General features: G+C 41.8%; 8 protein-coding genes across 9 annotated transcripts in view; 4 read left to right on the top strand and 4 right to left on the bottom strand.

Annotated features, from left to right (window-relative positions):
• pld7 (phospholipase D family, member 7) overlaps positions 1–6,105 on the top strand; it is an 8,643-nt gene extending 2,538 nt beyond the window's left edge. For both annotated transcript variants that reach the window (XM_085133988.1, XM_085133998.1), the window contains exons 3-12: positions 421–1,317; positions 1,541–1,728; positions 1,837–2,017; positions 2,121–2,235; positions 2,323–2,450; positions 3,009–3,212; positions 4,328–4,467; positions 4,782–4,947; positions 5,043–5,142; positions 5,623–6,105. In XM_085133988.1, the coding sequence (XP_084990114.1) occupies positions 421–1,317; positions 1,541–1,728; positions 1,837–2,017; positions 2,121–2,235; positions 2,323–2,450; positions 3,009–3,212; positions 4,328–4,467; positions 4,782–4,947; positions 5,043–5,142; positions 5,623–5,819 (2,316 nt within the window). In that variant the 3' untranslated portion in view covers positions 5,820–6,105. The remainder of the gene's footprint in view (positions 1–420; positions 1,318–1,540; positions 1,729–1,836; positions 2,018–2,120; positions 2,236–2,322; positions 2,451–3,008; positions 3,213–4,327; positions 4,468–4,781; positions 4,948–5,042; positions 5,143–5,622) is intronic.
• Positions 6,106–6,223: 118 nt separating this feature from the next.
• Positions 6,224–24,827, bottom strand: smim19 (small integral membrane protein 19). The gene is made up of 4 exons (XM_085134163.1): positions 24,771–24,827; positions 9,357–9,582; positions 9,057–9,181; positions 6,224–7,331 (listed from the first exon to the last, which is right to left on the bottom strand). The coding sequence occupies exons 2-4, from the start codon at positions 9,488–9,490 to the stop codon at positions 7,255–7,257; spliced, it is 336 nt and encodes a 111-aa protein (XP_084990289.1). The 5' UTR covers positions 9,491–9,582; positions 24,771–24,827; the 3' UTR covers positions 6,224–7,254.
• fam199x (family with sequence similarity 199, X-linked) lies at positions 13,826–27,359 on the bottom strand. The gene is made up of 8 exons (XM_085134089.1): positions 27,244–27,359; positions 21,942–22,121; positions 19,685–19,904; positions 19,355–19,513; positions 18,753–18,914; positions 18,466–18,649; positions 18,227–18,330; positions 13,826–16,632 (listed from the first exon to the last, which is right to left on the bottom strand). The coding sequence occupies exons 2-8, from the start codon at positions 22,106–22,108 to the stop codon at positions 16,459–16,461; spliced, it is 1,170 nt and encodes a 389-aa protein (XP_084990215.1). The 5' UTR covers positions 22,109–22,121; positions 27,244–27,359; the 3' UTR covers positions 13,826–16,458.
• Positions 27,360–27,455: 96 nt separating this feature from the next.
• commd5 (COMM domain containing 5) lies at positions 27,456–31,796 on the top strand. The gene is made up of 7 exons (XM_085134149.1): positions 27,456–27,593; positions 27,839–27,999; positions 28,101–28,129; positions 28,243–28,293; positions 28,389–28,484; positions 28,750–28,825; positions 30,928–31,796. The coding sequence occupies exons 1-7, from the start codon at positions 27,470–27,472 to the stop codon at positions 31,027–31,029; spliced, it is 639 nt and encodes a 212-aa protein (XP_084990275.1). The 5' UTR covers positions 27,456–27,469; the 3' UTR covers positions 31,030–31,796.
• Positions 31,797–36,603: 4,807 nt separating this feature from the next.
• On the top strand, positions 36,604–46,070 carry LOC146524201 (LON peptidase N-terminal domain and RING finger protein 3-like). Its single transcript, XM_085134011.1, has 12 exons — positions 36,604–37,456; positions 40,032–40,150; positions 40,258–40,380; positions 40,524–40,640; positions 40,748–40,967; positions 41,057–41,141; positions 41,322–41,436; positions 42,510–42,631; positions 43,084–43,242; positions 43,338–43,500; positions 44,074–44,223; positions 44,400–46,070. Exons 1-12 carry the CDS (start codon positions 36,766–36,768, stop codon positions 44,556–44,558), a joined length of 2,223 nt encoding a protein of 740 aa, XP_084990137.1. The 5' UTR covers positions 36,604–36,765; the 3' UTR covers positions 44,559–46,070.
• A 30,913-nt stretch (positions 46,071–76,983) lies between these two features.
• On the bottom strand, positions 76,984–128,592 carry LOC146524200 (uncharacterized). Its single transcript, XM_085133982.1, has 16 exons — positions 128,178–128,592; positions 96,527–96,609; positions 93,266–93,440; positions 91,367–91,493; positions 88,607–88,741; positions 88,448–88,507; positions 85,454–85,603; positions 84,854–84,941; positions 83,997–84,279; positions 83,414–83,909; positions 81,069–82,365; positions 80,736–80,839; positions 80,438–80,600; positions 80,042–80,160; positions 79,858–79,945; positions 76,984–79,414 (listed from the first exon to the last, which is right to left on the bottom strand). The coding sequence occupies exons 1-16, from the start codon at positions 128,240–128,242 to the stop codon at positions 78,966–78,968; spliced, it is 3,882 nt and encodes a 1,293-aa protein (XP_084990108.1). The 5' UTR covers positions 128,243–128,592; the 3' UTR covers positions 76,984–78,965.
• Positions 128,593–130,199: 1,607 nt separating this feature from the next.
• Positions 130,200–133,451, bottom strand: dcps (decapping enzyme, scavenger). Its single transcript, XM_085134110.1, is given in 10 exon segments — positions 130,200–130,791; positions 130,793–130,936; positions 130,938–130,967; positions 131,079–131,189; positions 132,383–132,496; positions 132,582–132,727; positions 132,803–132,853; positions 132,856–132,895; positions 132,897–132,953; positions 133,203–133,451. Coding segments are annotated over 10 exon segments (999 nt in total). The 5' UTR covers positions 133,407–133,451; the 3' UTR covers positions 130,200–130,689.
• Positions 133,452–134,256: 805 nt separating this feature from the next.
• On the top strand, positions 134,257–142,884 carry ids (iduronate 2-sulfatase). Its single transcript, XM_085135398.1, is given in 19 exon segments — positions 134,257–134,265; positions 135,207–135,306; positions 135,309–135,361; positions 135,363–135,392; positions 135,394–135,408; positions 135,488–135,634; positions 135,636–135,666; positions 135,776–135,882; positions 136,504–136,530; positions 136,533–136,638; positions 136,641–136,697; positions 138,644–138,822; positions 138,923–139,049; positions 139,588–139,746; positions 140,028–140,134; positions 141,256–141,372; positions 141,771–141,881; positions 142,084–142,209; positions 142,285–142,884. Coding segments are annotated over 19 exon segments (1,689 nt in total). The 3' UTR covers positions 142,366–142,884.
• Positions 142,885–143,149: the final 265 nt, after the last annotated feature.

The raw sequence follows: 143,149 nt of genomic DNA, 5'->3' as shown, positions 1-143,149 counted from the left end.
GGCTGTCAGTGTATTTATGAAAATGAGCAGGCAGAGGTGGAGCAGAGCAAGACTAATGTTGAGCACTGACTGCCATGAGAATATCAGGTCAAACAATGCTGTAGCCACGGTAAGGCTCGTGTCATGCAGGTAAACAAATATTAACAAGTCAACAGCAGCCACGCACCAGTCAGGAGAGCTGCTTTAAATGGGTGTAGCTAGTCAGTGTGGGAGCTTTGATGTTGACGGGAGCCAGCGGGAGCAGGAAGACTAAGACCAGAAAAGTCTCTCAGTGATTCACTGCTAGCTTTTTAGATAGCCGTAGGTGTTACGTTTCCTTTGGTGTGTGCCATGAAGCTATTCAGAATCCCTGCTTCGTGTGTGTGTGTGTGTGTGCTACATAATTACACAGATTTATAACAGATATTTCATCTTCCTCAGGATCTGAAGGATTGCAGTGTTGTGCTGGACCGTCTCCAAGCTGACGAAAAGAGTTTGAAAAAAGACCTCGAGGAGAAAGAAGACATGAACCGCAAAGGTGGGAAACCAGTCTCCAGAATCCCAACTTTCCAGAAGCGACCCGCTGGAGCCAGTCAGAGCACAGAGCTGCCGGTTCCCAGAAAGGATACTCCAGTCCACGCTCAGCCTCCTGAGAAACTTGGAAGTCTGGAAACTTCAAAGTCCAAGCCGCCTGATGTCAGAGAAACAGCGCTCCCCGCGCCATTGATCCACACCCCCAAAATTGGCTTCGAGGCTCCTTCTACATTCAGCAGGACAGAAGTGGCTCTTGCGACAGCTCACGGCCCTCTGATTGCTGCCCAACCTGTTCACTCCCCTCTTCTGACTGCAAGCCCCCGGCCTGCTCTCAGATCAGAGCAAGTCAAGAGCAAAACCTCAGAAACCACACCAGATGGGCCTACAACCCATCCGCCACGCGAGAGCTTCCCCAGCAAGATACCCCGGGAGAAGCCAGCGGAGACGTACGACCCCGCAGTTAAAGACAGGATTCTCCTCACTCCATCTGGAGATTCTGAAAAGTCTGCAGAGATCTTTCAAGCACCTGAGGACAGCCAAGTGGAAGCTATAATGGACGAAGAACCTCCGTGGGAGACAGAGCCACTGAACACAGCTGGTTTGAGGGACAGTATATCTTCATCAGAAGCTGAATGTGAGGATGAGTTGGCTGGTGAGAGATCAGAGGAAGTGAAGGAGGATCGTGAACCACTCATAAGCCAGTCAAAGTTCCCAAAGCTCGAAGAGAAAAAAGCAGATCCCGACTCAGACGCTGCTGCAGCACCAAAGACGCCCGCTAAAGTGAAAGCAACCAAGTCAGCCAAGGTGAGTTATGTCACTGTTTGAGACTGAGAGCTTCCATTGGCGTCTGTTTCCTTGATCGTCTCAGCTGAGGCATACATGTGTACCTATTCAGGAATTCTTCAGAATTCTACCACTCCCTGCAGTAGCAGCTTTGGTATGCAGCACAGTATGCTGTGCTATGCTTAAGCTGTGAGTGTAATGTAGCCTGTTGGAGTGTATAAATTCTCCCCTTATCATCCTGCAGAGGTCAGGATGTCCCAGTTTTACCCTCTTCTGCTTCCTGAGCACCACCTTGCTGCTTCTCGGAGGGTTCTCTCACCACGTGTGGCACTACGGGCTTCCCATGTCCGTGTCCCAGCTCACGGCTCAGCTTGAGCTGCACTGGCTGGAGGGCTTTGGATTGTTACCAGAGCCCTGTAGCACTGACTGTCGGTAAATGATATCAGCAACTGGATATCTTTGAGTTATTTATGTCAGAAATATTATATTCACCTGTCAGGATTAACTAATGTACTGTTGAATGTGGTCCTTGTTGTTCAGAGTGCACCTGGTGGAAAGCATTCCTGTCGGTCTCTACCCGTCTTCCCCCTCATCCAGAAAGAGCATCGCAGACAGCTGGCTGCACCTGCTGGACAGAGCCAACAGCTCAGTCCACATCGCCGCTTTTTATTTCACACTGCGGGACAGCGATCTGGGCTCGCACGAATCCTCAGACTCTCAGGTGAGCACAACCACCTGCACACTCAGGTCTCACAATGCGGCACATCAGGTGGTTGTACCTGAAGCTTTAAGCCTCTGAGCTAATGGCCTCGCATGATTCTCAGGGAAGAAAGGTCTTTGAGCAGCTGATGAAACTTGAATCCAAAGGTGTAAAGCTCCAGATCGCTGTCAACGCCCCCCAACAGTCAAATCACGACACAGCCGATCTGGCTGGGACAGGTAAGAGTGCCAGGTTTGTGTTTCAGAATAGGACGTTTAAGGAATTTCAGCATTAATTTCCCATGCTATTTTGTTTTTCCGTTGCAGGTGCAGAGGTCAGAGAGGTGGACCTCAAAGCCGTTACTGGAGGCATCGTCCACACCAAGCTGTGGGTGGTTGACCAAAAGCACTTCTATGTGGGCAGTGCTAACATGGACTGGCGCTCTCTAAGCCAGGTATGGTGAAAACTCCTAAACTATTATATATAGGTTGTATAAGAGATGGATATCCTCACTAATCCCCCTGTTTTTAGTCGGGTAATGTCGAGTAAGAAGTCTCCACACAACATTTTTAAGTGGGGCAGGGAGACAGATCCGTCCCAGCTTAAGTACATTAGTGTCAACAGAGTGCAGGACTGATGTCTCATGGTTTTTGTTTCCTCTTTGCTGTCATAGAGAGGATATATTTCTAATATGGTCAGCTCTGTCAATGGGCACAGAAGCCCCGCTCAGCTGCTGATTTAAACCCTCTGTTGGTGAGGGGCAGCCAGTTAGACGTAAACTGGGAGAGGCCCTAAAAGAGCAGCTACACCAAAGCCCAGCATGAACTGTGCAAAGGTGCTTTACTGGAGTCCATGAATAAAAATACAGAGTCCAGCTTTAAAACCTGAAAATGATACATTTCCCTTTAGAAGAAGTAATTACATCCCTGGATCAGCCCACACATCCTGCATACTAGCACAGTGGCTGTGCTGTGTCAGAGCTAATGCAGACTGTGGACTCTCTTGAACAAAGGTGAAGGAGGTGGGTCTGTCAGTGGAGGACTGCAGCTGCCTGGCTCAGGATGCCTTTCGGATCTTTGGGGTGTATTGGAGCATCGGCGGTGTGATAAACGGTTCCCTGCCTGCGTACTGGCCCGCTCGCCTCTCTGCCCTGTCGAGTTCCCAGAAGCCCCTGCATCTGAAGTTCAACGGGGTCCCTGCTCAGGTCTACCTCTCTGTGAGTATCCTTTCAGGAGGAATCCTTTTGAGTTCTGCTGTCATTTTACAGGAACTGTGTTGCATCGACTGCTATTTGTTTTATAGACACAGGCAGATGAGTCTATGTGACGTCATCATACTAAATGCTCAATGACAAACAGATTTATTCCCAACACTGAACAAATGGGAATATCCTAACATTTGATCAGGAATAAATAAAAAAGACAGATAGCTGCTGTCTGTGGTTTGTTTGGAGTCTTTTATTCAGTGAGAGAAGCATTAAAACCAACATCTTTGTTCATTATTATTTTAATTTGCTGTTCTTTTCTAAATCTGTACAGATAGTGTGTCTTTTACTGCCTTCTTTTACATCATGAATACACATTAGTGGCCCAGTGCCACTGGAAGCCATCCCTGTTCATGCCATCATACTTCAGATCATAAACCAGTCCAAGCCTTCTCTGTGGTTTTATCTTCTCTTCCAGTTTCTTTTCTTTTGTCCTTCGGTTGCAGGCTGATCTGAGCTTCCTTTGTCCAGACAATGCTGGACCAGGATTTCTGGGGCTCGTTCAGATTTTTGTAGATGTTTGTGTCTAATCTCCCCTTTCTGTCTTTGTTATGATAGCTGGTTTGCATGGTGTACTGAACTCTCTGCAAGATTCCTCTTATGTTCGACTTGGATAATGATATGCTTACTTCTGTGCTTACCCCTCTAAGACTGATGCGCTCTCGGGTTTTCTTTACCATGAAAAAGGAGTCTGCAATCACCAGAGCACTATTTTTTTGTAAGAATGTAAAAAAAGTGTAGGTTTCACCACTCCCGAGGTCTCTGATAGAGCTCTTGTATCCAGAGCTCCTTTAGCTGCATGTTGTGGGTTCACAGAAACACCAATTGCACTCTGGGACTTTTACTTTGGTTTAGCCCCCTGAAATAAATTCATCTTCATAATGTAACTATGCCCTGAATATGTTTTGGTGTAAAGCTAAAACAACAACATTTGTATGTTTGTCTGAAACTGCTTTTGCACCATTCTAATCTCAAGATAAGGACATCACTCAGCTGTCACAGGCTTTTCTTCCTCTTGTAATGGCTCTGTTGATCCTCATTGCTTCTGCTGTGTCTGTTTTCTGCAGAGCGCCCCTCCACAAATCTCAGCCCGTGGCCGCTCTGACGATCTGTCCACTATTCTGTCTGTCATCAACGATGCTCAGGGATTCGTTTACATCTCTGTCATGGACTTCCTTCCACTGTCTCAGTTCACGGAGCCACTCAGGTACACTCCACTCACACAGCTGCACTGTTCATGTCATTTAATAGCAATTCTTAAGTCAGTCAACCTTAATACAAGACACAATCAGAAATTACTGTTATGCTGTTAAAAAATGTTATGTCGACTTACTAAAAAGGTAAAAGATTGGCTTACAAAGCAGCCTCTCATTAAGATAAAGTACACACGCTCAGAGAACATTTCAGGAGGAAGAAATTTGCTCGTTCTGCTTCTACCTGCCTGCATCAAACAGCATCAGTGCTGATGTGTCTTGTGGAAGCTGTAGAGCTTTAAAGTATGTCCTGGTCTCTCATTTTCAGGTTCTGGCCCGTCATCGACTCGGCCCTGCGTGCTGCGGCGTGCACCAGAGGCGTGCGGGTCCGACTGCTGGTCAGCTGCTGGGAGCATTCTTCTCCTGACATGTTCATCTTCCTGCAGTCCCTGCAGGTGCTCAGGAGGCATCCACTGACGTGCGACATTGACGTGGTACGTTTGAAGATTTGATTTTTCTTTTTATGAAACGTTTTAAGTCACCGATGACATGGCGGATTCTAAAGCAACGTTTTTTGTATGTTCTGTAGAAAATCTTTACAGTGCCTTCAACAGCAGAGCAGAAGAAGATTCCCTTTGCACGAGTCAACCATGCCAAGTACATGGTTACAGACAGAGTGGTCTATATAGGTATGCTGCCAGCACTGGCTACATTTTAACACTTTTTAGCTCCTTTGAACTGTGAAAGGCAAAATTTAACAGCGTAAGGTGTCCAGCTTTTAACATTTAGTAGGTAATGTCTGTAAAGTGGAACGATTATACTCAATTTCAGCTCTGTTTCTGTTCTTGGACTCTCCAAAAGTAGCTTTGCATTCATCACATATTGAGTCTTAGTGCAGCGCTTCATCCTCTAATTATTTTAGCTGCTCTCCATGTAAAGCCATCCTCCACGGTTTAAACACCAGGTGTGCGGAGCTTCTAAAATGACCATATTAGGTATTTCCAATCTCTGTCACAACATACAGATCTAAGAGTAAAAAACTGTCTGATCACATTGTTATAAACTTGTGTACGTGTGACAGAAAGTATAGAAAAGTATTTGATAAATGTAGACTGTAGCTCTCACCCAGTCTCCTGCAGTCCAGCTTGTTAAACTGTTTCTCTTCACAGGGACGTCCAACTGGTCAGAAAACTACTTTGCGTTCACGGCTGGCGTGGGCTTGGTGGTGAACCAGACAGGCTCCGCTGTTAAACCAGGCCAGCAGACTCTGCAGAGCCAAGCAGAGGAGCTGTTCCTCAGAGACTGGGAGTCCGAGTACGCCTCCACGCTCCCTGTTGAAGACGTGGACGTGTGCCCGCGCCATTGAGGGAATCAAAAGCGCGTCGCTTTTAGACGAGCCGCATGCTTTCTTGCTGCTACTACTTGAACTTTATTGCATCTATGCAGAATCCGCTGGCTGTTTGTTTTATTGCAGTTTACCGACTGGCTGCCTTTTTTCTGTATATAGTTGCGTTTTCAGAGCACATTATTGTTTTGTTTTTTTAATTGCTCTGTGGTGTTTTTAATAATATGCTGACAGATGTGACAAGTGTGTTACATTATAAATAAAACAATATGCTGGAGACCTTTAAGACGTCTTTTCTCTGGATTTTCTTACAAAATCTGAACTTTTACAACACAGAAAAAGTCTGAATACTACATAACCAACACGTGTTATTTTATAAACGGAGAGCTGTCAGCACAGCAGTAATATTCCAACTCATTGCACACTTTTAAGCCATCAACATAGAATCATTTTATTATAATGATGATTGTGTGAAATCAGCCACAAAATCATAATGGTGTTCCACAAAGTTAAAGGTGACCTATTGCAGTTTCAAAACAATTAGCTTGGTATTACGTACGAGCGTTCACCTGGAGCAATTTCAAACAAAGAGCTTCGGGCTGCTTTAAACACTCTGTTTCAAACAGGCTTTTCTGCTCTTGGCTCTGTATGATGTCAGAGAAGGGACACACCTAATATGGTAATCTTTCTGGATAAATCAAGAGCCCTTTCTCTTTCTTATGATATCACACCTCTGGCTGTGAGTGCCAAAGCTCCACCCTCATGCTGTTTTTAGTTTATGAGGGGCAGCCAATCAGACGAAAGCTAGCAGAGAGTTTATTTCAGTGGATGAACTGAGGAGCTGTACCAACAGCCTGTTTCAGACAAACGATTAATTTGACCCGAGAATCATGTAAGTGTACTTCTTTTTTTCTTTTCTTTTTTTTACAGGACTGGGGGATTCGCAGAGCAGCAGTGAATCTGTGCTGTCTTAAGCTCAATGCTAGAAGGAAAAATCTTTATATACATGAACTGAAGCAGCTATTTCAAAACAAAACCCACAGAGATCCAGATGATGCATTTACAAATAACCTAACTACTGAGTAACTTCAGGTTTATGTGCCATCATCTTCACATTTGAGAATCTTTTCTCTGCACACATCTGGGAAAAAAGAAGAAATGGAATGAAACATGTACAGCCTGTGTCAGTGTCGAACGCTGCAGTTCCAGCTTTATCTCTTCACACCTGCTTAGTGTCACTGTTGTGTGAGACAGCACACCTGCTAGCTGCCAGCTGTACAAAAGCATCCACAGCTTTGTTTTGTAGCTGTGGAGCAGCTCCACGTGCACAAATGAAACATCAGACGGTGAATGAAGCAGCAAGGATGGGTGCAGATTCTTTTTACACAAACTCTGCAACCATCCCAGTCCTTTCATATCCACGGGCAGGAGAAGCTTGAAGACGGGCCGCCTGCTCTCACTCCATGGAGAGCTGCACACTGTCTGACTGGCCCTGCTGATGTTGTTGCTGCTGCTGCTGCTCAAACTTCCTGGCTAGAAGGCGAGACATGAGACAGACGGAGAGATATTACAATAAGCAGAAGATCTATAGGGCGTCCAGCAGGCTTTCCCCACTCCATTTTGAAATGCTGAATTAATTTCTTTATTAATGTAAAGGAAAACATGACACAAAAAAAGCCACCAGATAACAACTCAACAGTTTTAAAAAGAAATCCCCACTTTTCCCCATCTAACACAGCCCACACTGAGCCAGCACACACAGGCTCAACTACATTAGTATCTGGTTTCACACTACAGTCTGATTTCAGGTTACTTTTTTGCTCTTTGTTTGGTAAATACAACTTAAGGGGAACAGATTTCTTAAAAAAAAACAAAAAAAAAAAACAAGCTAAGGACAAAGATAAAGTGTGATGTGTTTCTGTTAGAGGAGTTAACTGGTGGAACAGGTGCAGTTCATTTTCCTTGTTTAAAAACATGTTTAAAAATAGTATTAGAAATTAGAAAAATATATAAATCAAGAATGAAAAGAGCAAAATAATAATAGTGAAACTCTTGGTTGTTTTGCTTTGATTGTATTAATGACATTTAATTTAATGTAGTTACTTATCTAAGGTGGAAAGTTTTTTTTGTTTTGTTTTGTACATGAGCTGCATGCTGAAAGATCTTTTGTTAAAAGGGTTGGCGTAATAAGCATATTCAGCCAATACCTTTTGATTAGCCTTGTCTCGTGCTTTCTTGCTTTGTGGTAGATCTTTATTCTGTATTCAGTGAGATATTTGAATGCTAATCAATAAATCAATAAAATGAGTCTGCTCAGCTCAATAGAATCTAAACTCTGGGGTGTGTTTTAGAATTACGCACGCGCTACAGAGGCTCACTGTAGACAAGTAGGGGAGGCATGATCGCAGAGGTTTTACCTGGAAAACAAAACCTCTAAGGCTGAAAAACAGTGGCACACACAAACACGCCAAAACTCAATATCAACTCTCCGTCTGGTTTCGTCCAGCCACAGCCTCACCAGCAACCACAACCCAGTGTAATGTTAAAGGGTTTGCCACAAAATATTCACTGACTTGCTGTGCAACCTTATTTTAGTTCAATAAAGGCAGCATCTACAGTACTGTGCAAAAGTCTTGAGCCACCTACCGTTTTGCTTCAATGGAGACATAATTTCTTGTAATTTCTTAAAGTTGTTTTGACCAATTAAAACACTATTCCTTGGACATCACTTGCATTGGTCCAGTCTTTGTACCATATCGTGTATTTATTTATTCATTTTTTTGTTAAGCGATTTAACACTGACCTACGAATGACCCAAGCATATAAAAAGACATCTTACTCATGGATGACTCCACTTGACCACTTGGCAAAGAACCAAATTTTAATTGTATCTGTGTTAGGAGCATACTTGTTTTCATTTCTTTAGCTGAATCTAAGAAAAAAAGGTTACAAATAACAGTGTGGTCGGCATAAAATAGTATTTTTGCAACAACAAGGCGATTCCCACAGAGAGGTTAGCTGAAAACATGGCATATCTCGGCATGGTGTGGAGTGGGTCCTTGAATCTTGACAAGTAGAAGAGGGAGAGAAAAGCATGGACAGTATGTAAAAGAAAAGGGAAAAACCCAGACCCGACCCTTATTTCCCATCTTCCTGGTAAAGTAAGAGGAAATTAGAAGCGGCTCAAGACTTTTGCACAGTACTGTAGCGTCAAATCGAGTTTCACTGCAATCCACATCAGCCCACATGCATCCTCACCGAGAGAGTACATCTCCAGCTGCTGTCGCAGGCGGACCTTCTGCAGGCTGTCGTAGAAGTTGGGCTCCGGGCTGCTGCCCGCGGTGGGAGGCAGAGTGAAGATGCGCATGATCTTCCTCTTGTTTCTAAAGTGTACGTAAACAAACAGCGTCAGTCTGTGCTCGTTATCCGCAAACAACTAGGGGAACATCATCACCGAGCACACGGTTTGACCTGTAACATGTTAACCTGGTGGGTGATTTGATGCCAAACCAGTTATTTACAGTCGTTATGAGGTAAGGTTAAGAAACGCGTCCTTACTTTCTGGCGTAAACGAGCAGGCCGAAGCTGACCAGGATCACCAGCAGGTAGACATTCGTGGCCTCGTTCCACGCTTCGTGCACAGAGTAGTCTATAGAGTCGGGCTCGTTCCCCAAAACCCCGTGAGCGCCCATGGAAAATGTGGAAACTGCCACCAAACTACACGGAGAAACATCCAATTTTGAAGCAAAATCCTCTAAATTAGCCCCGTTAGCCTACACGTCCTCTCGAATCAACTGTGTTGTATAAACACTATTACGTCACATCCGTTATCTTTTCTTCTTCGTTGTTCCTCTTCCGGTTTAGACGTACTGCTGCCCCCTACAGTCCCAAATCTTAATCAACCCAGTAAAAAATCAATTCTGAAATTAATTCACTGATGCAGGTTTGATTGGACAATTAAATTATTAATTTCAATTATTATTGATATTCTATATATGAATGCTTCTGCTCAATGTCTTCGAATGGTTGATTCTGTGTATCATGCTTCTCTGAGGTTCATCACTAACCGTAAATTTCAGACTCACCACTGTGAGTTATACTCTCAGGTAGGATGGCCTGCTTTGGTAAGTCGGAGGAACTCTCATTTATACAGTTTTATATATAAGGCGATACTTGGGTTGCTGCCTTCTTATCTATGTTCCCTGCTTGTAATGAAACATGCTGGTCGGTATTCTCTTCATCCGCATGGTTACTTGTTGCTTTCTGTTCCATTTGCCCGAACTGAACTTGGTAAAAGAGCTTTTGTCCATTTAGCACCCTCGGCTTGGAACAAACTGCAGAAGGAATGGAAAATGACTGAATTCATTTCATTAAGTGCTTTTAAATCTAAACTACAAATCCTTGAGGCCAAGTCCATAATATGCAACTGTTTCAATTAGATTGATTGTCATTTTAACTGACTTTTTTTATTTTTATTTGAATTTTATTGAATTTTATTTTATTTTATTTGTATTCTTTCACTTATTGTTGCATGTGTGTTGTTGCTGCCTGTATTTGAGTAATTTCTGTAACTGTGAGACATCTGCTGCTGCCTATCTTGGCCAGGTCTCCCTTGAAAAAGAGGTTTTTAATCTCAATGGGATCTTCCTGGTTAAATAAAGGTTAAGAAGAATTAATTATTACAGCACAAAATGCTTTATTTTATTCTGTGTTGTTTTTTGGATCCTTTCCTGTTATTTGTCCTTATTCCTGAAGGGAACTTTACAAGCTTGTATTTGTTTTTACTTGTTTTATATATTCAGATTCATTTTGGTGAAAATCCGGTCAGCATCACACCAAATGTGCAAATCAGTAAAAGGTATATCTTACCCACATATGTTATTTTACTCATGAGCACAACTGCAACAGGAGGAAGCAAATAACGAATGAGAACTACAGTGGGGCAAAAAAGTATTTAGTCAGCCACCGATTGTGCAAGTTCCCCCACTTAAAATGATGACAGAGGTCAGTAATTTGCACCAGAGGTACACTTCAACTGTGAGAGACAGAATGTGAAAAAAAAATCCATGAATTCACATGGTAGGATTTGTAAAGAATTTATTCGTAAATCAGGGTGGAAAATAAGTATTTGGTCACCTCAAACAAGGAAAATCCCTGGCTCTCACAGACCTGTAACGTCTTCTGTAAGAAGCTTTTCTGTCCCCCACTCGTTACCTGTATGAATGGCACCTGTTTGACCTCATCATCTGTATAAAAGACACCTGTCCACAGCCTCAACCAGTCAGACTCCAAACTTCGCCATGGCCAAGACCAAAGAGCTTTCGAAGGACACCAGGAAAAGAATTGTAGACCTGCACCAGACTGGGAAGAGTGAATCTACAATAGGCAAGCAGCTTGGTGTGAAAAAATCAACTGTGGGAGCAATCATCAGAAAATGGAAGACATACAAGACCACTGATAATCTCCCTCGATCTGGGGCTCCACGCAAGATCTCATCCCGTGGGGTCAAAATGATCATGAGAACGGTGAGCAAAGATCCCAGAACCACACGGGGGGACTTGGTGAATGACCTGCAGAGAGCTGGGACCAAAGTAACAAAGGTCACCATCAGTAACACACTACAACGGCAGGGAATCAAATCCCGCAATGCCAGACGTGTTCCGCTGCTGAAGCCAGTGCATGTCCAGGCCCGTCTGAAGTTTGCCAGAGAGCACATGGATGATACAGCAGAGGATTGGGAGAATGTCATGTGGTCAGATGAAACCAAAGTAGAACTTTTTGGTATAAACTCAACTCGTCGTGTTTGGAGGAAGAAGAATACTGAGTTGCATCCCAAGAACACCATACCTACTGTGAAGCATGGGGGTGGAAACATCATGCTATGGGGCTGTTTTTCTGCCAAGGGGACAGGACAACTGATCCGTGTTAAGGACAGAATGAATGGGGCCAAGTATCGTGAGATTTTGAGCCAAAACCTCCTTCCATCAGTGAGAACTTTGAAGATGAAACGAGGCTGGGTCTTCCAACATGACAATGATCCAAAACACACCGCCCGGGCAACAAAGGAGTGGCTCCGTAAGAAGCATTTGAAAGTCCTGGAGTGGCCTAGCCAGTCTCCAGACCTCAACCCCATAGAAAATCTGTGGCGGGAGTTGAAAGTCCGTGTTGCTCGGCGACAGCCCCAAAACATCACTGCTCTTGAGAAGATCTGCATGGAGGAATGGGCCAAAATACCAGCTACTGTGTGTGCAAACCTGGTAAAGACCTATAGTAAACGTTTGACCTCTGTTATTGCCAACAAAGGTTATGTTACAAAGTATTGAGTTGTATTTTTGTTATTGACCAAATACTTATTTTCCACCCTGATTTACGAATAAATTCTTTACAAATCCTACCATGTGAATTCATGGATTTTTTATTTTTTTATTTTTTTTTTTCTTCACATTCTGTCTCTCACAGTTGAAGTGTACCTCTGGTGCAAATTACTGACCTCTGTCATCATTTTAAGTGGGGGAATTTGCACAATCGGTGGCTGACTAAATACTTTTTTGCCCCACTGTACTAAAGGTAAAAGCACACTGATTTCCAACCTCCAATCTGTTTATCCATTTATGTGATGTCAGTTTGCCATCTTACAGAATGCCTTGTTTCATAAAATATATCTGGAGGACAGAAGAGACAGGTATATGTTTCTGTAGTGGTTGTTACCTTTGCTGTATAGAGGGAAACAAAAAGCAAAAAGATCATGATCGTGATTCTGGTCTTCACCGTTTGAAAGTGTGGCAAAAATCCAATGGATATCGTTCCATTTTACAGAATGGTAAACCTTTCAAAAGGAACAATGAGAGATACCAGGTGCTGCACTTCTTTTAACTGACACCACTTTGAAATGAGACTCCAAAGTAAACATCTCTCATCACTACAGTGATGCTGACCGACCTCCTTCCTCACCTCCTCTGCTCCTATCTTTGGTGGGAGAGACTCAGACTGGCCGGAGGGGAGGCAAGGAAAAGAACTGAGGATATACAGACTGACAAATAACAATGGCAACAATGTTAGCAGACCTGCTCAGCCTCTGGAAAAAGCTGCTCAGCAGCATTAAGTGAGTTAAACAAATGCAAAGTAAACTGGGATGATTAATATGTCTCACATGTATAAAATCTAACTGAATCATGTAAAATCAGTTATCCATTTGTAATTAAACCAATCTGCTGCACGGCACCAACTTAGTAAAATTTCATTTTAGCATCATAAACATGGCTCAATCAGCATAAAAGTACTTTAGGGCATTTAGGGCATACAGATCTGTAGATGACAGAAGGTATGTGACGTCGCATTGACAACATCTTCAGAAAACCTGACCTCTGACCTTGACCTGACATCACTGACATTTGAAGTCATTGGAGATTTTTTTTAGTAGATACATGTATGGTATTAATTTGAAACGCCTCATTCGCAACTTATCACAAACTTGAGTGTCCATGCCTCCCACACACCCACCTCACCGGCGGAGTGACAACATGAGCCTTTCATGGCTGAGGGGTAAAAATTTGTTGCTTGTATGAAATCCAGTCTGAGCGTACAATATTTGAAAGACACTAGTTTTCATTTTTAACTTTTCATAGGTTGACTTTGTACCATGATCAGAATAACGAATCCTTGTTTATTTGGAATAACCTAATTAAAAGGTATATTTGTTTATTACAAATATAAAACAAAAATTTAATGCAGAGGTTTTCTTCCAGTGAGCTCTGGGGCCGGGCAAAACAGGTAAGTCCATTGATCCCTCTTCTTGATGGGATTCCCTGCAAAAGATCTCAATCTCCACCCTGAACTTACTACACAAAGGAGCAGCTGATGAGCTGTGAAAAGCCAAAGTGTGCTTTTCTTTGTTAATTATTGTGGAAAATAAAAATCAGTGATTTAGCGCTCAATAAAAAGTGCTTGGAATTTGCAAACCGATGAATAACTTAATGAGTCATGCTCTCCTCTACAGAAGTTGCAAGTCAAAATAAGCACACGTGTAGAAAAGATGCAACACTGAATGTTTATTTGTCGAGTTCACAATAAACAGGAAGCGTCGAGTGAACTGCTCAGTCTCCCTTCAACCCTCTGTTATTCAAACACAATAACACTATTCCAGAGTCATTTGTTAATCAGGAGTTAACGTATGTAAATCCACTCTTTGCTTTAATATAATATAACACCACCACAGTGGGCTTCCCTTTCAAAACATCCTGTGTAGGTTTGTAAGTTTAATATCATTCATTTTCAGCAGTTAATGGCATTTTATCTGCTGGAGTTACTCTGTTGCATCACTTATTTTATTTTATTTTTATTTCAAAATTATATTATTTTTCAAAATAGAGTTTTACTAATTCATTGCTACAGAATACACAAAGCTGTTTTTCCTCCGACTTGACTGCTGTAATTATTTTATACACAAGACAGAAACAAGAGCCACGGCTCAGTCCACATCAAGTATCAGAAACGGCAGCTTTTAGGCCGACAGTTGTAGTGGTTCATCAGGTTACAGCTGAGAAGCTGTGGGGAAAAAAATCTTTCCTACAAGTTAACAAGAAAAAGAAAAAACGGAGCAAAATGAAAACATCCCGGTAGTTCCACAGAACGCTGTCCTGCTTCATCAGCACTTTGTCTGGGATTTGAATCTTCAGAGCAAAGTGAGCACATCTCTGGAAACAACGTTGACGGCTCAAATAAGAAGCTGAAGAATAGCTCCAAAACCATACCAGCCACTGAGCAAAGTGTGGTCTTTAAAATCCTATAAAACGTCCACAATTCCCAAAATCACTCAAACAAACAATGAGGGTCAAACATTCAAGTAGGAGTTTAATAAAACAAAAAAAAAAGACCAAATAAAAGTGATGAAAACAACAAAACACATCAAAATATGACTGAAAATATCTGAAGGGATCAACGGCAACCTAGCAACGCATTCAAGTCCCAATGACCAGTTAGTTTGCCATGTCCATCATTTACATACACACCCAAAAGGAAAGAAACGTTATCACCGAGGAAACCTTGAAAACAAGCAGTAAATATGATGGTACCGATCGCTTATTTACAACACAGGTAAGCTATTTCAACAGGTGTTTGCAAACGATGATGCAAGTTGTTAGTTTCTGGTCCACGCGGGAATTCGCTGTGGGTGACGATTGAAACATGCAGTGTTTCAGTGCTCCCTCTAAGCCTTAAAAGTGAAATGGGACCACAAAGCTCAGCAGAGAGAAAGACAGACCAGCTCGCTGCACTTTCCACACCTAAACCATCGTAGTTTGGATTCATGTTTTCCCCTAAAGACAACAATGGGTGCATCGATGTGCAGTTCATTCAGCATCAAGAATGTGTCGACACAGTGTGAGAGGGATTATATTTACAGTAAGTTTACAGACATGTTAAACTGCCCATAATATGCTTAAAGGATCTCTGCACCTTTTAGCCTGTTATCTGCCTTCTTTTATTCAAACCTATAAAAGATCAAAGTCCAGGAAAAATGCTGCTCAGCTGCCTTAAAGGATTAGTTTATAGTCCAATCTTTACTCGTTACATAACGATATAATGCTCCACCAAGCAGCATTAAATACAACCAAAAAAAATCCAGAGCACATTAAATTCTAATGTGAACCAGCCGAATCTTTCAGCTGAGCACTGCTGAAATTCCTGATGTTCCAGTAGCAAAGATATCCAACTTATTTCACACAAGACTGCGGCTGTTCCAGGATTTGGGCCATATTTCTATTTAAGAGGAACTTAAAAGTGAAAGAATGTGTCACATACATGGCTAACTTTAACATTAGCTTCAATGGTAGGATGCAGACGGAGCAGAGTCTAAATCGTAATACTGAGAAACGCCACAGGGAGCGCCTTAAAGCGATAGGAGAAGGTCAGAGGAAACATAATCAGAGTTTTTGAACATTAAAATGCTTTTTCTTGTAAAAAACCAAAATGAAATTGGGAGGCTGTTAAGGAGAAAAGTATGAGCACTTTAAATCTGACGAGACCAATTCATCCTGCTGATTATGAACATATTTGTAAGCAGATCAAATTACATCATCCCCCAAAGCTTGGATCCAGCTCCCTGTGGGGAATAAAGCCTTTGCCATCGCTCCCACTGAAGCAAATGTAGCCAAAGTCCACCTCTCTCGTCTGATCTGTCCTTCTGCCAGACATGGTTGTACAGGTAGTAGTGAATATATCCTCTTACAGCATCTATAAGAAAACCTCTTATTACCTGCATTAAGATGCCATAATCATCATTAGTAGTGTGAATTCATTTGCAAACTTCTAAGGAGCTGCAGCGCTAACCTCTGGCTGTAAGCAGGAGAGACTGTGGCTATTAAAGCATTAGCAGCGCTTTATCACTGCTACATTAACTAGAGCAGTAGTGACTGCAGCACTTAGCAATTTACACACCAGCAGGTAACACTAGTATTAGCAAACAATATGTCGAGCTAAGTTATATGCTGCAAGAAGCTATTACTGGCCATCACATTGTTCTTACAAAAAGCATTCTAAGCATGTTAGCATATGCGGAGCTAACGCATGCAGCGATGTGGATTAGCACGTTCTATAAGCTCTATGCTAGTGACTAGATGGAGTGAAAGCAGGCGTAGAGGGAGCACTGATTGATTCACTGGTGTCACATCAGTATGTCCAGGTCGTCTCCGTGATCGTCCTCCTCCGTCACCCGTAACGACAGCACCTCCTCGTTCAGAAACAGCCCACTCAGTCGCTCCTTTCGGGCCTGCCGCTGCTCTTTGAGCTGTCGCTTGCGGAGGGCTTTCTGCTGAAGCTTTCGCTGCTTTGAACGTTTCTGGAAGAGACGGTGTGTGGAGAAAGGAGTTAACAATAAATAAATCGTGGGTCTAAATGCTCTGATATGAGCAGACGTCAGCAGTGTGGCAGCATTTTGTAGAAAGGGATGCAACAAGTCGACTTCAACCCTTTCAGTAATTTGCATTTCACAGCTCAACAATCCATCAGAGCATTTCATCTAAAACTGTGTAAGCACATTCTCACAGCTGCTGTTGTGAACATCCAGCCACTGCTTCACCAGCTCCACCATCTGTTAGCTACAACCTGCTCTCTCATATGTCCCCAAAAAAAGCTGATTTCTGTTTTATGATTGCAGTTTACAAATAGTTCTTGTTAACTGAACCTTATTCTACAATTTGTTAATCCTGAAAAGGCTCACGTGTACTCCACAAACAATGAAAGAGATATTTAAGCTAGAGACAAAGCACATACCAATGATCTGAACTGAGACTTTCTTTGGTTGAGAACAACTGTGGGAATCATAGTATAGCAACAGAACTGGCACTGGAAAATGTTATCAGTTACACAACGCAAGACAAAACACACAATTCACCTCAGGATCAAAGCTTAGAGACAAGGCTGCAAAGACATTCTTGTTGGTCTTGCGATGCTTTCCTACATCTTGTGACTTAACCGATCCTAACGAGCCAACTTACAGCTGATCCAGGCTAAAATCTAACCATTGAGAATCAATTCTCTCTTTACTGTGTGATCTCCATCATGCTGCCCCCTGATTACACTCAGACTGCACTCTGAGACTTTTGGTGTTTGCGTCTGAAGAAAAAACAATCAAAGATCACACAAGCAATGAGCTCTATTCTAACACAGCACAGCAAAGTTCACCAAACTGATTAACTCACTGAATCAATTATTTTTCCTCAGCAGTTCACATTAGATCATAATCATTTTAGATCACAGTGGATGTCAATATTTAAAGTCGCAATTAATAGCAGTTTAAAGAAATGTAAACTCTGCTGTCTGACAAAGTTCATGAGGTTTAAAAAAATAAAAAAATTTAAAAAAAGCCTAGTTCTGAAATGCTGAGTGGTTTCTCGTAATCACACCAACCACAGTCTTCACTTCGTTAGATTCACAGTGAGAGTCTCCACACTCATACGCCTGTAGTGATTCTCCACAAGAGTCCCAGTTTCTCACGTGGGCCCTTGGGTAAATTAATTGCCCACCTCTGCGCTCAGGTATTATAGTCACACAGTCTCCTCTGCTGCTACACCACAGTGTGAGGGTGAGGGGAGGAGCGGTGCATGCAGCTCGCCGGGACAGACAGACGGAGGAAAGATAAGATGGAGACTGGAGCTGATAACAACTTGGTCACCTGTTATAAGTCCAAGAAAGGCTTCCAAGCAAGCGTTCGTCTATAGAAAACTCTCACTCAAGTGTCAAGGGCAGAAAATGTGTAACAATTATTAACACGACGCCAAATGTCCTTCTGTATAGAACAATCAAGATCTGCAACTGTTCTTCCAGTGTTTCAGAGATATATATTATAACCATTGGCCTGGACTCTGCAGAGCAAAAATATTTACCAAGAAAATAAAAACTGTTTTTCATTTTTCAACATTCATCTTTCTTACTTTAGAGTCTCGTATGCGTTCTGCAGCACTGGAAAGATTTCCGTCACTGTGAGCTCTGCTAATATTAGCAACACTGCTCCCACTACAGGCAGAGGCTGTACCCCCTGGAACACAAGGCACAGACACTGTTAGAAACATCAAGACCAGAATGCAGGGGAGCAATTTTATCTTGGCAAAAGCTGGAAGTACCAACATAAGCACAGACTCCTGTGGCGGTGTCAAACCAGGCAGCATCGTACCTGCTACAGAGTTGGAGGCAGTAGATCCAGTGGAGGAGCTGGCAGAGCTGACCATGCTGGCATTACTGCTGCTGGCTCCGCTGACGCCGCCTGTACTGGCACTGCTGTGGCTGCTCCTCTTCCAGCCCTCCCTGGTGCTGCTGGCTCGCTGCCTGGGGCTGTGCTCCCTGATGTAGTTACGCACCTGATGACGTCACACAGATCCATTAAAAGGGGAGTTTCTGAACAACTCTCGACAGCGCTGCTCCTCAATATGCAACAGCTACAAAGCTGTTGTTGCTGCTCACCTGTTTGAGCTTCTCATCGGTGAGACAGTTGAGCTCGATGATGAACTCGCTGTCAGTGGGAGAGATCTGAGCACAGGGGTCAATGATCTTGATGATGTCGAGCTGCTCTCTTAGGCCCATCTCTGTGCTGACCTTCCGGCTCAGGTACTCAATGTACTCCACCTAGAAGTGGAAATTCAATTCAATTCAGCTCTATTTAAATGGCATCAAATCACAACGATGGCTGCTTCAAGGCACTTTACATTGTAAAGTAAAGATGCTACAATAATACAAAGAAAACCCCAACTATCATACGACTCTGCATGAGCAAGCGCTTTGGCAACAGTGAGAAGGAAAAACTCCCTTTTAAGAGGAAGAAACCTTCAGCAGAACAAGGCTCAGGGAGGGGCGGGGCCATCTGCACGACCGGTTGGGGGAATAACACACCAGTTCAACTGACTGTATATCGAAATGTATTACAGGTAAAAAATAGACAAACAAATGAATAAATAATAGACGACACACTGCAACAAACAAAACCACGCAAGACAGAAAACACCTGGCTCATTAGCTTTAATGCTAATTCTGAGCACTCAGCACAAAAACGAGCTTGTTTTGTTTACTTGTTCATCGTTGGTCATGGCACTCCAAGGCAGCTCATCCAGGTTGCGATGAGGGTGGGGCTTCGGCTTCCTCTTGGAAAACAAACATGGTGAACTTGGCACACTTGGAATTATGTCAGAGAGGACATCACTGCCACTTGCAATGTCACTTCCTGGTAACTGGGAAAACAACAATGGAAACAATTAGATTAGGACATGACAAGATAGGATTGTTTAGGAAAGCCATTTTCCACATTCATACAGATAAAGAAACAAGTTCAAATGACTTACAACTCCTACTAAACATGAGCACCTACAGAATATTAAAAATCAGACCGACTAATAAGCTACCTGCCACTCAAATTCACTGTCAGACCAGTCCCAGTATGTGCTGATAGAGGAGGAGACGTCACTGCAAACACTGCCTTCAGGAAACAAATCCAGCGATGTGAGTTCTTGGTCGTCCAGAAGGGAGTAGCAGTCGTCTTGATCCCCCACAGAGACGGAGGAGAAGAGCTCCTCGCTACACTCAGAGCTGGCAACACTGGTACCACAGGAAGTAAGGTTCCACCTGAGGAGAACAGAGTGGACATCAAAATGAATCTATTAAGTGACTTCTAGAAGTTGTTCTCTTCTCTCTTTTTAGACCAGTAAGGTAAAAGAAAAGCACAGATGAAGGATTTGGGGAGGATTACAGAACAGCTGGACCTTTGTTCGTCTGTGCCTTCAAATTAAGATAATAAAACGTTGCTCCAACAGTTGTTCACTTGGCAGCCACTGCTAGGTGATAATTAAACTATTTTGCACAGTTTCAGGCTGTAACACTTGGCAACAATGTTTCAGGTACTGTCTGATTTGGAGATAAAACACTTTTATTTCTTATGTTTGTGTTTAATTTGCTAAATCCTAATATGACAGTTCAAATAATTGATTGGCTACAATTTCCAAGATATTTTATGTTTAACATTTTATACCTATGCACACTGTTAACATAAGTTTTAATCATGAACTGCTAGCTTATGTCTTTTCATCTGTTTATGGTCACTTCATATGATATTTCACCTTTCTTCATTATAGAGAAGACTTAACGTGAAAGTCAAAGCAGCCCCACCAGCCCCGAACTAACCATCCAAGCAGTGGACAGCAGTAAAACTTTAGATGTGTCTCGTCACTGTTGTGCATTTGCGACTTACTAAATAAACCATACAAAGAGCAATGAACATTCTGCTGCTGTGTTCTTAAGCACAAAAAAAATCACAAGTATTGTGCTGTAGATGTGATGCATAAATGGCTCCAAATTGTTAAGACGCACAACTGATCCTGTTTTTTGTGCTTTTCCAACTTTAGTACTAGAACACACTAGCACATGAATCAGTTTTGACATGGAGCGAAGGTCATGATATGTAGACATTCTGGTTTTATGACATGTCTACATGTCTGACTATTGACTTATTCCATCATTTAACAATTCAGGACAGCAGTAGAGGAAATGTAAAGGCTATACACATTTTACTGGTGCACATTATATGAGTCACATTACTTTCAATGGCATATTGCGAATGAAATGCAAATAAAAAATATATTACTTGTGTGAATTTTTAATATGCATAAAAAAGATTTAACTTTACTTTGCAGCATTATAGAATTCCTGTTACTGGGAATGTGTCTAATCCAAGACAACATCATATTATGTGAAATCTGAAAATTGCATTTTATGCTTCATATCAGCAAATTTCATAAAAAATGTGTGAACTCTGTAGTTTATGAAGAGGTGCTGTCAGAAAATTAGCACCTACTCCAAATTTAACAATTAGAATAACTTAAACAAGTTTAGCATTAGTAAATGAGTCAGGTTTGACTGCATTTATGTGGAAGCATTTTGGCTGCAGAGGAGTATAATCTGTAACTTTCCACATACGGTTACAAAACTCTTCCAATTTGCCAAGTAGACTGGAAACAGGCAACAGGATGTTCCAATTTAAAGTTCTTCTGCATTTAAAGGGCATACCACTCATGCACATCTGTGGCACACAGAGTTTATCTGATGCATTTACTTCCTTTAGAAAAGAATCTGGATAGTCCCAAAAGAGCGACAACTAACAGATACTTCATCTATCAGCCAAGGATTACTTTGCACCGCCAAGAGCGGTAATTTACCAAACTCTACTGAAATCCCATAAATGTTACACAGTAACATTAAAGATCCTGTGTCTACTCTTTAAGGGTTTTTGTAGTAAAAAAAACTGAGGTGTAAATATAAGATGTGAAAATCTGAAACCTCTCACTGCTGGGATTCCTCCAGTCCCCCAGCAACAAGACTGACTGCTAGCTTAGCAAGCCACTTAGAATTTCCTCTTCTTACACAGATAGAGGGCTAACAATAGGCACTTTACAGTAGCAGCACTTTGAGGGGACTGTTGTTGTGATTTGGTGCTGTATAAATAAAACTGAATCGAATTGAACTCAAGAGTGTTAAAGGCAATAGGGATGTCATTCAGGTCTGTATCCTCAGCATTGTAGGCTACACACCACTACAGAGCACCAAAATAGGGGTATACAGGCACAGTAGATACATGTACAAACACAAATACAGTCATTCTGTACTTGCCTGTTACTGTGAAAGCGATGTAGAGGATCCGTTCGATGACACGATGATAGCTGACAGCCAAAATCGCTGACATCCAGAGTTCCCACATCGCTCAGGTTGGCCCTTTGGGAGAGGAGAGGGAAAGGCTCCTCCGGGGCCAAAAACTTCTCATACAAAGATTCAGACATGGTAAATCTGTATCTGAAATAAAGGAGGCGAGTAATAAATAGGCAGGGCTATGTTTCAATACACCTTCAAATAAATACATTATGCAAGGTCGTTATGCTGGACTGTACATGTGTTAACCTTCATAAGGCTTGTTTGTGAACACAACTGTTGATGCCACTGTTTACATAAACACAATGCTGGCCCGAAACCCAATATTAGCAAAAATTCTCTTTGACTTCTTCGCTATGTAGTTTACGGGGAGGGGGGGAACTGCATTCATCAAAAATACACAAACCTAGATTAACTACCTAACGTTAGGTGGAAGGTGTGTACAATTCAGAATAACAGCTAATATTAATGAACTAAGAGACAGTGTAGTTACTCCTGTTTAATTCGTCGTATTTCACTCATTAGCTAACAAAACTGAAATGGTGTTGGCTTTGCAAAAATTATTCTTAGAAGCTTCCGACAGGTACTTGTTTTGCGGATCGCGGCTACGTTCTTCTTCGTGCAGTCTGGCCAGACCATATAAGCGATACTGCCCCCATAACTTCCTGTAGTGTATTGCAGTTACAAAAACACGTTTACATGGCTGTATCCCAATTCAGGGTCTGCAGCCTTAAAGTAAGCAGCCTCAACGATCCTCAAGGGCCTTAGCGGTACTTAAAAACCGCTAAGGCCGGAAGTGCGAGGCTTGTGAAACGGGACGGTCTAGCCTCCGTTGCGCTGCCCAGGTTGCCTAGCAACCATGACACTAACAGCTGGAAACGTTTCATACAGCATTGTTTGACAGAAATGAAGGAGAAAATCTTTTGTTCATTTGTTTGTTTGTTTCTACATGAGCTTTGATCATTCTCTGATTAAGGTCAGCTATTGAACGGCGTATATTTTAAAGTAAAGGCTTTAAAACCAAGTTAGTACAAACATCACTAATGTCACATAACTTTGCCGACATGTGGCCAGTAATGTTTTAATGTTCCTCGTTATTAAACATTTGCACACAAATAAGTGACATAATATTCAGTACTTAGTTTACTATGTTACTCTTCGGGCGCCCCTCATCCATCCATTTTTTTCGGCAAAATTATCCACACCTACCGCCGCGCTATGAATTCTGGGATATGTTGGGCCACGAAGTTTTTTGTTTTTTTGGGTTTTTTTGAATACGTTTTATTGACAAAACACAAAATACAGATATACAAATACAAAATAGCAAACACAATGTCAGGGGGTTCATATAAAAAAAACAAAATAGACACAGTCTATTAAAGAATCACATGATATTGAACAGGGAACATAAGTTTATGGTTTTGACAGCTTTTTGATTTTGAGAATGTTGTATGGTTTTAACATATTGTTTGGTTTCATTTAAAAAGCACCGAAAGGATGGTTTTGCGTTAGAAAATTTCGACTTATGTATATGAAATTTAGCCAATAATATCAATAAATTAATCAAATAAAATTCGTTTGCCCTGTGCATGGGGTACTTAAAGAAACCAAACAATATTTTCTCGTAACAAAGAGAGAACTCAGAAAAGATAAAGGAAACAACAAAAACACAAAATTCTTGCCAGAAAAGATTCGTGTATAAGCATGACCAAAATAAATGAGAAATATCTTCCTTCACACAATTACAAAATGTACAGTTAATATCAATGTCCTTTTTATAACGTACAAGAAAAGATCTGGTTGGGTAAAAACGATGAATGAACTTTAAAAGATATTTCCTTTACTTTGTTATTTAATAGAAATTTCGACGGTAAGGTCCAAATCTTCTCCCATTCCAGGTCCTGGTATAAGTTATTCCAGTAGGCGACAGCCGTTGGGACACAAGTTCTGTCTTTTTGAAATAGAGTTCGTATTTCACGGTTGTTTCCCCTCTTTAGAGAGGGGAAACACACCTGACCGACATAAGTAACAGCAGGATCCAGTGGTAAAGGGGTCAAATCACTAACAACAAGATTTCTAAACAACATTAAGACCCCAGCAGGGATAGCATCAAACACTATGGCATATTCCTTTGGTGGAACAGGAAGACCATATGTATTCAAAAATTCTGAGTAAGAGAGTAAACCTCCAACTGGATTTATAAGTTGTGCAACACGATGAATGCCATTATCAAACCAATTACTTAAAAACACAGACTTATGTTTGTATAAAATGCCTCTATTGTTCCAAATATAGTATCTATGTGGAGAAAAGTTGTGTTTATAAATCAATGACCAGGAAAGAAGCATTTGTTTATGAAAGTTGGATAGTTTTAAAGGGATTTTATCAATATTGTAATTACAAAGCAAAAGAAAGTTAAGACCACCAATTTTTGAGAAAATATAATTGGGAATAAAGTTCCAAATTGAGGTTGGGTTCCTGAAAAATTGTTTAATCCAGTTTATTTTAAACACATTGTTTAATGAGGAGAAGTCAAGAAAGTTTACTCCACCATGTTGGTATGAGTTGGATAAAACTGATCTTTTAATATAATGAATTCTATTCTTCCATATGAAATTATAAATAAGTCTGTCAATATCTGCCAGGGTTTCTTTATTTACATCAAGAGACAAAGCAGCATAAGTTAGACGAGATAAACCCTCTGCTTTCGTGAGTAAAACTCTCCCTTTAATGGATAAATCCCGCTGCAGCCAAGCCAAGTTGGGCCATGAAGTCTACACCGCCTGTCACTACCCGAACCGTACCGGAAACCCGATCGGTACCCCGCATGCGCAAAAGGTGTCTAATTCCGGTCGAAGCATTTTACGATAGTTACGGGTCAGAGTATCTGTTAAGATGTTAAGAATAATAAGTATCTCTTAAAATGTTTCCGATAATGAAACATTTCATATAATGTAGACAAAAACAAAAAAATAAAAAGATAGTGACGGATCAGTGCTCCCCGATCCTTACTGCGCATGTACAAAGTCGGACCGTACAAATCGGGTCTACCCGAACCGTACCGCGCATGTGCAGGGGTTTTCTTCTTCTTCTGTTCGTTTAATGGCAGTTTACACCCCAGTGTTCGAGGATACTGCCACCTGCTGACTGAGCGAATGAACCCTATTGTAAACTGAATTAGCGTCATTACAAACGTGTGTTAAATTTGATTTAGAGATAGTCGAGTGTGTTTATGCTTGTCTGTGTGGAGAGAATTGATTGGAATAGTGATGATGTTGTCCGCTATCACTGTCAATTGCCAGTAAACACTTCATCTGGCTGCTGAATCTTCACGTGACATATTACAAAGTCTGTATTATTAACTCTGTAATTAGGCGCCATTCTTCTTATTTTACGGCGCTGTTGTTCGGGGAACGCTCTCTGTTGAGGAGAAAAGCGTAAATTTGTTTGTATACGGATTATCCATTGTTTAAATGCCCCGGTAGTCGAAAAGGAGGCAGAGTTGTTGAGAAATGCTAGGAGCTAACTGGGCGCTAACCGTATCATTCAAATATATTGAATGTCGCAATGCTGGCAAAGAGAGGAAGTGACGTAAGATTTGCGCATGCGGGGTACCGATCGGGTTTCCGGTACGGATCGGGTAGCGACACCGCCACGTCCTTAAAATTCAGGGAAATGAAGGACGCATTTGAGGGCCGCATTTTGAGCAGCCTTCAAATTGGGACAGCCTTCGTCGCGTCGCTGTGACGTAATCGGCCTTAAAATGCGGCCTTTAAGGCTGCAGACCCTGAATTGGGATACAGCCATCGTTTTCGCATATGACGCGTCGACGATAAAATTCTGCGTCAACATATTTTTATTAATGACGTCTTCGACAAATCAGGGAAAAGGGGGGCACAAAGAAATACCTTTCTTTCTTATTCTCATTTAAAATGTCTAGTTTTTAATAAATAATTATCTGAATCTTACACCAAAAGTTTTAATCCGATGTAAAATGTATGGAAATCCACTATTTATATAGTAACTATTAAGTCTCTTTTTTTTCCTTTTTTCTTTCTTTTTTTACTGGGAGTTGGCAACCTTGTTAGTTAGGTTGCTTAATATTTCTGCTAAATACCAGAATAGGAAGGATGGAGGATTTAAGTTTATTAAATTGATCAGTACTGCTGAACTATGAAATATTTTGGGTGCAGTGTATTTTTTGCATACAGGTATAGCAGAATAGCTTTAGTGTTTTTTTTTGTTTTTGTTTTTTGAAACTTCAGTATGAGCTATGCAGCAAGATATTTAAAAAACTGTTTTATTGATTAAAAAGCACAGTATATCGGATTCATATCGGTATCGGCAGATATCTAAATTTATGATATCGGTATCGGACATAAAAAAAAGTGGTATCGCGCCATCTCTACTTAAAACACTGCCAGATATGCCAGGTTTTTGACTAGCGTTTTGCTCATGTTTTTGTAATAGGCTGCTAGTAACAAAGTGCCTGAAGATACAATTTAAAATTGTTTCTTTGCCAAATTGTGATGTGATACTGGTTCATCTCTCGAGTTAATAAATTATTCTATAATTTATTCTAACATCTTTGCACCACTGCACACGTTTTTTGTTGTTTGTACTGTGCATGTCTATTCTGTTTTTGGGATCAAAGAAAAAAACGGACGTCTGTCCCTTGTATATGTGTTCATGTACTTGGTCAATAAATCTAACTCAGATACTAAAAAAAGTCACTAATGGTGAAAACCTGTTTTTCGTCCAAGCATCAGTAAGAAGAAACATCTACAGAGTTACTTTAATGAAAAAACTAGTTAGGCTACCTACTATGAATGCTTTTTACTTAGCAACTGTGCTGATAATAAAGCTCATAATCAGCTGCTGGCTCTGTTATTTGGCACAGCTTAGACTTAAAGTAACTGGTAAACAGCCTGAATACTTCAAGTTACGGTAAACATAACCCCACGCGTTAAAAGCGCGCTCGCGCACGCTCGCACACATATATAAAATCTTTGATAAAGCGAGCTCCATTAGCTTGAGTAGAACTTACATAAACAGTATCGTGTTTAGAAAACGCGAGCATAAGCCTCTGACATCACAACACAAGCTAACATCCTTAGCTTGCTGCTAATCCTCCGAAATATCTATGTAGCGTTTGCTAATACACAAAACGATCTGAAACTCCCATTTCCCAACAAATGCCACGTGTGAACGCTATGTGAACAGGTCTAAGCTGTAACTAAGAAGCTATCGATATTAAAAATCCTACCTTTTGGCTGTTCAAAAAGAGACCACTTCTACCACCTCCATTTGCAAATCCGTTTTCCTCTAAACGACGAGCTAAGCTCTCACCGCGAGACTCCGCGGAATGAGAGTCATGTGACATGAAGGCGGAAGCTGTCGCACAAATACAAAACTAGCTAGACAAACCCCTCTCTAACACTAATTTCTCATCTTTTTATCTGTTAATTCTGTATGTTAGTGAACACTGAGGCATGTCTTCCAGCCATTCAAAGGACTCTTTGAGCTTCATGGGAGGCAGAATACCACCGGAAGTCGAGTCATTGTCAAAAAACTTGAAGGATGTGGACCAAGAGTTGTTCCGAAAAATACTGAAAGGTAAATAAAGTCTAAAACAGAAAAAAAATAGCAAGAGCTAAATAATTGTATTATATTGTGTCTATTCGAATAGGTACCCTGGGCATGAAACAATAAAACTGAACGCCTTTTGGTGAAGTTTATTGTGAAACTGGACTTATAACAGTATCCACAGTAGAGCTTCTGCTGATATTCGGACAAAGTGTTAGCAGTTGAAGATGCCGGATAAGTGCATTTAATGTGACTGTGAATGATTCCCTGTCCAGCTGTGGTCAGTGCCCTGGAGGGGAAGGGCTGCACAGAGGGTTTGAAGTCCATAGCAGAGAGCAGTGTCATCCCGCAGGAGAGGCTCTGTCACATCGTAGCTGGGATCCACAGACTGCTGTCTGAGGCCATCCGCATCCCCACAGCGTTACTTAAACAGGAGGTGAGCTGATGCTAAAGCACTGGAAATTATATTCACTGAAACAGACTTCTTAACTAACATCTTCATTCCTCTTCTGTGGTGCCTGATGGGGCATTAATTAGATCTTTAAGGAAGATCTGAAGGAACTAAGGTGAGGGAATCATTTTTTCCACACCTCTCTTTGTTTTCATTTATTATCTCCGCACCCCCACCCCCCAGATTCTGAAGAGGTTATTTCTATTGTGTTTTTTCTTCTTTTATTAGAATACCCGAAGACTTCATCACAGATTTCTCCAGTGTGGTTTTTGGAAATCGGTATGTTGATTTTACAACCTCAGGCATGTCCAGGATTGGTATCTCAGAGCAGTGCTACAATCAGGTTCTATTTTCTGTGCTGTTTGTGTTTTCAGCCGTGCAGCTCTAGAAGCGGCCGCCTCTCAGAAGGATCCTCATCTCCCCACACTTGAAGAATTGAAATGGAGAGTGGATGTTGCCATTTCTACAAGGTAACATACTAAACAAACTGCAAAAACTGTTTACATTGGCAATATGTGCAAGAAATCTTTGTTAATGGTTAACTGGCTACTAACACAGTGTTTTAAAGCTTTCCTGGAACAATACCATCTCTTACCACCGTCTCTTACTTGCAATATAGAAATGAGTCAGGAAGAAGGGTTTAGTGAAAGATTACAAAAAATTCTACTGCACTCATTTTAAAGTCCTACTCTTTAGACTTTGTGATGATGTTTTTGCTTTTCTGTGTCGAAACAGCTCTTTAGCCCGAGCGCTGCAGCCTTCTGTTCTCATGCAGATGAAACTTTCAGATGGGAGGTTTCAACGCTTTGAGGTATTTAAACAAGTAACCTGTTCCTGATTGTACACACAATACATTCTGACCCACAGTCCCCTTCTTATTCTCATTTTATTTACTTTTAATGATGATACCAGTACCACAGTATAGATCTACATGCCAAATTTCTGTGCATAAAACCACAGTTCAGAGGGATTTTTTCTCTTGGTCTTTTGGCTTTTAAGAGTCTTGTTGAAAGTAATAGTTGTTCAAAAGACGTTGACGGTTTCCTCGCCTCTATACTCATCCAGGTGTTGGCAAGACAAAGTGCCTGCATGGATTCTCTCTTAGCACTGACATGCTTGTTAGGTTAAGTGGTAGTACTAATTTCGCTGTAGGGATAATTATGAGTATGAGCGGTTGTCTTTAAGTATTTACAAAAATGGATGGATTTAACAATACCTTTTAAATTCATGAAAATGTCTTATGCATTAGCAAATCTCTAACAGAACAACTACAAAGAAACGAGTCAAGGTGTTGCAATGGTCCAGCCAAAATCCAGACCTGAGCATGACTGAAATGCTTCTGTGGGATCTTAAGAGTGCTGTGAATTAACAAATGCTCACAGACCTCAATGAACTGAAGCAGTGTTGTCAAGAGTGGGCTGAAATAGATAAATTCTCCCCCCCCCAAAAAAAACTTTAAGTGGTTGTTCCCGAGGGTGAATCATGGGATGTACTTAGTTTTTCAAGGGACTGCAGTTGGCTCTTAATGTCAGTGAGCGAGGAGATCCTTAATATGGTCATTTCAGACACAGTTCTGGCTGTGAGCACAACAGCCCCACACGCCTGCTGCTAAAGGTGGATGAAGGTGAAGCCAGAATATCAGTTAAACGAGAGGGTGTCCTGAAACGGGGGAGACCCTGTGCCAGACAGTGGAGGGGAACTGGGTTGCACAAAGTCCTAGTACACAGAAATGAGTTCATTCTCATGAGCTAACCATTGAATGATTTTCTTTTGAGAAACCTGTTAACATCATATGGATTTTTTTCTCCACATGACTGATGATGGTTGTGCACTGTAGTAGTTATTCCTGGATTATCACAGCAGAGTGTTAAACATGTTGGTTGTAAGCCAGTGGGCTAATGTAGGTCTGTTTCAGTTATTGCATAACAGGATTACAGAGGAAGTAACGTTTATTAATGGCAGCCTAACCTACAAGCCGTCCTTGACCAAGTGCCCCTGATACGTTTGCAGTGTTATTTCTGTGCTAGTCAGCTTGCTTGTGCTTATTACAAATATTGTTTTGTTAGATGCTAAAAAAAAACAGTTGCATTTCTGAGTCTTATTTTTTTCTTTTATCAGCTTACAGAAAAAAAAACTACAGTAAAAAAAGCCTGATATCCATTCACATAAATGCAAAAGTGTCACTTTTAAAACAGGAAAAAATGAAGAATAAATAGATGGACTCTACCAGGATGTGCGGCAGCCTAACTGCCACGGTGTAATGCTATAGTACGTCTTATTCAGCAGGGGGCGCCATACTCCGCATCAGCTTTAAAATGACAAACTAGAATCCACAACTGCTTTCAAAGCTGACTACCAGTGTGGTCGGAGCAGAAGCAGGGACGAGGACACCTGCTACGGATGTGCAGTGATTACGTAATCAGATTACAGCAGAATTAGAAGATAAAGCAGCAGCAACATTCGATGTGCAGTTTTTCTTTATGGGTGCAGCTCATCTCCACCTGACGCATGCTTTTCTGGAAGTGAAGGGAGGATGAATAGCAAACAGACAAGATGATTTCTTCCTCCTTCAGCACACTCTTCTTAATTAGCACTTGTGTTTGTTTGCAGTCTGACCGCTGCAAACAGATGGTGACTCACACGCAGCTTGAGACTTAAACACAGGGATGACAGGGACAGAAATTAGGGAGGAAGCAAATGAAACTCTGGGCTTAAGTATTAGAGCACAGCATTTTGCAAGGAGTCCATCTACATCCTTTAGGTAGAAATTCAGGTTTTTAATGACCTTAATGACTATTTCTTGCATTTTTAGACATTCACACACACAATAAACAGCTGTGGAATGTGGCTGTGTGGTTATTTTTAATGCTGAACACTTTGTGGGTGTGCTACATGTTCTGTGGTCTTTTCCAGGTACCTGTGTCTAAATTCCAGGAGCTTCGTTACAACGTTGCTTTGATTCTCAAAGAGATGAATGATCTGGAGAAGAGGAGCATTCTTAAGATCCAAAACTAATACACCATCCGGAGCTGATGTTTATGCTAACTCATCTCTGCTCAGTTTTTAAAACTCAGTGGAGCTTTTCTACATTTTTCCATATGATGTTATGCACGATAATGCTCTGCACATCATTATCTTATGCTCTGATGGTGTTGGCATCCAACATACTCGAGACAAGCACTTCACCTCCAACCGTGTATTTAAAAATCTATAAAGTTTTTTGTTCTCGTTGTGCATTAGTCTTTGATGTTTGTGTCACATTTGAAAGTCCTGCGATCCCACACCTGTGCCAAAATACAAAAAAAGTCAAGTGGGCGCTCGTGCACGCTGGTCATGTGATACACGCTCCTCTTTGAAGCAGAACGTCTTGTTCCCTCACCTCTGGGACTCGATGTGACAAGAGGTCGAAAAAATGATTTAGAAGTCTTTTGGCTAAAAGCGCAACCATAAGTGTAAAAAGTAACTTTCTTTTAACTAAAAGTTTGTCTTGTTATGTGTTTGTTTTCCAAAAATTACATTGAGATTTTTTTTTCTCACTGTTGAACCACATCTCTGTAATAACATCTGTCTGTCACTAAATTTTTAAGGAATGTTTGATCTGTTCAGATTCAAACTGTGTCACAGAAATAAGAGTTAGATGAGAAAAAAAAAAAAAAAAAAAAAAAAAAGATGAGAAACTGTGAACTTCAAATGCTGAAAGTCATTGAAATGTATTACAAAGAAATCTTATGTGTTCTTGTGACATCTTTTTTTACGCGAATTAAACTGATGTTTTTGATTAACTGCAGCTATTTTGTAGATTAAGTGGAACTCGGTATCACTTCACTCTACTTATTTCTATTCTTTCAATGACAACATGAATGTAAGTGAACGAATGTATGGTGAGGGAATAATAGGATAGTCCCAATTTGAAAGTATTATAAAAGGAAACAAAATATTACTAAGCACGATCAAGAAACACAGAAGTAAGGAAAGTACAGCTTTAATCTGTGCTTTTCTGTTAATTTGGTGTTGTTCTGAGTGGGCGTGTCTTTAAAGTTTGCTGCAGGCAGCAAAGCATTTAGGCTAAAATATTATGCGTGATGTAACATGGGGAGTTGCTTTAGCTTTGTAAGTTTGATCATTTAACTTCATATTAGACTATAAAACAAATGAGTTGCTGGATTGATCGGTTTAGCGTGATGCTCTGCTTAACAGACCTACAGACTGAACTTCATGCTGTCTCCTCAGGGCAACATTAAAACAGATGTTAAGTCAAAGCAACATAAAGAAAAAATGCTTTGTAATGTACTATTTTTCAGTTGGGATAAACTAATCCCATTGGCGAGCTAAATGAAAACTTGTACGTTTAAGCTCATCTCCTTGAATGCCTCTGTATCATTTTCAGTGCAGATGCTATTTTTAGGTCTTTTGTTGGAAGTCCTGTTGCTCGCCTGCTCAAACTCCTCCGGTGAGTGAAAACTTAAAACAGACAAAGTTGAATGAAGGCAAATATGCTGAGTAGTGGAACTGGTGAGTGACTTTTACACTCACTCTGAGCCCTAACACCATGTAGACGGTTACACCCTGTGGGAATGAACTCACACTGTGATGAATGTTAAAAATTGAGATTAGATTTCCCTTTCACCCCGTATACATATATACTAATAAAATGGTGGATGCTAATATTGAATTATATTGAAGTTTGAGATAATGAAGTCAGCATGTGCACAACTAATTAACTTTTTAAAAATCTTTTGGATCTGTATAACATCACTGAGGGCAGATATCCTCAGTCAGACAGCTCTGGCTTTGAGCACAGTAGCCCCATCAACCTTTCTGGTTGTGAGGGGCTGCCAATCAGAAGAAAGCTGTCTTAAAGTGGGAGGAGCTAGAGTGGCTTGTTTCAAAGAGTGGATGAACTGAATAAAAATGTGGAGTTGACAATGAGCATAACAGGTCCCATTAAAAGATCTACACAGAGCATCTTTAATAATTACAGTTAATAATAAATACTATGCAGATGTTATGTTTTTAGTATTTTGATGGGAATATTCTTTATAACAAGGCTGTTCTTAACAATCCCATCTGATTTCTAATAAAAAACAAACCACAAATTCATCCTTACAAACACAATTCTATCTTTAACCAACAAACAGACCCACTGAAAAGTCATTTCTCTTCTTAGGAAAACATTTTGAGAAGAAAAAAAAATCAAAAATGTTATTTTCATAGTCACAAGTCTCAGTACATCCAGTACCTCAACTTCACATTTCCAAGAACAAATCAGATTAAAGACGTTTGCTACAAGCGGTCCTCTCGTGCCTATCGTTAGTCTGTGTTTATGCATTCTTTCCCAAATGATCCAATACCTCATAATATATTTTCACTGTAAACAAATGAACAGTGACTCTTTTAGAAACTCTCAAAGTGTAGACTTGGCAGCCATCATGCAAATATCCAGCTATCTCTCTATCCGAGCAAGACGTTGTTTAAAAGTCTGGAGAGGTGACTTTGAGGATAACTGTGTCCTAAATGAGCAGGCTATCCAACGTCCAGACGGTCTGCACTGGGGTTGACTATTGGCCTATTTAGAGGCACCCAATGACAGTTCAAGGTGAGAAGGAGCAAGAGAATCTCCCACTACTGTGTGTGTGTGTGTGTGTCCAGGCAAAGTAAGCATATGTCCACGTGCTTGCATAATATTCTGCCCATGTCCTGGTTTGCATATATGTCAGAACGTCTGTTTCTGCATGTGTGTCAGTGTGTCTGTGTCTGCTGCGGTGTGCAGGCCCATGTCAGCCTGCATTTCTGTCTGTGTGCGGGATTGAGTTCACAGGCCAGACTGGCCGACCTACTGAGATCAACACTGACTGGCTTGCTCGCCGCTAATCCCTGCTCACACACACTCTAAACGCCTTTTAGCACACAAGTTTTATTTCAACCCTGCAGGAAATACGGCTGATAGGCTTCAGGTGAGGCTAATAATACCACGTAGGCTTGTATCCAAAAACATGCAGAAGGCAATCCCTTAACTACAGTCTTTAAATTCAAGCCTTAACCTACTTCTAATTATGGTTAACTCTGAACACCACCCACACTGGCCAGAAGTCATAATTGGAGGATGATGACAAATGCCCCTTAGTAGACTGAAATAACCAAAGGTGTCTTTTATTCCTCCATCAGAAGTTATGTAGTCTGTCTTAAGAGTGAGCTGATATAATACTACACACCTGCAGTCACAAAGAACCTGCCATGCTCTTCAGACCTATACAGTAGTAGAATATTATCTGCTAACATGTCATTTTAATAATGTGCATCAGTACAAAAACACTTTAAGGTGCTACTGAGCCTTGTTTTTGTCCTTGTGCAAACACTTTTATGCAACAATCTCTGGCTAATCTTCAAAGCTACTGGTCACAGTAGGGATCCAATTTCCAATCTGTATGGAGCATTATCAAGTTTAAAATAAGAAAAATTAGAAGAGGAGATGGAATTACAACTTAGTATAAAGTGACAGGGCCTTCAATGCAAATCTGTGGTAACAGTGTCCAGCGGGGTCAGACCATCTCCAAAACTGCAGCTCTCATTCTGCAGCAATCAGTATCTATCGAAAGAGGTGAACCATCGACAGGGTCATGGGATACCAAAGCTCACTGATGCCCATGTGGTTCAATCCAACAGACGTTCTACTGTAGCTCAAATTGCTGAAAAAGTTTATGCTGGTTCTGACAGAAAGATGTCAGAATACACAGTGGGTTGCATAGCCACAGACCATTCAAGGATCCCATACTGACCCCTATCCACCAATAATGGGGACTTGAGCATCAGAACTGGACAATGGGCAATGTTCTGCTGGGAAACCTCGGGCCCTTCCATGAATGTGGCTGTAAATTTGACACGTACAACTTACATAAGGCTGTACATGTCATTTCTGAAGACCATTCAAGCAGGATTTCCTGATGGCTTTGGTCTCTTTCAGCAAGATAATGTGTCCTGCCACAAAACAGAAATGGTTCAGGAATGCTTTGAGGAGCACAACAATGTGTTTGGGGTTTTGACGCAGTCTCCAAATTCCCAGGATTGTAGTGTAATTGAGCATCTGTGGGATGTACTGGACAAACAAGTCTGATTCATTGAGTCCCCACCTCGCAGCTTACAGGACTAAAAAGATCTGTGGTTAACATTTTGATGCCAGATATCACGGCACAGTTTCAGGGACCATGTGGAGTCCATGTTTCAATGGATCAGGGCTGTTTTGGCAGAAAAGGGGGACCTTCACAATAACAGGCAGGTGGTTCTGATGTTATGCTGCTTCTAGAATCAATTTTCAGGAAACACAATATTCCCTTTCATTGTTTTGCTGATGACATCCAAATATATTTCCCTATTAAATTTGATGCCTCTATTCCACTGACGCTTCTATTTAATTGTCTATAAGATAGCAAACACTGGTTAACACTAAATTTTTCCCCTTAATGTCAACAAGACCAAAATGATTGTATCTGGAAATTGTCCCTCATCTGGACTGGTTAACGGATGTCCCTGCCCCCCTTGTTTCTTATTGCTCCTCAGTGTTGGTAGTTTTTTTAAAATGGCTTTTACATTTGAGATACAACCGACCACAGTTGTTAAGACCAGTTTTGATCATTTACATCAAATTTACAAAGCAAAATCCTACCTTCCTCCAAAAGACCACAAAAAATACATTCACCGTCTGCATTTCTTGCAAAATATGGAGGTCAGTACCTTTTAGTTACGATTCCATGACCAATGGTTACCTTGGAGCTGGTAACACGTGGGAAACCTCCATATCTTATCTGTTTTATTGTGGCGGTGTGTGGGATGGGTAATTGCAGCCACTAAAATCACGCAGTAAGGAGGTGATGGCTAAGATATTGTGTTTTCTTTTGTTCTCTTTTTTAATATTTTGGATTTTGTTTTTCCTTTATTTTTGTAATGGGGAAAAAAAGGAATATGTGCATTTCTTTTTTCTTTTCTTTTTTTTTGCCCAGAAGTTAAATAAAAGAATCTTTATGTAACTCAGTTTTGTTAGACACATAACAAGATGCTGACAACAGCTGTTAGCAGGGCATGTATTTGACAGTTTCTTGTGTAAGCTCAACTGGAACAGGAAGTAATGTTCTATAAAATTCCGCACACATGGGTTATTTACTTTGGAATGCCTAAATGAAGAAATCTTTTCTATAAGAAAATGTTACTGAAAACTTGAACAAATTAAAGCACATTTTAAAAACAGCCTGACATGCTCTCTTTTCAGATTGTCACTAGTATGAGATAGTATGAGACACACTAAAATACATGCTGAACCATGTCAAATCTGTGACACTACAACAAATTTTCATACTCTTGGTCATTTGAGATCGATTACATGTCGTCCCACTAAATGGTGTCATTCTTTGGGAACCCTGGTCACTGTTTACAAGAAACCAGCATGCAGGTCAGACATCCCGCCCCATGGCCCCAACACTGAAACTGTTACATGGCAGATTGTTTTGTAACAGTTTTCCAAACTCGTCCAATGAGAACAGCTGGCCGGCGTCACGTGACACAACTTTTACATAACAGTTTTTTTTTTTCACTTCCTCGCCATGGTCCATTGAGAATAATATCGGTCCTTCCTGGACTAGGGCATGAACGTGCAGAGTTGTCAGTCGTTTGCAGCGGAGGGGACAGACGTGAATGGCAGCAGCTGGGGTGTAGACATGCACCACGTAGATGAGCTGATACGCTTCGGACAGCCTGCTCTGTATGGGGACAGAGAGTGAGAGCATGCTGCATCTCGCAGCAGAGGCTTTCAAGTCGAAAAACTTCGACCTGGCCGCGGACATCTACGAGTGCCAGCTGGCGTGTCTCGGAGATCCGCAGAGCCGGCGGGAGATGATGGTGAAGCGGGCTGACGCGCTCGCGTTCGGGGGGAAATTCACGGAAGCGTTTGCTGTGTACCGGCAAGCCTCGGAGATAGAGAGGCTGAGACCCACTCACCTGGCCAACCTTATAGAGTACCTGTCGGGTACTATACGGAGGCAAGACGAGGGTGAGAGGTACCGTGGCAACCCGTGTAGGGCAAAGGAGGCAGGTGCGACTGTATGCCCGAGAGCGGGTGCCACAGGTTGCGGGTATGAAGACTTCTCCTGCCGGATATGCCTGAGCTTTCTGTTCGAGCCGGTGACTCTGACGTGCGGTCACTGCTTTTGTAAAAAGTGTCTGGAGAGGGAGAGGAAAGAGAAGGAGCGACCGGTGGTGTGTAAGGAGTGTAAGAATGTCTCAGCAGTGAGCGACAGCCTAGGTCTCCGGGTGAATGTGGTCCTCAGCAACCTGCTGGCCAAGTGGTTCCCCACCCAGTACCAGGCCGGCCAGCTGAGGCGGGAGGGCAACGGACTGTACGCCGAGAAAAAGATGGAAGCTGCCCTGGAGAAGTATAACCAAGCAATACTCGCAGGTAAGACACCGAGCTGCTGCTTCTTATTCTTATTATTACTAGGAAGCAAAAAGAAAGGGTGTGTGTGTGTGTGACAGGGCTGCTGTAGCCTACTTCTGTAACTTTCCTATTATTCCATAACAGCATGTCAGGTGTGTTTATGTGAAAAGTACAGTAAAATAACAAGGTTGAGCTGTTCCACATTTATTAGTGTCATAATCGTGGCGGTGACACAGTAGCTAGCCACCTCTCTGCTGGCATCTGAGAGTCACATCGCCATGTGTTGGATAACAGGGTTATGTGGGCTGGGCCAGTGGACCAAACATTGCGTAAGCACGTAACCCCCCACCCCTCCCCCCAGCTCCCTCATTGTGTAACGTCAAACAATGGATCAGGCAAATGTAGGTCAAGGGTATTATTGCAGGTCACCGCTGGGCACACCAGCGCTCAGTTTCTGTTTTTGTGGGGGGTTTTTTAATTGGGAAGAGCTTGGATGGTGATAGCATAGGTGAACTGTGACCTTCAGACAGGAATCACTGGCAGTGAGCTAGGGGCAATCCCCAATTTGACATTTTGCTGACATGTATTAATTTAAGTAGCATTTAAAGAGCCATATGCCCCTTCTTGTTTTCCTATTTCATCAGTTAAATGTAGTGATTAAGGCAGAGATCAAACTACAGCCCTCTGCGTTTTGGATCCTTAGCCTGTCCTCATTTGACTTTACATCAGTGTGCAGCTGTAGCTCAGTCACTTAATAGGCTAGTTGTGTAAGTTTGGAGCTACGTGTTTCACCTTTAAAAAGTGTGCCATATTTTCCATTGCTGACTATCTGACAGCTGACAGGCAGAGTGTTTTTGCGTTGCATAAGGACCGAACGTTTCTGACTACTGGGTTCCCACATTTATCTCAAAGCAGGAGTTTAGCTGGAGAGTACCCACAGTTGTCAACTGGGCTTTTTGATGATTCAATGTGGTTCTAACATGTTTTCCTAAAGGTATTCTGACAGATCACAATTAACAAAGGATTTCACTGAAAGAAAGTTCAGGTTGGAGTTGTCACAGTTGCAGAAACTGAGTTCCACATCACCTTATTCATAGACAGATGGCTGTATGTTGGGCTTTCCTGGATCCTGGATGACTTCTGTGCATTTTCCTGTTATTATTTTTGGCTTTTTGTCAAAATTAAACCCCACCTCTTAAAAAAAATAAAAATAGAAGAATATTCCTTTTGGGTGGAAGGCCAAAATCCTCTGTGGTGGGGGTCAAAGTTTTCAAGCACTGGTTTAAAAAAAAAAAAGAGTCAATTTCCCAAAGGACTGACCTCCTTTTTTTTTTTTTTTTTTTTTTTTTCTTCTTTTTTTTTTAGGGTTATGCTTTCAGAGTAATGTTGGCTCGAGGTGAAGATCAGGCCCAAAGTTGCATTTAGGCATGCTGCAGTTAAGCCTGGAGATGGTCTCCAAAGAGTGAATGCCAGTCTAAAGAGTTATAATTAGAGCAGGTCTGTGTGATAAGGCTGCCTGCAGTTAACCACAGTGCTAATCAATCTTCCTTCTGTGATGCTTGTGTTGTGCCTGAGGCCTGTGCAGTTACAGGCCCTACTTTGGCTCGTTCTGTCATGTTTGGGGCTCCTGTGTTGGTTTCTTTGAGTGATTTGCTGCCTGTGCCTGTAGCGAAGCCGGGGAAATATCTCCTTCCGGTTCCCATAAGGCTATCAGTGGTATTTGCATAAGTTTTTCACGTTATGAAACCTACAATGTGGGTGACCTTGATAGTACTGCATGGTTTTGTAAGGCAGTCGTTTTTGTTTTTTTTCTTAACACGTTTTGTAATGTGGAAACGAACCCATTTTAAACATTCACTCAGTGTTATAACATGCCAGCGGATACTATTTAAGACATTTGAAAAGGGAAAAAAAAAGAGAAAATATAGTGGTTGTTATTTATTTCTATTCTATACTAGGCTCAGATCTTACAGGGAATAAGGGTATATTAATAAACAGTTGATTATCCAAGCCTTTTATTAAGCATGCTGGTTGCTCATATATGCGGTATGTGTCACCTCAGTGTAAATTGATATCAGTCAACAAGCAGTCTGAAGATGTTTGTGTGTGTTATGTTGTCATGTTAACATGTTTTTGTTTATGTTTTGTGTGTCTGAATGAAAAAATATCGGCTGATGTATCGGAATATCTGATTTTTAAACTGCCAAATATAGATATGGGTATTAAGAATAATCTATCGGTCGGGCTGTTGGTTTTAAAAGAAGAGATTAAAAGATTTTATTTTATTATTTTAGAAGCTAAAACTAGAATATATAGTGTGCTTGTCAGAAGAATTATTTAAATTATTGTATAACTGGTCAGTAGTCTGTTCCTTAAATGATTGCTCCTCCATATAACTGTCAAATAATCATTACTGTTTTTAATTGCTGGCTGAACAGAAAGGCCATTTAAATTCATAACTCTGGGCTCTGGAAATGTTTCCTTTTCTTTTACAGTTTAAAAAAATATTTTATTAGAAGAAGAAAAAAAAGTGGAAAACACGTAGCTCCATTCCTAAAATTTTACAACTAACGGTTGCTCGGGTTCTTCTCTCCAGCACCAACAGACCACATACTGTTTAGTAACCGCTCCCAGATCCATTCGAGCCTGAAACGACACGAAAAGGCTCTGATGGACGCTGAGATGGCCTGTAGACTGATGCCTCACTGGTCCAAGGTACAGCAGAGAAACTGTAGCTTTTAGTTCATTATATTAAACACTTGCCCTAGTGTAGTAGCAAAGTGAATAAGCTGCAACATGCTGCATGTTTCTTTTGTGTACAGGGTCACATTCGCAAGGGCCAGGCCCTGGTGTCATTGGGCAGGAGTGAGGAGGCTCTAAGAGAGTACCTAGTGTGTCTGTCCATAGAGCCTGACTGTAAACTTGCTAAGACTGAGGCTTACAAGGTAAATATGACCACTGTTATCTTGTGACCTGCCCTACTGCACATTAAAAACAACAAAGCATTTAATGTTTTAAGGGAAAACACTAAGTGTGTATTTGCAGTGTCATCAAAATAATGACATAATGGCTTATTTTCCTCTTTCAGATCCTGAGTGATCTGCTGGCTCCAGTCAGAGATCAGGTCCCTGAACACATCTCTGACTACACCAATATACTGTCTTCCAGAGCACACATCAAAAACAGCATCAGTGCTCCCTTCCATGTAAGAGATGTTCCACGTCTGGAAGTCGGCCAATCCAAATCAAGTCCACATGAAGTTTCTCTTTAATTTATTTTCTTCTTCTCTGCATCTTTACTCTCCATCCTCAGACCCTTAGTCCCACATTGCTGTCTCCAGAGTCTTATCTTACCTCCACTCTCCCTGCACCAGAGAGGTCACCAAAGGAGAATCAAAGCAAATGTCAGGGGAGGACAGAGGTCAGGAGGTTTGACCAGTGCTTCCTTACCAAACGGAAACGAAGGATTTCAGAAGAGGAGGCAAAGGTGGAGCTTCAGGGGAAGAACAACGATCACAAGAGATCCAAATCTGGTGATTATACAGCGATGCACAATCATACGCTGTCATATACTATTAGCAACTTCAGCATTGTATTTATTGTTGATTACCTCTACATTTAGAGCCAAACGAGGAGCCGGAATATTTGAGCTCTGTGGACGCCAACCTCTTTGACCCCGCAGATCTGGAGTGTCCTCTTTGTATGAGGTGAGAGCAGTTTGATTTACAGCTAGGTTTACGCAACTGACACTGGACACGCAGGCTGTGTAGGGCCAGAATGCAAACACACTGAATCTTACGCTTTAAATAAGGCATTTTATTGCTGTTGTGGTGTAGCTTACCCTTGTTTGTCCGTGGTTTTTCACTGTTTGTGTGTTTCCCATCTAGACTGTTCTATGAACCAGTGACAACACCGTGTGGGCACACTTTCTGTCTTCAGTGTTTGGAGAGATGTCTGGACCATAACCCAAAGTGTCCCCTTTGTAAAGAGGATATGTCTGAGGTAGGTGGCACGGGAATTCAATAAACTTTTCAGACTGACCGTCCACATTCAATAAGGCCTGAAGCAATGATTACCAACCAGGGGTATAATTATTCCTCTGCAGTAGCCAGGTGCTGTGTGGAAAGATACATTACCTAATCTAAGGAGAAAAAACAGTGAAATTATTGAGAATTTATGAGCTCTGAAAAGGTTTTGTGAAGAATTTAAAGTAACTGTATAGATAAGCAATAATGAAAAAGTTTAAAAGCTTGTTATAGGTATGGCTAACAGTTAAAGTTTGCTAAAAGATATGCTTTGTGTCTGTGTGTGTGTGGGGGGGGGTAACAGTAGGCATAAACAAAAGTAATTATTAGCTACACATGATAAATAAAATGTGGCTTAAACTAGCTAGCTGAAATTATGAAATAAAATGTTGGAAAACTGGTAGACGTTTAGCTAGCTATTGAAATGGTTAGCTAGTAAATGAATAAACATTTCTGATCACAGCTGAAAATAAACTGCAGAAACTGATCATTTCACATGATGAATGGTAAATGTAATAGTAGATTTTAAAAAAATAGAGGATGGATGCTTAAGGTATTTGGGATAAAAAAAAAAATTTTTTAAAAAAAGACAGTTATGCTAATGCTAACTGATAAACGGTCCGCTAAACATAATTGCTAAGGCTAAAGCTGAAAGTAGCTCGAGATCTTGTCTAAAACAAGTTCTGCTAAGGATATTTGATGTTGGGGAAGGTGGTGTCAACTTATCCCACATGTCTTTGGGGGTTATTGTAAACTACGGATCTAAGGTGGATTCCAGAGTTGTTATAGATGCAGAGTTGGTAACCTAGCCTATTAATGAATGTTGAGTCTTTATAATATTGTTTATATTGTTGTAGAAACCATGTTTTATTTAGTTTGGTTCATTTTTTATGCTCCAGTAATAATGTCATTGTCAGGGCTTTGAGCATATTTGATTTGTGCATCCCTTGAAACCAGGCAGACTAACAAGGTTGTGGGACAACAACCACAGGAGACATCCTTATTGTGTCATTCTGCTGCTGTTAACATATTCATTGTGTCTGTCTCCAGTATCTGGTCCAGAGGAAATACTGTAAGACGGTAATAACTGAGAACCTGATATCGAAGTATCTTCCCTCTGAGCTCATGGAAAGACAGAAAATCCACCTGGAGGAAATGGCTGAGCTCTCCAAGTAAGTTCATATTTCCCGCTCTTCTCCACTGTCTTATTATCAGGCTCTGCTTATATTTCTTTCTCCCAGCAAGTCTTTTGATGGATTGCAGCTTATGTGTGACATTAACATTTTGAGAATATCCTCGGCTGTTTGACCTACTGACCTACAACTGACGGCACACGTGTCCGACACAGTGAGCTCTGAGTGTTGGTCATTCAGGCTTCAAGTGTCACTTTCCTGACGGCCGATGCATAAATTAATTCACTCTCACGTTAACCAGTGTCTTTTACATTTGGCCTAAAGGTCACCTGGAGTTAACTTTTTTGTTGTTGTTTTTTTTTTTTACAAAAGATTTTCATTCATGTTGAATTTTTAATTGAAAGTTGTTGTTTTGGTTTTGGTTTTTTTTACACGATATCTCCTCCTTAATGAAAATAAAGATTTTTTTTTTTTCCCATGTCTCCCCTTAGTCTTAACAAGAATGTGCCTATATTCGTGTGCACCATGGCCTTCCCTACTGTGCCGTGCCCTCTCCATATCTTTGAGCCCTGCTACAGACTGATGATTCGCCGATGCATGGAGACGGGCACCAACTGCTTTGGCATGTGTCTGGGAGATGACCTCAAAGGGTTAGTACTTTGACTGCAGCTGTGTGGGCTTGGTGTCGGACTATGAATGCATATAATGTTAACTTGCTCCCTGCGCTTTCTCCTTCGGCCTCCAGGTTTGCCGACTACGGGTGCCTACTGGAGATCCGCGATGTCAAGTTCTTCTCCGACGGCCGCTCGGTTGTGGACACGATAGGCAAACGGAGGTTTAAAGTAATTCAGCACAGCGAGAGGGACGGCTACAACACAGCTGACATAGAGTACCTGGAAGATGTTAAGGTATGAGGTGGTGGGGGTTGTGGGCTGGGAGAGTGAGAGATGACAGGATGAGCTTAGACTTTATAAGGTGTTATTAACATCCTGGTCTGAAAACGAGTTGATGCACAAGTGTCTGAAACTAGCATTCTTTCTAATGGCCAACAGGGGGCAACCCATGTTGTTGCAAAACCAACACCAACTGAAAAAGAAAAGCCAATTTCATAATTGATTTATAACCCGAGTAAACATTTTCTGATTATTTCAGAGCCCCAGTTGCAAGTTTCAAGTCTTGTTTAATCCAGTGTGATGCTCATTTATTAAAATATAGTTTCATTTAAAAGAAAAAAGAGATGATAAAGCAGGATACAGTATGCTGTGGCTACTTTGGGATTATTCAAGCATGCAGTGTCCCTCCGTTACTCAGCCAGAAGCACAAGTCTAGCTTTGCATCTGCTTTCAAAAGATTTTATTGTTTTAAGAACTAGTCTATAGATGTATGCAGCAAAGGTGAAGTTTTCCACCTGGAGAGTTATTTAGAGAAGGACGGTGAGCTGCTGCTAAGATGTTAAAGCTCAGAGGTGTTGTTGTCCGCAGGTGGAGGGCGTAGCAGAGCGCGAGCTGCAGTGTCTGCATGACGTGGTGTACGAGCAGGCCGTGTATTGGGTCAACTCTCTGAAAGCTGAGCAGAAAGCTCGCATTGAAGGCCACTTCGGACCAATGCCTGACAAAGACTCTGAACTTCAGGTACACACAGTCTGTTTCTTTTATAGCTTCTATTTTTATATAGTGGGACTATATCCAAGTATCAATCCAAGATATAGTATCAGTCCAAGTAACTTATCCAAGATAAGTATCCAAATTTTTCTTCTACTTCATTTTGCCCTTTAAAACCATCTCACTTGTGTGTTTTTTGCTTGCAGGCCAGCCCTAACGGTCCCTCGTGGTGTTGGTGGTTACTAGCAGTTCTTCCTTTAGAGGGCCGAGCTCAGCTACCGTTCCTCGCCCTCACGTCTCTGAGAGACCGTCTCAGCGGCATCCGCAAGGTGCTGCTCTTCATGTCGCAGAACAGGAGCCGGTGACGCGCGCGCGCCTGACCCTAAAGCAGCAGTTGACCTGCTGTTCTTCCTCTTTGATGCACAAAGAACTGACGCTGATGGCGTCGCACCTTCCCCGTTCCCCGCCGATGTCATCCAAGCATCAACAGCAAACTTTAACTAAGCAACAGTTGAGATAACGTGGATCTGAATGAATAACAGACGCCTCCCGTCATCACTTTCACAGAGCAGCAGTCCTGACAGACCCACCAACTCGAGCTGTGTTCAGACAGATCGGGGAGTCTGGCATCACAATTGTCTGTTTGAAACCATCAGTCGTCATGCTGTTACATCACTGTATTTCGTTGATAATAGGCACATGCTAGTGTACTTTTTTTTTTTTTTTTGTATAAGAAAAAGCTGCTGTGCTGCCATCTCTTAATCTGCCCAGATTGCCACTCTCACCTTTCTGTCTGTCTGCCATGTTTGCAGTTCTCAGCTCTTCCTTTTGCCACACTTTGCAGTTTGGTCAGAGCGTCTTCTAAAAAGATTTGTCAGAAAAACCCAATACGAGTGTCATATATGTGCTTCCTGTCTGAACATAGCAGAGTAAAGACAAATGATCCTCCCAACGAAGCAGCCTGCAAATCAAATCATAGCTGGACATGGCGAGTCATTTAACCGACCATGTTTGTCTTTAAGTGTACAAATGAAGAAAGATCAAACCTTAGTATGAATATGAAAAATGTACTCTCCGTACATAATATACTCTGTTTACTTCATCTACTCTCTTACCACCTTTAGTGTATCTTGCAGTAATTAGTCCATCAGCTCTTCCGTCTTTCCTTCATGGCTCCTCCCTTCTTCCTCTCTCATTCAAACGAATAACAAGAGAATCAGCTTTTACGTTGGTGTGCTTTAAAAGCTTTTTGTTCTTGTTTTATTCATTTTTTTTGTATGTTTTGACATTGATTTCCGTTATTTATTCATAGTTTTCATTTATGCATGCAGTGACGTTGTTTACATTTCACAAAAAGAGAGCTGCTCACGTTCCAAAGTCCAGTTTTTTTTATTTAATTTTTTAAAACTCCACCTATACGCAGCTTTTACAATCAAAATGTGGCACCAACATGAAGCTGGCACGCCCTCAAACCAAACCTTTTTCTAGATGATGGCTGGTGATCCACATTGATTATGTGTGTTGACTTGAACATATTTGGATCCCCGTGCTGTGAGAAGCATCATTCAGCATCATGGACTCATTACCAACAATATTTGGAGTTTGATGCCATTATCTGCTAAATGTATTTATTTGCACTTTACATCAAGTAAGGGAAACGAACAGTGCAGGCAGAAAAAAGCAAAGTTCTCTGTTTTTGTTTTTTTAATTTATTTTTTCTTTGGTAAAGGGTGACGCAACAAAACAAAACACAACTGATGTTTTTTGTAAAGGCCAGTGCCTTCCATCCGCACACAAAGACAATGGTGTGGATCCAGTTGTATACCATTTAAACCAGTTTTAATGGAAAGTTGTTGCTTCCAAATAGTAAATTCACAGCAGCATAAAATAAAAAAAACAAAGCAAAAAGCTTGTCTGGAAACCCGCCATTATATTTTTGAGAAAAAAAGTTGTTTGAAAAACAAACAAACATCGAGGCCTTGCTGATGTCTGCGACGCGACTGTTTTTACACGGCAAAAGCCGGTCTCTGACAAACGCCGGAGACCGTTGAGCTTTGCCTTTAGGTTCTTTTGTTTTCTATACGTGTGTTTTGATTTCTACATGTTTTTACGTCAGTTGTATTTGATGATTTTCTTCACTTACCGATGTTTCTGCGTTTCATGTGTGAGAGCACTGGGAAGGCCTAAGCCCTGTCATGAGGCTAATACGACATGGCTGATAAATAATTTGTCGATAAGGCGTTGATACACTTGCAATATGACAGAGTCAAACAGCAATAATTGGCCGTGTGTTGTCTGGCATTGTAATATGTTATGTTTAATTCTTACAGAAGACTGTCTGAACAGATATTTGTACAAACAGATATAACATATAGTCATGTTATATGACTGACCCTCTGTTATGAATGGTAACTACTAAAAATGATAGCTCAAACTGGACAGGAAAGGGAATAGTCATCATATAATCATGCATTTGTGTGAAGGTGTCATGCTTGAACCTTTTCACATTAATCAGTCTGGAATATTTAAATAAAGGGAAATTTGACCTAAAATGAAACCACATATTCTAAAACAGCATGAGGAGCCAGTTCTTTAAAAAACAAAAATCACAGAAACATAGACTTTGGTTTGATATCTCTGAACGGTCTTTCATTCTGGCAGCAGTTTTAGTGCCTTAACTTTGAATTCTTCCATTTTTACTTAAACTGCAGTGGCAACTATGGTGATGTGTTGTGCAATAACCTGGGTCTCTCTTGATAACATAGCATATGTTGTTGTAAATCTCACCCTGAAAACTGAAGTATCACTTCGCAGTAAAACCTTCAACAGCTGGTGCATTTAACTTGAAATAATGCTATGCACTGTGCTAATTTGTTCCCATACAAAGAACAAAGAAGAGTGGCCAAGGCAGTTTGTAGCATTACCTTGGGACGGTACACTGAGTAGGGCAAATCTCTTGGTGTTTTTGGTCACTTAGCCTCTTCAGCAGGCTGCCCCACTGATGGTGTCTGGAGATCAAAAGCTCTGCAAACCAACCACTGGCTCCACAGCTGATTTTTAGCATCTAGTAGAACTTAGTGTGACGTAATACCAACATTTCTCGTCTGTCCATACAAAAACCAACCAACTAGCAATAACCACTAATGTGGGCCGTGTTTCTATTTTCTTTATATACTTTGGCAAATGTATATTTTGGCTTTCTTGCTGAGTGTTCAGTGAAACCAGACGATTTCCTCTGACAATCAGCTATTTACAAAGTTAACCGTTAGCTTAGCAGTACACAACCCGCCCCCCCCCCCCCCCCCCCCCCCCCCCCCCCATATGCCTCACACTTTGTGTTAAACACACATTTTAACAATAAATTGAGCAGTCCCTGATTAATTCATTCCCACCATTTACTTTTTATTCAAATCTAAGATGACCTGTTGCTAGCTTTAACTTTTAACGCACAAACAACATTTCAAATGAGTCATGACAAGAAAGCAAATATAAAATATATTTCAAAAATGTCTAAATGAGGTTAACGTCAGTGATGGGGTAATTGTTGTGACTTAGCCAGTAGTAGCTAAATGCTACAGCCCAATTTATTATTTTTAAAGCACACAGCTTCCTCATGGCCACATTAACTTTAACTAGAGGTACTCAAATTATTACAAATTTTTGTGGGTTTTGAAATTGAATGATGGTTTTGTCACCATGGAGATTCTGTACGCTCAGTCATTCACAGAAGCGAAATGAGAAAAGATGGAACAGCACCGGTTACATTGTCCCATTGTCAGGGATTGAATCCTTAAAGGTCAAGATGAGTTTAACTGTATCACTTTGATATATTGTAGCAATCCAAAAACTGTGATCATACCAGTCAAATAAAAACTTTTTTTACTAGTTTAACAGAGCAGACAGGCCTATCCTGTAGGCTCAGAAATGGTTCTCAAAATGTAGAAGAAAATACAAATTTGGATCTTCCAGCCATCCAGCTATGCAACAACAACAGGATGTGTCTATTGCTCACTGATTTCCTGACCTTTCATAATTCAAACACTGACTTATTAAGGAAGTGTAACCGCATCCTATTTGAGAACTTCCAGAAAGGCAGAAAAATGCTTCCTAGTTTCTTAACAATGTTGTTTCTTCCATGTACAGTTGTGAGACTTTAATCAGTAGTCTACTCTTTTTTTATTTGTGCCCATCAGTCTTCAGATCATGAAACATGTTAGCTTACAAAGCTGTAATATCAAAGGTTTCTGTGTGATGTATTTGAAAAGTGATTCCAAATGTTTGGTCTGATTTAAGTAGCACCTAATTGGTCTTCCCTAATGGATCAAAAGCTTCTTGGAAAACTACCTGGCTACTGAGGCTGTTTGTGAACTAAAACACAGACGGTGTCCAGAAAAAAAAGGGCAGGAAGGAAATCATTGTCTTGGTATCCTGCCCTGTCTGTTGCTAACCTCAAGAAATGTTCAAGCCCTCCTTCGCTTTTCAAATGTATGAACAGACTTCAGTTACTTCATGGCCTGCTTCTTTCAAATGTTGTCAAACTAGAACTTCATAACCTCTAAATTTGTCCAGGTGAAGCAAGATGAATGTATGTATGTCTTGACATTTCTTTGATGTTTTCTGTTCACGTCAGTTACTGATAGTAAAAAAAAGTATGTAATAATTTGCAGAGGTACAGTCTGAAGCAGGAAGTCATGAATAAACTAAAAAAGGTTTTGTTCTTGATTCTGAACAAACTCTGGTGAGGACAACAAGTCTGACGTCTCTTTATTTTGTGTGGGTTTGTGTGTGTGTGTGCGCATCTGTGATTCTTAGACAATGGCAGTTCAGTTTACTTGTACATGGCAAGATTTGTTCTGAGGCTTGTCGCCTTTAGTCAACAGTTCAGGAGGAAAGAGAGGGCGACAGCAAAGGCCGCGGGATCAGACTCAAGCTCAATTTTTACAATTTGGAAATTATAGGGAAAAGTTATTTTTTACAAAAAAAAGAGAAGCTTTTCTTTAAAACCATGATCGTTTGGAAGGACATAAAACATACAATTCCAGCTTTCAGTCCCTCTAAAAGAATATGCTTTTTGAAAAAATAAGCTCCTCTGGTTTCTTTAGAGAGCTAAGTCTCGAGTATCTGTTAAGTATAAATGAGAGCTGAGTCTGGCTAGTGCGAAATAGTAACTTATAACAAGGCTTGGGAGCAGGAGCAACAGCTAACAAAGTAGCACTTCAACTAAATAAATTTCCATCTCTGTCTGGTTTACCTACTAGCTCACTCACACTACAGTAAAAACATGATTGCAACCTTCCTGCAACTGGGAAAAGTCACTGGTTGCCTTACATCTCTTTTTAATAGCAGAACTCAACTCGGCTGGTACCACATGGTTAAATTCGTATATATATAAGAAGGGTTGCTCAGCGCCTGAGTCATTTTCATATAAATTTGAAGTTAAACTCGGCATCTTGCAGCAACTCTGTCACTATTTGTGGAGGAATTCCTAAATTTCTGTTTCATATCTATTTCATCCTGGAAAAGATTTGTGATTTTTCACAGATTTACCACAGTTAATTACCACAATATTGTAAAAAGATTACAAGTAATTACAAGTAAGAGAAAGCTGTCTCAAGGAGGTGGAGCAAGCCCTTCTTTAAAATGACTATTTAGTAGGCAACAACAGTGCAAATTTATTGCACATGGCTGCAGTAATTTCAACTGCTGTCATTTTGTGCAACTACCAGAAGTAGTTGCACAAAATAAAACACTGGGTTTTTGGAGGTGTCTGAGTGCGGGTGCAGAGCTTGCTGCTCTGAGTTCACTTTACATGCAGACGTGTAGAACTGACCAATGAGGAGCCTGCGTTTAGATGTGACCAACTGTGTTCACAGTTTGATTTGTTCCACGTTTGTTCCACATGTTGCAGTTATCAATATGAATTCCTGTAGCTGGGGAGAAATATATGCAAAACAAGAAAAAGACACACGAGAGAGCAGGTCACATGACAGCACAGCATTTTTTACCCAGTTTAAACTGAATAACAAATAAGTTACAGACAATGCAAACAAACAGAAAAAACAAACAGAAATAAGCGTAAAATTTAAAAACTTTTATTGAGGTTAACTTTTTTTTTAAAGTTATTTAAAAAAAAAAAACAACCAACAGGCAAACCCCTCTTAGCAAGAACTAGGCGACAGTGGGGAAGAAAAACTCCCTTTTAAGAGGGAGAAACTTCTGGCAGAACCAGGCTAAATGAAGGGTGGCCATCTGCCGCATCTACCATTCCAAGGGATTTCAGAAGTTATTAAATTTTAAGAATAGTCAATTAAATTAAATGAAAGTCCAATTAAAGTCCCAATTAGTTTTCCAGGATTAACACAAACTACATCAAACCCAATGGGGGCTTTATCTGCAGGTTGTTTAAGATGTGTGTTTGATTAATACTGGCAGTAGTTTTATATTGGGTGTGAATAGTGATACCAGTGGCATTTACAACCATGTTGTTCACATTCTGCAAGTTTTGTTGTGAAACAACACGTTGTCCATGGTTTGTGTCCTCTGTGTCAGAGTCGTCTGTACCCACACAGCATGGACACAAGCACGCAAGCAATTTTTTGCATTTTTGATTCTTGGGCTTGGATTCAGGTTCAGGAGCTGTCTCCTGTGTCCCTGACTGCGTGTTGGTGACGGTTGATGAATTATTGCCCATTTTAACATCTATTTGTTTGCTGATAAATTGTTGTCTCTTTCTTTCTCTTTCTTTATGGGCTTGGTTTTAACTTAAATCCTTTTCAGTCTGTGACGTCTTCAGTGTCTTTGATCTTAGCTCTGCCCACTAGAGATTTCTAAAATATTGTAATTTGGTTCCCAAGCATAAATGATATATTTAAAGCTATCTTGGACAGGAGAAAATTCATGCCAAGGCCTGAGCTGTCATCATGTGGTCACAGAGGGATGTTACTGTCACCGTTTGCCAGGGCAAGCCGTGGGGATGTGGGGAAGGAGGACCTGAAAGCTGGACTCTTTAGTGAAGACAGCGTGTTTTTTTTTACATTGAGGTAAATAACAAATGCACATTAAATCCCCGTTGCTTCCTAGACTCCTGTGTGTGTGTTCCCCTCCGACGTCCGTGCTCGTGCTCTCCGCTGTTGTGTTTCTTCACACCCTATGCGTGCTGTCCTTCTGGTTCCACGTTCCACCTGCAGGAAAACAACAGAAGCAGCCGTCAACACTGACCCCTGCGGGCATACACGATCTGCACTACCGTACACTGACACACACTAACTTGGGATGTAACGCAGTGGTGGGAGCTCCAACACTCTCCTAAATAGCTCCCCCGACAAGCCCTGATCAGCAGCAGGTGTGTGGCAGGGACTTCAGGTGTGGCCAGTCCTCCAGCAGGGCCACACCCATCAGGCCTGCTGGTGCCTGTCATCCATCCAACATCCACACCCGCAGACACACACATACAGTGGGGCAAAAAAGTATTTAGTCAGCCACCGATTGTGCAAGTTCCCCCACTTAAAATGATGACAGAGGTCAGTAATTTGCACCAGAGGTACACTTCAACTGTGAGAGACAGAATGTGAAAAAAAAATCCATGAATTCACATGGTAGGATTTGTAAAGAATTTATTCGTAAATCAGGGTGGAAAATAAGTATTTGGTCACCTCAAACAAGGAAAATCCCTGGCTCTCACAGACCTGTAACGTCTTCTGTAAGAAGCTTTTCTGTCCCCCACTCGTTACCTGTATGAATGGCACCTGTTTGACCTCATCATCTGTATAAAAGACACCTGTCCACAGCCTCAACCAGTCAGACTCCAAACTCCGCCATGGCCAAGACCAAAGAGCTTTCGAAGGACACCAGGAAAAGAATTGTAGACCTGCACCAGACTGGGAAGAGTGAATCTACAATAGGCAAGCAGCTTGGTGTGAAAAAATCAACTGTGGGAGCAATCATCAGAAAATGGAAGACATACAAGACCACTGATAATCTCCCTCGATCTGGGGCTCCACGCAAGATCTCATCCCGTGGGGTCAAAATGATCATGAGAACGGTGAGCAAAGATCCCAGAACCACACGGGGGGACCTGGTGAATGACCTGCAGAGAGCTGGGACCAAAGTAACAAAGGTCACCATCAGTAACACACTACAACGGCAGGGAATCAAATCCCGCAGTGCCAGACGTGTTCCGCTGCTGAAGCCAGTGCATGTCCAGGCCCGTCTGAAGTTTGCCAGAGAGCACATGGATGATACAGCAGAGGATTGGGAGAATGTCATGTGGTCAGATGAAACCAAAGTAGAACTTTTTGGTATAAACTCAACTCGTCGTGTTTGGAGGAAGAAGAATACTGAGTTGCATCCCAAGAACACCATACCTACTGTGAAGCATGGGGGTGGAAACATCATGCTATGGGGCTGTTTTTCTGCCAAGGGGACAGGACGACTGATCCGTGTTAAGGACAGAATGAATGGGGCCAAGTATCGTGACATTTTGAGCCAAAACCTCCTTCCATCAGTGAGAACTTTGAAGATGAAACGAGGCTGGGTCTTCCAACATGACAATGATCCAAAACACACCGCCCGGGCAACAAAGGAGTGGCTCCGTAAGAAGCATTTGAAAGTCCTGGAGTGGCCTAGCCAGTCTCCAGACCTCAACCCCATAGAAAATCTGTGGCGGGAGTTGAAAGTCCGTGTTGCTCGGCGACAGCCCCAAAACATCACTGCTCTTGAGAAGATCTGCATGGAGGAATGGGCCAAAATACCAGCTACTGTGTGTGCAAACCTGGTAAAGACCTATAGTAAACGTTTGACCTCTGTTATTGCCAACAAAGGTTATGTTACAAAGTATTGAGTTGTATTTTTGTTATTGACCAAATACTTATTTTCCACCCTGATTTACGAATAAATTCTTTACAAATCCTACCATGTGAATTCATGGATTTTTTTTTTTTTCACATTCTGTCTCTCACAGTTGAAGTGTACCTCTGGTGCAAATTACTGACCTCTGTCATCATTTTAAGTGGGGGAACTTGCACAATCGGTGGCTGACTAAATACTTTTTTGCCCCACTGTATATATACACACACCCTGCCTACACCTACAATAAGGGGAACACAGACATGACAGCAATGTGCAGAAGAGACATGTAACTAGGGCTGCCACAAACGATTATTTTGATAGTCGACTAGTCAGCGATTATTTTTGCGATTAGTCGACTAATCAGATCATGCATCCATTCAACGTAAAACGTACAGCTTATTGAACTAGCATGCATCTGCTCTTATATAACTATCATTAGCTTACAGCTTTAAGTGTTTAAGGTATGTGCTAACCAAAAATAAAGACAAGATGATAGTTTATTAAATTTTAATGAAATTTGCCAATTGTTTCGGTGGAGTTTGATAAACTCAGCCGTCTGCTCCTTGCTATCTATAATATAACAGGACACCGGAGTAGATTCTCACACTTCTAATAATCAGTTGTCTGCTTGATGTTTATTCAGCTGTGTAAAAACTGTAACTTTAATCTCATCCAAACTGATTTACTCAGGAACAAATAAAACACTGAAAAAAGCCAAACAACATTTTTAAGTTATCTAAGTGACTTAAATATAACCTGAGTAGCGAAAGACAGCGGTGGGTTTGAAAACGATTTGCCAGGAGTCCGCTGTTCTCACCGGCTCTAGTGAGCCTTGCCCGCGGCTAACTATCGAGCTGGTGGGTAACAGACGCCTCCGAAAACGTTGGAGCGCTTTTGAAAATATGTGGCGTCTTGCTAAACTGAGCAGATATTTGAAGTTTGCACAGCTACATTCTCGCCTGAAAATATGTAAAATTTTAATGGGAAAGACTATCTGTTGGTGATAGATTATTACTCTAACTTTCCTGAGATTGCTCTGCTTACAAGTACAACTGCTAATAATGTGATCACACATGTGAAGTCTATCTTTTCCAGGCATGGAATACCAGAAACTGTCATTAGTGACAATGGTCCTTGCTATAATTGCAGAGAATGGCAGAACTTCGCAAGAGAATACGGCTTTAAACATGTCACATCAAGTCCTCAACATCCACAGGCAAATGGCAAGGCTGAAAAAGGAGTGCATATCATCAAGCAGCTTCTGAAGAAGGCTACAGACAGTCAATCAGATCCTTATTTAGCTCTGCTGAGCTACAGGACTGCTCCTCTTGACTGTGGTTTATCCCCTGCAGAATTGCTGATGAATCGTAAGCTACACACAACTTTGCCCTGCTATGCAGAAAGCAAGCAGAGTGAAGAAATTATAAAAAAGCAAGAGCATCTGAAATGGAAACAAAAAACGGCAATACGACAAGGGAACAAGAGCACTTGGATTGCTTGCAAAGGATGATGTAGTGAGAATCCAAGATCAGAATGCATGGAGCAGGAAAGCCATTGTTCTTCAGGAAGCAGGTCCGAGATCATATGACGTAAGGACTGAAAAAGGTCATGTGTTCAGAAGGAACCGTCGCAACTTGCTGAAGACTAAAGAAACATTTCTGGAGGGACAATATGGTGAGGAAGATGAAAATGTTGATGTGTCACATGCAGAGACAGTGTCTGATTTGAAACCACTGGATGGACATGAGTATGTGGAGAAGAGTGCAGTGGTTTCAGAACCTGTATTGAGGAGGTCAGAGCGTAAGGTCAAAAGACCAGTTAGGCTTAATCTGTAAAGCTATAACTGGATTTGTTTTTATCTTATATTCTGATGGTGTTGAAAAAAAAAAAAATTGAAAAAATTTTAATGTAAAACAATTATGTGTATATGTTAGTTAATAAGACCTATGTTGTATATAATTCAGAGGAAAGGGGATGTGGTGATATGTAGGTTTTCATGTAATAAGGTTTACCAGCAGGGGGCGCTGTATTTAAGAAAGCTCATGAATGCCTCCAGGGAGCACATAAAAGAAGACTGGTCTGTGGTGTGAGGGTTTTTTTTGAATGGTGTCACTAAAATGTTTGGAGCAGTAGCTCGCAAGGTATAAGTGGATGCTGTGGTCTTTTTAACAAGCGCTACGAAGACAACACACGTTTATTTTGTGACCCAGAAAGAGTAATAAGAGCAATATTAAAACTAACCAGCTGCCGCCATTGTTGGAAACTGAGCAGGGCCGCGCTGGGCCTCGCTATGAATTCTGGGACACAGTTTCTTCTTCTATGGTGTTTAACGGCAGCTGGCATCCTTGTACATGCAGTGCTGCCATCTTCTGTTTCAGTCTGTTATTACACTCTTAAATCCTACTACTTATTCCTGCATCTTTTGGGATCTTACAAAGCTTCAAACGACGCGTCGACTATTAAATTAGTCGTTGACGATTTTGATAGTCGACTTAATCGTGACTAGTCGACTAATCGTGGCAGCCCTACATGTAACCCAGTCATAGATTACATATTGTTATAATTACAAAAAATGTGTTCTAAACCCCTAAACCGTTCCTTTTATACTTGACTTTTAGGACCTCCAAGCCTGTAGTTATGTTCATTATCAGTTAGAGCCCCTCCTCATTGTTCTTCTTCTTCTTTGGTGCAACCCTATAAATATAGGGCCTTTCTCAATATGCGTACTTGTGCGTACTTGCGTTCTCGTGTACTCGTGATACGTCATCAGTCGGAGACCAAGTACTGTTCCAATTCGAAGTACTCATCAAGCCGAGAACGCGAAAAAGTCCTGGATGTGTTCTCGCTCCGCCCGTTTTATCGAGCATGCATCTGTGGTGACTTGTGTGGACTTGGTACAGCTAAATATCCCAGAATGCATTTCGCAAGACCTCTGTGAAAATGGCCGAGGAGAAGACGCATAATTGTAAGTTAAATACTACTATTGTTGTAATATGCAGTGCATTTTCAATGCATTTTTATACGAGAATATAGTTATTTAAACTTCGAATATTTAGTCAATTTAACAGTACAGACCCTAATTAAAAATTAACTATGCTGTTTTCGGAGGGGCCTTGCCCGCCAAATAGCGAGCACAAGAGGTTCGGCATTTTTTTTTTAAATTTCCGCTATCTCTAAAGGCTCTGATTTAAATCACTTTGGCAATTTTAATAGCCAGTCGTTCACACAAATCTTGTACTATCCTGTATAATGTTTAAAAACCTTAAGTTATTTTTAGGTTTGTATCAACAGTACGTTTTAATAAAGCACCTGATTGTTTTGCTGTCATTCTTCCCTACTTTTATTTGCTTGGATTGTTAATATATTAACCTCTTAAGCCCCAACGCCCCCTGATACGGGGGCAAAAAGCAGGAGATCAGGTAGGCTTGGGGCTTAAGAGGTTAATGCAATATTTGATATTTTATATTTTAATCAAGGGACAAGTGAGGAAACACGGGCTCTCATTGAGTGGCGGGCGGAAAATAAGAGCCTTTTTACAGGAAAGCGAAATTCCTGCAAGACTGGATGGGAGTAAGTACTGACTGCTTTTGCTGCTCCCTGTTTTCTAGGGAAGGATTAGAGAAGCACATCTTATGATAACTAGCTATCGAAGTGACAGTCCAACATTCTTTTCCCTCAGGGACTTTGTTAGCTGTTCAGGCCTGGCCATAACTGTCAAGCAAGCACAGAAGAAATGGAACAATCTGAAGGCCAAATACAAGGTAATGTACCTGTTCCTATCTGATTTCTTAGACAGGTTTAAAAAAAATACCTGTTTACCATTCCTGAAATGTAAGGCCCTGTTTTTTGTAGAGTAATTGTATCTGTGATAATATAGCAATTAATACATATTTTCAGGAGCTTAGGGACCCACCCACAGGCAAGGGAGTAGAGGAAGGTAGCCCAACTGCCGCCACCTGGCAGTGGTACAAAATGATGGATGCTGTGCTCCAGGGGCAGCACTCAATAAGTCCACCCCTGGTAGTTGCAGCAAACCTCACATCCACTGCAGGTGGTGCAGTCAGCACTTCAGCCTCGTCCCCTTCTACTGAAGTGTCGAGGAAGAGCCAGAGGAAGAGGCCCAGGGACAGCCAGGCTGTACTTCAATTTCTAAAAGAGCAGGCGGAAAGAGAGGAAGAGAGAGAGAGACAGGCACTGGCTAGGGAGGAAGAAAGGGAGAGAGCAGCTACTGAAAGGGCAGACCGATATCTATCGCTGTTTGAAAAACTTGTCGAAAAATTTTAAATAAAGCAATTTAAATCTTAATAATGAAGTGAGGTTTTTGCTGCATGTGTAACAGAGAATCTCTTTAGTCAAAGTAAAACATCATTTAAACAAGTTTAACAGTTACAATAACTTTTAACATTGAATTCAACCTATACAACCATGAGCACACAAGCAAATATACAAAAAAGAACACTAATGTACACTATTTACAAGCAGAACAAATAAAGATGTATTTCAACTAATTAACTTAACTAACTAACACTAATTTGGAAAAAAAAATGATTTGAATTTACTTTTTTTTTTAACCAACAGGAGGCTATTTTTTTGGCCTTAGCTGCCTACATATCTGTTTGAGCATGACTACATCTTGCAAATGAAACCTTTACCTAGATGTAGTCATGTTCAAACAGACATGCAGGCAGCTGTTCAGGAGCAGACAGTCGTGCAGCAAGCCTGGCTCGGATACAAGCTCCAGAAAGCTCCCTGTCCACACCTGTGCCTTCTGTTTCGGCTTCTGGTCCTGCTTGTGCCGCCTCCTCATCTCCTTCTTCTTGGCAGACGTCATCTGTTGCCACACAGATGTTGTGGAGGATGCAGCAAGCTCCCACAACTTTGGGAGCAAACAGAGGCCAGATCTCAAGGGCTCGTAAGAAAATGGAGCGCTAGCGTGTTTTGAGGATGCCAAAGGTACGCTCTATGATGTTTCTGGCCTTGGCGTGGTGCCGATTGAACCTTTCTTCAACTTGAGCTTTAAAAGAAAGACAGTACACACTTTTATTCAGTCCTTAGTAAACTTTCAATTAGTATAATAGGTAGAATTATAATATTACATTTGTTTTCTTAAAGCTCTGCATGCTTCACAGTAACAGATGTAGCACTACTCGTGTTTGTAGGTGTAAAGAAAAGGGGAATTATTTTCTTACTTGACACAGGCTGGCGATATGGGGTCATTATTGCCACTGGGTGCTTAAGGCAAGGGTATCCTCCATCTCCCAAGAGGAAGTAGCCTGCTGGTGGATACAGGGCCTGTTTGTACATTGGGGATCTTCGCAATACTAGTGCATCATGCACAGATCCGCAATTACCAATGTACACATCTAGGAACGCGCCTCTGGAGTCACAGATGCCCTGCATCACGATAGAGGGAAACAGTTTCCTATTGATGTATGACCTCTTATGTGGTTCCCCAGGTGGAAGAATGCGGATGTGGCATCCATCAATTGCACCAGCTGTGCAACGGAATGCCTCATTGCCAGCAAGGTGTGCAAAGCCTGCCCCAACCTCCTGCATCTCTTCTGCCTTTGGGAAATGAATGACGCGATGCAGAATTTTCATTATTTCCTCTATGACATTGTGGACAATCCTGCACACTGTTGCTACCGGCATGCTAAAGATGTCTGCTGTCACTCGGTATGAGGCTCCACAGGCCAGGCAGTAAACGGTCACTAGCACCTCAATTTCGTGGTTCCATCCGTGTTGTTTTTCCCGGGGGAGCATTTGCAACACCATGTTAATGCTTGCTCTTGACAGTCTGAAGGCTGGTTTTAGGTCAGCTCCAGTAAAGAAGATTGAAAGGATGGGAATACTGTAATTAATTTGTGTATATATTTTTGCTGGGCCTTCCCCCTGTTTTAAAAAAGAAAAAAAGATACTTACAGTATTTAAACAGATATGATTCAGGTTTTTTTTATATATTTATTGAACAGGTACTGAAATATTTATTGTTATTTTTAGTATACGTTATGTCATGTCATGTTTACTTAAATTTGTGATTAAAACACAATATGAACTTCTATGGCTTTCTTAAGTGTGTATTTCTGACCATTTGCATGACATACAAATGTCCTGTTTGTGTTGTTAAGTTACTTGACAATTCACTTGTCTTTGGAGAGTAAAGCTTGTTTCAGTACTCCACAGTGATATTTTTGTTAAACTGTATAGGCTTTATGTAGTATTGATCTACCACCATATGATATTATACACAGCAAATGCGACATTTTCTCTAGATTTGGGAGTACATGCATAGACACACCAGGCTATTTTTTTTTTTTTTTTAATGTACCGAGTCAAGAAGGCACGCCATCAAGGTACGTCTCCTCTCCCTCATCTTCATCCTGGCTCTTCTCTCCCGGATCCGTCTTCTCAGTTGCGCTGCTTCGGTTTCAGCCTGAAGGTACAGGATGCCGGCAACAACTGCGACAACCACCCGATCCATTTTTCCTTTTTTCTCTTTTCCTTTCCTTATCTTTTTACTGACCAGATCAACCACTGATACCACAAACTATTCGCGCGATTATTTCCCGCCGGTGGCTCTTTATATAGGGGCACATCTCGCTATAGTGCAGGTAAAGTAGTTAATAAAAATATTTTTCATGTATTATTTTTTCAAGGAAAACACACAGAGTAACGTTTATATGTAATTTTATTTCATTCTTTATTGATAGTGGAGCAGCCGATCCAGCCTGGTGATGTTCGCCTAACCTGTGACATCAAGTGCTGGTGTTCCAATTGTACAAATCGCGAGTCCGTACTCCCGTGCGTGCTCAAGTACGCGAGTACGTACTCGCGTACTTGAGAATTGAGAAAGGCCCCCGTGTACCCCTCTGGCCTCTCCCCTTTTCTACAATCCCCCTGTGGGAGAGGTGGGTGTCATTTTTTTCCAACACTGTAAAACACACATATAATGTATATTTATCCACCCTCATGTTCCTGATTTTAATTTTAGTTCAATTATTGTCATCATTGTGCCTGTTTTTGCCAGGTATAAATGTGTAGTGCATGTGTGCCACATATGTGTTCTAGGGAACTTGAACGCTAGCATGAATAGATAATTCCTGCTAGCTTGGAAGTTGTGGTGGGTTGAACTAACCCTCTTCCCCACTGTTTGTATTTGGTCGTAGGAGCTGGAGTGGGCAAATTATTTACTTGGAGGTCTTTCTTTCTTTTACCTCTTTTATCAGGTATGTCGGATTTCGTGTTGTTGTTTTTTTTAATCTTATGTCAAATATGTTACGTGTAAATTCATACTTTATGTTTAATGTAAAAATAAATGCAGCCCCTTTTCTACAATTCCCCTGTGGGAGAGGAGCTGGAGTGGGCAAGCTACTTACTTGGAGGTCTTTCATTCTTTTACCTTTTATTATCAGACACAACGCAGGAACACACCGGTTACACTTGGTGCCGTGACCGTCACATCGCCAATCCGCGATCTACTCCTCCTCCTGATGCTGCCGCTGTTTTCCCGCCTCCACTCTGCAGCTGTGTGCCAGGGTCCTGTGCCCTGCGCTTTGACTCAAAGGTTTTTATATCGCGTGTGTGATCGATGCCCCGCAATTTGGCCTGCAGGCATCTCTGTCACTCGTGAACTTAAAGGGCAAATACGTAGGTGATCATTTCTGTCACTGTTTCATATTGTTGCCTCAAATTATACAGGCACGTATTGTAATTTTTTTTTCTATTGATATTGGCTTTTACAGCCTGTTTTAATTGAGAGGAGACAACAACATTTTATTTTCTAGGGTGCTTTGATTACTTTCCCCCCCCACACACACATTTTATTGTTTTGGGAAGTTTTGCATAATTGTGTATGGGGGTTAGGCTCTTTTTTTTTTCTTTTTTTTTTTTGCTGTTAAACAGTGATATCTCACTTGGGTCAACATGTTAGGTGAGGAAACTGCGGATGGTGCTATGCCTGATCTGTTCTCTGCGGGGAGGGGTAGGCCAGTAGCCCCTGGTATTGGTGCCCACACTGTAGACCAGTCAGTGATGCACTCACCATTAATGCCAGCTGCTAGCGCCACACCAGCTGCTTGCGAACGCCAAACACACCCAGGCTGTCACTAGTGATATGTTGAGCAGCTTGATTACTGACTTAGCAAAGCAAATTGGGGAAAATATCACGTCCTCTCTTAACTCTATGCACCAGCCAGCCCCCACCCAGCCACAGTCTCCCCAGAATGTGCCCTCGAGCTGCAATGACCAGTCCCAGCTGAAGGTTGTTGTTCAGTCAGACACCAAAGCTTCAAGGGTGACAACACAGATCTATTCCCCATCAGTGAATGGGAGGACATGATGAGATGTCCCGCCAGAGGAAACTAACTAAACCCTAAGAAAGAAACAAAACAAACAAATGACAATGCTATCCCTCGCCCCGAAAACAGGAGAAAACTGTTCAAAAGAAAAAGGCAGCTCACCCCTTCCGCTTCAGCCTATGTATGCCTAAGCACCAAGTTGATACACCAGTGGCGGCTCTCACAGAGCACGCTCACACAGATACACAGAAAAGTATAAGTTGGAAACCAGGGCCAGGTCCGTGTCTGCTGTCAGACTGCTCGCTCGCTTCTCTCTCTCTGGTGGCAGCTGTCAGAGCGGCTTTTTGAACGCAGTCACGTGTTCCACGGTCCAACCAGCAGCTCACTACTCTTCATTAGGGGAGGGACCTGCAAAGAGTCTTAATCACAGTAAAGAGATACAGAACAAAACAGCCCACACAGAGTTCTTATGGCTACAGCCGTAACACCCCCCTTCCCAAAATCAAAGACATCTCCTTTGTAGATGTTTTGACAGTTACGTTTAAAGGAAGATACGTGATAGTGCATCCGCTAACACATTCTCTGTACCCTTTTTATGGCGGATTTCCAAGTTGAAATCTTGCACCAGGAGAGACCATCTCATAAGCCTTTGATTCGAGTTCTGCATTCGCATTAGGAACACTAGGGGATTGTGGTCGGTAAAAACAATCACAGGCGAGGGGCTGGAACCGATGTACACCTCAAAATGCTGCAAAGCGAACAGCAGAGAAAGGGCCTCTTTCAATCGTGCTGTACCTTCGCTGATGGACATTGAATTTCTTTGAGAACACTTGGCCCTGACCCACATGTTTCCCTAAATACGTCACCATGGCTTTACCAAAATCACACTTGGCGTGGTTGAGGGTGAGGAATGCCCTTTTCAAGCGATGGAACACATCAGCGAGGGTTTCCATATGCTCTGACCAGGTGTCTGAGTAGACGACAATATCATCTAGATACACTTCACACTTGTGAACGCTTCCCAGCACGATATTCATGAGCCGTTGGAATGTGGCGGGGGCGTTGCGCAACCCGAAAGGCATGTACTGAAGAAAATGGTCAGGAGTAACAAAGGCAGAGATTTCGGGCGCACGTGGTGTTAGAGGAACTTGCCAATAGCCCTTTAACAAGTCCAGCTTAGTAACGAACTTCGCAGAACCGACCCTATCGACACAATCTTCCATTCTGGGAAGAGGGTAGGAGTCAGGTTTGGTCACGCTGTTCACCTTCCAAAAAATCCGTACAAAACCGTGGGGTCTTAACCGCGTACAAGCGCAAGTATGGTGACGTTGATTTGTCGGATTCTTTTCTCTGCGCTAGTGGTGAGCCTTTGGCCCAGCGCCTCCTGTCGGAGCCCTACTTTGAGCTGCTAGAGCAAGTCAGGGATGTGAAAGATGCCAGTGTCCAAGATGCCTTCCATTTGACCTGTCAACCTCAGTCGATACACAGTGCTCCACCCTCTGCTGTGCTTGATGTGTCTGTCAAGTGATGATGTCTCTTCTCTCGTGTCCTCCCTCTGTGAGTTGGAGTCCGCTTCTCGCCAGCATGCAACATCCCTCGCTGGTCACCTGACTTCCATTAGTCCACCTGACTGTGATGTCTCTCATGCGCTGTCCCATGCTGATCTCCTGTCTCACGAAACAGGGGATCCTGTGATCTCCAGAGTAGCCCGCTATGTTGAGCGTAAACGCAGGCCCTCCAGACGTGAGCGCTATCATGAAAACCAACATACATTGCGGCTCCTGAAACAATGGGATAAGCTCACATTCCTCAATGGTGTCCTCTACAAAGTTGTGAGGGACCCATTGACCAAACACAAGAGATTCCAGTTTGTGGTACCTGACTCCCTAAAACAAATGGTGCTGTCTGGCATACATGACAACGCTGGTCATCAAGGTAAACGGTAAAATGGTAAATGGCCTGCATTTGTATAGCGCTTTTCTAGTCCTTAAGGACCCCAAAGCGCTTTACACTACATTCAGTCATTCACACACACATTCACACACTGGCAAGCTACATTGGAGCCACAGCTGCCCTGGGGCGCACTGACAGAGGTGAGGCTGCCGGACACAGGCACCACCGGGCCCTCTGACCACCATCAGTAGGCAAACATGGGGTTAGTATCTTGCCCAAGGATATTTGGCATGCAGCCAGGAGGCAGCCTGGGATCGAACCATCGACCTTCTGATTAGGGGCTGACCTGCTCTGCCACCTGAGCTACAGCCACCCCAGCCAGTGCCAGTCAACCTCGCACACATTGCATTGACTTCTGGTCAGCTGAGGACAGCAACAACAAGTCTGTGGATGTTCTTGTGATTACTGACCACTTCACAAACTTAGCACATGCATTCCAATGCCAGGATCTGATGTTTGGGAGGCTCCCAAGGTTGCCAGTTGACCTCATGTTTCGGGATGTCCTTCGTGATGACACAATTTGTGACTATGATACCTGTGTGAAGTCACTGATGGATGACCTGCACTCTGCCATGCTCCAAGCCCAGGAACACAGCACAATGGAGCAGAGACACCAGTCTGACCAGTGCAACAGAAAGGTGAAGGGTCCGCCTCTTTCACTGAGAGACCAGGTGTTGTTGGCAAACAAAGGAGTCAGAGGGAAAAGGAAGCTCTCTGACAAATGGGAACCTGTTGTGTACACGGTAGTCGACTTGGATCCTGCTCTTACCATCTGCCGTATCAGAGACAAAGAAGGACACGAGTGTGTGGTGCATCACAACCTGTTCCTTCAAGTTAACTTTTTGCCCTTGGACACAATATTGAATGACGATGCTGCACATCCTGCTGTGAGTGTTGTCAGTGGCCCCCTTGAGCCTGACGTGGATGGGCCTGTGACATCTCTTGGGGACACAGGAGCTGTACCTCCTGCCACCCGTACTGTGGATTCTGTCTCCAGCATTGGCGAGTGTGATGACCGCACACTATCATGGATCCATCAGTAATCCGCTGCTGACCCAGGCAAAGATGGCATTCATTAGACCGCTCCCATGATGGGTGCTCCTGATCTTAGTGGGCTGGCTGGTGATGGAGCCTCCCCAGACTCCCCTGCTGCTTTCCGTCCCACAGTTTTCATTCTCTTGAACCCGAAAATGTGGACATGGATCGGGGACTTACCACACGTTTTGGTAGAATCATTAAACCAGTTCATCGCTTGATTGAATCAATGGCTCAACTCGAAACACTCCTTGGTGTTGAACCTGTTCAAGTAGCGGTTATTGATGTGTGAATTTGGTTATTGCTGTATGTTGTCCGTTGCTATTGTTTTTGGAAAAGAATAATAGAGGCACAGAGTTGATTGTATTTTGTCAGTCTGTGCAGTCTGATTGCTTTATGGTGACGCCCATAGATATTATGGCCTGTTTTGTGTGGTGTAAATGGCACCTCATTTTGTCTATAGTGTGTCCTGGGATCTTGCTAGGTGCCGAGCGGGTCTCAGGTCTCTTATCCTCCTTGGAGGAAGCTATGTTGCTGATTTAATTCATTGTATATGTGATGTGAATTTGTTTGAGGCCAAGTTATTCGTTATTGTGGGTGTATTTATACATTTTCTTTTTTGTGTGTGTACTCTTTAGGATTTTGTGTAATTCTTGGGTGGTGAATGTAACCTAGTCATAGATTAAATTTTTTTTAAGAATAGCCAATTAAATTAAAGTCCCAATTAGTTTTCCAGGATTAACACAAACTACATCAAACCCAATGGGGGCTTTATCTGCAGGTTGTTTAAGATGTGTGTTTGATTAATACTGGCAGTAGTTTTATATTGGGTGTGAATAGTGATACCAGTGGCATTTAGAACCATGTTATTCACATTCTGCACACAAGCACGCAAGCAATTTTTTTGCATTTTTGATTCTTGGCCTTGGATTCAGGTTCAGGAGCTGTCTCCTGTGTCCTTGACTGTGTGTTGGTGACGGTTGATGAATTATTGCCCATTTTAATATCTATTTGTTTGCTGATAAATTGTTGTCTCTTTCTTAAAGCTAGCGTTTGAAAATCCGCTGTTACAGACGGGTATTTATGGGCTCGGTTTTAACTTAAATCCTTTTCAGTCTTTGACGTCTTCAGTGTCTTTGATCTTAACTCTGCCCACTAGAGATTTCTAAAATATCGTAATTTGGTTCCCAAGCATAAATGATATATTTAAAGCTATCTTGGACAGGAGAAAAGTATATATTTCTTAGACAATGCGAAATCTGCACAAAGATAACATTTTCACGTCATAATATTCTTTCCATTATAAAGCTACCATAAAGCTATATTAAGAATGGTGCTGTAAAGTTGTTAGCAGTGTGTCAGCTTGGCGACTTGCCACAGAGTACTTCTTCCCCACTGTTTGTATTTGGTCGTAGGAGCTGGAGTGGGCAAGCTATTTACTTGGTCTTTCTTTCTTTTACCTTTTATTATCAGGTATGTCGGATTTCATGTTGTTATTTTTTTAATCTTATGTCACACATGTTACGTGTAAATTCATACTTTATGTTTAATGTAAAAATAAATGCAGCCCCTTTTCTACAATTCCCCTGTGGGAGAGGAGCTGGAGTGGGCAGGCTATTTATTTGGAGGTCTTTCTTTCTTTTACCTTTTATTATCAGACACAACGCAGGAACACACCGGTTAAACACACACATCACAAAATAATAATAATAATAATAATTATTATTATTATTATAGTCCACACTGCTCACAAACCCCGAGTCCCCGGAACCGGGTCCGTGACAGTTACTTCATTTAAAGATCAGAAATGAAGTAAGTAAAGCTTTTTACATATGTAAATGTCACTCATCCATCCCTTTTATTATGGATACCCAGGTGCAACAATTTTGCCTATGTCATACAAGATTAATATAGGGTTATAGAGTGTATAAAAGGCCCCAAAGTTCATAGAATAATGCTATTGGTGTTTATAAGTTTATCTACTGGTCATTTAATATTCAATCTTCTGTCAGTTTGGGCCAGCCCACCGTCTGGTGACATCATCCGGTTAGTAAGGTGGGCAGTTTAATGTCGGATGAGCAGTGTTGGTGGGTGCACTGATTCCTCTGGGATGTTATGTGTGCGTGAATGATAAGTGAGTATTAACCTGTGTTGCATTTTGCCTTTGTTTATGCTGATACAGTACTATGTTTACCATTTAGGAGCTAATTTTAGTTCACAGTTGGAGCGGCGTGCAACGCGGGAGGTCACCCCCTTTTCATATGCTAATTTATGTTTGTTAGCTTATCCTGGTTTAGCTTTAGTTGACACATGTACGGACTGTCATGTCCATAACGTCATTCCTGATCAGAGCTTCTCTGTATGTTGTATGTGGTGCTTGTGATTGTTTACTTACTTACTAATATCTTACTTACTCCAATCAGACCAGGAGTGACATGTTTAGCCGCATGTTCTCCTTAAATTGCTGGCTGTCTGAGTGGTGTCCCAGAAACGATGTGGGCTTCATAGATAATTGGCAAACCTTCTGGAGGAAACCTGGTCTTGTTAGGAGAGATGGCATCCATCCCACTTTGGATGGAGCAGCTCTCATTTCTAGAAATATCGACAAATTTATTAAACCCCTCAAAACATGACTATCCAGAGTTGGGACCAGGAAGCAGAGTTGCAGTCTTACACGCCTCTCTGCAGCTTCTCTCCTCCTGCTACCCCCCCAAAAACCCATCTCCATAGAGACTGTGTCTGCTTCCAAAAAGACAAAAAACAAACTAAAAACCAGCAACAAACAACTTAAACAATCACAAAGAAAGAACAATACAGTATCCACATCTGAACCAAAGAGTAAAACAGTGAAATGTGGATTATTAAATATTAGGTCTCTCTCCTCCAAGTCTCTGTTAGTACATGACTTAATAATTGATCAACAAATTGATTTACTCTGCCTTACAGAAACCTGGTTGCAGCAGGATGATTATGTTAGTTTAAATGAATCAACACCCCCTAGTCATTCTAACTACCAGAAATCTCGAAGCACAGGTCGAGGGGGTGGTGTGGCAGCAATTTTTCACACCAGTCTATTAATTAATGAAAGACCAAGACAGACTTTTAATTCATTTGAAAGCCTGATGCTTAGCATTGTCCACCCCAGCTGTGAAACTCAGAAACCAGTCTTACTTGTTATCATCTATCGTCCACCTGGGCCTTACACAGAGTTTCTGTCTGATTTCTCAGACTTTATATCTAATTTAGTTCTGAGCTCAGATAAAATAATTATTGTGGGTGATTTTAACATCCATGTAGATGCTAAAAATGACAGCCTCAACATGGCATTTAATCTGTTGTTAGACTCAATTGGTTTCTCTCAAAATGTAAAAGAACCCACCCACCACTTTAATCACACTCTAGATCTTGTTTTAACATATGGCATAGAAACTGAACATTTAACAGTGTTTCCTGAAAACCCTCTCCTGTCTGATCATTTCTTGATAACATTTACATTTACAATAATTGATTACGCAGCAGTGGAGAGTGGACTTTATCAAAGTAGATGTCTTTCTGAAAGCGCTGTAACTAAGTTTAAGAATATAATCCAGCCACTGTTATCATCGTCAATGCCCTGTACCAACACAGAGCAGAGCAGCTATCTGAACGCTACCCCAACAGAGGTCGATTATCTTGTTAATAATTTCACCTCCTCACTACGTACGACTCTGGATACTGTAGCTCCAGTGAAAACTAAGGTCTCTAATCAGAAGTACCTGACCCCGTGGTATAATTCTCAAACACGTACCCTAAAGCAGATGACTCGTAATCTGGAGAGGAAATGGCGTGTCACAAATTTAGAGGATCATCATTTAGCCTGGAGAAATAGTTTGTTGCTTTATAAGAAAGCCCTCCGCAAAGCCAGAACAGCTTACTACTCATCACTGATTGAAGAAAATAAGAACAACCCCAGGTTTCTCTTCAGCACTGTAGCCAGGCTGACAAAAAGTCAGAGCTCTGTTGAGCCAACCATCCCTTTAACGTTAACTAGTGATGACTTCATGAACTTCTTCACAAATAAAATTTTTATCATTAGAGAAAAAATTACCAATAATCATCCCACAGATGTAATATTATCTACAGCTACTCTTAGTTCCATTGATGTTAAGTTAGACTCTTTTTTTCCAATCGATCTTTCTGAGTTAACTTCAATAATTACTTCCTCCAAACCATCAACGTGTCTTTTAGACCCCATTCCTACAAAACTGCTCAAAGAAGTCCTGCCATTGATTAATTCTTCGATCTTATATATGATCAACCTATCTCTAATAATCGGCTATGTACCACAGGCCTTCAAGGTGGCTGCAGTTAAACCTTTACTCAAAAAGCCATCTCTAGACCCAGCAGTCTTAGCTAATTATAGGCCAATCTCCAACCTTCCTTTCATATCAAAAATCCTTGAAAGAGTAGTTGTCAAACAGCTAACAGATCATCTGCAGAGGAATGGTTTATTTGAAGAGTTTCAGTCAGGTTTCAGAGTTCATCACAGCACAGAAACAGCTTTATTGAAGGTTACAAATGATCTTCTTATGGCCTCTGACAGTGGACTCATCTCTGTGCTTGTCCTTCTTGACCTTAGTGCAGCATTCGATACTGTTGACCATAATATTCTATTAGAGCGATTAGAACATGCTGTAGGTATTACAGGTATTGCACTGCAGTGGTTTGTATCATATCTATCTAATAGACTCCAATTTGTGCATGTAAATGGAGAGTCCTCTTCACACACTGAGGTTAATTATGGAGTTCCACAGGGTTCGGTGCTAGGACCAATTCTGTTTACATTATACATGCTTCCCCTAGGCAGCATCATTAGAAGACATAGCATACATTTTCACTGCTATGCAGATGACACCCAGCTCTATCTGTCCATGAAGCCAGATAACACACACCAATTAGTTAAACTGCAGGAATGTCTTAAAGACATAAAGACTTGGATGGCCACTAACTTTCTGCTTCTTAACTCAGATAAAACCGAGGTCATTGTACTCGGCGCTGAAAAGCTTAGAAATATGGTATCTAACCAGATTCTTACTCTGGATGGCATTACCTTGGCCTCCAGTAACACTGTGAGGAACCTTGGAGTCATTTTTGACCAGGATATGTCCTTCAACGCACATATTAAACAAATATGTAAGACTGCGTTCTTCCATTTGCGCAACATCTCTAAAATTAGAAATATCCTGTCTCAGAGTGACGCTGAAAAACTAGTTCATGCATTTATTACTTCCAGGCTAGACTACTGCAATTCATTATTATCAGGATGTCCAAAAAACTCACTGAAAAGCCTTCAGTTAATCCAAAATGCTGCAGCAAGAGTACTGACAGGGACTAGAAGGAGAGAGCATATTTCTCCTGTTTTGGCTTCCCTTCATTGGCTTCCTGTTAAATCCAGAATTGAATTCAAAATCCTGCTCCTCACATACAAGGTCTTAAATAATCAGGCCCCATCTTATCTTAATGACCTTGTAGTACCATATCACCCTATTAGAGCACTTCGCTCCCGCTCTGCAGGCCTACTTGTTGTTCCTAGAGTATTTAAAAGTAGAATGGGAGGGAGAGCCTTCAGTTTTCAGGCCCCTCTTCTGTGGAACCAGCTTCCAGTTTGGATTCAGGAGACAGACACTATCTCTACTTTTAAGATTAGGCTTAAAACCTTCCTTTTTGCTAAAGCATATAGTTAGGGCTGGACCAGGTGACCCTGAATCCTCCCTTAGTTATGCTGCAATAGATGTAGGCTGCCGGGGGATTCCCATGATGCATTGAGTTTTTCCTTTCCAGTCACCTTTCTCACTCACTATGTATTAACAGACCTCTCTGTATTGAATCGTATCTGTTATTAATCTCTGTCTCTCTTCCACAGCATGTCTTTATCCTGTCTTCCTTCTCTCACCCCAACCGGTCGCAGCAGATGGCCGCCCCTCCCTGAGCCTGGTTCTGCCGGAGGTTTCTTCCTGTTAAAAGGGAGTTTTTCCTTCCCACTGTCGCCAAAGTGCTTGCTCATAGGGGGTCATATGATTGTTGGGCTTTTCTCTGTATCTATGAAGCGCCTTGAGGCGACATTTGTTGTGATTTGGCGCTATATAAATAAAATTGAATTGAAAATTGAATTGAATTGAATTAATACAGAGTTTGTAGCGGACAATTTGTTATGAGGATCGTTAATTGCCGATCGTAGTTCGACCGGAAGTATCACGTTCCCGCTTGCCCTTCATAATAAGAGCATTACGGCGGATTATAATGGGAAAGCTCTTCTACAATGATCTTCATTTCAGAGAATGAAATGTCCATGTGTTTGCTGCTGCTGCATCATTTTATCCAACTCTACATATCAGTGTTTGATATGAACTCATTTAGAGCTACCATGGGGTAGCAGTGGAACACCTCGGATCCACATTTGTGCAGACTGCACTGTCAGTGGAAGAATGAGAGAGATGCAGTTATATATTATCAGTTAGCTAACCAGTAACACAGTTAGTAAATGGAATCGCTCTTTAACAGCAGTTTAAGTTATCAGGTTAGCTGAGTCAAACCTAAATGGCTGATCCAGTAAAGGAGCATTAGATAGACCCTACAATAATACATACAGAGAAAAACCCAACAGTCATATGACCCCTTATGAGCAAGCACTTTGGCGACAGTGGGAAGGAAAAACTCCTTTTTAAAGGAAGAAACCTCCGGCAGAACCAGGCTTAGGAATTTATTAATCTCTGTCTCTCACCCCAACCAATCGCTGTGATTGGTTGGGGTGAGAGAAGGAAGACAGGATAAAGACATGCTGTGGAAGAGAGACAGAGATTAATAAAAAGTATGATTCAGTGCAGAGTAGTGCTGTGCGATATGACCAAAATCTCATATCCCGATACAAGACATCTATCGTCCCAATAACGATATAAATCATAAAAATTTAACATTTTCTGTGAATCTCGGGCAGCTCGACTTGCGTGAAGTGGAGTCTCGTGTTTTTTCACCGATGCATGAAATGATACATTTTTAGACATAAGTTGTAACGGCCGCCGTTTTCTTTGTGAGTATTTATTACACGGCGTGCTGCGGGGAAAAGCCTGTTCTAACGTTTGAGTCTTAGGTTTATTTTTTAGCACCCGACGGCTCTTTTTTGCTTTTCATCCGTAAATACTCTGCATACTCTTTCACGTGATTCAGTTTATTTTGAAAAGTCTCAACAGGATCTTGAGCTTTATTGTGAAAGGTTTATATGGAAAATAAACAAGCGGACGCGCGATGCTGGTACTGTCGTTGTTGCTAACCACAACGCATAAAAACAGGCGCTTGTCCGTCCGTACTGTGGTTATATTAAATATAAGAGAAAGAGAGAACTTTAAGAAATTAATATAGCCACTACAGTGACCATCAAAACAATGAAAAAATATTGCCATAAACAGTTTATTTTGCAACACCACGAAACAAACAATAGCATAAAATGAAACGATAGACGTTTTTATATCGTCATCCGATATATATCGTTATATCGAACAGCCCTAGTGCAGAGATGTCTACACACATGTATGCAATATACATATACTGTATGTAAGAGACATTAGAGATTTTAGAGAGAAAAAAAAAAAGTCCAGATTTTTTGGTTTTGTAGCCAACACCTGTGAAAGTGACACCAAGTCTCTGATATGTTTGAATAATGCAAACTGCTAACACTGAGCTGAAAGATGGAGACAGAGGGGAAGCTGGGCAGACACAACAACTGTTTATGCAAGCAAAGCAAATATAGGTCAGACAGTCAAACTTAAAAAGAGACAGCTCTTCAATATAATTACACTGCAGACAGCTTAGTGCAATCACATAAGGAATGATTCCAATGTATTCTGGCATCAAGAACTCAGAGTCAAGAATTTCTCACAATAACCAGCTTAAATGGAAATCTAATTCTTCTAATAAATATTTATTGTGTTTTCATCATCGGAGTAAAGAACAGCAGGCCTTCCTCCGCAATTTGAGAAAGTTATTAAATTTCTGTAAATGTGACCTTCTGTTAAAAGCTGCGCAACACTGTTAGCTACGTCAGTACAATACTGAGGGGAGGATTGTGCGTCTGTTCCTGACATCAAACATGACTGGATGAAAGGCCACAGATTCAATTTGTTGCTTATATGTTACGGTGACCCTGAGAGGTCAAACGAACAGACACTAAAGAAAACACCGACAATCAGAAAAACACTGCAAAAGCACACAAGATGTAGCAGGAGTTGAATAAAGTGCAAAAACAAAATCTTTGTAAATGAAATTAGCAGTGTATAAAAAAAGAAATCAATGTGTCGGACTAAGAGGTTAAATTGATCAAACAATCTGAATAAAAATTCCATCCATCCATCTTCATCCGCTTTATCCGGGGCCGGGTCGCGGGGGCAGCAGCCTAAGCAAAGAGGCCCAGACCTCCCTCTCCCCAGCCACCTCCTCCAGCTCATCCGGGGGAACACCAAGGCGTTCCCAGGCCAGCCGAGTGGCTGAATAAAAATTGTTATTTTTATTTAAAAAGATCCAAAACGAAGATCCCACTTGTCCCAGCACTTCCTACCTTGTTTGTGCCAAGTCCATTTAATTCGTTTGAAGATCTAAGTTATTTAAAAGTTGTTACACATAGAGATAAATTTCAGTTACTATCAATGCAGGGTTTCAGTTTCCACTTCCACTCAGATTTTGCCACTAACAGAGCATGACACAGACCTGAATCAATATAAGTGGCATCTTCTGAAGTTCACTGGAGTATGTAAAACTGCTCATTTAGCCCCTCTGGATAAATGACTGAGTAGGTGTTCCAGCTTTTTTGTGATGAAATATGATCAGAAAAAGAAAAAGAAAAGACAGAAACTGGAAGGAGGGGAGGTAATTTAACCTCCTTGGTCCACGAGTGGAAACAAAGAGTTCACTGATAGGAGAACAGGTCAGCTTTCCCTGCAAGCGTAAACCAGCCAGGATTGTCGTGTTAATTGAAATTCAGAGTCACAGTGGTGATCAAATTCTCAGATATAAGGTCACTGGAAAAAATGACAGCTAGAGAATTTGACCTCATGCAAACTGGGCTCATTATAGTTTGCACACAAAAGTCTGAGCGAGGTCAGAGCGGTCTGACAAATCCAAAAACACGTTATAAATATGTATCAGCTTATAAGTGACGATCTCAGAGTAATATCAGATTTATTTAAAACTGTAAACAGCAGTATTAATATGTCTGCAGTCAGCAATCTTTAATATTTTTAGATAAACAATAAATTCCAAGCTCGTAAGTGCCTGTAGCAATGAATCTTCATAAAAGTTTTACTCAAAGGTTTGTATAGAACGCTGGAGGGTGTTTACACGTCTTTACTGTAAATGTTTTCATTTTGGGTTAACATCACCACTTCCATTAGCATGATTTCACTGAAATCAGGCAGCTGTTAGCAATAAACATGATTTAATAGCATAGACTGTCCATTGTGATGTCACCCACTGGTCTGTGAACTATTTTTTTTAAGTTTTTAGCTGGCAGTCTTAGTCTTTGTTATTTGGTTTATTTTAGCTAATTGTACTGTTAGCTAGCTTGCTTTGCAGGGTTCATCTGTAAAACTGTGACATTACCTGAGGTAGGGGCAGAGTGAAAAACAGGCTTAAAACAAAATTGCAATGGTAAACAGCTTTCGATCTGGTCGCGGCTGAGGCTGCGTGGGTAGGATGGTGCTAGAGGAGTCAACAGCTCCTCAGCATCTTTAGCATAACAGACACTGAAGGTAAGCAAACAGTATCTAACTGTCACTTAAAACAGCCATGTGACAATAGTACATATCATGATTAATTAAATTTAATTAAATTAAAATTTCAGTTACTAAGAAGGAAAAAACAACAACAAAAACAGACTCCTGATCAGGAAAAACTATAAAGAACTTGGCTGGTGGAGACCAAAACTGAGTGTTCTGGACCTGAAACTGTCACGGTGTTTCCCTCCTGTTTCCCATTTCCTCGTTACTCACTTGTGTATTTTAGCACTGAGCGTTCCTCTGTCCATTCTGTCCATTGTTGCATCATACACCCTCTTTGCTGTGTGTAACTTGCGGGCTCCTACTAAATTCCTAGTTCTCCATTTCCTTGTTTAGTTCCTTAGTTTTTTGCTTTTAGTTTCTTATTTCTAGTTCCCAGTTTTCAGTTTGGTTTCCTGTAAACGTGTAGAATTATTTTCAGCAATAAAACTGCTGCTTTCAGTCAGCTTCCCCTGTTTGAGCCCTCCATCCTGCCACACAGCCGTACCTTGACAGAAACATTGTATTTGCAAATGTCATAATATAATGACATTGTCATTGACTTGTGTTCACAGGTTATTTCACTGCTTTGCAATATTGTAAAATGCCATCCATCCATTTTCAGCTCTTTTACCAGTGGTGTTCGTTGGTGCAGCTGTCCAAACAGGGGCACTCAAACATCCCCTCCCCAACTTCTTCAGCTCTTCCAGACGAAAGTCAAGTCACCTGAAGGACGTTCTCTCTCTAGCTTGTCCTGGGTCCTCCTCCTGGTGGTACATGCCCACAGTGCCGTACCTAGAAGGTTCCCAGAAAACATCCTGATCTCAAACCCAAACAACCTCCACTGGCTCCTTTCACTGTGGGGAAGAAGCGGCTGCTCTTTGAGACCCTACCTAATCCCTACACATAATTTTCAGCATAGATGGGGACAGGAAGGTAGATCAACAGCTTCATTTCACGTTCAGCTTTCTCATCACTACAACAACGAGTACAACATCACCATCACTGGTTCACAGGAAAGGATGGTTCAGTAGTGGAAACCTCTGCCCACGGCTTGTCTGTCTACCTGCAGAGAGCATCTGCTGTCAGATGGGGCCAGTGATCACTCTGTCCACCAATCAGCATTGGATCGATGCACAATGACGCTCATGTCGAGAATTGTGCAGTCGGGATCATGGCGCACTGCATGGAAGCATGTTTACGCTGGCTGAACATTTCTCTCTGTAGGCACATACATACACAAAAGAACAATCGCAACACCAGTCTGTCAGCCTCATGCTCCACTGAGATACTTAAAGTCCACATGGAGCAGGAACTCTGAGTGGACGCTCCACCCTTTTCCTACTGAGAACTACGACTTGAGACTTTTAGTCAGAAAATATTTATGTTTAAATCTTTGCACATTTAAAATATTTGAAGTAATTTATGATCCAGTTCAACAGACCAACTTAGATCACACTCTGTTGCCCAGAGATCAACTTGGCCACACAATATAAAGTTACACTAGTCAATAAAACACTTTTAAAGGCTTTGTGTTCTACTCATCACTCCTGTGTAAGTGAACGTCCAAATTTATGATGATATCTTTATAGCAGTAAGAGTTTCAGAGCAGGAGGATTTTTCGGTGACTTCATAGAAACTGTAGTTCCCCGAGTCGACCTCAATACCACTGCCCCTCTACCCACCTCCTCACCTCTGTGCCTCTGACTCCTGCCAACCCCGTTGGTTATATAACCAGTAAATGAGAAGGTCAGCACCCGGCTGTCATCACTATGGATACCTGGCATGGACTCACACAGGCACTGTACATCTTGGCGGGTCCACTTTAGGCGCTACATGTGCATGTGTGCTGTAGTGTGTGTATCAGAAGTAGGGCAGCCGCGGTGTTACCTAACTCGCCCAGAAAAGACATCTGGGGAGTTGATTACAGCTTCCTGTGCGCAAACACAAGGCAACCATCAATCATACGCATGCAAGCAGCCCGCTCACACCCGTTCATGCGAGCAGGCGCGCACAAACATTTGGCTCACATTTTGGCCACACACATGGAGAAAGGTACACAAACAAATAAAGGCCACATGTTTGCAGGCATGTGTACACGCCAAGACGGTCAAGTGAGTCCATGAGGCTGCGTTTGGGAGAAATGAAAGAAAAGTTTTTGCTTGAAAAATGAGCCTTAGTTTCACTTAAACAATTCAGGGAAAAAAATGTTACCCTACTGTACAGATCGACGTCTCGAGTGTTTGATCAGTCCACTCTACCATAAATCATCCACAGTGGGATCGACTCGCTTGTGTTTTCTGGACTAATTTTCACATTAAGCTATTTTCCATCTGCAATAATTCCACTAGTTTAGAATCTAATCCCATTTCTTTGCTTGTTTGATGCTTACAGTAAGAGGATTGATAGTTAGGAAGGCATCAGTCTGTTACAAGCACACATCTGAATTGTCTGTGTGTAGCTGAATAATAATAATGAATCGAATTTGTTGGCATCTTACAAAATTAACAATAACAACGGCATTAAAAGCAATTGAAAATAAAATGATTGTAAATATGTGAAACATGTTTTTAGCTGGCGTGCTGATGTAAACAGATGTGTTTTGAGCTTCTGATATGAGCCAACAAGCCTGAAGTGAGGCGCTGTCAGGAGAGCAGCTGAAGCTGAGCGGAGGAAAGATGACGTTGTGCCAAGTCAGAGCTTTCAAAGGCAGAGGAGCAAAATCTTGTATTGGATATGTTGAGAATGTGGAGCTGGATGAGAACTGGCTTAATATGGTCAGCAGACTCTATACCAGCGAGGACTCATTTTATCTCTGTTTCGTTGCCAATATTTTAAGACTCATACTTGGTTGGTTTTCATTCATATTTTAAACATTAAATTTCTGTGATCTTGAGCCTTAAAGGGACACTGAGATAGTGCTCCTGATGCAGTTCAGTAAGGAAGCAGTCACTGTCAACATGCAGCACATCAAACATCCATCAAACAACCTGACAAAACACCGACTGTGAGCTTGATCTCAGTCAGTCCTGAGCAGCACTTACATCCCAGTTAAAGACTTTGAGTCCGGAGACCACACTGTCAGCTAACCCTGACCTTCATTGTGTTTTTTATCTTCGACTACAAACCTGTAAAGGCGTCGTTGGTGTGTATGCACGGTTCTGATTTTATTGAGATGCCATCATCTGTCTACAAACACAAACCAGCCAAAGAAGTTAAAGCCTGCTTATGATTCACTTCCTGTTTTTGCTTGAAAAGGTTTAAATGTGATGACACATGGAGAGAGTGAAGAAGAAGACGAAGAAAAAAGCTACCAAAACTACTACTGAAACTCACAAAGACGCCTCCTGCTTCCAGAACCATTAGGAGGTGTGGCTGATCCGCAACTATATGGCTGCCATAGTGAAATGTGAGGATGTGATGGAGGTTAAGAAAATACACACAACCAAACTGAAGTTTTATTCTACAGGAAATAAAGAACAACAGGTCACACATCCTTTGTTTTAAGATCAAATCTGCAAAGTTAAAGAGTTAGGGATTAGCAGTGGACCAAACCACTATTAGGCCTGTGGGGGTGGTAGGTTGTCTGTTTTAAAGCCTAAAAACATTATGTGAAGGTGAAAACACAACCAGGCCGGGGAAAGGAATCCCGATACTGTCAAAGTCCGGGGAATGAAAATGCTGTACTGGTGTGTCCAGTCTGCGTGCGTCGGACACACCGGTCATATTTGGGTTCAAATCAAACTCAAGTTTCACAGTTAAGACATCACATTTCCGACTGTGCTCCACTCCTGAGGTACAAACAAACAAACACAGAAACATGCTTTATAATTTGTTCTTTACTGCGCATTATTATGTACAAGACAAATTCTCAAAAGGCCATACAAAACGAGTATCACATATCTGCATATGCTTACTGCCAGACACACTGAAATGACACAGACGATGCATCCCGCAGAAAACCCAGCTCTAAGTGCCTAAGTAGCTTTATACTTATGTTTCATTTACACTGGAAAAGGATTCATAGTCGACAACACTCTGCAACGCAGCAATGCATTAAACAATTTCAAACAGATGACTGTGAACGCAGCGGCAGCGCTTACTGATTATCAGCTTTTTGGGGGTGGGGTTTGGGAGATTTCTGCAGGATGCTTGGAGTTGATCAAAATATCAAAAAGAGAATTCAAAAATATCAAAAGTGAAAATGAAAAAATATAATTTACACGGACGAAAAAAAAAACAAAGAACAGCTCTGGATGTAATCCTCATCTCACTCTCAGACCACAGACTATTCCATTTTCCTCAAATATATCAGCATTTATACCTGCCTTATAATAAACACACACAGACACACACACACACACACAAGCCGGCAGCATTGTGTAGGTCCATTCTTAAGAACGAACAGAAGATTTTTTCTGTTACTTTATCATCATTCTGGGTAAATGAAGTGTTCTCATATAAAATAACATCTGTGTTCCCTTTCCTGAAATGTTTAGTGATGTGAAGTGGATTCATCCGAGTTAAAGTTAAAACGTTCTGGTGTGAGGCTGCAGGTGTCTCATTCCGGCACCTCATCCCAAACTACAAATCTTTAAAAGCAACCAAACAAACAAACAAAAAAATATCCTCCTTGAGTAAGACGCGTTAACTTTCAGGGTCCTACCGTGTCATTTAGAAAACAGAAATGAAGGAGTAAAAAAGAGCCTGCCTTCAGCTGTGGAGCTGGGCATTTTACACCAATCTAAAGCCTGAAGCTCATGATTAAAAGATATTTGTGTGCAAACCGGTTCTGCTCCATCCTGGAGCCTTTCAGGTCCCACGGGGGGCGTGGTTTCTCTAAATCTGACCTGGCCTGTCACTGGACTATCTGGGGCATCTCGCTCCAGGCTTTGGCTTTCTTCTTGGCCAGCGCCATCCAGGGGGGCTCGTCCTGAGCCAGAGTCGTGGGAGGCAGGTTTCGCTGGGAGGGCGGCGCCTGTCCAGGAAGCCCCGGCGCTCTCAGGACGGGCTTTTCTGAGGCGGTCCTCGATGAAAATGGGGAGCAGGTGAGCGGGGGCAGAGTTTTAGAGGGAGATGACGGAGTAGCAGGAGATTTTGGAGCGTCTGGTGTTGACAGGGATTGCTGGGGAGGGTTAGGTTGTGGTGGGTACTTTGCTTGGGGTGGTGGGACGTAGGGTTTAGGGGCAACACAGGGGAGGGGCTGGGATTTTAAAGGCTGAGGCGGCACCGGAGTCGGAGGAGAGAAAGGCCTTCTGGCCTCCTTGTCTGGAGACACTGACGGCTTGCTCATCTCCAAATGAGCCCCTGCGAGAAAACACACACACACACACACGTAAACAATAAACCCAAGGAGAGACTTTGACAGAAATGTATTTTAAAGTTAAAGCTCACAGACTATTTACTTCTGACCTCTGTAAATAGTCTGAAAGACTTCAATACTAACTTCAGGCTGTTGTGCAACACCACCTTTCACCCTACACCACCCACGTGAGGCCAAAATAGTGTCTAGTATTTTCTACACCGTATTGTTTATGTGTGGATTTCCGCTAAATTGTTATGTACAATCATTACAATCAGCCTCCAACACAAAGTGTTAATTATTTATCTAGTGTAGTAGCAGAGGCTGACCAGACGAGGGCAGCAGTGCATAGTGAAACAGACATTTGCTGAGGTACTGCACAAATGACGAAGGAGCCTAATGAATGGACTGTGTGTGTGTCTGCATGTGTGTGCGTGCTGGGCTTTGCCTTTGGTTTCAGCTGTTTTGGTGCCTTGCTCCTTGCTTGCAGCTGAGCAGACGTATGTTGGAAGTGAAGATTTTCTCTCTTGGTCCTCCTGAAAGAGCAGCAGCAGAACAGTCACATACAGATCACGTGGTGGCGGCGTACTTGCACGCATGCATCCTGTTTTTGTGCGTCTCTGTAAGTCTACCTTCTTGACAGTGATCTCCTCCAGTGAGTTTTCCTTATAGATCTTCTGCTTCTGTTTGGCCACAGAGATCCAGCTGGGAGGATCAGATCCAGCAGAAACAGCGCGGCCCGCAACTGAATCTAAATTAACAACACACACAGTTGTTACGCCACAGGCTGGCTCGCGAGCTGCTTTCTTACACTTGTCGAGTTCAGGATTGTTACGCTCGAGCAGATTAATACGGCGAGGCTGCGCAGCACTCGTGTGATCTTGTCCGTGAGCAGTTCAAGCGGTCTTTAGTCTGAGCCGTGGCCATGTTTAATATGAACATCCACCACTGACACAGTGTATACATGACAGAAGCAAAGAAGAAGCATGATAATTCCTCTTTAAGTAAAGATGAACGTGGACACACACCTGAGACGCGCTTCAGTTTCCCTCCACTGTCAGCTTGAACCTCTGGCTTCTTAGGCAGCGCAGGTTTGATGCTGACCGGTGGACAGATGGAGGGCTTAACACTGACTGGTTGCGGGGAGTCAACTTTAGAGCTGGGTGGCTGAGTTTGTGACTCAGTCGGAGGCTAAAGGATAATAAATAAAACACAAATAATACATTTGACATGAATTTAAGCTTAAAGTTTCAGGTTTCCTGCATCATGTTAGAGAGGTAAGAAGTTCAGAGTGTCCTAGAAACCCTTAAAAAGCTTTTCAATTACCTCTGTGTTTTCCTCCTCTGAGCTGAAGCGCAGCAGAGCCGACGTCTTCCTCAGCCGAACTCTGAAGGGATTGTCCGGGTTTCCCTGTACAATCAGTGAGCTCTCTGCAGGTGGCAGCGTAGGAAAAAGTGGTTATAATTTACCCTCCTGTGATACAGATTAGGACACTTCAGACAGCAAACATCCAGTGTTTGCAAGGTTCACTTTAAAGCCTACACAGCATGCACGTGCTAGTCCAGTAAAATCAGCCTCGTCTAAACACAACCAAAGTGGATCCTGTCCCTGCAGAAAACGGCTTCCTCATCTACCATCACACACGTTCAGCGCTCTTACCTTCAATGCTTGCAGAAGTAGAGATCTTGGGTGGAGCCGGTGTCACACTGCTTTGTGGTTTGGCGGTTTTCACCCTACTGGGGCTCAGCACCAACTCGACCTTTGGTGAAGTCGCCGGTTCTGCTTTCGTGACCGAATCCTCGGTCACAGTCTCCGGCTCCTCGCAGCTGGATGGTGCGACAGCGAAGGGGGAGGAGACAGAAGTGGTTGGGGAAGGAGGAGGGTTCAGACTTTGTGATCTCTGCCAGGCGGGAGCGATCGTGAAGCGGACTTTAGTCTGATCGGGGCTGCAGGGCGGCTGGCTTGTCTCTTCCTCAGCAGGTGCAGGAGATGCAGCGTCTTGATGCGTTTCTTCTTCTTCTTCTTCCTCCTCCACACCGTCAGCTTCCTCTTTATCTGCAGAGGTGGACTCTGTGTCATGTGAAGCCGCCTCACTGGCGCTGTCACTGGAATCTGCAGCAGCTGGAGGCAGCTGGAATAAAGACGTGGCTTTTTCTGAGCTGGGAGAAACTAGATTTATGTGGACAATCGCTGTGCTGGTCTTGGTGGGACTCCTAGCCTCGCTCTTTGGTGACTGCAGGGACAAAGGAGAAGGCTCGGGGGAGCCGTCATCTTGTTCTGCGGCTTCACTCGGACCCTCCTCCATCTTTTTGGTGTCTGACTGTGGCGTTGCTTCCTCGCTCTCCAGCTCCTGTTCGCTTTGATCTGCATCACTCTGGCTTGCTCCCACGCCTTTCTCCGATTGGTCTAACCCCACGCTGAGGTCAGACCCCTCCTCTACTGTGTCTTCTCCCTCTTCAGTCTCGTCTCCATAGTTTTGGTTGAAATCTTGCTCCTTCTGCTCCGTGGTGAGTCCTTGATCGCTCATATCTGCTGGGATTTGATCATCATCTTTGAGTTTTACAGCGCACACGGCGTCACCTTCAAGCGCCACACCTTCATCCGCCTCCTGCGCCACCACCTGAATTTCTTCACCCGGCGTATCCAGAAGCATCTCAGGCATCTCTTCTGCACCTCTCTCTTCTCCTTCCACTGCTTCCTCTGCCTCCTCCACTTCTGTCCTTTCAGTCGTCTCGACTTCCTCATCCTCTTCCCTCATCTCCCGCCCTTCCTCCTCCTCCTCCATTTCAGACTTCTTCTCCAGCTTGATTGCCGCCTCCTCGTCCCCTCCCTCACTCTCCCCATCTTCTTGTTCCACGTTGTCGTCACCTGCCTGGCTGATAGTTTGGCATGAGAGCACGCTGTCGTCCTCTTCAGGCTTGACTTCTACTGCCTGCTCTTCTCCTTCCTCCTCATCCTAGCAAGTTAAAAAAAGGGGAAAAAAAGGGAATGTGACTGTGGCTAAATGGCATGAAAGAGATTTAAGAAAACATGATCACATCCATCCATCCATTTGCTTCCGCTTATCCTTTTTAAGGGTCACGAGGGGCGCTGGAGCCTATCCCAGCTGCCTTAAGGTGAGAGGCAGGATACACCCTGGACAGGTCGCCAGTCTGTCGCAGGGCTAACACACAAACACAGACAACCATTCACACTCACATTCATAGCTATGGGCAATTTAGAATTTCCAATTAACCTATCCCAACTAATTGCATGTCTTTGGACTGTGGGAGGAAGCCAGAGGACCCAGAGAGAACCCACGCAAACACAGGGAGAACATGCACAGAAAGACCCCGGCCTGATGGTGGAATTGAACTCAGAACCTATGAGGCAACAGTGCTAACCACTGTACCACCGCGCTGCCGAAGAAAAACCCCCCAAAAACATGATCATGTTAAATCTATTTTCTTGCATCTACCTTTTTTTTTCCATTTCCTGAGAGAAACTAAACTGAATAAAAAGCAAACGTTGCAATTAAATAAAAATGTTCTAAAAATGAGAAAATAATAACTCTACGCCTCTATCATATCTGAAAGAGCTTTTAGTGACAAATGTCTTTCTGATAAAGCTTTTAGTTAATGCTGGATCAGGCTAATCTCTCATTTCTTTAAAAATCAAAATTCAATTTAACCTTATTTAGATTTTTAAAAATAAAGTGGATGAACATTTTTTTTAAAGTTCCCTTGCACTGGAATCTGTGTTCCCTCATTTTCTCCATCCATGGAACATTCATATCTCATGCGAGTCTTATTCTAGTTTTGGACCGTGTCTGCATTTGGAGCTTCACATCATATGCTTCCCTTTATTCCTGCCACAGTGCGCGTTGGCTGACATATAAACTGCCTAATATATGGAGACACTCACGAAGCAGCGTCAGAGGAGTTTAGGGTAAGTGAGGAAGGCATGGGGCCTTTTATCTTCCACACAAAATCCATTTAAAATGTCAAATAACCAAAGATTCATACATCAGATTGAGTAAATCTCTCCACAGCTGGTTCTTCCTCCTCTTCCTCCTCCTCCGTTTCTTCCTCAGCATCCACTCCTCCTCCTTCTTCTTCCTGCCACAAGGAAGTGACAACCTGCTCCTCTTCCTTCGTGGTCTGATTTGATAGCATGGAGCACGAGGGAGCAGCCTGAGAACTGAGGGACTCATCCACCTCTTCCTCTTCTCCCTTAACCTCCTCTCCTTCTTCCATTTCTACCTCTTCTTCCTCCTTTTCTTCGACCTCTTCCTCCTTCATCTCCAGGACGGCGCCCTCAGTTTTCATATCGAGCGAGGCAGACACGAGGGGCGTCTTCAAAGAGCTCAGCACCTCCTGTAAGAAGGAGTTCTCCTCCTCCCCGTGGTTCTGGACCCCATCTTCTTCACTTTCAGATGCAGAGTCACTTACATCCTTACTCTCCGCTGCACTGGAAGCCATGCTTGTGTCCGTCAAGCCAGAAGGGGGCTCTGGTGTGGCCCTAAAAGCAGAAATCAAGAGATAAGATAAAACAAACCAAGCTACACTCCTGGGAGGGGAAAACCAAAAGGAAACCATTTCTATTCACCTGGGACTATCCAGAGAGGAGGCGCTCGAGCTGAGCTTGGAGGAGGGCAGGGGCTGGCTGTCGGAGTCTTCTTCCTCCGAGTGACTTGGCTCAGGAGGACAGGAAGTGTCCGGGCCGTGAGAAACATCCTGTTCGGCTTCGGACTCATCTTCTCCCTCCTCCTCATCTCCCAACAGGGATTGTATGGAATGTTGTGGTTGATCCTTCTCCTCACTCTCCTCGCTCTCCTCCTCCTCATTTTCCTCCCTCTCAACTTCTGGTTTCAGCAGAACATCAGCCACTTCTGAATCAAACACACAAAAAAGTGTCATTGTATCATCAGACTTATAAGTAACAAGTATATGGAAGCTGATGGCAGCCAATATAAACCACTTCATTATTATTTGTGTGAATTATCTATAAAAAATAATTATAAATAAATATATATAAATATAATGAATATTAAATAACTTTGTAAAAGAAATAAAGTAAAGTTAAATTCATGACTGATTTTCTATTATTCAACTGTTGCAATTAAAATTATTTACACTAAAATGTGTGTCTGGTTTCTTGTAAGGTTATGCAGTAGTTAAAATTACTCACGGTAGAATCATATCTTTGTTTCCTGTAAAAACCTGATTTGTTCTCCCCTTATTCTTGTGTTTAAGTGTGCGTAAATATAATTGCATTGTAATTTCACATAAAATACAGTGATATTCCATTTAATTACAGTGTTACCAAAATAACTTTAAAAAATACATACATGTATCTTTCGCACTCATGTGGACTATAATCCTTCTATTTGATTAAATACTTTTGTTTTAATATTGGCATTCACAGGCTTCCATACATGAAAACTAAGGGCTTTGTGCGCACACCTTCTGCCTCCTGCTGGTCCTGCAGCGGTGTGGAGGTCGTCAGCTTCGCCTCCACCTCAGACTCTTGCCCTGCTTTCCCCTCTGTTCGCTGCACAGAAACGAGACATTTGTGGTGACATCAGCATCATCAATCGCCAATGAACAGTCAGCTAAGCAGTCCTAGAAAACTGTAGCAGCATACATGTGATAACATCCAATACAGCAACAGCTCTCTCATGAATTTGCATCAGTAAAATCACTTTTTTTCCTCAGCGTAACTTCTTTGAAAAGTTTGAATGACTGAGAAGGACAAATGCCTGTGCAGACAGTACCACCTGACCTGTTCTCTGGCTGCTGTACTTTTCTGCACTCACTTTCAGTTTAACCTCCATACAAAAAGGTTTTTAGATAATGTGGGGAAACTATTGACTAATCACTTTGATTGTCCCACTGTTTATGTTTATTTTTTATAGTTGAGGAATTACTTTGTTAGGTCCAGTTTTATCACAAAACAGAGACTCTATGCAATGAGAGCCACGCCATGAAAAGCTATAAAGATCCATTTAAAGTAATGGGAGTATTAGTGTTTATTCATGCTAGAGCTTTTGTTCCCCCTCTTACACTGGCAGGTCTCCTCCTGGCTTTTTGCCTCAGGGCCAGCTTGTGCTTGGCTGCAGAGTTATTCAGACAGACAAAAGGACTGGCCGGCTGGCTGAAGTCTCCTGGAACCACCAGGGGGCTCACTGCTCTGCTGGAGGCTGTGCAGGACAGCTGGGAAGACAGGAAACACTCATTTAGCAACACTCAACCAGGAGAGATCTCTGGGGACAGAATTTGACCATCCATCCAATTGTCCCCCAAGTGGGACGGCTCCAAATAGAGGTGGTCAACTCTCAGACATCTGTCACACTTGTAAGAAGCTTAAAAGCACAAACATTGAAAAATACCCCAAGGATGCAAACAAGTAGCCAGAGACTGAGCAAGAGAGGGGGAGTCCAGCTGTACAAACATGAGCAGTCCTTATCTGCAGAACCAACACTAGTCTGTCATCACAGAAACTTACCTCTCTCACCTCTCACAAACTCACATTTTCACTTATTTCAACACAAAACCCACAAAAACACTGCTCTTCTTCCACTAAACACACACACACACACACACACCCACAGTTTAACACTGCAATACACGCTACATGCTAATGTCTGTCTGCATCTGTTAGACTGTAAAATACCATTTCAGAGTTTTCATTCTGCATGTAAACCAAAAACTGTTGTGTTGTATGAACACGTGGTTTGTTTTATGATCTAACTGAAATTACCCTTAAAACATATTCATGAAATATCGCATAACACAGTACTTCTTTAACAATATATAGGTGTCCCTGTGTGTGTGTGTTGGAGAGGCAGACTCTTAATGCTTTAACTACAAGCAGACATGCTGACTGCCAAAGAAACCATTGGAATGCACTCTGAACACTCAACACACACACACACACAGTCAGTGGAATAACATGTACTGTGGCTGGAGAAAAGAAAAGAAAAAGAAGGTCAGAGAGAAGGAAAGGGGGAAAGCAACATACAGAGGAAGAAGAGGTCAAGCTGCAGACTTCCATTTAAGGTTTGAAGAGAAGCTGGAGGATTGGTTATGACCACACCCAAACAGACACACACACACACACACACACACAGAAGCCCATCTTCCACTATCACACACGGCACATGACAACTATTTCCTGTGCTGCAGATATGTGTTGAACATAAACTTCTCCATTTATGTCTGTACAGGATTTAAAAACACGACACTGTTACTGAAAGAAGTAAACAGCCAATCACGTTCCAGTCTCCATGGTGAGAAAGGATGCTGAGCCAATGGTATGTCTGAAGCACCGTTTCATCACCGAGTCTCAAACAGTGACTCACAATTAAAAAACACTGATTCCTTAAACCTGCAATAAGTGATACACTGTAACCTTATATGTTAGTATGCATTCGTTTCCAATTGGCCACCTGATGTTATATCCAGTATTGATTCTCCTTTTAATTCATCTAGATCTCATCTAATAACAATAAAGATTATGCTGTTAATCAGCTGGTTGCTAACTCTGTCAGTGTTCACTTACATAATAGGTGGCTTCATATACATGGCACTAATGGAACCTTTGAGGATGCTGGGAAACCTTGGGTCCTGCTTTGACACGTACCGCCTAACTAAGCACTGCTGCAGACCATGTGCAGCCTTTCATGCAAACAGTTATTCCCTGATGGCTGTGAGCCCTTTCAGCGGGATAAAGGACCCTGCCACGAAGCAAATATAGTTCAGGAATGGTTTAAGAAGCACAACGACGAGTTTGAGGTGTTGATTTTGCCTCTAAATCCACTTAGGCATCTGTGGGATGTGCTGGACAAACAAACAATTCTCAGATCATCTCATTCTCAAACGATGTTCTTTGTCTTACACAGTTTGGTCATCCACTGCTAATAGAAACAGGCAGTCTGAACTCCTCTAATGACCAACTTATATCCACAAAACATAGACAAGTATGTGTGAAAAGATGACAAAGTCTGCACTCTCTATATTTACTGTAAATGCATTTAACACTGGCTGACCTAGACCCAAGTCTCCACAGTGATGTATGCTGCCAGCGATGGTGTGAGTCAAAGCTTGGATTGTTGCAAATAAATCTAATTCATTTTCTAAATAAAGCCTGGGGGAAAAAAACAAAAGAAAACAAAACAAACCCACAATCAAGTAAACAATTGACGTCTTAGTGAATTCTCAGTGGATGGATAAACTGCACAAAGTGCCACTGTAAGAGCAGTCCATCCTTGACCACATTCCTGTGTGTGGAATTGACTTTAAAGGGGATATTTTCAGGGTTTTGTGTGCCTGTCATTGTAGCCAGCCATTTGTGGCTCTTTCCAGTGGGAGAATGACCAAACCCCGCCTGAAACTGCTAAAAGTACACTATCATTAAAGGCTCCTTCGTCATAGTTTGCTGACTGTGCTTCTAGGCCATATTATAGTCAGTGAGACTAATTGGATAGCTGATGTTCTCAGGACATTTGCCTTATCGTAAACTGGCTCTGTGATTCTCTGGATCCATAAAAAGGACTCATTTGAAATTATTGTTAGGGAGAATATGAGGCATTCTGGGTAACACTGGTTAAACCGCAGATTTATACGCAGGGTCAGGAGGACTATACAAAAAACAGAAAGCTAAAACAAAAAGACTAAAAGCAACAGAGGGGAAAAAAGAGCGACAAAGAGAGGGAACATAGGGAGAGATGTCACTTTGCATGAAGGGGCTTTTATTTAGAACCAAGAGCAGCGTTTTAGTGATTAGACGGGATCATGAGATTTGTTCTCCGCCACAGTCACATGAGGAGCAATCGCACACAGCTCCAACACATCCACAAAGATTCCTCCTGGCTTTTACAAATCACATCGATCTTACTTGAATCGCTGTTTTGGTTGTAATGCCACACGCAGGACATGGTGCAGATCGTAAAGCATCGCAGCGTGGAAGTTCACTCGTCGGTAAATGTGTCGGTTGTGAATGGAACAAAGCATGAAATAAACAATGCAGTATCTAGTTTTCGTTGCACTGACGCTTACCCGGTCCTCATCGCTGTCTATTCCCTCCAGACTGATGGAACTGTTCGCCTGAGCCTGATTCTGGGAGACGCACCAAGAACAAGGAGAAGAATGTTAGCAGCCAAACTCAGGGGCACTAACAGAAGGAAGGCATCATTGAAAGCATATCTTTATCAAGACCGTGCAAACTGTTGTGTATTCTGGTGGGCTGCAGGGTAGGCCGTCATCCTCAGACATGGTCGCAGGATCTTCTGCCCTCTTCACACACATCAGAGAGGGTGGAGAGCCCAGTTTGATGGCCTGCTTCAGCTGAAGCTGCAGAGGAGAAAAAAAGAGCACATTTATGACAGCAGGGTTAGTGCGTGCATGTTTCAGGCATGTGCTCACCTGTTTGTTTTATAAGGAAGTGAAGGTGTTTATCATTACTTACAGTTGGGGAAACACCATATCTGAGACCCTGTTTAATAAACTACAGCTCTGTATGAAAGGCTAACAATGGCGTGTTTGAGTACACGTTTATTGAGCATTACAGCTGTTTGCAGGGGAAAAAGATCTTTACTGTGGTGGAATATGACCAGTGAGGACTCATAGCTGGGCACTCAACAGAGAAGCGAAAGCCCTTTGAAAGTGATTGTGTATCTGTGTGTGTAGCTGGTATCGCAGAAACTCAAACAGTCTTTATCTGCGTGCTTCCCTGTAACAGTCAGTCAAGGACTCATTTACTCAGTTTCAAAGCACAGGACAATACAGCTTTTCTGTAGCAGGGCTGGACTCTGACACACACAGACACACAATACTAGTTTCTTGATAAAGTCACAAAGAATCTGCTGTTCTAAATGTTTCTATTTTAACATCGTCAGCTTATATACTGGAAGCTGCTTGTGGGTGGAAGCGAAAATTCATCTGAAATGTAGTTTTTTAATTTAAATGTGCGTGAAAATGTGCTTAAAGGGAGGGTTCACCTCAAAAACCACATTCATGCATTTCTCCCTTTTAGCACTGGTTTGCCCATATCAGCTGTACACATGTCTGCTCCCTGTTGAATATAATGGAACTAACTGACACTTGCACAAAGATTCTTGTGAGCATTTACCCTTCTATTAAACTGCACCTGCCAATCATATCACTCTGCTCATGATGCTAGCTGCGGTGTGACAGGGTGGACATCCTCAAATTCATCCTCCGCTCCGCTGTAATAGTGCACTGGTAGTCTATAGGTCCAACGCAGAGCACGGCAGAGCTCCACCTGTATGTAGTAGCTGTGTACTGTCACCAGGGGGCAGCACCAAAAATATGTTGAACCAGTGGTTAGTGTGTTACAGTTGTTAGTGTTTGCCCTTTAGCCACGGTCCCACAGAAGACAAAAGTCTTTGTAGTGGAGTGAAAATTGTCCACTTGTCGGGAGACACTGTAGCTGCAAAGTTGCATTCTCTTTAACGGCCACCAGGGGGTGATAGCTGTGGTTGCTCCTGTATACACCAATGAGAAATCAGCTGTCAGCGTGACCACAGTAAACGATTTCCTGATAGGTTTATGGACCAGGTTACTAGTTTTGGGTAAGAGTAAGCAAAATCTTAAACTCAATGACAGAAAGGAAGATGATCCAACGTTAATGACTTCTGATAGACATGTTACTAGCCTGTGAGCTAGTCAGATTTACCCCTCGACTGCAACATCCAGCTTCAAAACACCAAAGAAGGCAATGTTGAAACATAACACAACTTCATAAAGCAGTGGCTGACCTCACAGCAGCTACACCCGTCTTTTATATCATCTCAGTTGGCCGGTGTCCTGTTTTTGTGTGGTTTTTTTGGTAGGACAGGATGCAATTGCATCTTTGTAGCTTCTGTATTGTCTGAATTCCTATACTTAAAGAGCTATACTACTGGACAACAAACACAGGCCCAAAAACGCCATCAAATGGAATTTTTTTTTTTTTTTTTTTCTTATCTGAATTTTTCTGGACCCCTCACAGTGGCAACGCCCTTGTTTAGTGAGTTACTACATGAAAGTCACTCTCCTGTGCATCATGTTAATGGCCTTGTAGTGTATCGATCCTTACATAATGTGTTTATTTTTGGCTCTGGAATGGCCTCATTCTGCTTATCAAACAGGCAGCACAGCTCACAGTGAGGATTAAGGTCAGGAAATCTCCATCAGATTGTTTTTCCACAGTAAATTCACTTTATGGAAATCAGTCTATTAGCAACTTGCATCTCGCCAACATATCTGTGGCTGTTTTGCCTGAAAACTCTTGGATTTGATTATCAAGCACTCTGCCCGTGTCCGTTACACACTTTCTGATCTACAAAGAAGCCCAAATCAAACACTTCCTCTGTTTTATTTTAGCTTACAGGAGAAAGTGTTTCTTTTTAGCAAAAATCGCTTAAAGGAGTTGTTTGAGTCTCACTCCTCTGTAGCTCAGCGGAGTCGTTTCATTGGAGGTCAGCGCGTCCATCTGGGTCTCATGTCTTCCCCTTTTAGCCCACTATTGTGACAGATACTCTTTCTATCTGTCTGCAGTTCTTCTCATCACGCGGTCCTTTCATTTTGCTTTGACAGAACTTTAATCTCTATTTGTGAAACACATCAGTTCCGCCTGTCCAAACCGCTGCGTTTATCACATTACACATGGATCAAAACTTTTGTGTAAAAAGTCAAAGCTTATTTAATGCCACTTATTACTCGTAATCCCACAGGCTTAATATATAGCAGATCTGCTGGCAGCACTTTGTTCACAGTGCCCTGGGGCATAGAAGTGCTCACTCCCAAACACACTTAAATGTGTCACACTGTGAATCTTTATTTGTTTATTATTCCTTAATAACCCCTGTAGTCAAAGGTCAAGGGGTCGGGGGTCTCTGGTGTACTAGACCTGAGAAGACTTTAACTTTAACGTGGTTTATCTTTGATCAGGTAACTGCGTTTGTGTGTGCATACCTGGAGTGATTTCACCTTCCCATGAATGCTGTCCTGCGATGCCCCCAGAGCCTCGTTCGCCTCCGATGAGTCAGAAACAAACACTGAGTCATGTGACAAAGCCTTGCCTCCCAGACTGATCTTCGACCTTTGGGAAACAGGAAGACGAAGAAATAAACACAGCACAGAGTGATGTTTCGCAGCTTCTATAACAAGACAGGTAGAAGAAAAAAAGAACCAGATGGCGGGTCACGACATAAAACAAATACCATAAACTACCCATGGAGAGTGTTTGAAATGTGTTCTGTCGTATAAAAATATATATCAACTGAAAACACACTTGTAGTTTTTTAAGTGATGGTTTGTTGTCTCCCAGTAATTAGGATGATGATCAGAGAAATCAGTAAAATGTAACTAGATATTTCCTGTGACAGACTGAGACAAAGCAGGAAGTGGCACCGCTTAGGAAAACAAAGAAATTCAGGACTTTTCCGCAGGAAAACACACATTCTTCTAATTGTTACAAAAACAGGAAGCGCTGTTGAGGTGAGTTTGACAGAACAGGAGATGGATGTTAAAACACAACCTTCCTTTTTTAAATGCTCTCATGAGAGACGTTATTGACCTGAATGGATGGATGAGCTCCAACAACGTGAGCAGAAATATATCATTTGGCTACAGAAAGGTGCGGTTTCTTGATGAATCCCTTAAACATGGCAGTAAAGTAATGATATAATATTCTGGATTCATATTTTGCTGGGCTCAATTAAACCCCATAATAAGAGCTAGCATTTTAGATGCTTTACATTTGAAAGGGAAATGGTTTTGCTTAAAAACACACCGTTTATGTAGTTTTAGTTCCATTCCACTTCCTTCAAATCGATTTTTGTCTTATTGTCCTGTCCCTCACAAACAGAAGGTTTGATCAACAGGTTGGTGGGCTAGTCACAGCCCGAGATGTGTGCCACAGATGACCAGTTTTTAGATATGTCTTCTCTCTGACATCACACACAGCCAGGAGTAGAAAAAACTGTCTAAAACTGAGTGTTCGGAGCATTCTGAAGCCTTTCGGCTCACAGGGTTTACTTAGACTCAGGTTGACCTAAATATTTGAAATGTTGGTCCATGCTTAAAGGTAAAGTGTGTGAAATCTCACCATTGGATGTCATTAGACTAAAAATCGCAATCAACTGAATTTTGTCTTTATCCTGTCTTCCTTCTCTCATCCCAACCAATCACAGCAGATGGCCCCGCCCCTCCCTGGGCCTGGTTCTGTTGGAGGTTTCTTCCTGTTAAAAGGGAGTTTTTCCTTCCCACTGTCGCCAAAGAGCTTGCTCATAGGGGGTCATATGATTGTTGGGTTTTTCTCTGCATGTATTATTGAAGGGTCTACCTTACAATACAAAGCGCCTTGAGGCAACTGTTGTGATTTGGCGCTGTATAAATAAAACTGAATTTTATTTTCCTACTCCTTCCAGTTCTCCCAGTTCATGGAGAGAAATTTGCCTCAAAAGGGTTGCAAATGATTATGATATGATCCACAAGTATAAAGTAAGATTTAGAAATGTGTACAATGATTTGTGTGTAAGGACCCAAACACAAATATGAAGCAGTCTGGGGACACGTAAAACTATTTTACAAAAGCATCCATCCAAACCTGTAAAAACACTGAACATTTATGCACAATTTAGTTCATGAATCCGGAACAGATTAATCCAAGTTTAGCGATTTGTTGGAAGATATATGATGCACACTACTCAATGTATATTTACGAGTATTTACAACCGACTGTAGCTTTAATACGAAGATATGACAAAATGAGCATATAATAAATAAGTAGAGGCGTGACACGTCTTAGTTGAGCTCTGTGTACTTTTGTCAGATTTCAGCATTTCATTGAGCACATGTGTGCGATCTTACACAGAGCCTTTATCCTTCTCTGCTCGAGTGAGTGTGTTGCTCTCTGATGCTTTGCTGACATTATCACTCGACTGGCTGGCTTTAAGGCTCGCGTCCGCTCCTGCAGCTGATGGATCCTTTCTCTTCTTCCTGGCAAAGAACCTTTTAAACGTTTGGAACTTGGACTTTTTCTTTCCTGAGAAGACAGAATCATGAATCATTTCATGGTGGTGCACAGTTACATGCTGATGAGATCATTACACACACAGCATCTTTACACACTGCCCCAGTGTGAACTCGAGTTATAGAGCAATTAGTCCTGCGGTGGCTGTAAAGACACAGGTAGGCAGCCCAGAGGGAACCACACAGAGTGAACGATGTGTGCGTGTGTTTGCAGAGCCCAACATGAAAACTGAAAATACACATATGCATAAACACACAAACTCAAGCTTGTAAACCTACCCCCACAGTGGGTCTGTGTCTATTAGCACCACAGTGGAAAAACTCAACAGCTCTTTTATAACTTCTTAAACAGCTGTCATCAAGAACCTGAAATGGTCCTCACTCCATCTCACATGCAACAGGGATGTGGGCTGGCTCAGCACTTATACACTACGCATTTGTCTTCAAACCACATGATCAGTATAAAGAGTAGTGCAGAGTTGGTCTTTTTTTTATTCATCTACATAGTAACAATGGTAACATGTATAGCACTTACAATGTTTACTATGTTCATTAGCTTAGCTAATATTTACTGGGTCAAACCATAGACTGTATATAAAAGATGAACACAGCCTGTGGTTTTGAAAAACAAAGCTATTATAGAAGTGCACATTGTTTCTAACGGCCAGCAGGGGGCAGCGCTTCTTGTTTCAAAAAGAAGCCAGAATGACAACGTGGTGTAAGGCAGCAGTTCATAAACCAGTGTGCAATGCATTGATTGCAATGGTAGAGGTGTAGACCTGTATACAGCTGAGGATGATGGGAAAAAAACCAAAATCTGAATGTAGCTAGGCTTTCCAAACTCTGTCAGTGGTTGAGGAGCATTGTGGGTAATGTAGGTTTTGTAAGGTGGGGAGAAAAAAAAAGCAAAAAGCATTATTGTTGTATATTTTGAGTAAACTGAAGTAGCCATCAAATAGAAACACTTGTAATCAGACAAAAGTCATCACAAAGTGCAACATCTTTCATTGTTTTTACAGCTAGACAGAAACAGGATTTTAACAGCAGTAACAATATTTGGAGATTTAGATTTTCCAATATATTTCTTTCAGACACACTAAACATAAACAGATTTCTAACATTTAGTTTATGTAGTTTCTTTACTAGTCCACGTTCAGCCCGACTCTGCTCAGATCAGCTGGCTGCTGTGTTTGTAGCATTCCAAACAGAGAAGAGCCCTCTGGCTGGCAAACTAAGTAAGACCTATAAAATGTTTGAACAGTGTTTTTTAATGTTTCTACTCTACTTTTTTAATTTTAATTTTGTGGTCTTTAAAATCCTGATGCCCATAGGAGTGGCAAATAGCTAATATCACCTGATAATATCAGCCAACCTATAAATCGGGTGGACTATTTGTTACACGCACCACAGGAGGCACTTAAAACATCCCCAGAGAAAGGAAACAGAAGCTGAGTTGCAAGAAAGAGAAACAACAATGAGAAAGAAGAAGTCGGGGGCAAACAGAACAACTGTAGTCAAACTATTTTGAGGACTCCTACCCCTGAGCCATCCACAGACATTCTTCAGTAGAGATTTCAAAATAAGATGCATTTTTGTTCCCCGAGCTGTGTCATTTTCATCCTCCTCCCTGTGGGGAATCCTTGAGCATTCCTTCTTTTCTAAAAATACACTTTCTGGTTGGAGCTAAATCCCAACTGAAAAATGTTTGGAATCCAAACCTGGTGCTGAGGCCAAGATGCTTTAAATCTCTGGGTCACTCACTCAAGATCATGTTAAGCACATGCGGTGCATTTTCTTTTGGGATCTTTTGTGTAACACAGAAACCCAAAGACATCACTAAAATAAAAGTCTGTCAAAATATAATGAAAACCAATTTTAGCGTCTTAATGAGATGCCATTAAACCGCACACAGAACAAGTTATTGTTGGATAACTGCAGTCCACAAAAGTGCTGTCTTTACTTGAGGAGGTTCCAACCTGCTTTTTGATGAAGCTTCAGAGGCCTTTCTGCATGGCCAAGATGAACTATCAGGGGGAAGCACCACCCAACAGTACCATTTATTGTGCTATTTTAGACACAATACTCTATTAAAGCCAAAAGGTCTGCCTAGAAAAAGGCAGCTGATTCAGTGGAAGGTCAGCGTAGAGCTGAGATATTATAGTTTCTCCATATGCATTCTGTTATGACTAACAGGACCTATACACAGTCCTGAGCTCAAAATTAGGGTCAACTCAGCTGAACTGTGAGAGGATGGTGACCTTTGAAAGGGAAACAATATCAGGGCTGGAATCTCTCTCCATAAAAACAAAACTACCAGAAAAATTAGAGACTGTTCATTTCTTGTGAAAAGCGAGTGAGCAAACTTGAAAATTCAGCAGGATTATTGCACCAGCATTAGCCCAAGATTCAAAACCGAGAGCTTCCTGAAAACAAACTTCTGCCTGTTATTCACTCACATTATCTTGGACCTCAAGCCTGGGCACGAAAGACCAGTGTCATCACGTCTGCTTAAGTCACTGTGTTCACAAGAAGCTCACAACTTAACCTTTCCACATCGACACACATCTACATCCTGATTCCCACTCTGTTTGTTGTTAATCTGTGTGCACGTTTGTGTGCGACAGCCTTGTGTTTTCCTCCATTTCCTGCCACAACCTGCAAGGAGATATTTGTGTGCGATCGTTCGAGCTGATTGGATCTTTGCTGGGAGTGAGTAGAAAATCTCATTGCTGATATCGCTGGCAAGTACCAGCATCCAACCATCTCTGAAACAACATTTATTATTGTCATCAGAGCTGAAAGCACCAGGAGTTTCTGCGTGTGTTCCCACTAAATGAGACCTCAGAGATTTACAAAACATGCACTGATAAGTTTCTACTGATTTGGAAAAAACATGTATTTTGTTTCAGTTGTTGCAAACTTTCAAAATAAAATTAAGCAAAGTAAGCAAAAAGTACAACGTTTGTATTAACACAATGCAAATTACAGACAACCTTTTTATGTGATTACAGCGAAGACAGCAACTCAGCATACATTAATACTAAATATGCCTGGATTCCCAATCAAACATTTACAGAAAACATTTAATCAAACTGTTACCTGAGCACTCTTCCTGGACTTCAGCAGGCTCCTGATTGGTCGTCACATCTGGAGTTCCTGATGCCATGGCAGCACTGTCACTGCTGGGAGGGAGACAGATGATGAGTTTGATGATTATAAAGTCTTTCATAAGTTTCATGAACAAGACCAGAATCAGGCTGGCTGCTATAAATCAGTAGAAAAAAAAATAGAAAAAAAAATAAATGTCTGCATTTATCTAAACCTGCTTCTGCCTTCTTATTTGACTCATATGGCAGCTACCTAGTTGCAATGTGATCAGATTAAAAAGTGATTAAAGTCCTACTTAGAAGTGTCATGACTGCTGGTAAAAGTGGCTTGGCGTGGTCGGACCGAATGGACAGGCGACTGGATGTGGCGGATTACATCCATAACAAGTCACCACCTTATAAAATCCCCCCAAAGCTCATTATGCAACTCCTGGATGCATTAACGGTGATGTAGTTGTTCATTCATTAAACAGGTGGAAACGTGTGAAAAGTGCTTCTCTTTGCTATTTAAACTTTAATCTCCGTCTGATGTGTCTCCACAATCCAAACAGTCCTAGCGGAGGCACGCCTGCTATGTTTCCAGTGTACTGCTGCGCCGTTAACTCAAGTGTTCATCACGTCAACAGCAGGTGCCCGGCAACCGCCGAACACAACCTTAAACAGATATGAAATCACATTATGAGCTGGTGCCTTGTTAAGGCTCTGTGTGCAGCAGGACTGAGGGCTTCACATTCGGGCTGCGAGTCAGCCTTCACTCTACAGTACAGTAGGTTCATTTGCAAGTCATCATTTTATCATTATTATTATTTTAAATCACTCTTTGCACTGCACAGAGCTCTCTCGAGCCCACAGGATGTCTGAGGCCACGTGAGTGCAGTTCCGTGCTGAACCAGTTAGACGATCCTGTATAAAAGTTTTACTCTAGTGTCAAATCTAATTAGCTGTGCACTGTGTTGAGGATTTCCTGAGCCGTTTGGCAGGAAGTGGACTCATTGCTGATATGGTTTTCAGCAAACATGTCTAATTGTAGCTGTGCCACCATTTATTTCAGGTCTGCAGAATCTGTGGAGGTCAGTTTGTCAATGCATCACCGGACCGAAAACAGAAACTCGATGATGTATCAGCATGAAATTTCATAAGGATGTTTACAGTTTCCAGAGATAAATCCCAAAGATTCTGGAGATCCCCTGGCTGTTTGACAGCTAACCCCATGATCTGACTCAATACAGATTAAATTACATTAACATGAATGTATTCATTGTGAACAAGTGCAGGTTGTCTAACCAAAGCAAAATAACAATAAATGAACGAATCTCCTTTGGTTTAAAGGTTTCTATGGAAACTGTGATATGTTGTTTTGGTTGAACCCAAAATTGGTGGGAAACGGGCACTATTCAAAACCCCTTTTTGTTAATCACAATAGTTTTATTTATTATGCATATAAAACCTCCAAATTTTTAGTTTAGCAAAATCAAAGACAAGTCACATAGTTGGATTTTTATCACGGATCAACTTTAACCTTTACCCCAAACTAATGTTATCTATTTTTTTTTTTTTTTTTTTTTTTTTTTTTTTTTTTTTTTTTTTTTTTTTTGCCTGTCCCGTTTGGCTCTTTTGCCATCAGAATTATTGTCTAAAGGCGAAGAAAGATGCCCAACGGTTTTTCTTTACCAAATTGACCATCCCAGCTTTGCCGTAATGGTCCATTTGATTCACCTTTTATTCTTTATTTTATTTTCACTTGCTGAATACGGGACAGATTTGACTGGGGGAAAGAAAAGGGAGAAAGAAAGAGGGAAAGAAAGACAGTTGAGAAGAGGGACGGGGGAGAAGGGCAAAAAACAAAAACCAACAGAATAAGCAGAAGAAAAAAAATAAATAAATAAAAAAATAAATACATATATCGATCACCTGGATCACCTGTTGAGAAAGAAAAAAGAAAACAAGCAGAAGAAAACGAGAGTAATACAATAAACCACATCACAATGATATATGGGAATATGACAGTAACTACTAAATATTAAACATTATTGTGCAGCACGTAAGATCGACAGCACAGTGTGCATTGAGGTAGGAGCCAAAAAGGGTGTAGTTTGTGTGTGTGATCACCCGTGTGTACACCTGTGAGCATGGACGCGCTTGTTTTCTTAAAAGGTTCCCTCATGTAATGATCTGCTAGAGGGTGTGGGGGGCCACTGCCCCGTCCTCCAGGGCATGAAGCAGGTATGGAGGAGATCAAAACTCCAGACATCCAGAGGCCCCCAGAACACAAGAGACCAAGGAAGACCAACAGAGGGGCAGCCGCGCCACTGTCCCAGAAAGAGCTGAGGAGAGTCCCAGATGAGGGGTCACCCAGCAGCCACGGAGCAGAAGCCAGGGGGGGCTGCAGTGACGTGCCCGTGAGCTCCGCCGGCAGCCAGCTGTGCCTGAGTGACCGAGCCCCAGGCCGAGAGGCCGGGGGCACCCCACCTCCGAGGTGGCCCAAGCGAGCCCCAGGCTCCAGGCCCCGATAAGCAGCCGCCAAGGAGTGAGCCGGTGTGTACCCGGACGCCCACCCCCGGACACAAAGAACCACCAACGCACCGATGTCTGAGGGAGTCCGCCCCCGGCAGGGGAAGTGGTGGGGGGAGATAGGCCTCCAAACCTTGGAGGGCCTGAGCTGTCCTCAGAGAGGTGGCATCTGATACCCAACCTGACATATAGACACAGACATACAGGCACACACAGATACAAACATCCATTCCCACCCTCATGCTCTCATATGCACTTACTCCACACTCAACCAACGTGGAGACAGACATAAAGAGACGCTGTACACACAATCACACTCCCCAAGCGTACTCTACGAACCGGGTCTAGGTACCCTTGCCCCTGGAGGGGGGAACTGCACCCAGACCCAGGTTGTGTTACCCTTTTCCCTGCGGTGGGGAGAAGCAGACCGCCCCGACTCCGCAGCAGCAGGGAGGCCCCACATTCCGGATCCCAGTCGGACGGCCAACTCCTCCTCCTAGCCCCCCTGCTCCAGCAGGAAGCAGAGAACGAGGGTGAGAGAAGACTCCTAACCTCCCTCCACCCGCTCATTGTAGTGTTGATGTATGTGTGTTCTAAGGTGCATTTAAAACCCAGGAGGGCATGGAGCTACCTGCCAGAGAGCAGCAGGTAAGCGCATAGTCCCTCCTGCTAGCCCTCAATGTCTACGTGTATTTAAAATTGAGAGGTGGGCAACGACGCCGGGGGTGAGGTGTACACCCTGATGGTAATTGGGATTCCGTGTAGCGTGCCCACCCCCAAGATCCTATATGTATGTGTAATGAGAGTGTGAGTAATGTGAATGTCTAAGTTGCGGGATAAAATTGAGGCAGAGGCAGCCAGAAGGGGACAGAGGGGGGGGGGGGTTACCTCCTCTGCACCCTGGTGACACACCCCTACTCCAAGGCCCTGCATGTGTGGGTGGTTGTGGTGGAGCGGGAAGAGGGAGGCAGCTGGAGATGGGGAGGGAAGGAAGGGAGGGGCAAGTGACCCCTCCCTGGGGCCAGCTCCCCCGCTGACCCCAGTAGGCACCCCCATACTCCGCGACCCGCCAGGGAAGGGGGGCCCAGGCCCATCCGAACCGGGGACCAGTGCAGCGGCGCCGCCCGGCCCCACAGAGCCCGGGGCAGTCCACCCAACCCCACAACAGAGAAAACTACACCCACCCCATCATCCACTCATCTTCCAGACTACATAAGACAATAGACGCCCAGGCTGAGATCTTCCTCCACCTCTCCTGTATCTCCCCCTCTTGCAGAGAGAGTTCCTGAGAGAGGAAAGCTCCTGCAAGATGTGACAACCCCCCCCCCACCAGTTGAAGAGCCCCCCAGGTGGCTCGGCGCACCGGCGGCACCCTGCGCCAGTGGCGGGCCCCCATATACCCACCGGCCCACAACCCCGGCAACACACCAACCAGGACCCAGGCCCCCGAGGCCCGGCCAGGGCCCCAGGCCAGAGCCGGAGCGCCCCCAGAACCTCACGCCCGTCCCGGACCCACCCAGGGGCAGCCAGGCTACCAGGTCAGTAACCCCCGTCCGTCAGCACAGACCCTCCCCTAGCCCCGCTGCATGTAGCCACGAGGAAGCCGTCATCTAAGAGCCAACAGAGCCCCTAATTGGCCATGACCGCTACCCCGGGTTGAGCCCCCCAAGGAAGATGCTCCCGGGGAACCGCCTGACGCCCTAAGCCCGACCCTACCCCCACACCAATCACAACAGTGAAGGCGAGACCAAAATATGACCCCCCACCCCCACTAGGTGATGGAGGTGATCAAAGGAGTCCAGAGCAATTGATCTGATGTGGTGGCAGAGGCTGTATCAAGACTAATGTAATCTAATAGATAATTTCTATATTGGTTAGAATTAAGATTGTTTTTATTTTTCCAGTTCATGAGGACTGTTTTCTTGGCTATGCATAGGGCAGTGAAAACCATATGGGCTATATTCTTTTCTGAAGTGACATTATCTAAGCTGCCCAACAAACACACTAAGGGGGAAGTTGGAATGTTACATTTCAGACACTTTGATAAGTCTTCACATATCTCGCGCCAAAACTTCTGAACTGGTGGACAGAACCAAAGAGCGTGGATATAATTGTCCGGTGAATTGGTTTGGCAGTGTGAGCAGTTGTTGGTAGATGCAAAGCCCATCTTGAACATCCGATGACCTGTATAGTGCACTCTATGTAGTATTTTGTATTGAATTAATTGAAGATTGGGATTTCTGATTAGATGAAAGGTTTTTAAGCAAATCTGAGACCAGAAGTTTTGGTCTAAGTTAACTGATAAATCCGCTTCCCATTTTGCAATAGGAAGTGATATTGATTCATCTGTTTTAGAAAGCATTCTGTACATTTTGGATAGTAATTTGGGGGTTTTAAGAGTAAAAAATTGAACCACACTTGGTGGTGTTTGTAGTTCAACTTGACCCAGTTTAAATTTCTTTTTTATTATGGATTTAATTTGTTGATATTCTAAAAATCTTTTCTTGTTGATCCCATATTGTGTAACTAGTCTGTCAAATGAAATAAATTCTGTTCCTTCTAGTATATGTTCTACATATTTGATTCCTTTACCATTCCAATCTGAAAAGTTTATCATATTATTGTTTTGTAATATGTCAGGGTTGTTCCAGATAGGTGTACGTTTGCATGGGATTAATGAAGACTCCGTCAATTTTAGAAACTCCCACCATGCTGTCAGAGAAGAGCTGATGTTGATGCTTTTGAAGCATTCATGTCGTTGGATGTTTGAGCTGATAAATGGTAGATCTGAAATCTCTAGATTATTGCAAAGTGCTTGTTCTACATCTAGCCAAGGTTCATCTAAGAGGGTATGTTTTAGCCATCCTGAGATAAACTGAAGCCTGTTGGCTAAGAAGTAGTGCTGAAAGTTCGGTAGTTCTAATCCTCCTTTATCCTTGGTTTTTTGTAGTGTTTTTAAGCTTATACGTGGGGGCTTATTTTTCCAAAGGAATTTGGACATATATGAATCTAGAGATCTGAACCAATCTTGCGGCGGTTTAGTTGGGATCATTGAGAATAAATAATTTATTTTTGGTAATACCATCATTTTTATAGCAGCAACCCTTCCCATGAGTGATATGGGTAGACATTTCCATCTAGCCAGATCACCTTCTACTTTCTTTAAAAGTGGGGTATGGTTTAATTTAGTTAGATCTGCAAGCTTGGGAGAAACATTAATACCTAAATATTTTATATTTCCCGATTGCAGTGGAGTAGAAGAGGAATTATGGAAGCAGCAATTAATAGGAAGGACTGTAGATTTTGACCAGTTAATTGAGTAATCTGATATTCTTGCAAAAGAGTTTATCAATTCAATCACCCCAGAGATATTGGTTTGTGAATTTTGGAGAAAGAGTAACACATCATCAGCATAAAGGCTGATTTTATGTTCTACGTTCTTGCATTTTATGCCCTTAATTGCTGAATTCTGTCTAATTGCTGCTGCTAGTGGTTCGATAAAAATTGCAAACAGTGAAGGGGAGAGTGGGCATCCCTGCCTGGTGCCCCTCAGGAGACATAAGCTGGAGGATGTCTGGTCATTTGTTCTGACACAAGCTGTTGGGGAATTATATAATATTTTTAACCAGTTGATGAAAGAAGATCCAAAACCAAATTTGTGTAAAGTTGCAAATAGAAATTTCCAGTTAACTCTGTCAAACGCTTTTTCTGCATCTAAGGAAAATATTGTAGTTTCAAGGTTTTTACTGTATGAGTAGTCTATCAAATTAAGTAATCTACGTGTATTTGTTGATGAGTGCCTACCTTTTATGAAACCAGTTTGGTCAGGATGAATTAAGAGGGGGGTTATTTTCTCTAGTCTCTTCGAGAGAGCTTTGCAGATTATTTTGAGGTCTACATTAATAAGGGATATTGGACGATAGCTTGAGGGATATACAGGGTCTTTGCCTGGTTTTAGCAGGAGATTAATGTTTGCAGAATTCATATTTGATGGAAGTCTGCCCTTTTCTTTGATTTCTAACAACGTTCTGTAAAAAACTGGTGCTAGAATCGTCCAGAATTCTTTGTAGAATTCTGCAGGAAAGCCGTCTGGACCTGGAGCCTTATTATTGGACATATTTATCAGGGCTTCCTGGAGTTCACCTGATGTCAGTGGCGAATCCAGTGCCATTGCTTGAGAGTCTAATAATTTTGGGAGAGTTATGTTGTCTAAAAATTGATCAATTTCCTTTTTAGATGGGTTTATTTGTGGTGAATACAACGTTTTATAGAAATCCCTGAAAATGTTGTTTATTTGTTTCGGTTCATATATTGTGTTCCCAGATGAATCTTGAACAGCACATATAGTTGTTTTTTCTTTATTTATTTTTAACTGGTTTGCTAGAAATTTACCGGATTTATTACTATGTTCATAATTTTGTAAGCGTAGTCTTTGTACTAAGAATTTTGTTTTTCTATCAATTATCTCATTTAATTCTAGTTTTGTTTTGCGTATTTTGTTCAATGTTTCCTGATCTTGGTGGGACGTGTAGGCTTCTTCTAGTGATTTGATGTTTTTTTCTAATTCCTGAATATTTTTGTTTTCTTTTTTCTTTTTATGTGATGAGAAAGAAATTATTTTACCTCTCATCACAGCTTTCCCTGCTTCCCATAAAACAGAAGCTGATGTTCCGGGAGTGTCATTAAAGTCTAAATATGAAGTCCACTCTTTTTTAAAATATTTAATAAAGTCTTCATCTTTAAGCAGTGATGTATTAAATCTCCAGTTTTTACTTGGCATAGTATTATTCTTGTGCATTAGTGTTAAAGATACAGGAGCATGATCGCTGACAACTATAGGGTGAATCTCAGTGTCTGAAACGTCACTCAGCAGTGAGCTGCTGACCAAAAAATAATCTAGACGAGAGTAGGAGTGATAAACATGTGAAAAAAAAGTATATTCCTTACTGGTGGGGTGAAGGGAGCGCCATGCATCGCAAAGACCAAAGTCGCTCATATACTGTTTGATTATATTTGTGGACTGCCAATTACGCTGAGTTCCTGCTGTATTGAGCCTATCCATTTCTTCATTCAGTCCAAGGTTGAGGTCGCCTCCAAGCACAAGTGTGCCATCTAAGTGTTCAGAGAGTGCACTGAAAAAACCGTGAAAGATAAAAGATAGATAAAACTAATGTTATCTAAACGTGTGATTTCTGGCTTTTGAAATTAGTTTTCCCCAGCCCGTATTCCTCAAGCTCTTTCCAACTCAGATTCCCAGAAGTCCATGGCTCACACAAATATTTCTAAAACCAGTCACTAACAAAAAAGATTCAAGTTTAATTTTGCACAAATAAAATAAAGGTCAGCATGATGTTTTTCCCCTGGTGATCCACGCTCAAACTGCAGCCCCGATCGTGGCTTTACCACCTTTTTAAGTCTCGTCAATCAGCGAATAACAAACACTCAGAACCCATTTGTACTTTTCAAATGGTCCTTTTATGCTTCTCTAAAGCGTAGAGTTTACTTAGGGATTAGGGTTACTGATGCCTGATCCCCGGTCTGATGACTCACAGTGTCAATGAAAAGCACCCATGAAATAAAAAAAATAAATAACAGGAAATTAAAGAGACTGAATGTTTATTCATTTTAATTATGAGGCACACCCGTAAAACTCCTCATTAACACAGCTATCTAAATCAGCCAATCACATCGCAGCAACTCAGTGCAATTAGATTATATAGACATGACAACCTGCTGAAGTTCAAACCAGCAACAAAGTTGCTTCAAGGGACTTAACAATTACCATGGTTACAGCCAAAGGATACAGAACAGCATCTCTGAATGCACAGCGGCCTGAACCTTTAAGGTGAAAGGCTACAACATGCTATGAACAGAAAATTAAGGCTACAGTTTGCGCATGCTCACCAAAACCTGAACATACAAGACTAGACAAACGCTGACTGGTCTGATGGTTTTTCATTTCTGTTATGAAATAAGGATGGTAGGGTCCGAACTTTGCATAAACAACATGAAAGCATGGATCCATCCTGCTTTGTACCAACAGTTCAGGCTGCTGGTGGGGTAACAGTGAAGAGGATATTTTGTGGCACGCTGCTGGCTCATTAGTTCCAACTGAGCATCATTTAATCACCACAGTGTACACACCTTCTGATGGAGGATACCGTGTTCAATCATCTCAAACTGGTTTCTTGAACATGACAATTGAGTTCACTGTACTGAAATGGCCCCAAGAATCACAGGATCTCAACCCAATAGAGCAGTGGCCTCAACCCACCAGTCCATGAGTCGGTTGGTACCAGGCCGCGGGAGTGAAATTGATGGTTTTCAGGGTTTTTATCGGTTTTATCATTAACTCAGTTTCCCTGGGTCTATTCTTGTGTGTTATGAATAAATCTTCCTTTTTTTTTGGTACTGGTTTTATTTGTTGTATTTATCCGCGGCACCTTAAAGGCCGGTCCGTGAAAATATTGTTGAACATAAACCGGTCCGTAGCGCAAAAAAGGTTGGAGACCGCTGCAATAGAGCAGCTTTGGGATGTGGTGGAACGGGAGATTCTCATCACAGTAGCTGACAAATCTGCAGAAACTATGTGATGATCTTTTGTCAGTATGGCCCCAAATCTCTGAAACAGTGCCTTGTTCTATGCACAAAGAATTAAGGCAGTTCTGAAGTCAAAAGGGAGTCAAAAGTGGTACTAGAAAGGTCTACTTAGAATCTATATCCATAAATAATATTGCAGTTAATCTTAAACCTCACGTTATGTAAGCGAGGATCATGGGAAAAGTCAAACCATGAACACAGTTTAGTTAACAGCAAGCCAACAAAGAAGAGAAGTCCTTAAAGAACTATAAATACAAAAATACAGTCACAATAGGCATCAAGTTCTTTTTATCAGCACCCGTGTCCATGACTACAACTGACCGATGTCCATCTGCTTATGAAGGGTGTGTCGTGATGGCTCCAGGTAAGAGCTAATAGGTTAACACTGTGATAGAACCGTTTGTGCTAAAAAAATTTAAGGTGGAGAAACCGCCACTGTTTTTTCCCCCCATCATGTTGTTAGTGTGAGAAGACTCTCTCTCTGTTGAGGAAGCAGCTGGAGAACTTCTTGTGAACTGTGTTTACAGTGAGCTGTGTGTTAAAGAAACAGAACATTCCAGAGGGTCTATTGACTACTGAGGGCCTTTCACCAGTATTACTATTATATAATCATAAGCTATTATTGGTTTGTTAAAGTCGTGTGAATCATCACCATCATGATCCTATACAGACTCTGGAGTCTAACACCTTCTCTTATCAGAATTTATTTCAAAGCCACAAACAACTGAACCCCACTGATTTGTATTAAACACATGGTGGTTGTATTGTTTTGCTATATACATTATTTTTTTATACTTGAAGTATTTTATTTAAATGCCATGGTTACAAACTGGTATATGCCAATGCTGTTATCAGGTGATCACAGTACAACCATGAGTTAACTGCATAAACACTTACATAGACTCAAGCGTATCTAGAAAGCAGCTACACGAGCAGAAATGAGCATAGACACTCATACAGTGTTGTGATATGAATGAAATCAATACCAGGTAGAGGTAAGAAACAACATCAATGTTTACAGGTGAGGGCCAAAGTATTGATGTTTAAGAATTAAATTATGGGGTCCAAACTGCTGCTCTCATGTCTGGGTATTAAGCATTTAATAGAACTGAAGCCACCATGTAGTTAGCATAGAAAAAGCTAGCATTGTTTTCTGCAAAAGACAGTACCATCATGAATATCTAATGAATGCGTTCTCATGAATGCACGTATTGTATCCCAAAATGTACCTCCTGAGCAGAGTGTAGCCAAAAACACTCAGCTCAGGGCTTCATGACAGGACATTCTTAACCAGTGAATGACGTCATGGTGGCAGAAGCCATCTTTTTTTTTATACAGTCTGTGTACTTAAAACATAGAAATTTATATAGGATCTTTGAATTCCTGGCAGGAGAGTAAAAAAAAGTATCTGCCAAAAATAATAAATCCTGATTTGTTAAAGCTCAACTTTCATTTTAAAGAATGAGCAACAGAGCTTAAATCCTGCACCTCCAAGGGACGGATCCAACAAAGTAAAAAAACAAAAACTCTTTTACAGTGAAGCAGATGTGTTAGGATGAAGATCAGATGGTCAGGAGTCACAGTGACTGACCTGTGCCCATTTCCAAAGCTGGATCCCCATGGTGACATCCTCCGCTTCATTAGAAGTACAGATAGACGACAAAGGCAGGCGAGACAGAAGGATGGATTTGCCAACTCAATGAAAGGTGCAGATGAGACGAACACAAAAAGCGAGAGGGAGTGAGAGAAAAGAGCGAGAAAACTAGAGGAAGGGACAAACACAAGAAAGCGGGAGGGGGCGGGGTCAGAGAGAGGGGCTGTGGGAAAGAGCAGCATGAAAGGAAAGATGAGTCGGTTAGATAAACACAAGAATATTGGGACGAAGAGAGAGACAAAAGGGAAAACAGACTTACAGTAAACACAGAGGCTTTGCAGTGGAAACAAAACACTGAGACTTGCAACCAAAGATGGTAAGAAGAGCCTGGACAAAGTTTTCCCTCACAGAGACATTTTAGTAAATAAACAAAAGGCCTTAAATCTCCATTTTAAACAGATAATCTAGGAGATCACGACCTTAATGCAAAAACTTTTTATCCAACCATATTCAGAACAAACAACAGGACTTTTTCCATGGCTACTGTCTCTGCACTGAAGCTTGCCTGTGTTCTTTATGTAACCTTAATTTGAGTTTACGATGAAGGACTTTTTTCACAGTCTATGTCAAAGAGTTGTTGGGGTCAGCTTTGTGTTTGTAGTAAAACCAAGTGATTGTAACTGACTTATGGCATTTCACTTTGAAGCCAAGTCTGTGGCACAAAGAGCCGAGGTGGCAATGGTGCAGCTAAGATCATCTCTGGGGCTTCAACCAGTGGATTCAGAATATAACCCAGTACTTCTTAATACACACCATACACCTAAAAAAAACCCCAAAAAAACAACAACAATAATGCAGGCTTCACATGTCCATCAAGATTCTTTCTCCACAACAGGCTGTTTCACTGTACACTGATTGAAATGAAAAGAGCTGCTTCTGCCCACTCTCCTTTTAACAAAGAGTGCTGTGGCTTTTCTTGTGTTGCCATGGATATCTTACTGGAAAATAAGGAAGGGAAAAGGATAGTGACCGGAGGTTCCTCCAGTAATATAAGTGGAAATAAATATAAAAAAATTAAAAACCCCAACCAAACAAAAAAAAAAACTCCTGCTAAAGTTTTAACAGCAAACACAGTTACCATTTTTAAACTGACCATTTATAAAAAGAAACAAAACAAAACAAAAAAACAATCTAGGTCCTGTCCTTGTTTATTGCTGTCAAAGTCTGTGTTAACATTTCCAGAGTTTCTGACTAGATTAGAACAGTTAGCTCTGGAAGCTAACGGTCATGTTAGCCACATTAGCCACATGGCATGCTAACGCTAAAGATTTTGGCATAACAACAAAAATGAGAGTGCTCCGCTGGGTCTTTCTCAGATGCCAGGAGAGCATCAAAACTCCTGTGCTCGCAGAGAGGAACAAGCAGGCTCGTAGCAGGGACATGTAGAGCAAAAGATAAACAGGCTGTAGCGATGGGGTAATGCTGGACTGTTAGGCAGGTGCTTATTTGGAAGAAGTGGGCCGTGCTGGAGGTGATAACTGTGTAGCTTTTATACTAAAGAGGGCATAAAGACTGTTATGAGTCTAAGCAGAGTGTAATCTCAGAACACAAAACTTATATTTCACAGCAATATTTACCCAGCAATGCCACAGGAGCCATCATAAAGCCTTAATTGCTACTTTTGGTTTACCGTATTTCAGGCTTTGTTTCTTTTCAGATTAGTTAGATGTTACGGGCTTTTTCCCCAAGGTTGGACTGCTTCATGAGAATCTTCTGTCAGCTGTTCATTAACTTATTCTTGTTTCATACTTATCCTTCAGCAGCCTGACTTTCATGCAGTGCAAACACTCTCAAATATATAATTAGCTTTATTTGGAAGTGCATGACTCTATGGATGGTTGACAAGGACTGTGTGTGTGTGTGTGTGTGTGTGTGTGTATGTACCTTATTACATAACAATGGATTAGCACGAAGAGGTATTCAGACCAGCAGGGAGTTTGCCTTTATTAGACACCTGAAATAACCTTATTAGCACCCACATAGAGTGAGCACGCACACAGTAAACATGTCCACATTTGTCTGTCATTAGATTGTTTCTAAAAACACACACAAGAACACTTTAAAGCCATACTGTACACAGCTGGTGTGGATGAACACTGACCAAATTCAGCCATGACAACGGGATTGAACAAAGCCCAGATTACACAGCAAAAACACTTCATCTAGGAGCTGTGCGGAGACCATGGTGTCACTGTAAGCTATACAGAAGTAACTAAATATAGATAACTGTGGAGAGCGGTGCCCACAGAGTTCAACAGGAAGCTCCGATGACTCCAGCCGGGTGTTGTCCATGTGGCTTCTGTCCTTCTGACGTAAAGCAAATCCAATATCGCCCAGCTTTAATCTCTCAATGGATCCAGTGTTACGAGACTCATTACACTACAGGCTTATGGCGCTGACTAATTGGCTACTGTCAACAATGACATTCAATGGTACTGACTCAGAAAATAAGCTTCTGATGTGATTAATAACCCACTCATGATTCCGAAGTTGTTTGTCCGTGTTACAGCCTCTCATTTCTCTGAAAGGACTAATCTAATCTGTAAGTTGCTGTAGGTCTTACATAAAACAAATCCACCCTGCTCTGGGCCCAGTTGTTGTGAATCAGCAGTTAAACTGGCTAATATCAGCCTGATTACATTACAAACAGCAATTAGGCTCTGCAGAATGAAGGGACGGAGCCTAGAAGCTTAGCAAAGTGTAGCGTTTCAAAGCTAAACACTACTGAAACCAGGCTTCTGTCATTGCAACTGTGTCTGTTCGAGGGACTCTTGTAATGGTCCGTCTCCACAGACTTAAAGCAGGGACTTCCATTAGCCTCAAACAGAACAACCCCCTTAGCTGTGTGGCTGTACGTAGCAAAAGCAGAGCTAAACCAGAGTCACGCGGCGGCTGTTAGAGCTGAATGAGTTAACAGTGTCTATGAATGAAAATTTGTTTTCTGCCTTACATTCCAGCCCCTTAAGTAGACGCGTTCATTCACAGAGCATCAGCAGAGGGCTGGTATTTCCTCCTGAATTCAGCATTTCTGAATTATTTTTATTTATTTTTTAAGGAAGGCAATATAGACCAACTCTTAAATAACAATTCAAATTGATAAATAGACAACTCAAAATGATTGCAGTGATTTTTGGAGCAAGTTTCAATATCTGTGATCGATTCTTAGCACGATATTCAGGCTTCTGACTTGAGCAGGATCACCACCGACCCAACACAGCGTGGAATCCGTCACAAAAGCTAAAAAAAAAAAAAAAAAAAGAGCTATTTTTAGGTGCTTAGCCAGCAAATCTAAAAAAGGACATTCCCTATACTGTATGAGACACAAAGCGAGCCTTAGGAGAAGATGAAAGGCTTGAGTGGAGGAAGCTGGCCGAGGGAATAAGATGTTAGTGGGTCTGTGACGAGCCGAAAGCCTTCAATTTCCACAAAAAGAAAAGAAAAAAAGAGACAGATGCAGGAATGAATCAAGGCAGAACGGCGAGGGGAGAGAAGGATTCTTTTCTTTTCCAGGCAGCTGAAATGATAAACTTGGCCGAGTGGATGAAGCGCTCTGTGCAGATAAGTTGCAGACTGCCATGTTGTATACACAGATAGAAGCAGCATGGGAACTTCACTGTGTTTGGACAAAATAAAGCATGCAATCTGTGGTGGTGTACATTTACCGCTTTTTTAAAACTAGAATTACTGCCTTGTGGTTATACGCTAACCAACAAGATGCATATTACATCTCTGTCTGTCCTGACTTGACCTTTCTGATGTTTTCACTTAATCATGTTATGCTCGTTTTATCCTAAACCTACAGCTAAAAATGTGGTTTTCTTGAGGTCATGGTGATCTTAACCTTTGACCACCAAAATCTAGTCAGTTCATTCTTGAGTCCTTGCAGCTTTTAAAGAGATAAATGGTCCATGGCAATGGTCATGGCTGTCATCAGCACAGAGTTATAATGACCTGTAATCGTGTTGACATGGTTTAGACAGACATGCACATACTCACTGTGGAGAATTATAATATCTGAGGTTTAAATCAGGCTAATGCCTGTGGCTAAATCTGCCTTTTCCTTTATTTTTCTCTTCTGTGCACATGCAAGAAGAACCATAGCATTTTGCTTTAAATGAAAAGTAATGATGAGGTCAAATTATAGAGACTGTAGTAAACAATGTTCTTTTATTGGAAACAGCTGGAGAGGGTTCCAGCATTGTGGAGAAAATACGTTGTTTTACACAGAACTCTGTACTCACAAAGCTTTGTCATTGAGCTCTATACACTCGTCACTAAGCGAGCAGAACCAGTTTCAACAACGCAAGTGTTTTCACTGAGGACAATGACTTGTAGAAGACAATACAACTGAAACAAAATAGAAAATGAAATGCAAATTATGATGTTTAGCCTAATGCAAAAGTCTTGTGGAGCAAAACCGAAGTCAAGTCCACTGCTTACAACAGCAATTAATCTAAATACTTAAACGGAAGTGCTAAAGCACTCTGCTCATTGAACTGAGTGAATTTTTATATCTGTACAGTAAACGTGAAGCAACAGCCAACACACGATAGCTCAGCTTAGTATGAAGACTGTAAAGATGGATGAACCGCTAAAAAAGGTTAGAAAATGAGCCTGCCAGCACCTCTAAAGCGCAGGAAACATGCTGTATCTTGTCTTTTGGCAGGGACCACATGAAGTCATGTTGTCAGTCTAGTCTTTATGCTTACAATAACCTTACTGTCTACAGGTTCTACAATTCTAGAGTTTTCTCATTTATTTTACAAAGGACTACATTTATTAAGTGTCTGAAGGCCTGGTGTGTTTGTGCTGCTCAGACTTTAATATCTTTACGGGATAGATAAAGCAGTAGTTCTTCCTGGGTCTGATGCCCCATCCAACACTGCACAGGGTCCAGTCTGGCTGTTTGATCTGCCATCTTGTCACATGCCTTTGTCTGCATTATTTAATAAAAGATTAATGGGGGAACAGCACGGAAAAAAGGCAACGTCCTCACAGAATAAACATCTTCCATTCTCCCACTCTTCTCTTCCCAGATGTTAAAGAGCTTTTACATGACTTTTGTTATTGTCTAACTCATCTCTGTTACACGAAGGCGCTCAATGCGAGCCAAAGGGCCATAAAAGGACATGAAAAATGTATAAAGAATGCATCCAGATAACACAGCTCCACATCAATGCATTACCCCTCCTTTCTCCTCATTCTTTTTACCTCTCGTCTCATTATCTCACCATCCCTTCCTTTCTCCATCTTTGTGCGATTCCCAGTCTCTTGTCCAGCTGTGCATACCTAACTGGGAACATGGCCTTTAAAACTGTGATATTTCCTCTTGATCCATTCAGCCAGTCCACGCCTGCGCGATCAGCAGGAGAAGGTGACCGAGAAGGAAATTAGTCATGAATTTTTACTCCTGAACTCCAAAGAATGTGGCTGTGACCTACCCTTGCAATGCAAAACAATTTGAGAATGTTTCAGAGCTGTGAAAGGCAGCATTATTTGAATTTCTGGTTTAAAGGTGTTGGGCGACAGATGTTAAAACAAGTTTAAGAAAACCATTGAGAAAAAATGTCACAGAGTTATTCAGTACTCGTTAAAGTCAAGCTCAAAACTGAACAACGTACCTACACCTTTTATGAAGAAGCTAGCATTAGCGCAAATGCTCGGCATGCTGTGAAAAGTAGCAAAACAAAATGCAACAAACTTGATTAAAATAAATTCCTCAAGAGTTTCTGTCTCCAGCCCAGCTGCACCTGCCGAGTGACTTGGCAGGACTGTTGTGAAAAGCGATTCTAGAAATAGATGCAGCTACTGTATAATGAATCCATTAGCCATTAAGCATACAGATTGCTTTCAGTAGCATCTCAGTGAATGGGGAGAGAGCCACAATAACCATGCCTTTAACCATAGTGGTGTACCATTTACTATTCATCAAGTTCAAAACCAGTATACTGCAACACCTCTATGCATATGGTCTCAGGTTACCGTGCTGTTTACTACTGGAAATCCATGCCACATTAGCTAGCCAGTGCTAACACGCTGATACCGCCGCGTATTAAGAAAATAACAGCTTTAAATAGTATCTTGACTGGTCTCCAGCACAAAATAGACAAAAAAAATATTGCTGTTGGTTGGTTGTCAGTGGGAAACCCTATTAAAGATAATGAAAACAGTCTGTCTAACTTTATCTGCCCCCAAACACAAACCTTGAAATTCCCAGCAATGCATTTAGCATTCAAGTAGTCACGATTTAATCCCATCAAGCATTATAACAAGCCGTCAAACTACAATGACCTTTAACACTCAATATGATGCTGCACTGCTCTGCGTGCTCATATCACAGAGGAGCACCAACATAATGTCTGATATTCCCAAGCCTTCAGTTTATGTAAACAGAGCCTGAAAAATAAGTTACTGGGAGACAGTGCAGATGAAGCATGAAGTGGCAGTTACAAAATGTGGTTTCATTCGAAATGACTGAAATAAAACAAGACACTGCTTGTTGCAAAGCAATTCAGAGTCCCAGATAAGTCAGAATAGATAGCTTAGCTTTTTATTCAAACATTGCATTCATCTGAAACAAAGTGATCAAGCAGAAGATAAACATTGGTGACAAGACATTGGTGTTTGAATCCATTCACCAGTCACTAAAAGGCAGCTGAATGTTGATCAGTTATTTATTGCTACAGAACATATATGCTCGTCCCTGCTTTGCTACTGCCACAACTACGACACAAGTCTTTGTAAAAATAAATAAACTGGACCTGCGATCACATCCAGGTCACTTCATAACTCTGAAAGTTACCAAATTAAAGGCTGGTGCATAAAATGTAGGGATATTGATTTTATGTAACTTGGAGTTTGAGTGGTTCAGACTTAAAATAACCTTTTAAACAACAAACTGCAAAATGTTTTTCACCCTGAGGTTTGGTTCAAATTGAGAAACCACTCCTTTGCATTTGGAGGTTCCTGTCAACATCCGGCTCTCGTTTTCTTTGCCACATTCTCTCCTCCATCTCCTTTCCTCGTCTGTCAGTACTCTTAGCAACAAGCCTTACATGGACTCAAGACAGCAACTGACCAAACACTTTCAGTCACTCTACACAGTCTACATTCATTTCCAGCTGCATCACCATTTCTTCTATACAAACTCAACCTACAGTAGTTGCATAATCAGTCTTGGACCAGAAAATCCCAGTGGGGACTGGTGGGAAAATGAGAATATAACTTATCATCAGCTTTGATTCTTTTATTGTGGAGTTCTACTCTACTGCTGAGCCAAACTGGAAAATGACATCAGATTTAAACAAAAAACTATCTGGGTTAGGGAGATTTAAACATTAGCTTCACTTACTAACCGCAGAGATATATTTACCACAAAAAGGTTTCTGGTTTGACAGACAGGGTGCTTCGCCTCCGTACTAGGGCTCTGGCTGGGCCTTGGGGGCTTAGGTCCTTGTTGGTGTGTCGCCGAGGTTGTGGGCGGGTGGGGGCACGGGGGCTCAGCCCTGGCGCAGGGGGCCTCTGGCGCATCAGCCTAACTAGGGGGTTCTTCAACTGACAGGGAGTTTGTTCCATCCTTGCAGGAGTCCACTCTACAGGTGGGGGAGAGTCACAGGAGAGGTGGAGAATAAACTTAACCTGGGTGTCTACTGTCTTGTGCAGTCTGGGAGATGATTGAATGTTAGGGTGGGTACAGTTTCCTCTGCGGTGGGGTTGGGTGGGCTGCCCCGGGTGCTGTGGGGCTGGGCGGTCCTGCTGCCGTAGGCCCCGGTCTGGATGGGCCTGGGCTCCCTTGCCTTGGTGGGTGCCAAAGGACGGGGGTGCCTACTGGGGTCAGCGGGGGAGCTGAAAGCCCATAGAAGTCGGAAACATTTAAAATGTTTAAAATATACAGGGCATCCAATAGTACTCCAACTATAATGCTCTTGTAGCCACTTAAATACCAAATGCTTCAGTTTGCCCTGACTGAAATAATAATCTCATGACTTCAATTTAAACGCAGGCTCAGCCTTAATTTAGTGCATTCTGCCAAAATGCACTTGAATAAAATATAGTACAAAAGTCTTTTCTCATTTTTCCCCATTTCTAAGTTGTAAGTGATCTTTAACAAAAGCTACAAATTCATCAATATAGATGAAGGAGGTCAGAAGAGAGACAACGTGAGTATCTACAGTCATCTGTACAACACAATAGAGCCTCTGTCATGGTTTGGTGGTTCAGCCAGTGGTGGCGATATTGATGGGATTATAAACAGAAAATATTTAACCATCCTGTAATACAATCTAGAAAGTGTCTGATTGGCAATGGTTTCAGTTTTCAACATGACAAGAACTCCAAACACACGGCCAAGGGAGTAAAAGCATACCTGACAGCAAAAAGCTTCTCCCCGGAGCCCAGACCTCAACATTATTGAAGCAGCGTGGCATCATGTTAGCAAAGAACAGAACAAAAAGGCAGAAACATCCAAAGAAGAGCTTTAAATGTCCTTCAAGAAGCCTGGAGAACTATTTTCAAAGACTACTTAAAGAAATAACAAGAAACTTTGCCTAAGAGAGTTCAGGTTGTTGAAGAATAAAAAGGTACCCAGACTAAATATCGGCAAGCTTGTTAAAATTGTACAAACACTGTTTTTGCCTTTTAGACTGTTGTTACATGTATGTTTACCCGAGGTGGGAAGTAACAAAGTATTTCTACTTCGTTACTTTACTTCACTTGAGTAGTAATTTTTCTGACCAGTTTTTACCTGCTAAAAAACAAACTGAGGTAGACTGTGTTATTTGAAGTTTGCATGAAAACACTGTTTAGTACAGGATAAACAGGTTACTTTGCTGTCCTGTGATGGATTTAAAGCATGTGAGTGATGCACAGAGGCTGTAGTGCTGATGGTCAGAGTTAGGTTACATAAAAGGGTTGCAGAGATGAATTTGAAGTTAAACTGATGATCCTTAGATTCATTTACTGAATTCCACCTTCATATGAACCTTATACCATCTAGAACAGGGGTGGGGAACTCCAGGCCTCCTTGATTCAGCACAGCTGATTCAAATGGCTAAATGACCTCCTCAAAATGTCTTGCAGTTCTCCAGAGGCCTGGTAATGAACTAATCATTTAATTCAGGTGTGTTGACCCAGGGTAAGATCTAAAACCTGCAGGACTCCGGCCCTCGAGGCCTGGAGTTTGACGCCTCTGGTGTAGAGGGTGGAAATCGGATGGAAATCAGCCAGGACAACTCATGAAACAGCTTTTGACACAAAGATAAGTAAAACTCAGCGCAGCAGGTCAGCTGACCACAGCCTGTACATGAGAATCTAATGGCTCCCCATACTGAGCCATTACAATCGATTTTAGGGTTCCTCCACCTGCTGAATCCACTGTAAACTCTTCCCTACACATTTTCATGTTGAGAGGCAAAGTCACCCTCTACAATGGAGACAACAGAAAATAGAGCTTTTTGTTCTGTTTCCCTTCTTTTTCCCTGCTCATGTTCTACTTACCTGAGTGAAAATTTAGACTGAAATAAAGTTAGTTTCCCATCTATTTATTTTATTTAATACTTTAATATAGCCCAAGGTTCAGTTTGCTTTTCATAAAAATAAGAGGTAGAAACGTTCTTCGAGGAGCTACCTTTACTTTCTTTGAGTACGTTTCAGAGCCGGTGCTTTTTACTTTTACATGAAGTTGAATCTGTACTTCTACTTAATTACAGGATGCTTTTGCCACCTCTGATGTTTACACAACTTTCATCAAGCTGGATGCACTCATTTCCCATTTTCCTGGCAAAACAAAAAGAGGAGAGACTCAAGACTTTTGCTCAGTGTTGTATGTATGTGGCAGTCATTCAGCTCATCTCCACTTCTTCTAGTTCATTTTATGTGTGTGTCTCTCTCTCTCACACACACACACACACACACACACACACACACACACACACACACTATTTGTTCAAGCTCCACTCAGGCGGCTGTAAAAGCTTTCACTGTTCAACTGTCATGAGGCTGGGAGGACAAAGACAAAGAAAGTTGAAGGGGGTATCAGTGTAACCAGCACCACATCTACACAGCTCTGTTACAAAAAAAAGACACTTTACTGTAGTCAAAAAGCTAAAGGCACTCATTATGCTGAGCCTCTGTGGTCCAATCACACTGCCAAGCCCAGCGTCCTATATTTAGCCAATTCAAAGCATTAAAATCACAGAGGACTTCAATCAGCAAGAACAGAAACATGCATCCAAATTTAAATGAGGAAAAAACTCTTAACACGGCCACAGCTATGCAGCATCAAACCTTAACGAGCAACAACATGAACTGATCCTGTTCCAGGAAAACATACAGGAAATCATGCTCATCCACCTGATTGTAGTATACAGCACACATGACAAAAGCGAGTTTGACTCAGAGATTTACGGACTAATCACTGACTTCCAGTCAAAACCCGTCTTGCGAGTTACTCAGTTGACCGTTTGTTCCCAAGCCAGTCACTAACTGTAGTGACAAAAAGAATACAGACTGATTTGACCACTGCATTAAAAGACGGTGTGCAGGATGCAAATGCAGGTCAGTGCACTCTAAGAGTTTTTATTTTTCTTGCTGCACTTGTAGTCATACCGTGGAAAGCAGAAAATGAGTAGAGCGCAACAAAGACAACACATTTTGTGGTACTAGCAGCAGTCAGCGGTCTGCATTATGATAGAGTTTTACACTGAAAATGACAAATCTCGTGAAAAGGGCCAACACCACCCATATCCTGTGACACAGGTTTGCAGAGACTGTGTTGATGACCTGAGTGAGCAGTTTGATGAAGCAATATCTGTGAGCAATCCAGTTTTTTGGGGGTTTTTTTTTTCCTCATGTGATGCAAGAACAAGGTGTTGCAATCTTCAGGTAATATTTTACAACTGAAACTTACTTGCGACCCTTAAAGCATCCGTACATCCCGGCCATGGTGTAACGATGAGATGAAGCCAAAACGTGATTTGTGCGTTTTCCCGATGATGCCCCGTTTCTTCTGGTCTATGAATTTAAAGCTCTCAAACCCAAAAACTTGAGGTTTTTGTCTTCCTTTGCCCCCTGTATACTGAAGACTTCTCGCTCTTCGCAGTAGAAAAGATGCCACTCCACAAGAGAAGATTGCCTTCCTCCAAGTCAAACCATCCTCTGAGGTTCCTTCCACTTTTGAGTTCCACTGAAGTCAAATTTCATACTGACCTCTCTCCTTTCATAAATCTGGCAGGAAAAGCACCAAAGCTAGCCAGTCTAAACCACTCCAAGACTCGCATTCAACTGCAGCCAAAGTGGGACGATCATAACATCGTGCAAGCAGCACAAAAATAGAGTTAGAAAAACTGAATTGCCCTTTAAAAATGAACAATTTACCAGAGAGAGAGGAAAACGTCTCTTCCCCCAACGACCACGTCCCACAAAAGAAGAACAAATTCTTTGAGTGGTACAATGCAGTGATGAAAACAATGAACTATAAATGACTGACTGGCTGCTGCATGCTTTGCTCCTCTCCTCCCAGTCACCACGACTGGTAATGCTGCTGAAGCACAGAGGGAGGAAAGATAAAGAGGGAGGAGAGAGGGAGGGAGGAGGCATGTGTGAACAAGATACTCCCCTCACGACCTTATCCTTCACCGTCTCTTTCTACTGTTTAGATGTAATTAACCAGTGAGTGCCAAGTGGTTTATTGTTAATGTTTACTTTTACTAATATTACCTCAGATGTTTCCCCATGAAGACAGTCGAGCAAAAAAGTATGAAGTGTGTTGTTACTTGCAGTAACAGCACACTTTATATCCAACATAGCCTTCATAGTTAACCCTAAAGACAAATTATTACAAATCACTGTCAATTGTTATATTGATACAGCCGGTTAAGACCAAACCTAAAGAAATGTTTAAACTGGGCACAGACATGCCACTGTCCTGTCTGTCCAATATGAAGCTGGAGCCAGCTAGTTCTCGTAAAAAAGTAAGAAAATGTACTACTCTTCACCGCTGAACCTCAGTCACCATGTAAATTGCAAGCAGCAAACTCCAGGACTGGAAAAAGAAAAACAGAAATCAATCTGAAGAGGAAGTGATGGAAACTGTGGTTTTGTAAATCGCTGATTTACTCCCTTTTTATAACAGTTTTGGTTCTTTTTGGTAATTATATCCACAAATAATAAAAAAATATATTTAAAACACGTACGTGCATTATTTTTAATAGCCACCAACAGATGATAGCGGTGGTTGCAAAAACACTCTGGTTTCAAACTTGATTTCAGTAAACTCTTTCCTGGTGACCCATTCAATTTTACTAATTAAAATATTAAGTGGATTTTGTGTATTTTTTTTTTTTTGTCGTCATTTTGCATTTCAGAAAAGTAGACTTCATTAGCTCAAGAAGTAGAGCATCTACGAATCAGAAGGTTGGTGGTTTGATCCCTGATCCATGCCAAAGTTTCTTGGGCAAGATACTGAAGTTAGTGTGTGTGCGAATGTTAGATAAAGACATTTAGACAGAAAAAAAGTGCTTCTATGAATAGTTGTAAATGAGGTATAAAGCGTCTTGAATATACTAGAGTAGAAAAGCGCTACATTTCTATTTACCCTTTAGCTTTGACGGACAAATTGTTAGCTGGTGAGGATGCAGGTTCACGGTCTCTTATCAAGACAGCAATAATAAAAAATGGTCATCTTTAAAATCGGACTTCCCGACTAAAACCTGTCACAGAAATTGCATCCATCTTTCATACCATCTAATAGATCAAGGCTCAATGTTTTGAATTAGCAGGGTTTGGCTTCTTCAGCAGTAGCTTTAGCTGCTAGCTATCTATGGGGCTTCACCTATGCCAATTTCAATCATGTTTGCTACCTTTAGAGCCTTTTAAATACAATAGTCAGACAAATAACAAGACTTGGAGTACAGTTAATTTCAATTAAAAAAACGACCAATGCTTGCTTTAGTGAATGAAAATGCTGCTTAACCTTAAACACAGAGACGCTGCTAATCCTAAAAAAGCCTTCAAAACAGAACTGTACCATCACAGTAGGCACACCCATGTTTAACACATCGTCTGTGGTCATTTACGCACAATGATGATGTCCTGACTTCATATCCTGGGCTACTTTAGTGCTGGTATGTTTACTAAGCTATTTGTTTCTAGTTTTTATGCTAAGTTATGCTAGCAGTCTGGCATCACCTGGAATTAAACCATAAGCTCTCCGTTACAATACATTTGACCACATGTCAAGGTTTAAAAATTAGTGGAGCATTTCAGTGTCCTTCAAATACAAAAGGACAGAGCCCAGTGTTCTCTGCGTCTCAGTAGGAGGCCTAGCGGTCGCACAACAGCCTGTCGCAGCTAATCGCTATAAGTAGAAAGCTTAACCACCAACAGCCACTACAGCTCAGAGCGCTTACACTGTGTGTGAGTGGCTGTGAAGTGACTAGGGGCTGATCCTGAGATTTCCTGCTACAACACTGAGTCAATTTTAGCTAAGTGGCCAATTTTTTAAAATGATTATTAGAAGATCACTATATATCAAAACAACTAGGAGCTGTATGCCGTTATCTGTAACAAAGCACATGTTTACATGTTTAAACAGTTAAAAATGTTGTCGCAGTGACAAGAGTGAAAGTATAAAGTCTTGCTTTTGTCACACTACAGACAATTTTATCTTAGTGATCTTATAGTGACACAAATCACATGAATCATCATGGTGTTGACATAGTAATGTCGTTAGTGGAACGGATTTCTCAATCCCAACATGCCCAGACTGAATACTGTCTGTGTGATTCAGTATTCACTTCAGACATGTCAAAGCTTTAAAAGTCTCTGTCTGTGTGTTTGCGCGTGTGTGTGGCAACGCTGTATCAGTTCCAGAGCTCAACAGCTCCATTTCAACACAATAATACACAACACACAGATCAGTTTTAGCATGCTGGGATTGTTGGGAAATGTCTTCACTCATGCGTACACACCCCTAGCATAAAGTCCTACCACATGACAATGTCAATGAACCATCACGAAGAACCCTATCAGGCTGAAGTTGTGTAGACGGAGGATTTCCACCGATTTAATCTACGGCTTAATCGGCGTTTCCACCAATAAATTCACTGCTAAATTGGCTTTAGTTGAGATTAATGCCTGAAGAAGGCTCTTGGGATTTCCCATCCTGGTATAGTCTGTGCATTTGTTCATTTCTAGTCTGTTTTCTTTGAATCGTGTCTCTCCCTGCCACATTTGTTGTACAAAACATAATTCGTAGAACAATAATTCTATCACCTGCATTTTTTTCATATTTTAAGTCTTTTGAGGAACTTTAAAGTGCCGTTGGATGATTCAGTAGTGAAATTGAAAGAAAAGGCTCAAAATTTAAAGAAATCTAAAGTCTGCTTCCTGTCACAAAAAACTAGGTCAAACCAATTAGACAAGTTAAGTTTGTGCTCAGCTGCCAGGCAGCAGGAAAGGAAGTGATGTACAATTTTGATTAGGCAATACACCAAACGCTGCACAGACAGCACTGTAGTAATTAGGAGGCTATCAAGCTGTGTAGGGCCTCAATGTTTCTGTGTTTTCTTATTCATCTTCTCTTTTCAGGCCATTCATACTCATAGCCCCTCAAACTAAACAGCAAAAGTTTAGAAAATAGCACGCTTATTGGTAATACTCTCCTGGTGTTTTTCACCAGTTTTCGTGACTGTACCTCGAGTCTCGCACCACCGAAAGGTCAAAGGTTAGAGATGCCATCGTTAGGCTTGGGTGCCGAACTCTGTGATTTTTAGGGTAACAACCAAATTATGTCCATACTGAGTGTCAACAACCATAAAACTACTAATCATCCAAGTTAACAATGAACAATTTGAGATTTGAACCTTCATAGTGCCCTAGTTGGAACAACCAGTGCATTACTTTTAGCTTTTATGCGTCACGTAATCCAAGGATGTCAAACTTAAGGTACAGGCGCCAAAATTGGCCCGACAAAAACTTCAATCAGGTCCACTGGAAGGCTTTGGAAAATGTAAACGAGTGAATCTTTATCTGTATTTTTAGAACTTTTACAGCTTTTCCTGCCAATAAAGACCTTTTTAAAAACTTTTTGAACAAACAAAAGCAAAAACAGTCAGTCCGTGGTTAGAAAGAAATTAAAAAATAAAAATTCTGTGAATAACCAAAAACTTTATCTTTTACAAATACAGGACAGTCTGAACAATGAGCTGTCAGGACTTTTTCTGTAATTTTACATATTTATCATGCAAAAAAACTGAGATTTACTGTTGAAATTTGTTGTTTGCATCTCAGGAATTCAATGTTTTAGTTAAATGTCTTCACTCGACCCACTTAAGACCAAAGTGGGCTGGAAGTTTTATAGCAGTTCACAGAACAACATCAGCATTTATGACCTCCGCTAAAGTTTGGCAGCGTTTGCCTGCGTGTCATTCAGTCTGTAAACACAATAGATCAAAAAGTTTTGAATGATTCTGATAAAACTTTGTCGGGGTGTAGAGTGGGGTCGTGTTAACGAGCCATTCAAATGTAGCTTTCTCCACCGAGGTCTTCAAGTTCAACCTAATGATTTATTGGGTGAAAGCTGATTACAAGCCTTAAAACTTAGAAACTGTGATTCTTACAAGTGCAGTGTAACAACATATAGAAAGTAACGCATAAAGATTTGAAATATCATGTCACATTTGAGCTCTGACCTTTCTTCAAAGTCAGTGATAACAATACTATTTAAATCTATGTTACTTACTGCCATTGTGTTTATCTAATTTTTACTGCACTACAAACTTCTTAAAGTACCTTTAAGAAGAATAAAGAAAACAAACTTAATATATACAACATACATACTATTCCCTTGATAGTAAATACTGCCCTGAGTGAGGCGCTTTGCTGGAGGTTTGCACTCTGAGTGCTTCTTGTTTAGAAATGCATCTCTGACTATTTGACGTATCCAAGTCCAATATTCACTCTTCCTTTAGCTCTGTGTTGTTTTCCACCAGGTCCTGAAAGTGATAATGTCTTCAGGTTTTGTGATGTATGAAGCTGCTGAGTTTTTATTTAAAGTCTGGTGCTAAACTATTAGTATACAGTAGGTCTATAAGTTACATTAATATAAACAAAACTGGAATAAAGGCAATTAAAGTGATCAACAGGCCATAAAACCACAATATTAATGAGAGCAGCTTTAACTCTACATGTGGGGTCTCTGTCTGTTTTCAGGTATCAGTAACACATCCAACTGAGGCAGCTTTTAAAATGAACTCAACTCACTAAATCTCTGAGGAAAAATAGACTCCAGCCAAAGGAGATTTATAACATCCATTTGAGTAGGTTTCCAGAGTCTCTGTGTACACAAATTTCTCAGTGCAACTCATCATGGCATGGCGAGTGTATGCTGCGCATGTTCGTATGTGAACAAGCATGTGTGAATCAGACAGCTTTCTGTTTATAGAGGCACAAGGAATGTTGGTCAGTTTCCCCTGGAAGAGGGGGGGGGGGGGGGGGGAGTGGATACTGGTATTTCCTGAAACGACCCCGAGTCTGGACCCACGGAGAGAGAGACTGAAACAGTGACGGAGAGAACGGATGACTCGCAAAGAAACAACTAAGAGATATGAAAATGTGTCATCTGGATCCATCGGGGATGAAATACTGAGATAATACTGATAATAATAATAATACTGAAATAATAGATAATACTGAAATACATTGATAGAAGTGAGCAAATTATAAGTTCAGCATGTTTTCAAACAAAAGTCTAAAAATAAAACTAATCTTTTTTAATTTAATGAAACTTAATATAATCAGTGATGGACACCTCCATTCATTAAGCTGGAGCCACCCTCGGCACAGCTGTGGCGTCTTCACTGAAATGACTGATGGTTTTTCATGCAGTGCTTGTCCCTCCTACCTACCGTGATGCCAGAAAAGCCTCCACTCGGCTGAAATGCCCCAAGTTAGATCTCTGGACTTGTGGTCAACCCGGAGGCCTTGCTTCTCTTCTCTATTCTTTCCATCCCCTTCCTCATCTCCACTGCTCCTTTTCCCTCGGCTGGCTCCGGTTCTGCTTCCTCACTCACCCTCAGCACAATGCATTCTCCTTCCCCTCTGGTTTGTGGTTTCTGCGCGTCGCCTATTCTCTCCAACACAACGCACACAAGCTGATCTAGATATCTCCCTGTATAGAGGAAGAGGAGGGGAATCACATTGCTCTGAATTCCACCTCACATCTGGAAACCATCTTCGACCTCTCCCTCTTTTTTTCCCTTTTCTTGCCAGTCTCTCTCCCCCCCTTCTCCAATGCTCTATGCTGTAATGTAAATAGGCCTGTAATCATACTCCTGCCCTTAGCCCGCCGTGCTGGGTGGTGTGTGTGAGAGAAATCTTACACAGAACACACTTCGCCAACAAGCGGAGAACCCCGTCTTCCTTCCCTCTAACTCAGGCCCCAGCTGAGCTTTATGGGGCGATAAAAACAAAACCCTATTCTTCAACTCTGTTTGCATCAATTGCATGCGTGTGTGTCTTTGAGTACTAAAGCAACTGGAGGCCCCTTAGCCACTAATACAAAGTATATAACTGAATGCCGATGACCTAATGACCCGAGAGTGAAGATTTTAAGAGCGTCATCTCATTGCTCCATAAACTGAACTCAAGGAGAAGCAAAGGTACCTTTGTTTAACTGAAGCAGTGAGGGTATATTCTTGGGGTACAACACACTGTTTTTCCTCTGAAACTGTTAAAGAAGGTTTTGTTTGGGTACAGTTGTCATGGCAAAGTGAAGTGCTTCTTGGTTTCCCAGCAAAACCTGGCAAGTCCATCATTAACACTACTCGTTTTACTTTCTTAAAGGACCAAACCAAAGTTTGCTCATTACTGCCTGTATGTAACCAACACTTTAATTGAACACAGACTGCTAAATGCTGCTAAAGATATCAGTATTTAGCAACTACTGTGCTCATCAGCTAAAAACTTAATGAATCCCATTCGGTTTGAGAGACAAATTACATTAACTTAGAAATTCTTCCACAATCTCAATAAGCTTTATGGGATAGCTGCTCATGTAGTCGCTCAATACTGTAGCAGTTCACACATTCGCCCAACAAGTTAAAGAAGCCGGTAAAAGACCTACCAAATCCAACCGATGGAGCTATTTATAGTGTAGCTGTCCATTAATAGAAAGTTTTGACTGATGACATTTAAATTGCCATCATTTCTATTCCCACCACACGACACCAGCCCAGTTGTGCAGCGGCATTCAGTGCGAAAAACAACCTGAAAGTTTCACAACTATAGTTCCTCTAATGACCATTTGAGGTTGGCTTTAAAAGTGATCGATCCCCAGGGTACCAATAAGTTTATCACTGAAGCTCCCAGTGAGCACAGAGGCCTTCATCATTGATAAATGAAAGAAATTTTGAACCACCAGGACTCTTCCTATAGCTAGCCGCTCAGCCAGTCTCAGTGATCGGGGATAGAAGGGCCTAACACTGACACAGCTTCAGCACTGCTCTGTCGGCGTTTGACGACCATCCCAGAAGGACAACCATTTTTGCAGTGCTCCACCAATCAGGCCTGTATGGTGGAGTGGCCAGATGGAAGTCACTCTTAAGTCAATGCTGAGGAGACAGCCAGAAAATCTGCCTGGAGTTTGCAAAAAGATACCTGAATGTTGTTTCCCAGACCACGAGAAACAAAATTCTCCGGTCTTATAAAACAAATATTGAATTCTTTTGCCTGAATGCTGAGCATCATGTCTTTAGAAAACCAGGCACTGCTCATCACCTGCCCAATGCCGTCCCTACAGTGAAGCATGGTGGTTGCAGCATCATGCTGCAGGGATGTTTTGTGACAGGGAGATTAGTCAGGGTCCAAAGTTAAAGTGAGCAATGTACAGAGACACCCCTGATGACATCCTGCTCTAGAGTGCACTGGACCTCGGACTGGGTGAAGATTCATCTTCCAACAAGACAAACCATAAACCCACAGCCAAGATAACAAAAGGACCAGCTTCGGGACAACTCTGAATGTCTCAGCCAGAGCCCAAAATTGAACCTGAACATCCCTGCAGAGATCTGAAAATGTCTGTGCACTGATGCTCTCCATCCAGCCTGATGGAGCTTAAAGGTTCTGCAAATATATATATATAATTAATTTTTAATAGGTTGAAAGAATTTTAAACAAACCCTTTTCACATTAGCATTATGGGTATTATTTTGTGTGTAAAGTTATGAGGTAAAAAATGAATTTAATCTATTTTGGGAAGCTGTAACAACAAAATGAGGAACAAGCAAAGTCCTGTGAATGCTTGATTGAATAGGCTGTCTCAATGCTAAAGAGGTTTTCCAGGACTTTAGTTGACACGGACTTGTTTTTCCTGACTTTGATGAGCAGGGTGGCAGATGAAACCATCCAAAAAGATTTCGTGCCTCCGAAGTATAATCGATATGAAAAGATAACGCTCACTCAGGCTGCACAGGAAGCAAGAAGTTAGGTTTTAAAGACCATCCAGTTACACTCCGAGTCAGACACACAGGAGCATGTTCTGTCAAATTATGAATGACTGAATTGTCATGACAGCACTCCCTCGCAAAGACAAACTGTTTTTTTTAAAGTGACGGACGACCTTATCAGACCTTTAATAAAGAAGACTTTGACAGTTGACAGGCCACACACACTCTCACAGAAGCCATTTTCTCCAAGCTTCTCAATCCGACAACCAGCAGACAAACTTGTGCATCTTCATTCAGTGTGATAATGCTAACTGGATTTACTGCCAAGTACTGAATGATACCACGTCATTATTCATCAAGATCTCAGAGCGCTTTGACGTGTAATGGGAATCTGCTTTGTCGTCACTTCCAGAACAAAGAAACGACGCAGTCAGAAGTCAGCATCGTTCTGCTGCACGTCAGCCTGTGGATCAGATCAGCTGATCTCAGATCAATAGTGTCATTTATTCAGTCACACTGACAGACAGCATGACTCTGTTCTGAATCAGTCAGTGTCTGTGTTCAGGATTACGGTGGTGAAACGCAGCGAAAGATAACTGTTTAATCTGGACCGTCCTTGACCTGCCTCCACCAAACACTGAGCTCACACGCATGCACTGTGTGTGTGTGTGTGTGTGATCTCACTAAGTCTACAGGGTTGTAGAAAGTGACTGATCTGGACAATAGGCCTAATATGCCTTTAAAGGCTACAGTAAATGAATTATATGGAAACCTTGCATGAGAGGTGGTGCATGGATGAATCACAGGCACTGAGCTGTTGAAGGAGAAAAGATCAGCTGCTGCTTAAAACCAGGGTCCTTTTGACAGGTTAGCCAATTAAAACTAGTTCACTGAAAACTTACTTGGAGAATAGATTAAAACCTCAAATGCATCTTAATGGTCCCCGAATGTTTCACAATAGATAACAACAAGTAGCAATCTTTGAAAGAACCAGAACAGCTTTGCTGGTGTTAAATCATGTGATGGAAAAAGTGGTGAAAAAGTGCCTGACCAAAGTTGATTTTTGAGGGGGATTACCACCAACCTACTTCCAGTTTAGCCAACGTTACACACTAATCCAAAACAGAATGTGGTGGAAACACCAGCAAAAAACAAAAAGTACATAAAAACTAACTAAAAGGACTTCAACTCCAAAGAATAATTACAGCCCACCTACAGTGCTGTCTGCAAATCAGAGCCCAAAGAGGAAAAACTAAAATAAAACGTTTTATCCCCACAACTAATTCAGTTCACACACAAACAAGCACAGCAGCGTGTCGGGCACACTGTAACAAGCACATGTATCGATTACTACCAATCAGACATCTCCATATACGAGTCCCAGAGATGACGCACAGTTGGCCGGGAAAGCTTGTAGCCGTTGCGGGGATACTCACTGTGTCTGCTGAATCTCAAACGGCCTCAGGGTGAAGTCATCCCTCAGATACTGAAACCAAGACATCTGCGCCGTCACTGGACTAATGATTGGATTATTTGTCTCAGTCGTGCGCCGGCGTCCTCAGCTCCGTGATGCTGCGTTCAGGAGACGCCACGGAAACTCCGCAATCCCGTCTCACCAACAAATCATTAGTGTTTAGGTTTACACTCCAATCCTATTTTTTTTAAATATATAAATATATATATAGTTTAATAGCGACCTACACTACCGTGATATCTTCCTGCTAATGCTATCCTAGGTTGGGTTCAGGAATAAAGAGGCGTTAACCGGTTCTCGGGGTATTTAATTAGCGGGTTTTGATGCCTTTGAGGAAGATTTCCTCTGGGTGTTCTCAATGTGGAAAATGCTCTAATTGCACTTACACAAAAGCAGAAACATGCACTCTACTGGATATGTCGTAATACGTCCATTCAGCAGCGATCCTTGTGCTTTTTCCAGGATAGGTGTTTACTGAACAAAACAAGAGTACACACAGTCCAGCGTGCCTGTGGTTAATAACGTTAAAACCAACTCAAGCATGTAACCCATGAATCCTATTAGTATACTTAAAAACCTGGAAAAAAACCTGGAAAAGCTTTCGAAACAGACAGTTAGGCAATAATGAGAGGATTAGGATCAAGTTACATTAAACAGCTTCCCCTTCAAGTTTCTATTAAGCACAGGTTGTAACTTATTAAGGCTGAACAAACCACTAAATGGTCTTTGACGTGGGTCCCAGTAGACTGGTTGCTAGGCTAAGGAACAAATCACAGGACGGTGTAGTATCGTTGCTGTTGATCAATTCGCATTTTTCCAAGGGACACTTGAACGCACCTTAAGCACGAACTGAACACCACCCAGCTGACTTTAGATCAGATAAGAAAATTATGTCTGCAAGAAATGATCTTTTAACGAAGTCACAGCAGCTCAGAGAGGCAAACTGAGGTCTGTGTGTACAAACTCGCATTATACAGCTCCGACTGTCAGCCGGGCTGAAGGGAGACACAGGTGTAGCTACGAGGCACAGGTTCAAATGAGCGCAGCACTTCAGATCCAAAAGTATGTATGTGGTGTTAAGTTAAAGAGAACCTGCTATGCTTATTGCTAGCTCCAATTTTCATTGTGTGTATATTATTTTTATTCTCGGAATGCTACATCAGCTTTGTATGACAATTCGATATAATCCTTATTTGTCTCATACTGGGCCTTGGTAGACCCGCCCCCCCAGTTCATGGAGCCTCCTCTGACTGGCTGCTCCTCTCAAACAGAAGGTTTGGTCGCTTTAAACTGAGAGTTTCGAGCAGTCTGAAGCCTGACCTTCAGGATTACTTTTACTGTACATGCACTGACCTCACCATTTGAAACATTGTTTAATATGAATATCAACACTGTTAAAGTGTATATATGACAGAAAATGAACGAAGTGCAACTTCATTGCGTATTTTGATTAAAAGTGGTTGTGTTTATATGCAAAAGTAGGTTTTATAATTTGCTTTCTTTTATGACAAAGTGAGAAAAAAGTGAGACTCATGATATTACCCAGACTGGAGATTTAGTTTTACAGTCTAGCACATGCACAAGAACGTCTTATCATCGCAGGATTTATACTACCATCTAGTGCAGCAGCTGAGGAACTGTGGCTTTGGCTTCTCTGCTGTTATACATGTCCAAACACGCTGCCAACAGTGAAGCTATAGAGTGCCTCCTGTTGGACAACATCAACCATCACAACATGCTTGCATGGGTTTCTTCAAAGGCTTCTTTGCATTTTAATTTTTGACATATCAGTCATTATAAATGCAGATACAGATGCAGCAGCTAACAGCTAATTTTGGTTGTTGGTATTAGTTGGGCTCTTGGACTGTACCAGTTTAGCTTTCTATGATTCACAGTTTTAAAATTGTCCGTATAGATCTTATCCAGAGCTTGGTGTAACCCCCTCTGTTTATGTCAGAAAATAAGGCAAGGATAATAGGCCTGGTTATAATAAACCCAATTATGTCTTTGAGGGATTATTGAAACCAACACTGCAAACTTAATACATTTTAATAAAAAGTTAGAAACCAAATGTCAAGTCAAAAAGCACATCACTGATTAAAAATGCTTCATCTACTGTTATGTTTTAATCACAAAAAGACTAATAACAATTTCTGACACGACTACCAAAAAAAACATCAGAAATATACAAATTAAAAAGAAAAGTCATAAAAACAGACTACAAACCGGATCAGACGGGAACAGAGTGTCAATAACGTTGTTCTACAACATGATGAACAGAGCTGTGAACTGGCATTAAAGGATGATCCAGTTTACAGAGACAATATTTGATATGGATTAAAAGTTAGGGGCTGGAGTAGCGTGAACATTAGCATGTCAAGCCAACTGATAACATTCAAAAACAAAAACAAAGAAAAAGCTGTAAAGCTCACGGTTTGGATGGAGAGAGAGAAGCGGTGGATGGTGCTCTGAGTTTAATTCATTACAGGCCTCCCTGCTTCCTTGAACTTACTGAGCAGTCCATCATCTGCCCTCAGGGGAAAGTAGAGTGTCCGGGTTTTGTAATACTGGGGGTTTTGACTGGAGGTTCTGGATGACATCAGCGATGAGATGGGCTCGCTCCACACCGCAGCCCGGCGCCTTCATAGCCAGCTTGGTGAAGTGGACGTGCAGGTGGTAATAGGAGGGCTGGTAGTGCAGGTAGACTCTCGCTTTACTGGCTTGGAAGGTTGTAGCGCTGGAGGATGGCTTCCTAATTTACACAGATATCATCGCAGAGAATGAATGAAGCCACATTGAGTAAAGATGACTGATATGCATATAGTTCTCTTTAACTGAGACCTGAGGATCACTTTAATCCCACCTTTCCTTTCTGGAAGATGTTCTGCAGCAGCGGGACATGCTCTGATGTCAGATCTCGAAGGCTCTTGATGTCTCTCTGATGTGCTATTGCAATGAGGTACAAATCATCCACCTGAAAGAAGACAGATGTGCCGAGGCTGTTAAGTGGTCTAAAAATCCAAGAACTCGCCAACCAGTAAGCTTTTGAGTAAAAAGCTCCAGGGCTGAAAAATGAAGCTCATAGTTCTTTGAATGGCTGCTTGAAGCTGGCTCACTCAAGCGTTAATCCACAGTGACCCCATGTTAGAGAATACAATTTCAGAGCAAGGGAGTGAATTTCTATATAGCTAACCATTTTAAATTGCATTAAGGATTGTATTAATTTGTGCAGTATTGGTGCTGTGGCAACTTTAATTGACAGGCCTTTTCCAGTATATTAGCTGTACTGTAACGTATGAGTACATTCTTAGGGAAGTTTTTCACTAGCCAAAACTTGCCTTGCTACCAGCTAGCCAGTGCCATTGTTAGCAGAGTCCCATGGTTTAGTTACTATGACCTGAAAAAAGCGACTCAGCCCAAAAATGTCATTAGGAAGGTTTTTTCTGAGGTCACAGAAGTGGGAAACTTAGGGCCATTTTTCCATAGATTTCTATGAAGTCGCCCTCTGCTGGCCAGTATATGCGCAGGTTTAATCACACCTGCACATATACTGTGTAAATTTACACTCTTAACATGAAGCCTTAAGCCAAAAGACTTACTATATCAGTTACACTGTGTGTCCTCTTCATGAACTGTAACCAGCGTAGGGCAAGTTCATCATAAAACTCAAATAAGTTACTTTCTCCAAAGTTTCATTTTCAAAAGACACATCAGGTTTGGGATATTACCATTTATCACAATCATTAAGGAAAACTGTAGATCGATCAGTCTAATTGTGTTAATCATACAAATAATGGCAGACTGTGATTTATTTACTTATTTTTCAATAAAGGGAATATTGCATGAAGGTGTTCCATAAGCACATTGGTGCACTCCATTTTGGGCTTTTGTGCTCAAGCACATTCTTTCCAATCTTACCACTTTGCATCTAAATGTGTATTATAGTGTTAAAATGCTCCAGCCTGGAGTTGTCATGCAATGCTAAATGAAATATTACAGAGGTACAGAAGAATAGTGTTTGTGCCACTGTAAATATATGATTGTCTGCATAGAAATGAGGTCTGCAAAACATGCCAGAGCTTTAGTGTAAAATCATGTTCTAGTTTATTCTGGTTGATCAAGAGTTTTAAAGTCAGTGAAGCAGTGTCAACATTAGTGGCCTCTGACCTGTGTTTGGTCCCACTTGAAATCCGGAAGGAGGACAAAGCCGACGTCAGGATCTGGATCTTCATAAACAATCCGTTCAGCCTCTGCCTTCTTCTCCAAGATGTTGTAAACCCACTGGAAGGTAAAAATCAGGGAAAAGTGAGCAGTGTGCACTCCAAAGACCAGACTGGAGCAGAAGAGGTACTCCAAAGAGACTGACCTGCACACTAAAACTCTGCTTCAGAATGTGGGGTAGAGTAATATTCTTATAGTCTTCCTCCGTTTCCTCGACCAGGAAACTCTCCTTACGCTGGTATTTCTTCATATGCTTCTCAGTGGCTGGACACACCACTGTGGTCTTAATCTCTGTATAACAGAAACACGCAGGTTATCTGACTGACATCACATAACATTCAGACAGTTTACTAGCGGGGAGCATACCATTGAGATGAGGGGGAGCCTGGAGCCGATATGTGCTGTAGATGTCGTTGTCATCTCCAGTTTGAGTGTGGAACCACTAAAGAGCTCAGCCAGTGGAGTCTTCTCTGATCGGGGTCTTTTCAAGAATAACCACAGCATCCTGATCTGCAACCTTAAGATCATAGTAAAATACCATAAGATCAAAGTTCCTATCAGGCCTGGTTTGCAAAAAAACAAAACAAAGGACTATTATTTTGAAAAGTCAAACCGGAAGCTAGTGTCGTACAGTTCCTTACAAATCATTCAAAAACGGCTTCCTTTAAAACGCCGCTTGCAACTCTGTAACAATAGTTACAAGTAACAAATAGCTGCATATGGTCTGCACACTGAGCAACGGTAGCTAACTTTGCAACAACGCTACCTTTCCGTGGATAAAGATGTTTTTCTCTCGGGCGGAGTCACTCAACACGCTTGAGGTTTTGAACCCAGACAGGACATTTTCCTGGACCGACTCATTTCCATCTTCTCGCCCATTCTCATTGTCAGTTTTCCCCCTCTTGACGTCTGGAGCTGGTTCACCAGTTTTATCGCTGTCGAGTAGACGTTTGCCGCTCGTGTCCGCCATGTTCAGTGTCGCTGCTTCGAAGATCGTGTATTGTGCACGATGTTTTCACACCGACTCAAAAATAAATAATATTAAATAACAAATATGCTATTAAATGCATGTAAGATAACATTAAGAATGTATATTAACATTGTTTTCATTTTATTATCTGTAAAATGTAATAAATTGATATTTGTATTTGTACTTATTGACTTTAGTATTCATTCTCCTGTTTATATAGTTTCCAGTTGGTTTATTTATTTATGTAGTTAGTTTTATTATTTTGGATTTATGATTATTATTATTTATTTTTAACATCAGACTTCAGGTGATTCGAGTGGTGGTTAGCTGAAAAAACAAACAAAACAAAAACATGTAAACTAAAAAAAAATAGATCCTGGTTATTTTTAATAATATAATAATAATAATAATAATAATATGGATTTCATTTATATAGCGCTTTTCGAGACCCTCAAGACTATTCATTCACTCTCACATTCACACACTGGTGGGGGCAGCTACAGTTGTAGCCACAGCTGCCCTAGCTGTGGCTACAACTTTTTATAGTAACTCTCATGTTTGTTTGTTTTTTGAGTTGTTTATTCAATAATTAAATAACTGCAACGTCAAAACAATGACTTTGGGCGTTTTTCTCTCTCACACTTAGCAAACAGTAGCTTTCGGGGAATGTTCCCTATAGATTTTGCAAAATAAATCAATCAATATATTTGAAATTATTTTTTCCCGCAACACTGCAAACACTTCAGCTTTCGTTCTGTTTGTAGGCAGATCTTTCATCTTTGGCTCTGGTACCATCAACAGCAGTTTCTTTCTTATTGTTGGTAATTCGGTTAATTTGCGGAAGTCAGCAATGTGCGGAGTGAGACCTCTAACTCGCTTCCTATTTTTCAGTTACGTTAATGTAAAGTTAACGGATAGAGATCGTCGCCCCTAAATGAAAGCTGTGAATTTCTTCTAACTCTTTTGGGGCTACCTACTCCTCAGTTGTTTTCACGGCTCTGTAATTAAACTGTATTTTCTTTATTCGGTGCCTGTTGTACAAATGAAGCTACACGCAGGCTGACTGGCAGTTACTCGGGATGTAACTGATTTGTTACAACGCAAAAGTTTCATTAGACTGCGGCTATCATCTCATTTTAATTAGACTGGGTGCTGGTATTCAGCGGGACATTTAATATGACTGACACGTGACTGAACTCATCAAATGAGCCGCGGGGCGCCGAGGTGAAATAGCCAATGAAGAGTGACAGCTGGGTTAATCAGGAAGTAATTTAATCACGCAAACGGGCACGCTGTTTGTTTTTGACGGGAGTGCGAAGGACGGAAGTTTGAACAGCAGGAGGCTAACGTCAGGATTATCGCGCTATAGCCGTTTTTGGCTCCTCTAAATGGACATATTTATCCTGAAGTGTTTTTTCCTGCTGGTCCTTCACACGTCGACGTATCCTGCTGCTGCGCGGTAGAGGTAGGTGGGGGTTTGGACGTCAGGCGTAATCTGATTGCTGCTAGCAAAACTTCATAGACTTTCTAATGACTGTAACTTGGTTAACTTATATTGGCTGTAATGAGTGCAGAATATTTATTGACTCAGTGGATGGTGCTACTGTTGGCTGTTTAGTTTAATTTAAGTTTACCAACTGAATGGCGCTGTTGTTTGGTATGTTTTATGCGTCCATCTTATTTTCAGGTTCAGTTTTTAAGTTTCTGTTCTTGGATGTTTAAATGCGCTTATTTTAAGTTACTAGAATAATGGTACACCCCCCACATTAGTGTGACTCTTTCCTGGAAACTGTGCCATAGCGCTCCGTGGCTGATTTGAGGGCGGTGAGAGAAAGAGTAATCTGTGATTGTGTTTTGCTTTCAGAGAGGAAAAATGTCCTTTTCATCATGGCAGATGATTTGCGACATCTCTGGGGTGCTATGGGGATCCGGTGGCTAAATCGCCCAACATTGACCCAGCTGGCATCCAGAGGCCAAGTCTTTCTTCAATGCCTTTGCGCAGGTCAGTTGCATTGTTCATGTTATTGTGGTGAATTGAACTGCATTGCTTAACCTCACTGGATCTCTCTTTCCTCTCTCAGCAAGCTGTGTGCGTGCCCAGTCGGGTATCCATGTTAACCAGTCGCAGACCGGACACAACCAGGCTCTATGACTTCAACTCTTACTGGAGAGTCCATTCTGGAAACTACACGACCCTGCCACAGTACTTTAAATCTCAAGGGTACTATCAGTATGTCTGTGGGCAAGTGTTTTCACCCAGGTAGGTCTAACCATGTGCATTTTGAATAGAAATCCGCAAAGAACTGCACATGCACCACTTTCCAGTAGAATAGCTGTGAAAATAATGGTTGTTTTTTTTCACTCTGTAGGCATTGCCTCCAACAATACTGACGACTATCCTTACAGCTGGTCCATCCCAGCCTATCACCCACCTTCATTCACATATGAGAAAAAAAAAGGTACGACTTTGCACCGTGTTGATTATAAAAGGAGCTTTTCAAATGGAAAGCCTGTTTCTCAATGTTATGATCCTTTAGCACACAGTGATTCATCAGTTGTCAGAGAGGTACCCATTAGGGAATAATTCACCTGTGTCAGAATACACACTACCAACCAGTTTACCTCCTGGGCTACACTTGCAGTGTCATGTCCCATTGTCTGGGGCAGCTGGAGAAGTTTAGCATTCCCAAGCGTGTTATTTACTTATTTTTCAGTTGTCGACGTAAACCTGGAAATATCTAAAGTCTGTGTTGAGCACAGACCTTATTCATACCATCTAACTAAAATTCCAGGGATCTAAATTGGTTTAGAAAAAAAAGGAACTGGGAGTATAAAGTGCTAACTCATTCCTTGTGACTCTTTTCTGTGGCAGAACTTTGATTCTATTTATGACTGAAACTGTTTTCAACAAAACCTCTAAACGCATCATCTACACTGGTATCAAACTGCTTCTAGCAGCTAAAGATGTTACTTGTGAACTGATGGAAAGTACAGCAGAGCCCAAAGACATTGGTACATAAGCAAGTCGATTCTGGAATCTTTGTGGCCACAACACAACTTCAATGTCACATAATTTTCATACAAACGTTGTTTCCAGATGTGTAAAGGGAAGGATGGGAAAACTCCACGTCAACTTTGCTCTGTGCTGTGAATGTGAGCGAGCAGCCTGGGGGAACCCTCCCTGACCTGGAGAGCACAGAGGAGGCGGTGAGGTTACTGAAGAGTCGAGTCAACGTGACGATCCTTTCTTCTTGGCTGTGGGTTTTCATAAGCCGCATATACCTTTTAGGATTTCCACAGGTTTGTCACTTATTATCCATTCCTACTGTTCCTCTGGACTGCTTGAACTCTACTGTACATGTTGGTTTAGCTACATCAATACAGTTACAAAGTATTGATATGACTTCCCAGTGACTCTCTTCTTCAGTCCAATCACTTAATACTTGCAGGTTTCACATAACTACCAGTTTCTGACTTGAACTAAGACTTTATAAGTTCAGATGAATCCTCTTATATTAGCACTGAGGAGTAGAGCTGCACCCATTATGGCCAACATGATTATCCCCATTACTTTGATCTATATTGAGATCCTGAATATTTATTATGATTCTTTTATTTTTAGTGACAAATAGCACTTTACAATGTTGCTGTGCTGCATTCCTTCTAATGTGCAAATGCTAAATTCAGTCAATCCCTGAAGGAAATATAAACAAAAAAAATTGCACAAAGTGAAATAAACAGGTCACTGCTTTCATTTTTGCACTGTGGTGCCATCCTGTGTTTAAACATGTTTCTAAATAAAGTTGCAAACACACTCAGGCCGGGTGAACAATCTTTTGTTCGTGGGTTGACAGCTTCCCTGAAGCCTTCAGATTCACCGTGTTTAGTTGACGTGATTGCGGCAGCAGTGATTTCCGTGGGTCTTTGTGAGGTCGATGGAGTGACAAGCTGTGCGGCTTGTGTTTATGACACAGCCATAAGCAACCACTGCACTGTGGCAGTTTGATTGGTGTGTTTTGCAGACGCAACTCTGGCAGCTTTCTTTATGTGATTTGTTGTTGGTTAGTAACTGCTTGCCCTAAATGTGAAGTATTTCCAAACGGTGGATAATGAGCCGCTGTGTGCAAGAATAGTCCCCCGTCAGTGAACTCACTGAATGATGCGGTTTGATTGAAAGGCTCATTGTCCTTATAAAAAAAAAATGCACAATCGTGTCAACTTTAATGTCAAGGATCAGATTTGAGTCCTTTGCAGTCCACGGTTGCAACTGCAAGTTCACTGAGCCTGAAGGAGCTGCATCGGCTCAGGAGAAGCATGAAGCATGCCCTGGTGTTTTTGACATTCACATGGTTGTGCACCATGAATTCGCCCTCGAGGGTCCAGGCAATTCTGATCGAAGCTGTCAAAGGGAAAAGGTTTGTGCAGACGACCTGAACTGTAGCAACCTGCTGTTCAAACAAAGGATCTCGCTGCTGTCCTTGACACAGTGAAGGAGCACGTCACAAATATGTTAGATATGGGTCTGTAGCAGCAGGAGAGCTGGGAGTGCTGTATAGCTTCACGAGACGATAACCCTGAAGAAGATAAAAGGGACATCAGAAGCATTTTGAATAAGTGTGGAGCTCATTGATTGCACTTTATATCACTATTGTAGCTCTAACTTTGAATGAATGAGTTGACCAAGATCAACATGATGATGTAGTGAACCTCGACTCAGAGCAGTGTTTTTAACAAGATACTACTAATTTTATTTCAGTTGCTTAATATTTTATTACTCTAATACTTTTTTTTTTTTTTGGTAAGACCTGACTACAGAAAGCATTCAGTTGAATATTTCACTCATACTGACTGATTTATGAGTTTGCACAGTCCTGGAGTGAGCACTACAAGTCTGATTGGCAGCACTGAAAAGAAACTCAACGACTGCTGATGGAATCTGGGTTATTCACACCACAAACAGTAACTCACTGATGGTATACTCTATGCAATTCAGTTAGTCCTCAGCCCCTCAGGGAACAGCCTGTCCTTAGCACAAAGGTGGCTCAGTGTGTGAAAAGTGGAAGATGTTGTTCTGCTGCTTAACAGTAATGTTCATTTGGACAAAAGAAGCCTATAAGAATATTGAAAACAATAAAGTACAACTGTAACGCAATAAAAACCAATGAGATCGATGTCTTGTGGTGGGTCAAAGGCCAGGGAGTGTCAGAAAACCCGAATCAGAAATAATTCTGAGATTTTTCCACAGGAATACCTGACCCTGTATCCTCTAGACCAAATGACTCTGGCCTCCGACCCAGATGTCCCCGAACGCCTTCCCACTGTGGCCTACAACCCCTGGACAGATGTAAGGAAGAGAGAGGATGTGCAAAAACTCAACATTAGCTTCCCCTACGGATCTATACCGAAAGACTTCCAGGTATGAACCAGCTGCTCTCAGCACCTCCAGTTTGGTTACCGTGGTTTGTTCCTCCTGAAGCGAACAGCAACACTGTAGTGTTTTATATCCTGTGTTCCAGCTGCGTATCCGTCAGCACTACTATGCTGCAGTGTCATATATGGATGCTCAAGTTGGTCGGCTGCTCAGTGCACTGGAAGAGCTGGGGCTGGCAGACAACACTATGGTGGTGTTCACCTCTGATCATGGTGAGGAGACGCGTAGCTGGATGAGATGTAGGCAGCTAATGTTAATCAGTTTTTTTTGTTTCTTTCTTTTAAGCATTTAGAAAAATAAGTTGCTAAAATATCTTTTATCAGGTGTTCTGTGCAAATTAAACAAAATATGGTTTGAGCTTGTCATGTTTATCTTGGACCACCAGATGGCACTGTTGTAACAGCAAATTGTGCCATGATTTGTTCCCATAGGTTTTTTTTTTTTCCTACTCTCTCTACCCTGCACCACTTACCTTTTTTGTTTTTTCAGCTTTGTGACTGGAAAACTCTGTTCTCTTTTAATGTCTCATTCAGTTGAGAGCACTAGACTGAATCCTCTGTGTGACTGTTTGATGAATCACTGCGTAAAGCCAGTCAAATGCCATCATTTTCATGACTGGGACAAACATCAGTCAAATGTGTTGCCTTAAATGAAAAGTATTATTTGTATGACTGAGACTGATCAATTTCTTTGTCTCCTGTTTGCCCGAGTCTTAACGAACTGTGTGCTACTGGGCTTCTGTTGCTGCAGGTTGGTCACTGGGTGAGCATGGTGAATGGGCTAAATACTCGAATTTTGATGTCGCAACACGCGTACCTCTGATCTTCTTTGTTCCTGATGGCAATGAAGCCGGTACATCAACCTTCCCGTTTATAGACGTCTTAAGGGAATCTGTGCACAGCATCAAAAGTAAGACACCCCCCCCCCCCCCCCCCCCCAAAAAAAAAAAAACCAAAGCATTTAATAGTATGCTTGTTTAACATTAATACAGTCTTGATTTCCATATAGAGCTTAAAAATGATTTACACAGGGATACACTTTGATATTTTGCCTTCAGAGAGCTTTTACTTCAAATGCAAGTGATGCAATAATCATGAAATTTAAGTGGAGGATGTTTAGTAAATGGTGGTGGAGATCTTGACTGGCTTTGTTTTTAAGGTGTCTGTAATTGGGTGACTTTTCTGTCTTAGGTGGCAAAGTTAGAGGTAGGCTGGTGGAGCTGGTGGATGTCTTTCCTACTGTGTCCTACCTGGCCGGCCTCGAAGTTCCCGTGCAGTGCCCTGACATTTCTTTCCAGGTATCAGGATATGAACATCAATCTATGTTTCTAATCACAAGAACAAATTGTCTGCAGCTTTGACCTGGTTACCTGCAAAACCGATGATATTCCCATCAGCCTCAAAGACCAGTGTGCTCGGGACAGCACCTTTGTGCTGTCAATGAGACTTTAGTTGGATATGAGCGCCTGAAGTGTTCATGTCGAGCTAGATTTTTCTTCAAAGTAGAGAATACCACAACTGGTAGAAGTTCCTGATGCCTGTAAGTCTTTAAAAAAAACCTCTGAGGTTTATTAAAACTGAAAATAAATTTATGCTGTGAATGTCAGTCTTAATGCTAACATGTTACTATTGTTGCAGTAAGCGTGGCTGTAATCAGACAAACCTCTGCATCACTGCTGCAATAGAAGAACTCTGAACTGTTTTCTCCGGGTTGCAGCAGCTCCTTCTGCGTAATCTCTAAATCTGTGCTTCTGCATTCATATCACTGAAATGGCCTCAGATTTTTCTCACCATTGTTGTTGAGCACTGCAAAAGTGACAGCGTTCCCACTCCCAGGCTGTACAGTTCGTCGGCACATATGCGAAACAGCTGAAATGGTTCACACGAGTCCATTAGCAGCCTCTCACTACGAACACGCCGGACTACTACAATCGGCTTTCATTGATCTTCAGACTGTGTTCATACTACACTCTCTGCCTAATGAGACCAGAAGAGAACTCCATCCATCTATCTTCTTAACTGCTTATCCACGCAAGGCTTTAGAAGGCTGGAGGCTCTCGGAGCTGACAGGGTGTGCCCTATCATTCAGATAGGTCGCCGTTCCATCTGGACTCTTAACACAGAGAGACAGATAATCAGGCAGCCAATTAAGAACCACGAGTGGGCCTAACATGCTCGTCTAAAGAGCATGGGGAAAGCACAGCACCTTCTAGTGGTGAAGCAGCTCTTTGCCTCCCACCGTACCTGAACTAATATCTGCAGCTTAAAGCATCATGTCACTGCGATTGGCGTTCAAATGACATTGCGTTAATATGACAAAGTAAACCAAACGAAGCCCAAAGATGGCAGATATGAATATGATCCAACTACCCCTGACATCTACTCCCTTCACCTGTTTAGACCGTTTTCTTGCCTTCAGGTGGAGTTGTGTACTGAAGGAGAAAACCGTTCCTATGCTGTGCCAGAAGGGCGAAGCGAGAGGACTCCAGAAGATGTAGCTTTCAGCCAATATCCTCGCCCTGCTGATGCACCACAGGTAGGTAGTTTGTTTCAAAAAGGGGGAAAAAAGCTCTCATTAGCCGGCTAAGGTTAACTCATTAGTTTTGTATCAGTGTGGAAGTAATTGCAGAGCAGAAGGCAGGCATGTTATTAATACAGAGGTGTCTTGATGCTGCTTTAATAAGTTGATTATGAATTTGCAGTTTAAATGTTCTGAATTTTGCAGAGGTCAGCCACTGGACGTGTGTGTGTGGTTTGGGGGGGGGGGGGGGTACTGGAGCCGCCATCAAGCACAGTCATTGTATTAAAGTATGCAGGAGTTTGGCAGTCTGTCTGCAGCTGGCTCGCAGTTTGAGCTGGCAGCTGCAGATCTGACAGCGCTGCATGAGATTTCTCCAGCTCAAAGACGCTTTAAACTCCAAATTCTTCCCTTAGGAGAACTCTGACCTCCCTGACCTCAAAGACATAAAGATCATGGGTTACTCTCTGCGCACCTGGGACTACAGGTACACTCTGTGGCTGGGCTTCAATCCCAAAACATTTCAGGTAGGTAACCACAAACTCATCCCGCATAACGGTCGTCTTCCTTTCATCAGCATCGGTCTCTTTATTCTCCCCCGAGTGAGCGCGTTAGGCTCAGCCTGGGGAGTTGAACGTGATGGATCCATCCATCTTGTCTCACAATATGTTGGAGACGGAGAGAAGCAGATTAAATTTGTCTGTATCATCCATCCTGCTTTCCATCCAGGTGAATGTGTCTGACATCCATGCTGGGGAGTTGTACATGTCAGCAGACGACCCCGGTCAGGACAAGAACATCTTCAATAACTCTGATTACAGTGAGATAATGAGGAAGACTGCCAGCCTTCCTCAGGTAAGTTGGATTTTATAGACGTTTCTCCTCTTAGACATTCATTTACTCACTTCCTGACCCGTGGTTGTCGTCCAGACTGTTGGTTTGCAGATGAGAATGAAGCTGCAGTTTCACTACCTCACAGCGGGGATGAAAAGGCGCAGAGGAAAGCCATGAGGACGGGAACGAAGCACAACAGATGGGGACGAATAAAAAGGGACGATGGAATGAAAGGGAAAAAAGGCTTGAACATGTAATTTGTGTGCACTTGGTTCTTCAGGCTGATGTTTGTGCTTGAGAACTCATTGGTAGGCAGATCTCATGCTTTGACTTAGAAAACATTTCAGAGTGGAGTCCATGCTTAGCAGAATAGTTTGACGCTAACAAAAAGAAACGCGCCTGTTTGCAGAAACTTGTAATTCATCCATGATATGAATGCAGATACTTTATTTTAACCAAGCTCACCATATTTGTGTTACCAGTTAACCCCAGAGCTGGCTTGGTTAGTAAGGTACATCCTTACATGATTCACTGATACGTGTGGTTGGAGGAAAACTGGGCTTAGAACAAAATGTACTCAGCGGAGAAATGAACATTTGACTCAAAGCTGCAGTTGAAGCCTTAATGAAATGTCATCATGTGAGTCATGTTAGGATTGAACCACCATACTGTGGGCAGAAGCAGGGACACCGGTTACCAAACCTTTTTTTTCTTTTTTGGTATCAGCGTGTGAACATGTATTTTTTTTTTTTTTTTTTTTCTCCTTATTTAAAGTTGGGCATTTTAACACGGGAATCTGTGGCAACAGACATAACCTTTGGAGCCGGCCACAAGTGCATTTTTGGTATTTGCTTGTTTGCTTCATTTTCCCCCCATACAGCTGTGTAGAGTTGTGTAGAGGAATTGTAACCTTAGGAGCTCGAGCTGACTTAGTCACCATACTAAGAGTGTCCCGGTTATT

This window comes from Neolamprologus multifasciatus, chromosome 2 (genome assembly GCF_963576455.1).
Source record: "Neolamprologus multifasciatus chromosome 2, fNeoMul1.2, whole genome shotgun sequence".
Taxonomy (NCBI): Eukaryota; Metazoa; Chordata; class Actinopteri; order Cichliformes; family Cichlidae; genus Neolamprologus; species Neolamprologus multifasciatus.
Note: the sequence above shows the minus strand (reverse complement) of the source record. Positions and strands in the feature narration are given on the sequence as shown.

What these genes read in the sequence shown, in the direction of transcription:
- smim19 (XM_085134163.1), bottom strand. Translation starts at nt 9,490, where the DNA reads ATGGGCGCTCACGGGGTTTTGGGGAACGAGCCCGACTCTATAGACTAC. An exon ending in CTGCTCGTTTACGCCAGAAA is followed by an intron (nt 9,182 to 9,356) that starts GTAAGGACGCGT and finishes CGTACACTTTAG; the next exon opens with AAACAAGAGGAAGATCATGC. An exon ending in GCTGGAGATGTACTCTCTCG is followed by an intron (nt 7,332 to 9,056) that starts GTGAGGATGCAT and finishes CTCGCCTTCTAG; the next exon opens with CCAGGAAGTTTGAGCAGCAG.
- fam199x (XM_085134089.1), bottom strand. Translation starts at nt 22,108, where the DNA reads ATGTCTGAATCTTTGTATGAGAAGTTTTTGGCCCCGGAGGAGCCTTTC. An exon ending in ACAGTGAATTTGAGTGGCAG is followed by an intron (nt 19,514 to 19,684) that starts GTAGCTTATTAG and finishes TTGTTTTCCCAG; the next exon opens with TTACCAGGAAGTGACATTGC. An exon ending in CCGATGAGAAGCTCAAACAG is followed by an intron (nt 18,650 to 18,752) that starts GTGAGCAGCAAC and finishes TGACGTCATCAG; the next exon opens with GTGCGTAACTACATCAGGGA.
- commd5 (XM_085134149.1), top strand. Translation starts at nt 27,470, where the DNA reads ATGTCTTCCAGCCATTCAAAGGACTCTTTGAGCTTCATGGGAGGCAGA. An exon ending in GTTCCGAAAAATACTGAAAG is followed by an intron (nt 27,594 to 27,838) that starts GTAAATAAAGTC and finishes TTCCCTGTCCAG; the next exon opens with CTGTGGTCAGTGCCCTGGAG. An exon ending in AGTGTGGTTTTTGGAAATCG is followed by an intron (nt 28,294 to 28,388) that starts GTATGTTGATTT and finishes TTGTGTTTTCAG; the next exon opens with CCGTGCAGCTCTAGAAGCGG.
- LOC146524201 (XM_085134011.1), top strand. Translation starts at nt 36,766, where the DNA reads ATGGGGACAGAGAGTGAGAGCATGCTGCATCTCGCAGCAGAGGCTTTC. An exon ending in TGATGCCTCACTGGTCCAAG is followed by an intron (nt 40,151 to 40,257) that starts GTACAGCAGAGA and finishes TTTTGTGTACAG; the next exon opens with GGTCACATTCGCAAGGGCCA. An exon ending in AGTACCTGGAAGATGTTAAG is followed by an intron (nt 43,501 to 44,073) that starts GTATGAGGTGGT and finishes TGTTGTCCGCAG; the next exon opens with GTGGAGGGCGTAGCAGAGCG.
- LOC146524200 (XM_085133982.1), bottom strand. Translation starts at nt 128,242, where the DNA reads ATGTCTTGGTTTCAGTATCTGAGGGATGACTTCACCCTGAGGCCGTTT. An exon ending in GAGAAGGATAAAGGCTCTGT is followed by an intron (nt 91,494 to 93,265) that starts GTAAGATCGCAC and finishes TGTTTCCCAAAG; the next exon opens with GTCGAAGATCAGTCTGGGAG. An exon ending in CAGAGGAGGAAAACACAGAG is followed by an intron (nt 80,601 to 80,735) that starts GTAATTGAAAAG and finishes ATTATCCTTTAG; the next exon opens with CCTCCGACTGAGTCACAAAC.